This window comes from Carettochelys insculpta, chromosome 7, assembly GCF_033958435.1.
Source record: "Carettochelys insculpta isolate YL-2023 chromosome 7, ASM3395843v1, whole genome shotgun sequence".
NCBI lineage: Eukaryota > Metazoa > Chordata > Testudines > Carettochelyidae > Carettochelys > Carettochelys insculpta.
In genome coordinates, this window is record NC_134143.1 from 14514128 (window position 1) to 14658306 (window position 144179).

The window sequence follows — 144179 nt, forward strand, 5'->3', positions numbered from 1 at the left end:
AGGCATTTGCATAGTGCTGTTGTAATACAAAGGGAGTGCTGTACACTTGGCATTCTGTTTTACAGTTGAAATCACTATATTTTACATTATAGAAGAACATCCCAAATATTTACAAAAAAATTTAAACTGGGTTTTCTAACATTAACAGTGCTAATAAAACTGTGATTCATCCTGACTTTAATAGTTTGTTTTCCATTAATTGATTCTCTTGCATTAGCTGTGATTGACAACTCTGCTTTTCACATCACTGCTTCCTTTCCACCCTTTAAGCTTAATTTCCTCAGCAACCCTGCCCCCCAAGAAAAATATTTTATTTTTATTCCAGCTCTCCCTTTTATTCTCTCCTACATCTCATTTCGCAGCTGGTCAGTCTGATTTGAAAAATCTCTCCCTCTCTTTGCAACTAGCCTGAAGCACAGCACACCCTCAGCATCCACGTTTGTGAATGCACAGCAGCTTGCAGGATTGGGCCCACAGGCTGTGAACTTTTGGTCAGGAAACAGCTCTTACACAATACTTAATCCACAGGATAAATTTAGTGCATTGCATACATGGATTTCAAAATCAGAAAGCATTCCAGTTTCTCAAAAGCCTTTATCTCAAGCTGCTTTTCCTCTCACCTCATCACATTGCTCCACTTCAAACCATGCAGACTCTGTTCTAAAGCCCCATTTACAAGTTTGACAAGTTCTGTTCACCAGGTAACGGCCTAGCATCATTAAGTCTATTCTCAAAAAGAGGCCAGAGATAACACAGGTCTCTGAACAGCTTGTGTTGTTTAACAAGAGACAGGATCTGAATCATCTGAAGGTAAAGGTCAGCACTATCCCTGACCATGATTAGCCAGCATGGGTCCTGCTTCAAAAGGTCACTGTGAAATAAGATCATGAAGAAGCTAACTGCAAGCAAGCAGAAGAAATCTCTTGTTTATTGCTCTGTTTTCAGTTGTCAGCACTCATGGAAGACCAGGGCTCATGGATCAGTGGGATGGCAAAGGGGGCAGCTGCCCCAGGGCCTTTCAAAGAGGCCCGGAGCTCTAGCAGCTGCCACCACTACTTTGGAAGTGGCAGTGGCCAAAGCTCTGAAGTGCCACGGCAGTGCTGCTGTGCGCAGCTGTGAGGGAAGGAGGGAGGTGCCAGCACCACAGTCCTGGTGGCACTTAAGAGATGACTGTCCTAGGCTCTGCCCTTTCTGCCTTTGGCCACACCCCTTCTGGGGCACAGCACCAGTTCCCACCTCCCACTTTGCCCCAGCACCCGCCAGGGCTGTTGGCCCCGCTGCAGGAAACCATTTGCTCCATATTATTTTCAGTCCTAACGGGCACAGCGACATTGTCTTTGAACACTCATGGCTCTTCGAATTGTTAGCTGTACGTTATTGAAGGACTCAGACATCATGATGGTTACTTGTATGGGTGGCTAAGTCTCATCCTTTGGCAAATTTCTTGGCTCAATTGTTTAGGTGCTTGATGCTGAGAACAAGCTTGTTGGTTAACTTTCCATTAGCTCTCTCCTAGTTCTTTGGATATTGGTCGGTCTCTTACAAAGTATAATCCACCACATCCCTTCACTCCCGGAGCCACCTCTTTCCGCAACCTACTCCCACCAAGACAGCCCTGAAATCAGCACCCATGTTCTGGCAGACCAAACAAGTGTATTTTTTTTCAAGCCTCACTGGAGCTGGAGACTAGACACTGCAATTTAGGTTTTCCCCAAAGCATCTCCCAACATCTTAACTTTTTTTTTTTTCCCCTTCTCACAGATATATTTCTGCTTCAGCACTGCAAACACAATCAAAGCATCATTCACACATGGCAGTTCCTCGGATACAGGTTCAACCTCTCTGGGCTGGCACTCCTGGGACCATAGTCATCCCAAACCAGGGATTTTGCCTGACCGGGGGAGGCCAATTCTATCCCTTGCTGGCCTCGGTCCCTGCTCCTGGACTCTCCTCACTGCTGCTGCCTGTGGCTTCCCAACTCCCTCCTCAACCCTCCCAGCTGCTAGATTGCAGCCCCAACCACCCCTTCATAGCTGCAGCTTCGTGCCCAGCCCCAGCTGTGGCTTCCGGCCTGGCCCTGGGACTGAACCACGGCTCCCCACCTAGGACTTTCTGCCCAGGTCTAGTTGGGGCTTGCCCAAGCCATGGCTTCCTGCCCAGTACCAATGATGAACCATCATTAGCCACCCTCCCCACCTCAGCTGCCAGCTTCTCAGCCCTGGCCACTGCTCCCTGCTGCTGCTCCTGACTGGGGCTCCCTGGTTGCCAATAGCCCAGCTGTAGCTACCTTGCTCTGGGCTCCTGCCACTGGTCTAGCTGTTCCCTCCTCTTCCCAGTCCTGGAAGATCAGTGGTCCTGCTGGATGACACGAGATGGGAGAATACCAGATCTGGGAGTTTTAAGCTGTATAATTAACTAACTACCCACCCCAACATTTTCCTTCCCAAAACTGAGGGCTGGTCTCTGAGTGGCAGTTGAGCACTTGTCATGAGCAATAGAGAGCAATCACTGCACAAATGCTTTTCTTGGGTTTACAAGTGTATAATGTGAACCTTTCTTCAGATCCGTTTGTATTCCCATACACCAGCGATACACAGTTTCTTTAACTGAATATAAGCAAGATGACATTGCTCGTGGTTCCAGCTTTGCTGAGTGGATAAAAACCTTTTCATTAAAAAAAAAAGTCACCTTTTATTTAAATCAGAGTTGATTTTTAAAAGCCAATACTAAATTTCACATTTATGAACAATTAGAATAAAATCTCACCACAGACTTGCTACAGCTACACTTAGATGCATAAAAATGAATTAATAGTGCTAGTCTGTCCAGGCTACATACCAGTTCTTGCTTCTTGAAAGTTCTGGGCTTTCAATTTCTGTGTCTCAGCAGACTAAAAAGTAACACATGCAAAGAAAGACACAAGCATTTTGTTCTGTGCATATGTGGTGGTGGACCTAGGCCAAACACAGCAGAGGAGTTAGTTAAGACATTGTCTTAAGACAGACAAAATAGGAAAGGACAGAGGCAACATAGAACGGAACAGAGGAGTGGACTTGAAAGAAGAAAAGAAGGTATTATTCTGCACATTCAGCTTCCTATATTCACCAACACTTATGTCACAGGAAACCTGTCATGGGTTCTCAACAAAGGAGAGACTAACTAGGAATATTTTGAAGAATCCCCTGGGTAAAAATAGGAAAATGTATTAAATGCAAGCAGTGCAAGAAAGCAGTGCAGGGTTTAGCTGCAAGAGTGAATCATAAGTCAAAGTGCTTATTGGGAGAAAATGATATGGATACGGCTGAGTGGCTCAGCTGGTTGGTAACTAAAATAAATTCACTCTGCAAGATATTCTTCAAGGTGCTCTCTATACCTTTTAGCCGTGTGATTTGACAAGCAAATTCCCAAGCTGTTTGCTGCATTGAATGTTGCTAGAAAAAAATTACCTTAGCTAATCTTTTGAATTAGTTAACTAGGTTTGGAATCTATCACACAGGTGTACAATACAGAGTGCTGAAGTAAAAGAAATCGAGATGCCAGTTGCCATTGAGTGTCATCTCATATTACAGAATACATGCCCCTTACTTTGGAACATCATAACCACAGATCATAATGGTGATGCCATAAATCTCTTCCCTGTTTTACTGTGGCTTAATTCAGCTTTTCTAAAGGAACCTTATTCTATACTTGTTTTATCAAAAACACAGAAGTGCTAGTGAGTTCAATGGGGCTTACTCCAAAATTAAGTACATTCTAAGGGGAACTCAGTCCTAGCTTCTTGGGTAACTTGATTTAAACCAACAATTTTTTTTGATGATTTAAAATTGCCTTCATTTAAACCAATCTGCCCTGCATCTCTGCCAACTCACCGACACCTGACACCTTGGTTTTTCCATATGCAAAATGTGAATGATGTATTTGTGAAGCAATTTCCAGAAAAAAAAAGTTTTGTGTTAAAGATGATACATACTACATAGCACCATCCCCAAAAGGTTTTGCCCTCTTTTCAGTACTTCATTGTAATTTATTGGCACACAAGCTCATTTTTCTTTGCATAACACTTTCACCCTAGATATACTTTGGATTCAACATAACTCAGGAAGAGACAGTTAGGGCATATTTGTCAAGGATACAGATTATGAAGTCTTAAATCATGAGCCTCTTCTGTAGTAGTGATAATCTCGTCACCTTTGTATACGCATCTGTCAAAGCGATCTGGGGTACGTACCTTAGAGAGTAATGGAATACAGGCTTGCAAGACTGACGGGAACACTCACCAGGCCACCCTAACACTAACACCTGTAACATCCCCTCCTGCCCCCTCCCCACACCAAGATGTACTCACATCTCTCTTCATGTTCTTAGTCAACCCCTTCAATCCACACACACAGATGCCGTCACAATGCACCTCCCAGGAAGTGCTCAACTCTCCATGCCTATGCCACTTTCCCCAGCTCCTGCACTTGACTTGTCCCACTACCCACTCTACTCAGTCACCCTGCAGCTTTCCCCAGCTCAGTAATATTCTCCCATCACCACTGAACTCAGCAGTCTGTTTGTCCTCCCTATTTCCCAACTTGGCTTACTTCCCAAGGTCGCCAAATCTGACCAACTGCTTCTGAGAACAAACAGTGGCAGCAGCAGCAGCGGCACCTTCACCTCCCTCTCAGGCCCCAGTCTTTTCATCAGCTGCTTCTTCTCTGGGCTGCATGTTGAGCAGCCCACTCTTCCAGCCCCACAGAAGGAGCAGAGGTTCTGCTTTACCTATTGCCCCACACCGAAAGAAGGGCCATTACAGCAGATAGAGTCTTTGCCCCACTAACACGCAGGTGATAGAGGAGGCAGGTTTTATTCCTGAGGGAAGGACAGGGGACTAAGTGTTGGTCTACACTAGGAACGTTAAGTCCATTTCAGATACTCAATTGCCTAGCTAGAATTGACTTATCTGAAATCAGCTTACCTGGCCATCCCCACTGAGGAAGGTTGACAGGAGGGTTTCCCCCATGGACCTACAGGGGTCAACTGCCCACCCCGATAGGATGATTTCATGCATCCCTACCAGGCACATGAAATCAAACCTGGGAAGATCAACCCTGAGTGGGTCCCACTTGCAGCACAGAGGGCAGACATGGGCCTGGGGAAGCCTGGAAGTGAAGGGCTGCATGGAAGGTAACATCTGTATGGGGATCCCTGGTCTGAGAGGCGATAGGGATGTGGGACAGCTAAGCTACAGTCTACATGAAGCACTGCTGCAGCAGTGCCAAGCTCAGCTATTTTGTTCCACTAAACTGTTTACAGACAAAAAACAAGTGTTAATGCAGAACAGACACTCAGTGCACAGATTTTGTTTAGTCAAAACCTCAGTATTCAGTATTTTCAGTTTTAGACCAAAGATAAGGGCAGGGAGAGAAGCTGGCCTGTCTCCGAGGGTGCAGCCCAGAGCAAGTGCTAGTCTTCACTGCCCCTGGAAACAGGTCCTGAGTAGGGTGGAGTCCTGAAGACGATCTCCGCAGTTGCTTCTGTTTGCTCAACTTTGCTGAGAAGCCCCAGAGCCCACCTGGTTCCAAAGTATCACTGTCCTACTGAAGGTCTTGCAATATTTGATATTTTGTAACGTCCCATCTCTTGGAGAGAGGTCATTCCATGGGACTCTGCTTTCAAGAGCCCCCAGAGAAAAGTTTCGAGCCCTTTTGGTTCTGTAGAAAAAATGCTTTCAAGACATGAACCCTAGAGGCTGAAGTCCAGCAGGCAAACAAGAAATCCATTTAAAAAAGGATTTTAAAGATGGTCTCATGATTTTTAAATGCGTGAGGCTGGATATCCTGGGAAGGAGTAGTACTCCCCCTTCAGCCTGACAGTGCAACAACTGCAGTACCCCTGGGTTACAGCGTATGTCAGATTCTGTAAACATTGACCTTCCACCAACATTTGTATTCTACAGAAGCTGGATGCATTGGTCATTCACAGACAGGATAGCTTCCTATGCACCTTTAATGAACAATATTTTTCAAGGCTACTGTGTAAATACGCATTTAAAAATCATGAGACCATCTTTAAAATCCTTTTTTAAATGGATTTCTTGTTTGTCTGCTGGACTTCAGCCTCGAGGGTTCATGTCTTGAAAGTATTTTTTCTACACAACCAAAAGGGCTAGAAACTTTTCTCTGAGGGCTCTTGAAAGCAGAGTCCCATGGAATGACCTCTCTCCAAGGGATGGGGCGTTACAAAACATCAAATATTACAAGACCTGCAGTAGAACAGTGTCTAATCAGCCTCCTGGCTCCAGGATGGAACACTTTCTTCTTCTTAATCAGCACAAATAAATTCTGGGGCATCACAAGTGGCATGGACTGTTACCATAACTTTGCTACCTAAATGTTATATTCCAAATTGTCTGTCATCCAGGAACTCCTAAAACCATATCGCAGAACGAAACAATTTTTGAACATTTAACTTTCTGATCACGTGGGTCCCACTACTGGGACATTCACTGGACAATAAAGTCAGCTTTTGAAACAGTTACATATCCCACTAATTAGCTGCAAACAAGAGTATGATGCAAGCTGAGAAGAAAGGTCCTGCAACTTCAACTTGGTTTTAAAAATGAGGGCAAAAATATGAATGATGGAGATCACAACTTATCTCTTGAAGTCTTGTGATATTTAGTATGGTGTTATCCAACGGACCATAAAGCCCTCATGTAACTGCCTAGGAGCGAAGCCCATACTATTAACTTTATTTACTTGGTAACTTACTTTCTTATCCAAGATGATTAGCAAGTGTAAGTTTCTGGATTTTCCTTTGTTATTTTTCTTTATAATCAATAGTTAATATTTTTGGTTGAACGGACTGTCAAGTACAGTCCATTTAGCAGGGGCATTCTACACTAATTGTCTTTAACTCATTTTTATATGGCTCTTGCAGTGCTGATCCACTTCAACTGGTTTCTATACTCAGACTCTTTGAGAAGGGTTTTTAGTTTCTCTTTAGTATTCATGAATTGACTCAAGTTTTATGTTGCTGACATGAATTCCCAGGCACTGTACTTGTAAGGTGTCACACTGAGCATTTTTTGTAGTGGTAGCTAACAAAAGTAAGATGTCATCTGACATAAAAGATTAGCTGTGGAAATGCACTGCAGCAGGCTGACTTTAAATGCCCGTAGTGCCAACATTTTCTTTTTCTATCTATGAATCAGTTGCAAGGAATCCATTCATGTTTTCAGTCTATGGAACACTACATATTCAACATCAATTGTAATGGTTTGTCAATGCAAGTATTTGTCTTGCATTCAAGCACTGTGTTAAATCTTCAGAGTGATGTGTTTCCAGTTATTGGAAACTGTTCTAAAGTATCTGATAATTCTCAATTTTCTGAATTACTTCAAATGAATGAAGGATAAAGAGGCCAATTCACAAATCAGCTATTTGCTCCTACATTGATTTGAACACCACAGCCAATGCCTCATCAAGCAGGCCTAAAATTTCAATTTCTCCTTTGTTCTTTTTCCTTCTCCTTGGCAGGATAAGTAAGGTATTTAATTTAGTCAAGACCATTAAAAATGCTTAGAACAGAACACAAAAATGTTTAAGTTGTTAAATACCTTATTTTATTATGCATATTTACAAATAACTGAAGCAGCCACTTTAGAAAAAATCTTTGTATACAGCAACACAGTACATATTACAAGAATCTTCCATGCTACGCTCAAGTATTCATGTGAAGCAAGGATCAGTTTATGCTCCCTCAATGTTTGTCTTTGTTACATCCTTAAAATAATGCACCTCCTGCAAATAATTTGATATAGATCTCCTGGTCTGCAAAAGGGCCAGTCAGCTGATGTATGTCAACTTCTGCTGCAGAGCGAATTTAGCTACTGCTTTTCAAAAATATTTAAAAGGGGCTTGTAATGAGTTTAGTACCAATTTTTACACCAGTCACTTTTAGGCACCCAAATTTGTCCTCTTTTTACCTGCCTGAACCTACACATGGGTATGCCACAGTGGCTTGCCCAAAGGCACAGATTTACATATTACGGTAGCAATATAAAGTGTTTCATCTAGGTTTCTTCATCTCCTCTACTTTTAAATGGCCCTGGTCCATGTACAGAAATCACTGCTTCATATCAGGTACTTCAGACAAAAAGGCTGATAGTCTCAAACACAGCATCGTGTCTTTCTAGCAGCTGCTGCATATTTAATACAAATCACAGTGCACATGCATTTCATTCCAGAGAGAGTCATCTCTGAACGCACTCAGGTAAGTGGCAGGTTAGACTCTGAGAGCTGGCTTCTGTTCAGGAGAGTACAATCTTAGTCTTAGAAGCTAAGATGACTGCTCTGAAAGCTATTCTGTTCCCTTCTATACTGACACAAATTATGAAGGTGTCTGATGGAAATTTGCAGTGCCTGCTTACAAGCAATATTGCTTAGCAAAAACTAACCAACCAAGCAAAACTAAAACAGCAGCTCTTAAAAGTAGGTTTTTCCCCTTTGTATCACCAGTATCATTCAGGAATATCACATTCATATGGAATAGTTTAAGTGTATATTCAGTTTGAAGATTATCTGAATGAATTAAAGGGAAAGAGAAAGTAAAGGCATTTGTTTTAACGTCAGTGGGCTAACGGGAAAGAAAACACTGACATTAAGCAATTCTATTTCAGTTCTTTCATTTCCAAGCATGAAAGACAACTTTTCTACTTTGTTTTGTTTTTTAAAAAGAGAATCTTTTTTTAAAAAAGAAACATTGCTGACCTATGAGACATTTACAAAAATAAAGCTGTCACATGCTTACAGTGTCAGCAATATAACACATGCTATACCATGAACAAAAAAGTTAGCTTTGTATCATTCTTGTACACAAAGCCTTCTCTCCAACTTTAATGCCAACTTTGCTCCACATTCTGTAACCCCAGTTAAATCCTCACTGGAACAGAATCTTTGGGAGGAAAATACAGCAGCAAATAATTTACCATAAGGAGAGTTACAGAAACTGTAACATGAGGAACAATTTTGCACCAGCTTTAGAAAGCATTCTGTTTTCCATTAACAATGGCAATATTCAGTCACTCACATTACACAAGCAAAACACAAGTGACTTGGTCTGCTGGTATACTCCTCCCAAACTCTAGTTCTCTTATATTTTTACTAATACATTCTTATGCATTTGGGGAAGGAACAAGGTGGTCGGAACCGGGCATTCAATGCCACCTTCTAGTGAACATACCTCCTCTTTAGAAACTGCATATGTGACGCCTGCAGCTCCCATTGGAAGGCTATTTCTACATATATCCTGCTTCTATTCAGAAATTAGTTTTTTGAACAAAACTGTCAAATTTGAACAGAGTAAATAGCTCAGTTGTACTTATAAAAGCAGACAAACCCTGAATGGCACTGCAAGAATGTAAAGAGTACAATCGCCTGCCACACTTCATGTATCTTAATGGTTATTCATACACTTCAAAGCTTTAGATTTCTCAGATAGCCACTGTATATCTTCATCTAGATCTGGTACTACAACCTCTCACATGGTGCATGAGTCTCACACACACCCTCCCGCACGTTCAGCTGCTCCCAATTTCCAAAGTTTAGTTTAATACCAAAAAATCCCTCAGAGCAGTACCTTCTACTATCCCTCAATGAAATCTACATCTATTGACAAAACCGTCACATGCTTTCCTTTAGCCTTGTCATGAGAACACTTGAAAGAGCGTTACAACTCTTGTCAAGCTCAGTAAGGCAGCAATAAACTTTAATAAACTGCAGAGGTTTTTAGACAAATGACAATTGTCAGGCAAAAATACAATATATTTCTGCTACTATTCAATGTCTTTCTTTCGCATTTTCTCTCTCTCATTTAGTAGGTTCAACACAAAGGACACCATTGTCTCCTTGAGCAAAAAACTCTTGTAGACAAGTTACTGATGCTGCCTTTTTATGTTTCAAGAACCAATACATCTTGTAAAACCTAATAGCAACTAGATTTCTTGTATAAAGAAATATGAGATTAAAAGCTTACTTTCATCTTGTATTCTACTGCTTTAACACATAATCCCTAGCTACAATCACCTTATATGTAACTTTTGTAGTCATTTAACCAGTTCTACTACTGACCCTCTAGTGGTAGCAGTCCAAAAACTTCCACTTCCAAATGCAGAAATGAAACTGCACCTGTGATTTGTATTTAAAACACCTCAACTCCCAACACCAAGAAGTTGAGTGCATTGGTCTGAAAACTCCTACTATACCACATCCACCGAACCTTGGGGGTAGCTGTTTTAAGTTATGTAACAATTCCTCCAGAGTTCTTCCAGGCAGCACGTTGCTGCTTGTAGTATTTGTAGCATGGAAAATTCTTGCATATTGGCAAGTAAGCTTAATAAACTGACATTCATGTTAGACCAGCTTCTACTTCTCAGTATAGCTGAGTATCTCCTTTAAAAGTCTGTATCAACTACTTCTCAACTGTCAATTGCTGTGACAGTATTTCACTTATCAAATTACAGCTCCTGTGTGTAGTTAAAAACACCTCAGGTTAAGCTTTATTCTATGTTTGCGCAAATTGGTGTGGCCCAGCTCCTATGTGATAAGTGGAATATGGAATTCATTATCAAAAATAAGGGGCCTTTTAGGAGGGGTTGGATCCTTATCTGCTTTGTGAAGCAGTTTGAAGAGTCCTGTTCCAATGTTCATTGGAATTCCCATGATGATACATTCAGAAACACCTAGGAGAGGAAACAAAACAAAAACACAAATGCATGGGTAAGTGACTGAAAGCTTTCCAGAATTACTCACTTGGCTGATTCCCCTCTGTATACATCCATACAGCAAAGCCTTGCTCAAACCTTACATATAAAGCCAACCATGTTAAAAGTTCTCTCTACCAGACACAGTTAAGCAAGATGCTGATCAAAATTAATAAATGGCGCAGCAAAGAGAAAAAGCCACCACCAGCAGTGAAAGAGCTTCAGTTAGAACATGGATTTATAACTTGCTGTTTGACACTGGAATTTACCATGTACAAGGCACTGCCTATTGTGAGGTATGAACCAAGCTCTGAGGGGAATTTACCCTGCATGTTGACCTTTTTACTATTTGTCACAGCAGCAAGGCTTTCGTGCTGCCTGGTCAAGTTCTCTTTTGCTGACAGATTTTCAAGTGAAACGAAGTCTGGAGTATCTCACCACGTTAGCTGTTCTGATTCCATTTCTTGCATTGTGATGACTCAGAAGTGCACGTTTTGAAAGCTAGCACTCTTGCCATGGATTTAGCCCTCAAGTGAGCTTAAGTGCCTTTGATGCGTCAGTTAACATATGGTTTGGAAGTGAAGCCATGAATGGATGCAATACATGTGGTATATATGCTAAAGGTTATTTCCTTGCTTTTTGGCTATGGGCTGTATTACTGTGTGTTTTAGACACAGACTCTTAGAACATTCCTCAACTACTACACGTGAAAATTAAGCTGTGTTTTGTCTATTTGGAGCAGAGACTGGATTTTTGTTTGGAGTTTCTACAGCCTAACTCTACAGGATCCTTACTTAGCTGGGGACCCAACACTGCAATAAATCAAGTAAGTCATCATGAATAGGAAATAACATTTAACCTTCAAACAAAACTGACTATGTGCCTTTATTTCCTACTCACATGAAAATGCAATTATGTAGTTTGCCTGTAAGAAAAACTGCTAATACCGCCTTTTTACATTTGGAAATGAGAAAATTGTGTGTTTTGTCCATCCTATTTCAACTTGACTGTTACATGAAGATGACAGAGTGTAAGGGTCCTTAGTACAATATTGACTGAGGAATAGGGAAACCAAACTCAGAAGGGGTTTTCACTAAACATTTTCTTTTCCATATCATTCAGGATGAGCAAGTTCACCACTGGACCTGCACTTTACCACAATCACAGCAATGAAAACAAACATGAATAAATGTCAATTACAAGGGATGTACAGACGGCCAGAAAGAGAGACAGTTCTTAAAATATGGACTATTTCCAAGTGCTCCCCATCTATTCACAAGCATTTTTATCCACAAAGCAACTAGTGGATTCAGCCCTATATTTTCAACTGACCCCAGATGAAACCTCAATTATATTAGTATTTTATATTTCAATAGCATCCAGCAGTCCCAATGAGGAATAATGGTCCACTGTACTAGGTTCTGAACTAACATGCAGTCAAGATCACTCGAGTTGTAATGAAGTCTGCCTGCCTTGTCCACTACTCCACTTAACTGAATAGGTAACTGTTCAAAAAAATAAATATTTCAGTGGGAACTAAAATTGGATGGGGAAAGAAAATGCATGATAACTTAAAATTCAGGGACTGCAAGGATATACAATGAAATGGCAAAACTCAAATATATAGCTGTTATCAAGGTGAAACTGATCTAGAAAAACTGCATCTACGTTTTTAGTATGTGCCTTTCACCCATTCAGTACACTAAGAGAAAGCTGCTACTGATATTAGTTCAGTATGTGTAAGCCTAGAGTATGTACATATATTTTCAAGACAAACTAAAATGCTTTTATTTGTTTGAACGAGTTCTTTCTAGGATTTTGGAGCTCATGGTGTCTGTGCCCCTAACAGTTCAAGCCCTTCAGCCTTCCAAGGTTTTCTTGCTGCTGTTGATGAAACCTAGCATGAATTATTCATTATTCAAAGCAAAACATTGTACAGTACATTTCTGTGGTCAACTAAAACAAACAAACAAACAAAAAGACTAAACACAAAACAGAGAACTATTTTCCTTCATCTGCTTTAGGTCTTAGTGATGGTCAACACAACTTGTAGAATGAACACAGAGTACTGATTGTAGTAGGTAACTAAGGAGGATTAATTTCCTGCTATTTCATTTAGTTAAAGGGAAAAAAAAAATCCAAAAGAACAAATTTAACCCTCAGCAGCAAAGACAGGGCTCCAAATGACTTCAGCATCTGGATGGAAACAGGATGTGGTTCCTAGGGTAGGGTTCAACAGAGTTCTGGTGTCAAGAGGTTTTATCCAGCTCCATTTCTGAAGCTTCTGTCATACAACCTAGATTCATTTTAGTGTTTGGGGAGGCACACAGAAAGCTTTGGCAGGTGGTCAATGTACACACACACTTTGAGAGTTTTACAGATGCTAAGGGAATACTCCATACTACAGTCTAACCCAATGCTCAGCAACCCTTGTCACCTCGTGGCACAGTTCAGCACTCACTACAATTTCACAGCACACCCAATATATATAACCCAATCCTGTCCCCCTCCCGCAGAGCCAGGCACCCCCACAGCCACATGCTTCTCCCACCAAGTAGTGGGGCACGTGTGCAGAGCAGCAGACAGCACTCCCAGCATGCAGCTCTGAAGCACACTAAATGCCAGTTGCAGAGCACTGCACTAGTCCCAGCCCAGTAGGGGTGGGGGTTGGAACCAAGGAGTCCTGGCTCCCATCCCCATGCTCTAAGCACTAGGATAAATTCCCAGCCACCTCACAGGGGAGGACAGAATCCAAGAATCCCAGCCCCCAAACCATGAGACTAGACTCCCCCCCCACTGGGATACAACCCTGTGGGGGATAGAACCTGGGACTTCTGGCTCCAAGTCCCCTGCTCTAACTACTAGGCTAGATTCCCTACCCCTTCCCTTGGGGTGTGTGTGATAGAATTCAAGAGTCCTGACTGCCAGCCTCCCTCCACTCTAACCAGTAGACTCCCCTTGCCTCCTGGCTCTGGGATAGACATCTACCCCTTCTGAGGCACACTACATACTGCTTCACGGCACACCAGTTAAGGAGCACTAGTCTAACCTACAATACCTACCACACACAGAATCCTTCTGCCCAAAGTAGGCAGCATCAAAGAGATGGTCTGCAGTCTTTTCAAAAGAAGCCAGCATTAGAACGCTTTCCTTCATTTTTGCCAGCCCGAACCTAGTAATGCCCAGAACTTCACCCTAGATAGATACAGCAATATAAAACAAAGTCAATCATGGTTTCAGGATTTTGGTTTAATCTACTGAAGAGTCAAAGCAAGTGGATATGTTGTTTATTCTCATGGTAGTGAACACAAGACTAACAGTCTAAAGTGTAGTCTCTGTTCTGGTGCTTCATGCTTTTGCTTCTGGTGCTTCACGTCTTTTGAAGGTTAAGGCTTCAGTAATAATAAAAGTTTAAATAAAACAAAAACAAAAAAATAGGCTGTAGGATCATCTACAAATTGCTTGAAACGGTTGTCAAGGAAACTTGATAAGGTTTTCGGGTGACAGAAAAATTTTCAATTATTAATCAACCACTTCAAAAAAACCATTACCAAAGCCCATCTTTGGGGAGGCTGCTAGAAGGCCACTATAAAGAGCTTAGCTGAGTGCATCAGTTATTGTTGTCCAATAAGTCTCACTCCAAGTGTAAAATGACTAGATACTGCAAATCCTCCATCTTAGAAATTCCACTTGAATTTAAACATATGAGATCTAATCTTAGGGGAGCACGTGTGTTAATCTGGAGCTTCATACAGAATAAGGAGTCATGTAGAACCTTAGGCTATATCTAGAATACAGAGATTTGTCAACAAAAGATTTTGTTGGAAGATGTCTTCCCAACAAAACTTCTGTCAACAGGTTGTGGCAAAACTGCCAAGCAGATCACAAGAGCGATCTGCTCTGTTGACAGAAAGTGGCCGAACTGCCTCGCCACTCTATCAGCAAAACAGCCAACCAGAAGCATAACAGACAGGGCTGCCCGGTGTCCCAGAAGCCCTGTCTGTGGACAGAGAGGGCCCTGGAATGCCCAGACTGTCTTTCAACAGAGCCATTATTCCTCGTGGGAAATGGGGTACAGCTGTTGACAAATGTGCTGCGTTCTGTCAACTTACTGTTGACAGAATGCCTTGGGAATCCGATGTTCCACAGGTTTTGTCAGCAAAACAGGCATTGTGCTGACAAAACCCTCTAGTGTTGACGTAGACTTAGAGACTAACAAATTTATTAGGTCATGAGCTTTCATGGCTAAGAGCCATCTCTTCAGATGAAAATGGAGTCTATTGTAATTTTTCTATTTTTCCTTCCTCCTAAAGCTACAGGGCAGTTACTGTTGCACCCTAAAGGACTGCACTAGCTCCTGTGCTAGGCATAGCAGTTCCAAAATTTTGTCCGATGCAAGCCCACAGCCCCACTTTCCACTTCATCAGAGAAGGGCCACGGAGTGCAGTGTTGGAAAGCTTATCAAGTTTCTCACCCCTGCTTCTTTCCCTTACTCTGTCACATGTATTACGACTATCAAAACAAAAAGCAGTCAAGTAGCACTTTAAAGACTAGCAAAATAGTTTATTATTAGGGAGCTTTCGTGGGACAGACCCACTTCTTCAGACCACAGCCAGACCAGAACAGACTCAATATTTAAACTGTACTTGTTCCCTTCAGATCCCAGTGCTCTACAGCACCATCACTTATTTGTAGATCTAATCCTACTTCTAACCCCTATTGCTATAGGGTATCTTGATCCTAAGGGAATGAGTGACAGATGGGTAAAGGAAAGAAGCAGAGCCTGGAAACTCGACAAGCTTTCCAGCACTGCACTCTGTGCCCCTTCGCCAATTAAGTGGAAAATGGGGTTGTGGGCTTGCTGCAGACGAAGTTTTGGGACTGTGCCACATCTGGGACAGAAGCTAGTGCAGTCCTCGAGCATGCAACAGTAACCGCCCTACCCGTTTGGAAAGCAAGGAAAACCTTACAACATTCCTTTGCTGCTTTTCCGAAGGGCAAAGTTCTCCTGCATTGAACTCCTGCAGACCTAGCTTGACACATGGGAAAACATTGGCTCCATCACATACAGTAAAACAAATAAAGTTTGGTTTTACTCAAGACACGATGGAGGATGTGGGTAGCTATTTTCCTTCCCTGAGAAATACTGACATTCCATCAAAACAACCAATGCTACAACCCTAGTCCATACTCCATTATGTAATCTGCTTCCATTTGGAAAGATTCTCCCGTCCTCTCTTCTCAAGTTCAGTTGCTGTGCTTTCAAGTATATGAAAATACCCACAGTGATATACAAACTTGGGTGCCCACCCAAATCCTATGCTTTTTATGGGCCAACTAGTATAAAATAAAGACATCCCCAACCTAACAGACTGCTGTTCAAGCTATGGATTAAGTCACCATTTATACCTGAGATCATCTGGGTCAAATAGTGCGATTAGCAGTTATTTATTTCTACTACTCAGTTGAAAGCTCCCCCATGGACTCTATAAAGGTAGTTTGCATAAAGAGAACAATGTGACACCAAAAAGAATGCAGCACAAACCTTACCTTGTATGTCATCAGATCTGAGAGCAGCATAACATGTCTCCTGTCAATGCTCATACCATGGTTTACCATGGTGTACTGAATCTCATTGATAATGGTTGTTCGAGCAGCTTCAATCCCTAGGGTTTTCTCTACCTAGGGGAGAGAGCAAATCCAATAAACGAAGAGAAGAGCTTGGAGTGCTGAAAAACATTTCTCTGCTTGCACGTGGACTGAAGATTTTCTTAGTGATGTAACTAGAAAAATCTGATGTGATTTTCCTGGGATGCAGCTTCTATCAACCCTAATATTTCTTTTTTTTTTTAACCTGAATTAATGAAGGCATTTGCTCATTAAAAGTAATTGGAGTCAGCATATGAATTACCCTTTTGTAGATAATACACACACTGACTGGTTACTTGCGAAAGCAGACAGGATAGGTTTTAAGTTGCATTAACTGTCTGTAAAAGAGCATAAGTAGGAATCGAGAGTCAGGCAGAAGTACTGATACCACACACTTGATCATTACCTCATAAGTATTGTTAGAAGTGGTCTTTGTTCCCTTGACTCCATGCGTGGCCATGACAGCTCGTAGGTTATCACCTTCAACCAGAAGTTTGTATTTCTCCTTGCCACTTTGTTCATCAATGTGAATAACAGCTCGAGACACTTCTGGGATACCTTGCACTACAACCTTTGTAAAAGAAGCAGCTTTGTAAACACAATTTGTCCTGTCCACAGAGTTTTAAATAGACAAGAGAAAACTTACAACTAATCCTTTACATCATACCTCAAAACAATCTAAAAATTCTACTTGTAATATTACAGTAGTCTGAACATTAAAATAAATGAGTGGGATTTCTATTATATAGAAGAGGCATTCACCACATTGCTGTTTTACAAATAGACTTCCCTACCCACACACCTTACGTTTTGTGTGAGGGTCCAGAAAATGAGCTGTACCATAGATCTGTGCCTCTTCCTCTCTATGACACTCAGCATGCACCGTTAGTTATTGGTTTTTTATTTGCATCTCTCGCTAAACAGACTATACATGATCCCAACAATACATGAGACAGATTTTATTATGGGCTCCTTTGAGGTCCTGCCCTATTTTTAAGAGGTCAGAAATGTGGTTGGTCCTCATATAACACTTTTCATTTTCAAAATGCATTATGATAAAACTTATGTCATAAAAGAAAGAAAAATACTACAACCTCTATTTTATATGGGGGAGAGATAGACAGGAAATGTTACAGCTGAACAGTGAGCCAGCAGCTTTGTGGGCAACAGAATCAAGGACTCAGACATCAAGATCATACCGATACTCAATACAATTACGCAATACGAGGTGTTTCCCACATACAATTTGAAGCAATTACCATCTTCAAAAGGCACATCTTCTACTTACCTTTGGTAGCTCTTCTTTCAGGGATTGCAGGACATAATACATTGAACTCTTGCTGTTCTCCCGAGGAGTCACACACACAACTGCCTCTCCATGGACAGCAACATCCCCCGGCTTCACTCTTAGCTTAGATGTGCAAATAGAATATCGCACAGTCTCTGCATTCACCTGTAGCACATTGATTCCTTGAATATTAAAATATGTCCTTCAACTATTTGAAATCTTTCAGCCTTGCTGAAATCAAACTTCTGCTCCACTAATCAACTACAGTATTATCACAGCTGGATGGGTCTAATGTACAGTAAACCCTCAAGTTATGTGGGGGTTGCCTTCCTGCAACCCCTGCATAACTCAAATTTTCAGCAAGTCGAGAGGAGATGGGAACCTGGTTCCTGGCTCCCCTTGGCTTGCAGGAACTGGAAAACTGACCTAGGGAGCTGGTCAGTTTCCTGGCTCTTAGAATGGCAGGGTCCCGCAAAACAGCCTTGGTTTCCTGGCCTGAGCCAGTGGAGGGGAACTGGGAACCGGGGGCAGCTTGGTTCCCGGCTCCCCTCCACTCCTTGGAGCTAGAAACTGACCAGGGCTGCTGCCCTGGTCAGTTTCCCAACACTGCAAGAGGCGGCGAGCTGGGAGCCAGGCTGCTGCCTGGTTCCCAGCTCCCCACCACTCTGGGGATTGGTAAACCATTCGTGTCAGAAGCGGCCAAGAGTCAGACTGCCACCCCTGACCAGAGTGGCTGCCGCCCCTGACAGGATAAGTTTCCCTGCTCCTTTCAGGGACAGTAGTCACATTAACCCAAGACACACATCTTGAGTGTGTACTGTAATGCTTGTACATTACCCCAAAATTGATCTCAGCGAAACATGTTCCTGTGTAAACGGCTCACACAGCCCTGACAGCACTTCAGTATTGCATCAGGAGGAACCTATGTTTATTATGACACAGAACTAAATAGTCTGTCATGTTGTTGCAGTTGTGTCAGTCCCAGGATACTACACACAAGGTCAGTAAATAATAGATATTTTACTATGATGGTGGCAAATCAAGTGACAGCTTTGGCCAAGGCTGTAGGTATTAGCTAAGAACTGATGAGCTTAGCTGTATTAGTTTTGTCCAAATTAAGTATCTGTCTTACCAGGCTATATATAGTGTTTAGGTTCTATGAAATGCATACAAGATGCTTCACACAATCATCCCATTTGTAATGCCTGTGCCCCATGCTATAAAGTAGTATGTAAGTCTTGCTTTGTAACTTTGAAAACAGTGGCTCTGAACTTGTGAACCCAGTCATGGGAATCATCTCCCACACCCTGTAAGGAGCTTTAAATAGACAAGAAAAAAAAATATATCTAAGCCTTCACATCAGTCCTCAAAAAATCTCCCACCTCCTGTAAGGAGGCCTGTAAAGATTAAATGGGCCATTAGAAAGCCCTGCCATTCACCAAACCTTGGAAATGATTCATATGCTTTGACTCATGGACTGGAAGGCCAAAAGTAAGAGATAAGACAGGGTCACATTAAAATTTTTAATCTCTGCTGTTTAACTCATCAGGCCAGAGACATTAAACAAGCGCAGAGATCTTTGGGGTAACCAATGGGTCCACTCAAAGACACTTGGAAATAGCAGATTACATCATCTCTATTACATTTAAGAATCAGATAACTCACATATATGCATTCACTTGCTTGAACTTAAAACAACTTCTATTTATTTGTCCTAGTGCACAAACCTTCAGTTTGTTACAGGACTGCAACAGGTGTTCTCTTTTGTGTAAGATCCAGGGTAGCCAACTGGCCTCTTTGGACTGGAAGTAACCCAAGGAGTGTGCTATTTTTGGTCTAAGTTACCATTTAGTCACCACTAAGTCCAGTGTGCCTGGATGGAGCGTTCAAGAGAACTGGCTGTGACTGCATGGTAAGACTGTTACAGTGATCCAAAAAGTTCACATACTACCAGTCTGGGTTGTCTGCAGTGTGATTTTTTTCATCCATGGATGGAATAAATTGTGTCATATGCATCAAGGCATGTGCAGATATGCGCCACCAATAGAAACACATACTGCCCAGTGTGTGTGGGTGGCTGCTGGCACTTTACTAATCAGTTTGGTGGCACCTGAACCTTGCAGGGCAGCAGCCCAAATGCTCAGCTTACAGGCAAAGCTGGTTGTCTGCCCTGTTCATGACAATCTGCCCCAAGACATTCACAGAGGTCAGTTACTCCAGACAGCGAGAGAACTACCGCACTCTCTGTCTCACAGAACTAAATCTGCATTCTGAAGGCCACACAGCACAACAGCCCTTCACCTCAGAAAACCTGTTCCTAGCTAAAGGCTAAAGAAGAGGAAGCAGTTTTAGCAGTGGACTACTTACAAGATGATCATAATTCTGTGCAACTTAATGTTCTGTTGAATAAATCCAAACACTAAATAGGTCAGAGAACTGGAACACTTCCTGCCAATGTTATTCCCAGCTCCAGACAATGCTCTGAAATGCAGGCTTTAAGCACTAAATGGAGCTGTACACCTTTCAAGGACAGGACTTGCCATTTTGCTCTTGAATTAGCTTGTCTGACGGTTATCTCTGGGAAGGACATCAGCTCGTGTGGAGGAAGGGAACACTGCTAGTTTTGGTGTTCTAAGGAGGACAGTAAACAAGATCCAGAAAGCTCACCTCTAGTCTCAGCAGTCTAATCCGCTCCAGTGAGAGCTTGACAAGTATAAAGCAATCATCAGGAAGAAACACTTCTTCGATGTATTCTGAAATCTGTAAGTTACAGATCCAGGTGCAATAGTTAGACTCTCTGTGAGAACGGTTACTGGCCACTACAAACAGTCTGCCACAACACAGTCTAGAACTTTAAAATTTCATGTAGTGCTAACAATGAAGATTTTCTTACCTCTCCTAATAGGGTTTTCTCAATTCTTCCCTTAACCAGACGGGCAAAATCAGAATCATCATCGATGTCCAAGTGTGCGGTGATAATAGGTGTGCTACACAGAATAAGACATCTATAAATTTACTAGCTAGATTTATCAAAACAGTAGCTTTCTTGTTACATCCTATCTTCTGTGGTCTGTCAACTCCCATCCTCTATAGGGACAAACAGGATTGGCTGTTAAAGGGACTGCTGCTTGCTAGGAAATAACAGCACCCAAAAACGACACAACGTCTAACAAAATCATTATTGAAATATCTCAAGTTTGGAAAAATACCAGTTATTGGAATTCACACTCCACGGTATATATCTTCCAACAGGTTATATTGAGTTTATTGCTAAGTCTACTGTAGCAGTGCTTAAATATGGTTTCAGATACATATCAGAGATAGACAAGTGTTATAATTACTGCTTATGATAGACTCATCTGAAGTAAACTCATCTCTTGACAATCTGTAGTCTTCAACTATATGCTCTGGACACAAAACAGTCTGCCTTAGTCTTTATGAAATTACTCCTTTTCAGAGGAAATAAATGCCTAACCTTGTAGCTTGCCCCTAGAAATATTATGTGCATGGACTGGAACATGAATTTTATGCCAATTGACAAAGTTTCATGAGTAACCTGGTTCACAACATTCGTCTATTTGATGCATAAGCTGCACATATTCCTGTAAGGGAGATACTACTCTGGACTGCAGGTTCATCAGTTTTCTCTAAAGCAGAGAAATTACATAAAGGTTGTTTCAGTACCTGATTGCTTTGGAGGCATTAATAATTTCTTTGATTCTTGGAACACCTAAAGTGATGTTCATTGAGGCAACACCAGCAAAGTGGAAAGTTTTCAGAGTCATCTGTGTGCCAGGCTCACCAATACTCTGAGCACACAGAGCTCCTACTGCTGAGCCAGGCTCCATCTGTGCCCTGAGAAGAAAGCCAGAGGTGCAGTGGGTAAAGAGGGGGAACAAAACATAATAAATACATAAGCTATAACAATTTTCTCATTAAAATACTAAATCTAGGCTGAGCAAAGTAAAGCATTAGTCCACAGGAGCACTAGTGAGACTTTCGAACTGTAGTTTCTTGATTGGATTTTAGTACATTGTGGTAGTCCTTACTTGGCTTTTCAAGAGAGAAAGTTCTGTAACAGAAAGTCACCTTCAAGAAGTCCAAGCCCTGAGTGAACTTCTAACAAGAATAAAATCAATTATGTTCTTGCTCTATTGTAGCACCAATGCACCAGTTATTCAAACAGATAACAGCAATGGCACAGGAAGTGAAATATGCCACTATATGTAACATGAAGCTACACAGGAGAAGAGAGGTTTTGATGAGAAGTTACATTTTAAGCTCCAGTTTTGCCAGGACACTGGAGTTGACACTTTGCAAAGAGTGAAATGGGATCAGCACTCCAGAAGCACGCTTTTCCCTAACAAAGGCAAGCGAGAATGCCACCTACTAAATCGCCATAGCAACCTTCACCATCACTTTCTTGCAAAACAACCTCCACAATACAAACCAGCTCCTACACTTGTTAGCCTATGAGATTTAATTCATTTGACAACCAGGCTGAATGGTAGCAAACAATACAGTTATTTAAATTAAAACTTGTATTGGTATAGCGACATCTCTCTCAGGTTATGTCTACACTCAGATTCGAATTTGAATCTAAGGCAGTTAGCTCAATTGTACCAAGTAACTATCTTCACTGTAAATACCATTTGCTCGATGTAGAGAGCACTAATATTGATAACACATCATCAGAACCAGGTGGGTGTAATGTTGACTTCAAATTTAACAGTTTGAATGCAAGCTAATGTGGAAACACCATGTCTTTGAATCAAATTCATTAGCCTCCAGGGCTGATTGGCACTGCTGCACCTGGCTCCTGGCTCCCTGCCACTCAGGGGAGCTGGGAAACTGACCAGCACAGCAGCCTTGGTAAGCTTCCCAGCTCCTGCAAGAGGCAGGGAGCTGGGAAACTCACGGTGCTGCTGCACCTGGCTCCCGGCAACTTGTGGGAGCCAGGAAACTGGCCAGCACAGCACCTTGTTCCCACCTCCCGTGAGCTAGGCGCAGCAGCACTGGTCAATTTCCCACCTCCAGTAAGCTGCTGGGCCCCAGGAACCAGGCAGCAGGGTGAGCGCTGCTAGTGGTGAGGATGCAGCAGGGCCCAGGGGGAGTGCGCAGAATGTGAGGCTGAGGGAATTGTGGGATGGGTTTCCACAATGCACTGCTGCCACAGTTGATGTTTGGTCACCCTAATGTGGCAGCACTAACTTGACTGTGTGGATTCTGTGGGAAGTGAGGATACTCAAAATCGAATTTATAAAACCCAGAGTTATAAAATCAAATTTATCTGGTAGTGTACATGTAGCCTCAGTGATAGCGTACATCAGTGATGGTAGGAGTTCTGTGTGGTGCTGCTCGGGCTAAAACTACAATGTAACTAATGAACGTTTCATAGCAACTAAGCCATTTCCAAAATTATACCCTTGTGAATAAATCAAAGGGAAGATTACTACATCAAAACCTTAATTAAACCTGAATTTACTTGTGTACCGTGATCACTACCCAAGGCAACACAAAACTTCTAAACATCAAAAAGGGAGCTGTAGAATAGGTTTGCACAGAGCATTACCCAAGCAAACACAAGCTAAGTAATCTCAGCAAATAAAACCAACATGCCAGTTTGCAGCAGACTTGCTAATTACCTTCAACATAATTCTAATGCTTCCAAGACAGTGGTTTTAACCTGGAGATCTGCAGACTAATAGCCTTGAAATTGACTTAACTTGAACACTATACCAATATGAAAGGCATGTCTGCACTACTACTGTTATCCATGCAACTTGTGTGGCTCAGAGGTGTGTTAAAAAGACAAGCCCATGAGTGACAGCAGCACTGGTGTGGATAGCACTACATCAGTGGGAGAGCTTCTCCCACTGACATAGCTAGTATTGCTCATGGAAACTGTTTTGTTATGCCTCTGTCCCATCAGCACAGAGCAGTCACATGAGTCATCTTATGGTGGTGCAACTGTAAGCACCACTGTAGGCATAGGAGGTGAAGGACTTTTCAATGCAATAATCTTGGTGGGTGGGGGTGTTTGTGAAGGCTATACATGGCCAACACTTTCCTCTCTCCCTTATATATTTTCCTGTACTCCAATAAATACCATCTGAAAATCTCTTGACACTTGCAGCCACCTTTGGCTTGAACTCTAAGGTGAAACCACAATCATGATAACATGAAAAGCCTTACATTTGTCGAAGGAAACTGTGAGGTCATAAGTTCAACAATTTGAGAATCATAATGGTGGGCCATGAATATGCAAGGTGTGGCTTATGTGGATTGCGCTTTACAGAGCAAAGAGGAGAGGCTTTATGCTAAAGAATGATATGTCTAAACCAACAAAGTACTACTTCCCTTTAAAGAAGAAAGTAATACAAATAAATGAGAAAGGACAGCATTCTGGCTAAGGTGTTCGATTTGCACTCAAGATAAAGGTTCAAATTCTCACTGCCTCAAACTCACTATGCCTATACTTCCACCATCTGTAGAACACTGACACTATTACCAGCATACTCTGATCCATCACCTGTTGTGTGTGTAAGGGCTTTTGAGCAAGATTTCTTGCTATGTATTATAAAGGACCTAGCACAGGAGTGGGCAGTAATTTTTGCAAGGAAGCCACTCCAAGAAGTTAGTAAGTAGTTATGGGCTGCACTTTTCTACTATTGCTAATGCAGGAGGTACAGGGTTTGGGATGGAGTTTGGATGTCGTAGGGAGCATAAGGCAGGGGACTGGAGTGCAGGATCTGAAAGAGTGAGGGTGCAGAAGAGAGGTGCAGGCTTAGGCCAGCAGTTGCTTACTGTAGGTGGCTCCCAGCTGGTGGCCCAGAGAGGCGCTCAGACAGACTGCCTGCCTGACATGTCCCCACATGTAACACCAGCATGTGTGTGTGCTGGGCAGGGGAGGGGGTCATGGGGTGGGAGTTGGGGTGGCAGCAGCCAATGGGAACTATGAAGCTGGTGCTGGGGCCAGTGGCAGTATGCCAGGTCCCAGTGATTCTTTGCCCGCAAGAGGTGCACATGAGGCCACGGAAGCGCTCCACTGGGACGTGAGACATTAAACAGCCCAGAGGGTCATGGTGGGCTGGATCTGGCCCGCGGGATGTATTTTGCCCACCCCCAGCCAAGTGACTGTGGCCTTTAGGCAGTATTTAGCAACATATTCAGATGTAGGCCAATCAGTTATAAACTCTTGTAAAGTAAGTGGTGAATACTGAATTGATATAAGCTAACTGGAAGAAAACAAAACCTTTAACTTTTACCTCATGTATTTGTCCCTACACGTCTCTAGAAACTTCTCTAGCTGTGTTGGTGTAATTCGATCCAACTGGTACAAGACACGTGGCTAAAAAGACAATGAGACAGAAGTTAGAAATCCAATGGATCATGGAGCTTAACTATAGGTCAATTTGTTATTGCCTCTATAGAGATAGTTACCTCTGTGGTGCCATTGTCATTAATGCCGTACTTGTCCCTTGTTTTCTTGATCTTTTCAGAAATGCTTTTGATGAACTTTTTAATCTCCTGAAATTTATAAATAAATAAATAAATAAAGTATTTATGCAACAACAGAAGAGTCTTGTGCTGCAACCCTACTGTCATAAATGCTATCTGGCTACAGATCTGAAATAACTGTTGCACAAGAGTAAATTAGCAATGCACACTATGAGAAGAAAAGTATCAGAGGGGTAGCCGTGTTAGTCTGGATCTGTAACAGCAACGAAGGGTCCTGTGGCACCTTACAGACTAACAGAAAACTTTTGAGCATGAGCTTTCATGAGCACAGACTCACTTCATCAGATGCTGGCAGCATCAGCATCTGATGAAGTGAGTCTGTGCTCACAAAAGCTCATGCTCAAAACTTTTCTGTTAGTCTGTAAGGTGCCACAGGACCCTTCGTTGCTGTCATGAGAAGAAAGAATCCAAAAGTTATGCATACAATATGTGGGTACAACAAACCAAATTCACCCTTGCTGCATTGTCATTGATTTTAGTTACATCAGAATTTTTTTCCCCAATACACTTGAACCTCTTGTATTCAGTAGCCCTAGGAAACAGGGAATCCTAGATTAAGGCATTTTGACCATGGAGGGTGCATGAGAGAGAAACGCAGAATTCTGATCACTGGATATCTTTAACACGTTGGACAAACCTGTGAAGGCTGGGCCAGGTTTACTTGGTCCAGCCTCAGCACAGGAAGCTGGAGTTGATGTCCTCTCAAAGTCCCTACCTTTCTATACTTTTCAATTAAAGGCTAGTTTAATCCACTATACTAAGGAATGATGGTACAGAAGGCAAAGTGAAACACTGGAGACAGATTTATTTTTCAAGGGTCTTCCACATCCATGAGAAGCAGGGATAACTCACTTCCAAAGACCTTTCATTCCTTCAACTCCCGTAAACTAGCACTTCTGAAAGGAGCTGGAGTGTCAAGCTGTTAGACTGAGTTAGTAACAGTGATTAAGCCTATGTCTACACTACAAAATAAAGTTGAATTTCTGCACTTGTCCACGACATCACCACAGTTTGACTGTTGCGGCAATGTACTGTGGGAACGTACCCCACCATTCCCTCAGCCCTGTGGCATCCTGGGTTTTTTTGCTGCTGCCTTACAGGAAAAAATGCCCCACAAGTGGTTGTGGGTACGTGATGTCATCTTCCCAGAATGCACTGCCCTCACTCCCCTCCCACTGAACATAAACAGCCACTTTTCTGAAGCCTCTTGGCTGGATGAGAAAAACTGTTTGAGTCATCCACATTACGCCCCCCAGCAAAAGCCATTTCTAAGCACTCATTGCTCGGACTGTGCTTCATTTTGTCCCTTTCTAAAGAGCAGTGACAGTAACAAATATCTTGACTGTACAATATCAACAAGTAGCTCAACTAATTCCCTCCATCCCCTGGGGAAAAAGACAAACAGGTAGGCTTCAGAAGCTGATGCCCATGATGCCCAGTTGCAACAAACTGGCTCCATGCAACTAGAAAAAGACTTCAGATTATTCTCAAGGAAAGACAGAAAAGTAGGGAATCCCAGAGGGAAAACAGGTGTGTGAAGCACCTAAATGAGGTGTGGGAGCACACAGCTGACTGTGCCATGTCAACAGGTTGCTCAGCTACTTTTTCCCCAGTGAAAACATGCCAGACAGATCACTGCTGAGACTGGGGCTCCCCCAAGCTACAGACCTAGGGAAGAAAAAGAGTACTGGAGCACGTCAACATCAGTTGCCAGGGGCCAGCCCCCTGTCACACATTGCCTCTGAGGGGCCAGCCCCCCGCCAGGGAATCTGTTAATGTTTTTCCATCAGTTGTGTGTCGAGGCAGGGGGCAGGAGTGGGAGCAGCCCAAAAATATTTGCCACCTGGGGCCAGCCCCAGAAAAACTCAGCTGACAGGGGCCAACTGAGTGACCAGTTGACATTGTTCACACTGTGTGCCTAGGTGAGAGGGGTGGAAGGGTCAGCTCCAAAAATATCTGCTGCCCCCTAAGGGGCCAGACCCCAAAAATATTTGTTGACATGGTTCAATCTGTGTGCCATTGGAGAGGGGCAAAAATACTTGCCACTGGGTTGGGGGGAGGCGTTGGAGACCAGTCCTCGGACACTAGCTGAGCTCCAGAAAATGAGAAGCACAGAAGCCGTCACCTTGTGCAGGCCAGGACATGCTGCTTTCTGGAAGCATGGTTCACACTACTGTGGTGGGGTAGGAGCTAGCTATGTGGTATGGTGGGATGGGGGCTAGCCCGCCAAGTTCACAGCACCTGTAGGGGAGGGGACGCAGTCCCATATAAATGGGAAACACAGAAAAGAAGTTTCTTGGCCTCTTCTGCTGAATCCAGTGCAGGGAGGAAGCCTTCATCCTGAGCAAGGCAGGGGCTGGCCCACCTGCCGCATGGTGCTGAGGTTTGGGGGCAAGAGATGGGGAACTAACTAAGTGGTCTGGTGTGGACTAGACCACCGACTCCATGGCTCGGGGGGGGGGGGCGGGGGGGGGGAAGAAGAGGACTGGCCCACACAAATTTAAAGTAACGCTGTTTCCACACTAGCATTAATTAGACCTTTTAAATTGGAACTTGGCGTTACGCACATTCAGATGGTTCAGAAAATCTTCTTTAGTGCCCATTAAAATTGACCTAACAGTATTTGCAGTGAAGACAGTCACATTGTAAAAATCAAGCTTAGTGACTTAAAATTGACTTTATGCTCTAGTGTAGACACAGCCTAAGACAACTGATGTGAAGAGAAAGAAGTGGAAGATGAAATAAAGCCTTAAGCAACTACTTCTCGGAATTTAGCTAGCAGGGACCTTCTCATCACATCAGAGCTTGGTTTTCACCCAACACGTAATAAAAGAGAATCTGCGGATTACTGCTGGAGAAATCTTTATTATTTGCCAGACAGTAATACAGTCTTCTTTGTTACTTTAAGCTCTTACACACACATCTGAAGTTAAATAGCACAAACATTAAATGCTCACAGAGTGCACACACATGCTGCAATTACCTCATTATACTTTGCATAACCTGTCTCAGTTAACGCCTTCAAGAATGAATGGAAAAAATGAAAAAGGTGAAAGGAGAGAAGTAAAAAAATATCTGCAGTTTGCTAGTCAGAAAAATCTTTCAAAAAAGGTAATGCTACAGTAATGTAAATATCTATGCAGCTTACTCTGAATTCTGAAAGCAGCATTACATTTTAAGCACAGTCCTAAAATAAAAAAATTAACTCTGAACTTTATGATGGTATTAGGTCTGAACTTATTTCTAGGAGTGATGAAAAAGTTAATAGCCCATGAAGTTCAGATTTCTACACACTTCTATTTGTATCCACAGCAGACTGCTGACTCGCCACTGGCATTTGGCTAGCAAGTCATGTACATAAAGAGCTGTTACAGATCTTGTCACCTTATGCTATGGAGCACAGTGATCCAACATAAATAGCAAAAAGCCACTAGACTTAAGTTGCTAAATTTCATAGTTTCATCATTAATAATCCAGAGAACATTTCATGCTTTAGTGGTATGGGTTAATTCTCTGGTTTTCTTAAGGCTCACCTAAACTAACCTGCAGTTCAGTCTATGGAACGCACCAAAGCGTTGTGCCATCACTCCCCTGTGTGGATGCTGCAGGCACGAATTAAAAACCTCTCTCTTCAGGAGAGCTTTATTGTGAACTAAGAATCGTTTAGTGCATGTCTGCTGAATTCACATGCAGGAGGAGAGTGACTGTGCAGTACTTCGGTGTGTACTGCTATATCCACCTGCCTTACCCAAACTGTGTGGCAATGTAGACTGTAGCATTTATTACTGACGGCTAAAACTAAGAACAGGAGACAGTACGTGTGTCCTCTTCTCTGTACATATTTAAGTTACCAGATACTTTTGTAAAACTTGAAGATTACACTTTGTGAAATTTTCTTGCAAGCAGCTTAAGCTTATACCACTTTTTTGAAGCGCAGATAAACCACAGGAAACCAGAATATACAGCAAAACATACATGAAATTGCTTTGTTGGATTGAGAACCACATGAAAACAATTGTTTACTAAGGGAGCAGACCAAAATGACAAAACCTAGTTAAACAAAAGATGAATAAAAGGGAAGAGCTCTTGGTATTTTCAAATTTATGTCAAATATCATTACTTCTTAACATTCCTTCCTTGGAGGTAACTAATCACGACAGGTTGAACCACTCTCATCCTGCACACTCTGGCCCAGCAACATCCTTGGTCCAGTATGATTTTAGTTAGCCAGCTGTGCATTTATCACAGGTGTGGCCAAATTTCCCATGGTCCCATAAAGTTAGTCCTGGCCCTCAGTGTTCTTTGCTGTTATTTAGCTCTAATTTGCCACTAAATGTCTTCTAAGAGCCCAATAACCAGCTGAAGTACTCATACTGCTACTAGACAACAGTGACTTCCCGAGGTTTGGCAAATACCAGTAAGGTCCCAAGCGTGCCAGATTGGAGAGGTTCAACCTGCAGAAGTTTGAGAGCAGTCAAGAGATTTGATTAAGGTGGCTCAGCAGGTCAGTGATTGGCTCTGCTCAGACCACTACTTTCCTTGCTTTATATAATTTTAGCAAACACAGATTTTACCCAAAAACACAAAGGAAGAAAGTGACAAGAGGCAGCCGTGTTAGTCTGTATTCTACCAAAACAAAAAAGCAGTCATGTAGCACTTTAAAGACTAACCAACTCTGAAGAAGTGGGTCTGTGCTACCAAAGCTCATCACCTAATAAATTATTTTATTAGTCTTTGAAGCGCTACATGTCTACTTTTTTGTTTTGATACAAAGGAAGAAAGTAATTCTCCACACTTAAATGCAGAAGTAAGACATATCTTAAAGAAATATTAGTATAGTAGGTGTTGCTGCTAATGGCAGATAAATCTTTCCTTTGGAAAAACCTCTGCATGAGTCTAAGTAAAAGGTCTCAGATATCCCTGATTTACACGGCAAGTGATATTTCTCTTTATTTCATAATTATTAAGATTAAAAAAATTACCTGTAGGAAACTGTCTCGGCAGCAAAGGAATTCATTCTTCTTCATAATGGACTCAGCAGTTAACACCAATTCATTTTTACTAAGAGCTGGTTCACTTTGACATGGATACACTGCCTGAAGAAAGAGTTATGCTTTTACATAAGATGACACCACAAGGCCGTTCCATTAAACATTTTAGAAATTAGTTCGGTGTCCCACACCAACAGAGTCCCTTAACACTTTATTGATAGCATCCCAAATATAGGTACTTGGAAACAGTATCAGTCCATATGTTTCTGATTACACAAATCCAATCATCACACTCAATCACTCAAGTGCAGATTGCTACTTCCACAGAAAATCCTTAGTCTTAGGCAAGGTAAATTATGAACATTCTGCAAACATGCAGAGATGTTCAACAAATCACGCCTTTCACAATACCATATTAGGCTTAGAAATAGCAAAACAAGGCTCTCTTCTTGTGAGCTGAAAATCCAACAACCCAATACTGACGAAACAATTCACATCATCACTGTGTGCGGCAAGGGTCCAATCCATCACACAATTAAGTCAACAGTAATCCCACCACTGACTTCAATGGGCATTGGGTCAGGCACTAGTAGTATGCCAACACCTTACAAAACTCCAAATGCTTATCTATTCACTCAGTTTCAAAGAGATATAAAATTCTTTAGTTAAAAAACCTGAAAAACAGTCTTGGAAGAGCTGGTAGGAAATTGAGTTCAAAAAGAAATCCTTATAACATCATGGTATTTCTTTCTTTCGATCACAAATACTATTTAATGCTTCTGACAACTAGAAAGCCCAAACATATTTGTAACAGATGATTTCTGTGAGAAAGACCCCCCCGCCCAAAAAACAAAAACACCAAAAAAAACAAAGCCAAAAAACCTTACTCTGATATTGTCCAGGACACGCTTGAATTCCAAAGGCTCATCTTTCCCTTCCATAGCGGCAGGATCTAAGCCATCTCCCCCATAAATGAACTGTATAATATCACCAGTAGAACTTCTGACAGTCAGATCATATTGAGAGCAAAGATCTTCAAGAGATTTCACCAGCCGTCTCTGAAAAAAGAAGTAGTAGTAAAGGGGGCTGGTTTTTAGGAATATCTATATTCGAGTTACAAAAACCTACAGAATGTGGCACCGGGGGGGTGGAGCTTTCATATATACATCATCCATAAGATTTCATTTTATCTTCCCCTAAGGACAAAACAATTCAGCAATTAAAAAAATATCAAAGCCACATGAACATCCGCGAACTGTCCTGCCCACATAACACATCATCTAGTTTTTACACAACTATATATGCAAACACAAAATGTGATCACCATTAGAACCTGATGCTGCCCAAATTCATCTGGAACTTAAAATTACAAACATGCCTTCAAGAAAATGCCTTCTTAAATCATGAGTTTCTCTAATGAGCTTTGCTTCTTGGATTTTTTTTTTTAAATGCGAGAACATAGGAGACATTGTCACGTACGCTGTTTTGTAAGATGAAAAAAAGGGCAGAGACAGTTAAAAATGCATGTTTACCTCAATTTACATTGAAATAGTAACAAGGTCCTTAAGATGAGAATGCAAACCTATATTTTAACAAAAAGCAGTACGCAATGTCTTTTAGAACAAGACCCCAGGTTTCCAGCCTTTAGCCAAAAGGAATACTATCTAGGGGTAACCCACAGGAAAATGCATGTCAAAGGCTGACCCAAGGGGAAGGTAAGCCAGAGCATCCTGATGCAGCACTTGGATAAGAGACAGGTCAGCTAGAGGCAGAGTTCCGGATGCTGACAGCACCCTGAGCTGTGCTGCCACAGCATACTCAAGCTCCATCCCTTGGCACGGCCCCTGCTTCCCCAAGGATCTGTTGGCTGGACAAACATGGTGACTGGGCCTTGACTCCTGCATCTCCAAGTTACATCCCTGCTGTTAGCCCCCTATACCTTTTCATGTACCCTCCACCCTGAGCTCCCCTCCATATGCCCCAAACCCCTGCTCTGCCCCCTTAAGGGGGTTGTGATAGGACAGTGCTTTTAAGAAATTTAAGTTACTTTCACCCAAGGATGACTGAACTCTAAAAGATAAGGGTTAAAAAATTACTGCAAATTTTCTCATCTAAGATAACATATGAAACAGCATATAAACTTAATTGAAACTTTGGCAGCAAAGTTAGTGGAAGTGTACTGGGGTCATCACCAAGTGTACTGGGGTAGTAACCAAGGCTCTTTAAACGGCAGAGTGTGGCTGATTTGCTAATAGGATGCTGGGGTCAGAGGTGGTGGGCTAGGACTAAAGCTATACACAGATACTCAGAGTGCCCTGCAAGCAGTTTCAAATGGCCTAGGTGGCAGCTACAGCAAGAAAATATTGGGAAGCACCCAAGGTTGGAAGACAGGTAGAGACACAGCACCTCACTTGTCTGCACCCCAGAACGTCATACCTTCGAAACAGGGTCACAGATTCACCAAAGTACATGGAATCAAATGCCTCATCATAAGAACATAAGAATGCTTACAATCTTAAGCGCTTTAGTATGTGAATTTCAAGAGCACTCACACTGGGCTTCCCTCTGATTAAAATCAATGGGAGAATTCCTATTTACCTAAAGAGAAGCAAAGTCAGACTGGCCTTAAGCTACTTTTGAACAAGATTGTACCACTTTAAAATTAAGTTTTCACTCTTGTACTGATTTGAGGACTATGGGGAAGTGAGCAGGTGTAAGCACGCCCATGGGTAAGGCCTCTGCCCCAGCCTAGCAGGAGGGGCCACTGGACCCAGCGTCAAGCGAGTTCTTGGGACAAATGAGAAAAACTAGGGATGGTTGGTGAGGGCCATCTGCTTGCCTTACTTGAGTAGTCCCACTGAAGATACTGAAATTGCTCTTAAGTAAAATAAGGAGGAGGTTTGCCCCAGGACAGTCCATGATTACAACAGGATGATGGCGACAGTTTTATTTTTCTTATGATGGTTTAAACCAAGCGCCTGAAGTTTCAGCTGTACCATTTTGGTTCCTTACTGGAAAAAAGGCTAAGACACCAAGGCATCATCACAGGCGTGTGATTAAAGGCCTGATGTGCTGAGATACTCCATGGCATCAGATCTTCAGTAACCAGAAGAGCAAGTGAAGGCAACTGCCACTTTGCAAACCTGGATCCTTATGAACAAGGGTTTCTCACTGTACTCAGAATGTAAGACAGACAATCACACTCCTGTGTCACTTAATGAAAGCCCACTTTAGAAGTTGAATGATACACTTTCCAACATCCAGCACTATATGAATGAGGTCTAAAAGCATATTACATTAAAGATATGACTGACAACCATAACACTCTTGCTGCACCAAAATTATTGTACATCTCTAGATCTTTGTCAAGCATTACCTGCATATATCCAGTTTCGGCTGTTTTTACAGCTGTATCAACTAGACCTTCCCGACCAGCCATTGTATGGAAAAAGAACTCAGTAGGAGTCAAGCCAGAATAGAAGCTATTGGCAACAAAGCCTTTTGCTGCTGGAAGCTGGACAGTGAGGAAAAAAAAAAGTTCAGAAGACATTGTACTATACAACCTGTAAGTATGTGATACAAAAAACATTTACATATAGAAAAACATTTACTCTTGTAGGCTCTATGCACTCACCTGAGTTGCAATTTGGTTGGAGGCCACTCACTTTTGAGAAGGGAGGGGAAAGTATGGCAGACACATGATTTCTATGGAACTTTCTCAACCTGTCCCTATGGACCACAGTGTACATAACATGGTTCAAAGTGCTGAAGCTTCTAAATCTATTCAATAGCTTATTTTAGCCATTGATGAGGGTCTGGTTAATAGACCTTACACTAGAAATGGGGAACCCATTTGGGTTCGGGGGGCTACTGACCCACAGAAAATCAGTTGAGGGTAGGGTGTGTGTGTTACACATGTTAGAAAAACCCCTCAGTGAGGTGGCCCCCAAATGAGAAGCAGAACTAAAAAAAATAAATAAAGACACTCCAGCCCTGCAAAGCAGGGAGGGGTGCTAGTACTGGTGCAGGTGAGGAGCAGGGCTCTGTGCTAGTAGATTTTTTGGAACTCCCCTAGGCTCAGGAGGGAATCAGAACTAAGGGGTTTAGTGTGTGGTAGGGGGCTGCCAGTGAGCAGGCTGGGGACGGGGGTTCAGGTCTGGGTAGGAGGTAGGATGCAGGAGAGGACTGGGATGGGGGGGTCTGGGAAGAAGAAATAGACCAGTGGGACTTGGGTGCTTACCTGGCACAGCTCTGGGAAGGGGGAAAAACAGATCACTGCGCACTACCCTGTGCTTGCAGGCACCGCCCGCTGCTGCTCTTATTAGCTGTGATTCCCAGCCATAGATGCAGTGGGGAGTAAAGCCTGCAGGTGAGTGCTAGCTTTACTGTGCTGTTATTCCCCTCGCCTAGCCACACGGGGGAAGTAGGAGGAGAGGGATGGAGGAACAGCAGCGTGCAGAATCGTTTTCTCCACCTGTCAGGCAGAGCCAGCCATGTACGAGTTTTAGCCCTGGCTCCCCACTGTAGGAAACGGGGGTAGCCCCTAGTCTTTTTGACCACATCAAGGGAAGCCAGGGTCCAGATTCAGCCCACACACCACAGGTTCCTCATACCTGCTTAACACAAACTTTGCAAAGCCATCTTACAAGTTTACTGAGCTGACCATAAGATTGTCTGGCACCTTCTTTATACTATTCCTAATCCCATCACTACTATCCAACCCAGAAGTCATTCCTGTATTCTGTGAAGCAGAGAAGTGGGGAGAAAGGGTAAAAGAGGTTGAGAAATTAAAGCTATGACATTTTTCCCTATGTAAAGTTCACAGAATTCATAATCAGGTGTATTTCTTCCATAAAGAAACTACAGCTTCAGATTACTGGACATCAGTACATAACCTTCTCTCTCCGTTAGTTACAACTGAGCCCTGAATGTTAATTAAGTGACCTGAATACCGTGATCTGCTGAGATATATTTTTTTTAGGGTGGAGGGAGACAGAGTTCAAGGATTGCAATATTGACACTTTACTCAGTAGTGGACTGATACCATATTTTAAACGGGCAGTCTGAGACAGCACTGTATTAACATGAGACAGTTCTAGTCCCTTGACTCTGGAAACTGATACTGCACAACAATATTGAAAACTATCATATAGTTGGTAATATTATTTGTCATCCTTTATCTGTTCTATAGAGAATTTAGGATTCCAGAGTGATGCAGATGAGACCTTTCACATGCACTAAAATTTTGAAATTCATCAAAACAAAACCAGCAGCAGAGCACCTATGAGAAGTCTTCGTGCAATGAACCAGTATTGAAGAGACAAGAAAAAAGGCAAAGATTAAGGGAATCTTATTGCTTGTAAGCAATGAGAAGTATGAATGTACCCTCAGTGTTATTATTTCAACTTATTTAAAGAAAAGGACCATTTGGCAGAAAAGGCAACCAGGAGTTAAAAGTGTAGCTGTTAAGGTTCAGGCTAATGAGGATTCTTGGAAACAAATGCAAAGAGCTCCCCACCGTGACCTCCCCATTCAAAATGTTGTACATGAACTTTATGACATTACCCTGATCCTTAAAAGTGGTCACTTAATTAGGGAAGGAGTGAGTAATGAGTCATCTGAACTTCTTCCCAGTTTGTGAATTGATTTCACAAAATCCTGTTTTGTACACAGCTACTGACCTTACAGTGCTTCTCGAAGTGAGGCAGAGACCGATTTTCAAAACCATCAGGCACTCGTGACCCACTGATGGCCTGCTGTCCTACACAGGCAATCATCTGGGATATGTTAATGAAGGAACCTGGAGAAAAAGACACAGCATCATAGCCACTTATGCAGAATCCTTGTTTAAAGTGGAGATGCACGGCACACCACTTACAAGGTCAAAAATATGTTTTAAATGTGCATCAGTGAATAAAACTTCATGACAAGAATCAGAGGGGTAGCTGTGTTGGTCTGTATCTGCACAAACAATGCGAAGTCCTGTGGCATCTTACAGACGAACAATTTCTGGGGCATACATGACATGCATCCGATGAAGTGGGTCTTTGCTCATGAAAACTTATGCTCCAAAAATTCTGTTAGTCTATAAGGTGCTACAGGACTTGTAGTTTTTAAACACACTTCAGTTATTTCTCCTACTCAGTTAAATTTACTTTCACAGCCCAGAGATACCAATCAAAATTAAGTCATCCCTATAAGAATACCCCTTCGCCAATCAATTGACCTAGTTTTCTCTAGAACATGGATCTTAACTACATTCTTATTTGATTACAGGCATTATAGTATTTGTTATAAAATCTGCAACCTAAAATCCACGATTGTTAATGCCATTTGTTATTATTTCATTGCTCAATATCTTGTTTGTAGCTGATGGATACAATATCAGCTGCTTTAAAAACTATCTTGAATTCAGCACCTTGAGCTTCTCTGCAGACATGACATCATTTGATTAACACCTTCTGACAACAGTCAAAATAACACAGACAAATACATGGCTTTCACTTTTATCCCAAAGTATTTTTAAATAATAAAACTTCATCTTGGGAAGTGCTTCCTTTTTCCAGTAAAGATGGGGAAAAGGAAGCCGAGAGTGCAACTGACTTGGCTAAGGTCACAATGCATGAGTGATATAGATCAGACAATATCCAAACAAAACTAAAAAAACAAAACAAAAACAATTATTCAACTGATCTTTAAAAGCAGAGCAGTGGAGACTACGAAAACAGAATATGAGATGGAATGACTTGATAATGGCTGTGGAAAGTGTTCCCAATTATGATCTTTTCTGATAATTATCCAGGGTAAAATAACGCTGCAAAATGTAACATGTCTTATTCTTGTATTTCAATAAGATTCCTGGGGCACCTAAGGTGTTACATGGAGGGTCTTACCGTATATAGAGCAATAAAACTAAATTAACAAAAGAAAGGATGGTATTGCACTTGAACATTTACAAGTCAATTAAAAAAAGCTAGCTTTATATTCTCAAAGTACTGATACTGATACATGCACTATATCTAATGCTTACACAGCTGCATATTTTAGACAAAAAACAGACTACATAATGTTTAACAGAAAGGCAGAACAAGCATTTAAGAGCAAATTATGTAGGCAGCAACTCCATGCAATACCATTTACTTCACTGATCTTACCTTTAGAACCACAGAGAGCCATAATAAGGGGACTGTTACTCTTATCTAGTTCTCGGAGACAGGCACTGCCAGCGTGGTCTCTGATCACAGAGAGTTCTTTAAGGATTAATGCCTAAAATCAGAGTTTAGACATTTAATATTAGTAACATAATACACACATAGTATACTAAGGCTAACCACCAAAAATCAGCAGCAGTATTCACTATGAAGTCTAAAATAACATCCAAAAGGCAACCAAAACCTTAATAAGTTAAACAAGAGGAAGTTACTCACCTTGTGCAGTTAACAGGGGTTCTTTGAAATGTCCACAAGCATATCACCCAAAGAAAAAATTGTACTTTATAAAAGGGCATGAGAATCTTAGTGAAATGAACCACAGAATGGGACATGCCCTATAGACTGGCAATTTTTGTAAAAAAGGCAGTAAATAAATTTATTAAAGATAATCACAATACAAGGTGTATTTGGTTCGTGTGTCAAATCTATGTGCCCCTGTTTTATAACGTATTGGGTGCAAGCATTAAATTTAGTCATGTGATTTTACTACTAATCTCTACTTTGAGAACAATGGTGAAACTTTTTTTTTTGTGACCAGCATCAGACTTGATGACTAGCAAGGTGACATCCTATTTTAGTTTTATGGAGCTTCAGAACAGTGACTAAGCATTTCTAGAAATTGACAAGGACGAAGAGGACAAAGGCTTGAATTGGTTAGAGAGGTGACATTTATACCTCCACTCAGGTGGTTTAAGTTAGGCACATATTTAAGTATAATTTCTTTCCCCACATTTTTTAGACATGGTCATATTTAGAACTTGTTGCATATTATATAGTCTATTTATCAAACACCACTGATAGCCAGCTTGTAAGAGCTAGTATTTTTTTTGACAGCCTTGTAAGTGAGGCAAGCAGCAAACAAGGTCAAAGCCAGCCTGACATGAGTAAAATGTTGCTTTAAAATTACCTTACCAAGTAAACATGTTTACAACAGCTGTACAGGACAGTGGCAGATGTTTTTTAAAAACAAGATGTGCATAAAAATGAAGAATAATGCAGCTATAAATTATGTTACCAAAAGCAGCTATAAAAAATGGACTGGAAAGTCCCGAAAACACTCTATGCAGAAAGACAGGTCAAAATGGCCTTGTCAAAATATACATAATAGTGTACAATCAACCAAACAAGAGAATGCAACAAAAAAATAACAAAATCTTAAATACCAATTAACGTTCATACACAAGTATTGTAAGATATTTAACATTCATGACACTTCACGGTGAATGGAAGATAATTTATGATTTGTAATATGGATGTCTGATAAAATATAACAGGTTACAACCAGTGTTCCCTCTAACTTTTTCCATCCACGAGCAGAATAAATTGTGTTGTGTCCCAAGGCAAGTGCAGCCGTGCACCACCAATAGAAACACATGCTGCCCACTGTGGGTGTCCTGCTAATTAGCTGGGCAGAACCTGACTGCCTCTTGGATGGCTGCCCAAGTATTCAGCTTACAGCGAATACTGGTTATAAGGGAGCAGTCAGAATTTCACAGGGAAAAAAAATCCATCATGAAGTAACTGTCCATGACTTTTTTTTGAGTATGTCTGCTACTTTGTACTTCAATTCGAATATTTCTAACAGCAAGGTATGCTTTCAATTGAAATAAAAGTTTGATTTAATAAACCTGAGTGTCTCAGTGTCTGGTGTATGGCACTCTGATTCACTGCGATTTCAATGAATGGAGCACCACTCACCTCCAATGTCTCTTCTGCAGTACAGCCAGGCTGTTGCTGCAGCTTGCCAGTGTTCAAAGCTTCAATGTACTCATCACATTTCTTATAGCCAGCATTCAGAAGTTCATATTTAGCTTTCAGCAGCCCCTGTCCTGGAGTTACATCACCAATCCCAATTGAGAAGCCGCGATTAGCTAGTGTACAATTAGAAAAAGAAAGATACTTTTAAATATGTTCAGTTCACTGAGTTCTATGGAGATCATTTCTTTCCATTATATAGCATTTGCAAATGCATCTCCTGAATTAAAGACAAAGTTGTGAACAGATGCACTTATTCCATTTTCATCAACTCAGTATCTTATTGATTTTTCTTGGTTGGAACAGGCTACACAGAATGGAAACCTCCCAGAATTTAAGGTACATTTTCACAATCAATCAGTGTTGTTTTACGATAACAGAGCCCCCCCCCCACCAGCTACTTACAAAGATAAACAGGAGCAAGCCTCGCTAGCCGTGACATAGCATCTGCAGCCTCTACCTGCCCCCAGTCTCTCAGCAGAATGTAAAAGATATTGTTCTTCGATCCAGATCCTAACGTTCCTTTGTCCATACTGCCACTCATCAACTCGCTATTCTGGATTGTAACATCTGGAGGCACAAAGGAAAACATTGCAAACCTGATATCCATGGAGTCCAAGAGCTTAATTCAGGTTACAAGTCATTTAATAGAATTTAGTCATCAATATATTAGCTGTCAAAACAAAAAACCCAACCTCCACACACATTTATTATGCCTGTAGAAGCATAACACTAAAAGAGTCAGTGTCTCCAGAACAATTCCTCCCCGAAACTCCCATTTCCCACATATTTACTTCTTTTTCCCAGGTAAATTCCTGAATTGCCATATTTTCTTCTATGGAACAGCTGCAGCACATAATTTAAAAACATTAATGCTGCAAATTTTAGTATTCTAGATGCACACAGAAGAATTAAAGTTAATGAAAAGCAATTAAGTTTTCTAAGATGTATCAAACTAGTCCACTTTTGCTAAGTTTCACAGGCATGAGTGCAAATCAGTTCAAGCAGTTTCCCAGGCAAAAGCCACAATTAACTGATAAAAGTTTTACAAAAACAAAAAAGCAGTCATGAAGCACTGTACAAACTAACTAAATTATTTTTTGGGTGATGAGCTTTCATGAGACAGTCTCCCCATCTTTGATATAGTGATCTCATGCAAGTCACTCAATATGCAGTAAGTAATTTCTTCCCCCCTTTACCCCACCTTCTGTCCTATGTAGCCTATTTGTCAGGTTTTCACTTCATATGTTTCTATCTTTCTGTTAAATTCTCAGTGTGCCAGTTTACTTTCTTCAAAATGTCCAGATCTAGAGATAATGGGTCTACCCCATGAAAACCCATCACCTAATAAATTATTTTGTCTGTCTTTAAATGCTATATGACTGCTGTTTTCTTTTGTTAGAATGCAGACTAACATCTACCTCTCTGTAACTGATAAAAACGTTATGTGACTGCAGTAAGCAAAAAAAAATTTGAGAGAGTTATTTAGAAACAAGTCAGCAACTAGGCATAACACCACCAGAAAAATCAAGTCCTTAATGTTTTGGATTAAGAGAGTTATAGAATTTCAGTGAGACAGCAGCATCTCTCTACTTAAACAACTTTCCAAGATTTTGAAAAAGCTTTGCTGCACCTCACCTTCAGGGGTACATCTTTAATTTAAATGATGTGCTAGGCTATGACTATTTAGTTAGAAATGTACCTTTAAGATTAGCATTTTAGTCTTGGGCTGAAAGCTGTACTCTATTCTTCAGTTGACTTTTGGTTCAGGAACAAAATATTATATATTTTTCTTTCAGGTAATAAAAACATTACGTTTCTTTTCAATATGAACTTTAGCCAGCTACTGTGTAAGAAAATAAGCAAATTTATACACGAGCACTCCAATATGCTCCATTAAAAGGAAGGGAGTGGATATGTAAATAGCATTAAATCATGGCAGTGTCTGTGCTCACTAAAAGGTAGGAATCAGTAAGCTGGCATGTTAAGTACTCCTACTGTGGGCACAGCTGTATATGCAGAGCTGTGCTTTGGGCTGATGATATAGCGCCCGCCCTCCACATGCCAAGTAACTTACAGCAGTAAAAGCACAGTTTTAGTGGTGTAACTGCATCTTTACGAGGACTTATACTGCAGCTATGTGGGTCACATCTCTCACCTTCACATGCCCCACCCTCAAAGTAACATACCTGTACAGCTGACATGACCTATTGTTTCATTTATTTTTAAAAAAACCTGGAGTTTCGATAAGCACCTTCAAAGTTCTATCACATCCCTCTAATTTCTTTATATTGTGGAAAAATTTTCTTGGGTTTATACTGCTCTGCTCCCTAGCAGTTATTTGATGGTCAAGAAAAAGGTGGTAGGGCCTGAGAGAAAAACCTTGCCAAGGACAGAGATTTTTCTGGTTACAGAAATGGTTAACTGTGGACTTTTGGTTCAACAGGCCCTCTCTGCAGCCAGAGTGGTCCTGAGGAGCTAAAGAATTGATCTCTGCCCAACCTGGGCTCCTGGCTTCTACAGAAGCTGAAATGGATATAGCTAGAGATACAGGAACTCTTCAAGAACCACAGCAAGCTGGTTATTCCTTCTGACAGCTCGCTGTGCTTATACCCAGGCACTCAATGATGCAGTCTTGGATCTATCCTTGACTTATCTCTTGCCTTTGGACTGCCATGATTTATTCAAGTCTTGTCAGTTTCTGTACACATTGGGCAGAAGAGTTTCTACTGCCACAGCCTTCTTTTACCAGGCACAACAGACTCAAAGCCTACTAAGGATCATAAACATTGATACTGACAGCTTTCAGGACCACCAAAGGAAATGTACTTCTGTCGGAAAGTCATAATTATTTATTACTCCAGATTATGTTTTAGGTATATTAAATAATATTTTGTCAGGTCTTATTTGATTATAATACAATAATTTTAATTGAGAATGTAATAATTAATATGAATGTTACTGTTTTAGAATTGTATTAATAGTTTATAAAATTTGACGTGTAAAATTATTTGCTCATATATAATAATTTTTTATTTAAATAGATTTAAAAAGGTACTCCGTGCCCTGGCTGGGTCCCTGAAGCTAGAGCGGCCAACGGGTCTCCCAGCCCCGTGGCTGCCAGGGTTTCCCTGGCTGGGTTCACGGTGGCTGGAGCTGCCGACTCCCAGCCCCAGGGCTCCTCTGGCCCCAGCAGGGTCTCCAGGTCTGGAGCTACTGCCAGGGCTCCTAGCTGCAGGGGTTCTCCTGACCCTGACCAGGACCCAGCCCCAGGGGCTGCTGGGATTCCTCTGCCCTGTCTGGGTCCCTGAGGCTGGAGCTGCTGGTGGAGCTCTGTACCCAGACAGCTTCCAGCCTGGGCTGCAGAAACAATTCATCTGGATAATATGTTTGACATTCTTGTTTTATGCTGAGTTCCTCTCTTTGCCTGGGCTCCTGTAACCATTGCCTCCTTTCTAGCTTCCATGACTCACCCATTTTGTGCAAGGTGAGCAGCAAATCCATCTTCCCTTTCTGCTAAAGCTCCCCTGTTCCCACACAGGTAATTCAATTCCCGCTCCACAATTTTGTGGCTCTACATGCCCTGCTCCGATCCTCCACCAGTCCCCTCACTTCAGTCCTTTGTCATTCTCCACCCACACCTGATCGGTCTCCCACCTCTCTGCTCTCTATCAGTCGAATGGCATCTTAAGAGTTTGCACTGTCCACTCAAAGCCCATTTTCTCCCACTGCCTTGCACTTTGATCCCAATTTTAAAAATACCAAAGAAAGTGTAATTTGCTCCCTGTAAGTAAGCAACTCTGTTTTCGAACAGTCTGCTTTTCTTACCATCCTCCTTTGCCTTGCTTCAAGTTCAAAATTAGCTCTTTTTTTGGGGGTGGGGGGGAGGGGGACGCATAATCTTTGCCCTATCTCTGTATGGTGTCATAAAAAGCTCAGTGGTCTTTTCTTAATGATGTTCTTAATGATGTATTTCTGAGAAAATAACTTTTGAGAAATTGCCTCTTATGTATATGAAACAAACATTCATCACTTCCTTGCATTTTACACTCACATTCTCATGGCCACTTCTGAAAATAGTATTTAACCGCATTTTCTCAATCACGAACACCACTATGATCTTGTGCAGTTACCCCACACTGACCCATAAGAAGTTATAAAATAGTCAGTGGCATGAATCTGTTGTTATGAACTCATAATCAAGGCGGCGAGTGGTCAAGAATACTCACAAGAATCGTTGATACACAGATCTTCTCCTCTGCCACAGTACTGTTTTCCCTTGGTTCGGAGATTGGCTTTCACAGGACAGTCATCACTAGGTTTGAGAATCAGGCTGAAGACCTGCTTTCCTGTCCACAGGGTTACTGGCTGAAGACAAAGGGAAAGAATGAAAAACAGAATGATTTTGATAGGGTTGCAGTACCAAAACAGCCAGCTTCTATGTGCTGATCTAAAAATGGTGTTTACCACATTGGTGGAACCACCTGTGCCACTCATGTTTGGTGGGAGGGCTGCTATCATTCACATAAGTGAGAAGAGACATCCCCAATACCATGAGGAATTAAGGCTTCATTATTTTTGGATGCAGGACAGAAGACATGTACAAAACCCCCTCCACATCACCATTTCTCTAATGTTGGTTGAAATCAATGTGAAAAAGTGAAGATGTAGATGACTGCTATCTCCTCTTCAGCCCCCACATTTAGGGGCTGTGAATCTAGTTTTTCTTGTTCTGTACATAGTGATTTTGTGAATAAGCATGCATTTGTCTAAGAGAGCACAGTATTGTATATTTAAGCCAGACAAAAATGCAACCAGCCAATATAAGCAGCTGACAGACAACTAAATCTACAGTTATTTGGCAAAATGGAAACTGTTATTGTCACAGAATCAGTTTGTTATTGCAAATGAAAACCTTAACCTTGCCTCACAACTGGCTTCCAATAAATGCTTTGGCCTTTGCCTTAGATGGCTATTATCTTTTGATGTTGCAATTCCACTCTACTCTGAACACAACAATTATACTTGCCAGCATATGAATATTTATCAATTTCAAGATCACAGTATACATCGGGGTCAGCAACCCCGACCCTGGCACGTATGCCACTCCTGGCATGCAAGCTGATTTGGAGTGGCAGACGACAGGAGCTCAACTTTGCCTCTTCTCTCTGCATTCAGCACGGAAGGAGGTGGGAGCCCCAGCCGCAGTGCAGGGCAATCCCATGCACCCCATCCCCCGAGTGCGGGGCCAGGGCTGGAGTGCAGGGGTCACAAGAAGGCTACTCTATAAGTAGGACTATTAGTGATTTTAAAAACTATCACCAGCTCTTGGACTCTCAGAGGTCAAAAGGTCAAGTTTTGGCACTACACCTGGAAAAGGCCACTGACCCCCGTACACATGTTCATTTACATAATTCTTTTATTCATCAGAAAACCACACTGCATGGATCAAATGCCTCTACACCACTGTGAAAAAGTGTACAATTATCTTCTCCAGACACACACACACTGGTTATGTCTAAACACCATGTGAGCAACTTCTGTATGGCATCAATTAAGATTACACAGCTAAGTAGGAACATAGGCAGCAATGGAGCAGAGCTCTTCCATGCTATACTACTTACAACCCAGATGCTGCTCCCCAAGCGCAAGCTCCCACGATACCCAATTGTCCCCACAATCCTTTTGACGGTTTCATTGTCTTAAATGTTCTAGATGTGCGCATGTTGCTGCTGTGTATTGTGGTGAAGGCACTGAGGAAAAATCAGTAGGAATAAGGGGTGGGCAGGAGGTGGTAGATTCAATGGCAGAGTGGAGGATCCCAGCAAAGGTGGCAGCAGCTAAAGCATCAGTAACGGATAACCCATTCAAGTTCTGATGCACCAATCTGCAGCCCTGTTAACAAGCTGGGACTGTCATGGCATCTCTTATTGATCAGCCCAATAACGGGCTCTTCTTTGGCTCCAGAGTGACTTCTTCCAGGTGATGTTTCACCAGCTGTTAACTCTTTTTTCCCTGTTCTCTACCACACTGAATCAGGTCTCATGTCCCTTGCAGACCATGGTGCTCACTGCCCTGGGTACTGCTCTGTGGCCACACCCACACCCTGGGGTCCTCTCCTTCTGAGGACTTGCCTCAGTGACCCACTGCTGTTTGTCATCTAGCCCCTTCCCTTGGGACTAAATGCAGTCTGAACTGGACTCTTCACGATTGGAAAGTGTGATTGGACCTGCTGCTTATTCCTGCCCTGGCTGCTCCTCACAGCCCCTGCCACTGGGCCTCAGCATGGGACTTATTCACACCCAGATCCTCTGGCTCGTCAGGATTCTCCAGCACTGCTCTGTCCAAGGTACCCGTGTTAGCAGGCAGCTGGGTTGCTCTCCCTCTCTGGCTGGTAAGAGAGTGAGTTCCTCCTCCTCAGGAGCCCTGATTGGCTGCCTCAAGCCTGCTTGTGACTGGCTCTCAGACCTCCCCCGGGGCTATTTTTCCTTACATGCCAGTCTGGAGCAACTACACCACCACAAGCACCCACGAACTGATGTGTCAAATCCTCTTGCCCCCATCCACCTGGGATCAGCGAGCACTGGAAAGTACCGGCTCTGAGGTGACTATCACCTGCATTCCAACCCCTCATACCTATGGAAAAAACTTAACATCTATATTGCTGGTTGAACAAGCTTGTTCAGGTTTATCAGATGAGTGCTCCCCATCTTCCAAACCACAGAAGTTATGGGAAGGCAGGAGGGAGGACCACAGCGTGTCCTCAACCTGCTCATCTACAGAACTGGCTCAGTGTAGTGGACAGCCAAAGCATGACTGCTTGGGTCAGACAGACAGCATGCTGCACCATGCTCGATACCCTCTCTAGATTCCACCACTTCTTTCTCACCTGGCTCTGATAGACGATCCTCACAGCACTATTGCTTAATCCATTGCTAAATTAACATAGCAGCAGCAGCAAGCCTTACTGCCACAGACATACACAACAGGTTTACAGCACAAATAACCATTCTAAGAATAACTGTAACCAAAATTCTGCCTTTTGGTATGAGGATGGGTCAAATATACAATGTATTCAAGAGCAATTATGGACAAACATCTTTGAAACCCTTTAAAAAATTAACAGGATCACAGACCTTTAAGATTGCTGGAGGTGGAAGGCGAACTTTAATCTTCTCATCCTTGCCAACCAGGACAGAAGCAATAATTTGACAGGCCTTAGCTCGGTCAAAAAAGGTGTCTTTTAGTGTGAGAAGATAGGCACCTGAAATACAAAAAAGGTTAACCTGTTAGGCTGAAGTGGAATTTAGAAATGATTGCATGCTAAGCATTATTCTAACTGCTAGTCAGTCAACTGACACAAGAGATGACAAAAAAAAACAAACCACACACGTTATGTTGGGCAGGGCTGGATTAAGGGCCTACTGGGTATGGAGCTGAGAATTTTTGATGGGCCTACACTACACACTAGAATTCAAAACAACAATTTTTATGAATTCATAATTTTAATAAAAAAATCTCTGAAGAGCCAAAATGTCTAAAATGTTACTTTTTCTTGCTTTACGACTTGCAAAATGTTAAGTTACAGGATCTAAATCCAATTTTTATGGGCCTATTCTAGCAATGGGCTTGGACCATCAGTTCCCTCAGTCTCCTCCTTTATAGGGCACTCATGTGAGGTCTAAGTTCTTGCCTGGACTTATGATTTTGAATGGAGGCTTGGTCCAGAAATTTAAACACTTAAGAATTAATGTTTTCATTTTACATTTAAACTCTAAGATCATCTGAGAATTGCTATTAAACATCCTCTTCCTTACGTCTCTGAGCACTACTGTATCCAATAAACATTTTCCAGAATATTAAATAATACTGCAGACACAAAAGTGACACCATTGACTTTTTTAATCTTATAAGTAACCCCTGGCTGCTAGATCACAACTGAAAAGTTCTGTGTAGCATCAATTTAATTGTTTCATAGCTGGGGGATCCATTTTGATAGGTCTTGCAACAGGGCAAAGAAAAACATTTTTAAGAAGGTGACAACTTGGTTGCAAACTCACACATGCTGTGAAGGGCCTTAGACAGATACTCTTTTTATCATTCTGAGTGAACTGATAAACTTTCAGATTAATAGTTCTAAAACAATTTGGTTTGTTCTACTTATAAATTAATATGGGGCCATTATTCATCATGCATCTGACAAAGTGGGATTTTGGCCAACAAAAAACTTATGCCCAAATAAATCCGTTAGTCTTTAAGATACTACAGAACTCCTCATTTTCATAGGATATCACTGATTTAAAAAAAAACAAAAAAACAAACAAACAAACAAAACATTTAAGTTACACACACATCTCTAAAATGACCCTTACATACAGACCAGTAAGAAAATCTTGAATAGCAGCAATCAAAGGCTCTCCATTTCTTGGTGTTACTAAGTTTGCTTTGGTCTGTAGAACGTAAGAAAGAAAAATAAGAATTACTTGAAATATTCTTTAGAGAAGATTAACTTGATATACACTGTAATTGCAATACGACTGAAAACAAACCTTTTAAGAAAGGGCCTACTCACAGTTTGAATGTTAGGATTTATTCTAGCCTATAGGACAAAATCTGTAAATTGGAGAAATCTTTGGTTCTAGACCTCTCCAGCACCTTGTTAATATATAAACATGTAAGCAATGCATTGGGTTAGGGAAAAACCAAGGCAGATATATACTCCCTTGCAAGCTGTGTGCTCAGCACCTGCCATCAGATCAGGGTATCCAGAAAGGTGGCATATAAACAATCAAGTTTTACCCATAAAAGAAAAATGGTAGTCAAATCAGGCACATTTGGGAAGTTACTTTCTGATAATTTCTGGTGGAAATCAAGAGATGCCAGAAAGGTACATTCCCAAACACACAATTAAAATTGCAGAGACAATGTGCCATTAATAGTGGTACACGGCTATTTAGCAAGACTGTCAAGTCGGACCCTAACAAATCTTAGGTCAGAGGAGAATGAGTAGTTTCTACTGATGTAGTGGTTAAAGTGAGTTAGTCAAGTTACAAGTACAAGGGATAGTATTGCTGGTAGCTCTTGTGGTGACCCTATCATTGGTCTGTTTCATTAAGTGCATACATTGGCCAACCCCTCAGTTCTTTAATCTGATCTACATCCTGTGTGGCTGTAGTTTTGGCAGCTTGAATAGATAGGAGACCTACTAGATCTTCAAGCCCCTCCCAAGAGTAACTGCTAGGCTGGAAGTGAAGTAATTGTCAGTGGTCTACCTTATAGTTAGAGCCAGTGTTAGGGTACAGAATAAGTCTCCTCAGTAGAATCTCCTCAGACACACCTGCCACTCTTTTACATGAAATTCAATAGCCTAAGTTCAGGTCTACATTCAAAATTTGGTCGAGATATAAAAAGCCCTTAAGTGAACAATCCACACCCCTGAGCACCATAGCTATGCCAACGTAACCGCCTATGGGGACACAGATAAATCGATGGAAGAAAGCTTCCATCAGCCTAGCTACTGTCACTCGAGAAATTCCTTCAGGAACTGAAAACCTTACCCCACTGCAATAGTTTGCATGTACACTGTGGGTTTACAGCAGCGTGCTATGGCATTGTAATGCTGCTGTAGGTCATGTCTACGCTATGGATACAATGTCCCAAACTACTTCTGAAAAAAGAACTCACTGGCCCCACTGTTGTCTTATCAGTTGTGAAGGGAGATTAGATGTGGCCAAAGACAATGGCTCATTCAACAACAAAAGCCTCTTTTATGCAGCATGTGACTACAGGAAGATATGCACCCAGCACAAACCACACTTGCGGAGAATATTAAGTAGGTTTCAATGTGATGCCTCTACTTCCCTTTAAAACTCCCTGGGCTTCTGAAAGTTTCCTTGCCATAATACAAGAACCTAATAACCACCCGGTTGCAGAATATGGCATGCAGATTTCACAGGAAACAGGAAAATACAGGGTGCTTGTGCAGAAATGCAATATCACATTACCACCAGCCAGACAGTAAGATGCTGAATTTACCCCCATAAGAACCAATGCTTCTGCTTTGGCCTCCTCTGTTTGTGGAAGATGAAGGTTCATTTCATCTCCATCAAAATCAGCATTATATGGTGTGCAAACACATTCGTTAAACCTGAAGGTCCTATGGGGTTTTACTCTAGCCTGCAAAAGATAAAAAGTGATGCTGCAGTTACTATGAACCATGCTGAATTTACTAATTTGAATGTTGTTCCCTTGAAAACTATGATTTTACATCTATTTAAAATACCAAAGACTCTTGAGATACTAGATCTAACGCCTTGTTTTAATATACACAGAAACTAGTGGCAGCTCATCAAGCCACAATTCAGTTAAATTAATTTACTAGTGCAAACATTACTTGCAAAGTACAAGATAGAGCATGTTCTTAAGAATCAGGGCTCTTATGATCACTGCAAATTTTGTTGTTTTTACATCTACAGCTATGTGTATATACACACACAAATGTAAACATCAGTGGAATTTGAACACTGATTCATATGCACAAATGCAAAACTATTTGTCTGAATAATTTCCATGTACTGTTTTAAAATTTAAAAAAAAATCATTCAAGTTTGACTGTGAGACTTACAAAACTAAATCACTAAATGTTAAAACTGTATGATAGCCAGGCTGTGCGCATACTCACTATGTGAGCCATGATGCTCAGTTTGTGCAGAGACGGCTGTCGGTTGAACAGAACTATATCTCCATCTATGAGATGCCTCTCCACAATGTCACCATACCTGAGCTCCTGTGCCATCTTCTCACGGTTTCCGTATTTCAAAAACCTGCCCAAATCAAAATCCCACAAAAAATGAAAACTAAGAAAAATGAAGACAACTAAAGAGCATCCCTTTATACTCTGAGGTCTTAAAAAGTCTCCAGTGACAACGATTTCAAACCAGACATGCAGTCTGCAAGTTTATTAAAACTTTAACAGAGCATCTGTCAGCCAGTAGAACTGAGGGCCAATGTCTTTCACATAAGTTTTAGATCAACAATGATGTCAGTCTAATATCAAAAAGATACCGCACAGTTGCACTATCAATTACCTAATAGCTTATTCTCCATGGCAAAGGTGGATCATTCAGTAAAGAGATCATAACCATCAAAATAAATGTTTTTAGAGAAACAAGCCATCAGTAAACAGGCATATATGTTCCACATGTAGCAATCCAATTGTAGTTTACTACCAACAATAAATGAATCTATGCCTACCAAAACATTCTAACAGGAGGATTTATCTATGATTACATTTGTTTCCACAAGATACCTGTAGGTAACAGAATACCGTTTTATTCTTTATCAAAGATGACTGAAAACAAAAAACTACAATGAATGATCTGCTGGTTTGTTTCAGCAATAAAATTATCAGATGGTGGTAGTCAGTTTTCCTCTTCCATCCTTGGGCAGAATAAATTGTGTTATGCGCACCAAGGCATGTGTGGATGTGCACCACTAATAGAAAAACATGGTACCAGCTGTGAGCATTCTGCTAATCAGCTAGGTGGCACCTGAATCTCTCCTGGGTAGCTGCCCACCTTACAGAGAACATGGGTGGTGATAGGTGGAAAGTGAACCTTCACAGAGAAGTACCTTTTCATTTGTGTGTGCCTCTGCTGAATGAAATTGGCTCCAGGGTGAACTTCTGGACCATTCCGTACAAGTTTCCTCATAAAATTTAGGTTAGCTTTGTTCACCTGCAACATGAAGGTACTGCTTAGAAACAGCAAACCATTTTAATATTACCTGCTATTCCTTGAGCTTATGCTTTGGGACTTTGATTTCCATCATGATTGCCCCCTCATACTTTAAGTTGCTGAATGGAAGGGAAAAGGAGAAAAATACAAGCCATTCTATGGAGGCAAGACTGTTGACTGAATAGGAATGAACAGCTTCTGGCCAAATTCACAAATACAAGGAAGGTTGAAAAGCTTTCTAAAAATGCAGGGATGATTTTTTTTTTTTTTTTTTAAAGAAACAGTGTCAACTCAGTCTTCACTCTGACACAACGTGACATGTAAAAAGCCACATAAAAATTTAAAACAGATGGGACAAAACAGTCTTGGTTGCTTTTGAGGACTGTCCCTTCATGTCTTCCTCTTTTCAATGGACAAAGAGATGTACATCTCTATGACATTCTGGCACTGAGGGACCTGAGCACCTGAAATGTCACACCATTTTTCCCTGGCACACACTCTATGGAATCTTTTTCTCCAGTCATTTGACCATCACAATGGACAATGCAGGTATCTGGAGGAAAGTGCAAGAAAAGAATTTCAGTTTTACATAAACTTACTTTTTCAGGAAATGTTAATATTTTTGCAACATGAACAGGCACAGCCACTTCATCTATTCGTAAGTTGGGGTCAGGTGAAATGACAGTCCTGCCCGAGAAGTCCACACGCTTTCCAGACAGATTGCCTCTAAACCGACCTAACAAATAAAGCAAATTACAACTAGGCGGGAAAAGCAAACCCTTTACAAAATGGCACTTGAGAAAATGCGTAATAGGCACATCATACAGGGAAACTTTGTTAGCTTGATCTACCAACACTGACCTGACCGCCCTGCAGTGGAAAACATTTTGGCTAAAACACCAAACAACATTTAAAAAGCTTTTGAGTGGGGGAAAAAGGTAGAGGTTAGACTTACCCTGCTTCCCTTTGAGTCTTTGAACAAAACCTCTGGTCCATTTCTTGGGTGCCATGTTAAGAGGAATCCCTGAGAGCTCACTGTTAATGTAGAGGGCACACTGTAGCTGGAGGAAGTCCCAGTCTTCCATTATCATCTGCGTTTTGGCTCCTGATATCCTGTGCTAAACAAGACAATTACCCATTTCAGAAAACAAGTGTAGCGACACACACAAAATTGACATGGAACAAATTTTCAAAAAGCTTTGCACCATATTAAATGACAAAGGCTACAAGCCATTGGCACTTTCTCCATACAAAACAGTGGGCCACATTCTACTCATTCACAAGGTTGCAAATATGTAACTCAACAGAACCTGGCAAAAGCCTTTTTCGTGCTGGCAAGGTCAGGTTCTGATTAATGACAAACTCAAGGATTTGTGCTCATTTGGTTATCTGACCATTTTAATACTTGGAATGTATAATACAAAGATCATGCTGTGGAGAGAGTATGATTCATTAAACATGACTAACTTATCAGAGGGGTACAAAATTTCACTATGTTTAGTCCTCTCTTGGATGAAAACCATCACTCACGGCTTCACATCAGCATCTCTATGGCAGGAATTAAGACGGAACAACAGGTTAAGTCAATATGAGGCTAGCCTTCTATTACACAACGTCTTGTAGAGCAGGTTATAACCAAGAGCTAGTTTCTCTCCTTCCCAGGGGACCGCACAGAAAACCTAGATGGGCATTTGCCATGGTGGAAAAAAAAACAGGACACAAAGGGCTAGTTCTGGAGAAGTGATAAACAAGTGTCTCAACTGTTCTTCAATTTAAGCTTTTATAAAAAAGTTTCTAACAGTAAAGACTGCAAATAGAACCGTGAAAGCATGACCTGATTGTTACCAGTGTCTGAGTTTTCAGAGAACCAAAACAATAAGCTCTGAGCTGGCAAGTGCCCCATTCATTTCAGTAGGTACAGTTTTCTTCACAGATTTAGTTTCAGTGGGCTAATGGACTGAGGTTTAGCTTACACATGTTCCTAATTAATTTAAACTAAACCAAAGTCAATCTGGTAGAACTCAAAAACGGAAACATGCAATCCTTTGCAGCAGTTAAAAAAAAATAAATTGGTGAAATTCTATATGCAGACAAGGCCAGTAAGCTGCTCATTTTGGATAGGCTTTTAAGATCACATGGAAGAACAGAATGAGAGGTGAGAAGGATAACTTTTCTGAACTCTGGTAAATACTGGCCTGTGGCTAAAAGAAGGTAGCAGTGCTGCACAACGCACAACAGATCTTCCAGCCAAGAGACAGACTTGACAAACTCTAGCATCCCTTTCGGTCCTTAATGAAGGAAAAATGGTAACTGTGACTTGAATTCTTAGGAATGAGGGCTGGGATAGAGTAAGAGGGAAAAAGAGAGACAGGGGCCTATTTAATATCAAAAGGGAAATTGGAAGGGCCTCCTGGCAAAGAGAGAGAGAGAGACACAGACATAAATAAGAAATCACAAAAATGAAGAGAAGTGGGGGAATGTTTGGGCATGTGAACATTAATTATGTCCTTGTGTGCCAATCAAGCACAACATGAATTGAAATTGAGAAATATTAAAGGCAAATCAATTAGTCCAGTCCATGTTTAGCAGGTGTCTTGTATGGTTTGTAATGCCAAGAGATAAACAGAAAGCTCCATTCTGAGTCCAGCATTCTTACGCCATTTCACACAGAGCCAGATCGTGAAGCTGCTCCTTATTCTGACATCAAAATCAATGCAACGACATCAGCCAAGCAGCAACAAGTAAAACCAACTACCCTCGAGTCTAATACAGACTTATTTTGACAAGCAGCAACAGGTACAGGCAGGGAGGCTTACCTTTTTGATTACATCATTCAGGAAAATTATCTCTGTAAGCTTCATCGTCAAGTCATCTTCATTGGTTCCAGACTTCAAGTCGCTTACAACAGAGGGCCTGATGCACAGTGGAGGTACCAGGAGTCGTGTCAGGATCAAGTCTGAAGGTTTTCCTGCTTCTGGGTTCATCAGAAGCAGAGGGATATCTTCTGCTGGGATTCGCTTAAAGAGGTGCAACACCACTAAAGGAGTCAAGTTTTCCTGCAAAATTCAGTGAAGAAAGTCACTTCACAACCTTCAAGGGCATAATAGTTCATTTTTGGCTACATCATGTTACAATTTACTGTACTTGCCATCCTTCTCTACCTATCACACAAGTAAAAATATGGTTTAAAAAACAAACAAAAAGCAAGCATAGAATAAGTTATTTTTTTAAGGCAAACAAAACAAATTTCTCTTTTGGTTTATTTATTTAGAAATGCAGTTCCAGCAAATATGGCTTGTTGAGGAAAACAATCTTCCCTTACACTATTTTCAGCTTAGGTTTCTCTTTGTAGTTTGTTACAGAAGTCTGTTTTCTATGGCAAGAGGAGTATTTCCTAATTACTTGCCAAAGCAACACAATCAACTTACAATGTCTGCAATAAAGTAGAATAACCACATTTCAATTACTAGAGTTCACAGGGATTACAGCACTATATCGTACATGGATTTCACTAAAGTTTAACTATTTTTTAAAATCTTTTTTCCCTTGAAGGAAGACAATATTGACATACTTCAGATTAATCAATTAATAGCAAGCTTGCAAGTAGTGCCCGTGTTTTGTAAAGCCGATCTGTCGCAATTGGAAGGATTCTTCATCACAATATTTTCTACTTGCATCTTCCAAATATTTATGCCAAGAACTGGTTGATTGGGTAAAATGCCTAGGGAAACCCCCACACAATGTCAAGCTCAGCAAACCCACACAACTATGTGTTCCTGTACCATTCTTTAGTCACTCCTTCCTATCCAGGTCTCAGTTGTTCTGTCATAAACAGTTTATGACTATTACAAATATTCAGGACAGTGACTCATGGTAACTTTCTCCAGAGATAGTCTCAAGTAGCCTAAATTTCTTGTCCCCTTTCCATCACCATGATTTCAACACTAAAATTTGCTCTCTGATGGACACTGATACTATTGGACAAGGAGCAATGGGCTTAAACTATAGCAAGGAAGGCTTAGGTTGGACATTAGGAAAAACTTCCTAACTATCAGAGTGGTTAAAGAATGGAATAAACTACCTAGGGATGTTGTGGTATCTCTATCACTGGAGATATTTAAGAGCAGGTTGGACAGACAACTATAAGGGATGGTCTAGACATTGCTTGCTTCTGCCGTTAGGACAGGAGGCTGGACTCAATGACCTCTCAAGGACCTTCCAGTTCTAGAGTTCTATGATTCTATAGCAGGAGCATCACTACCCTTTACAGGCAGAAAAAGTATGTACCACAATAAACTTGACTAGTTAAAGATTCTGCTCCTTGCAGAAACATTAACATCTCCTTCATCCAGGTAGTACTGCAATTGCTCTTCAAATCTTCATCTCCATGTACACAAAGGTAGGACCAGCACCAGTCCTTTACCCTCTACATGAAATATTTCAGCAGTTCAGGAATTTATGCATCAAAATTGGCAGAATATTCAAGCACTGTCAGACACTCATTCACCTGAGCTCTTCCCAGTAAGGATTCTACTTCTTTGTTATGTTCTATGGCAGTTTCAAAGGACTGAAGGAAACTGGATACTGCTTGATCCACCACTTTTTTATTGGTCTTGTACTTCTCATGGATTATCTTCAACAACCCACACTTCTTTACAGTACCTGCAAAAAGATAACGTTAAGGAAAAAACAACTTTTGAGCTATTCTAAATATTTTTAAACTAAATATTTCCATGAACACAGCATTGGGGGGAAGGTGCTGGTGACCCTCCAGATACCAATTTACTCTGTTTCCAGGAAAAGAGGAGCAACAGCTGCAGCAATGAAAGTTTCCCCATGTTGCCTGGACAGAGGACCTCAGCTGTGACCTGGGCTACTTCTGAGGATGAATTGATGATTCATTCTGTTTCTCTTCCACCACTCCTCAACATTGGTAGGAGTTATTGCAAAGTAGATGCTCTTGCGGTAGGAACTGGATCGAAGTATACCAATTAATTTCATTTGTAAGTCGTTCAGGTAGTAGTTTTTGATCTTGACTGCAAATTTTAGCCTGTGACTTAACTGTATAGAACATTACCATTATCTGTTCTTGACCCAGTTAGTCCTTGGGGGTAACACTGAGGTTTTCCAGGGAGTATATCAACTCATCCACGTATTTGCCTACTTTTACAACTGGCTACATAAAAACACGAGTAAAGTTGGTACAATCTAAAAGTTCATTAAGGCAATTACTTGTTTTACTGCTTCATATGGCTTATGCTGAAATGTAAGTACAATATTTCTAGCCCAATTCATGTATTTAATAATGAGATTGTAGAAAGTCAGCAAGTTTTCAGTAGTAACGTTCTGCGACATTTTTGCATATTTTTGTAAGTAAGTAGTTTTAAGTGAGATGTCACTTGGTGGAATGTGAAACAAATCTGACTCCTAAAAAGGGTACTGTAATGTGGACAGGTTGAATGGCACGTTTCAAGACCTCAGATTATCGTAGGACCAAGTTTCTCAACTGGCAGTATGCTACTTGGGTATGTGAAAGAAGTCTGGCAATACTTTTTCTTTTTTTAAAAGGGTGCTTTACAAAAAAATGGTAAAGAAACACTGCTCTAAAACTCTGCTGCTCTACAGTAGTCACTGAAAAAGAGGGCAAACTGATGTGCATAACGAAACCAATAAAACTACAGTTAAAACCCGCCAAATCGTTTAGATGTTGTATTGACTGGAATAATTTCAAAGAACAAGAAATCCCCCAAAGAGCAAAATTTCCACTTCTGACACACATGAACATTTGACTCTAAAAAGGAAAGAGCACTACATTTCCTCGCTTCTTCAATGAACCTCTCCAAAGCTTCATATTGCAATGAGACTTTAAAATTTATTTTTATATGATCAGCAGATTGAGAGTCTCATTTGATGAGCATTTCATCTTCTCAAAACCTGTTTCTGTGTACGTGTAAAAAGAAATTGGGGGCTTTGCAGGATCAGTAACACTGTGTTATATCTCCAGGAATTTTAAAAGATTATAAGTTTTTGTGAGTTTTAGGACCATACACAGCTTCAAAAATAACAGTGAACAGCAAATACTGACTTCTATATGAAACCCCACATATACACATCTGAAACCAGAATATGGCTTAATGTTTTTGACATGCTTTAGAGGCATTCATTAACCTGGACAAGCATTTCCAAAACATGTATTATCTCCTATTTAGAGGCAGGAAATGGAGGCTCTACAGTTTCAGTACAATTTCTGGGACTGATTTTTACTTGCACAGGCAAGGGACTTAAGTATTGCCAAAATGAAGGACAAATGATAATACTAAATCCAATATTGCATAAAACACTAACGCAGAAGTGAAATAATTTATGTTCTTAAAAAGCAACTATTCCTTTGTATTCATTTCTACTCTGGAAAGCTGAGATACTACATCTTAAACATACAATCACACATTCTGATTATTACCTTGCTCACTCCTTTCCTATTTCTGAAACAACTTTTAAAAACCTTGGTTTAGGCAGCTTTTGAGAGATCTTGGTTTTATCTGAAAGCTTAGCTTGGACACATAGCTTTTAAAACATGTAAAAAATTCCTCTCTGACTTTAGATAGTCATGAAATATTAGCTTCTAAAAACCACACTGGAAGTGAGGTGAAATTAAAGTTATAAAAACATGATTTAAATGTCTTGTAGCTGTCACTGATACTAACACTTTCACAATCATTAAAACATTCAGGTCAAAAATATCGAATTAAATTGCATAGATTGAGAGGTTTCTCTCTCTGCCTTTCTACACATTTACATAGCTCCTAGTGCTATCCAGTCAGAGTTCTCTTAACTAAGGCGTTCAATCACTACCGCAATACAAGTAGTGATAATTGCTTGACACATTACATTAAAGAAAATATGTATGTTTACTATTCTAATCCAGATTATAACTTTATAGTGACAAAGATGTAATGCTGTAGCAAAGTTAACCATGCTCAATAGCAATGTAACTAATTATTGCTTTGTGTTAAGGGTAGTCACAATACATTTTTTCCTAAAAACCAAAAAAAATCCATCAAACCAGGTAATCCACCTAATGTGGCCAAAGGAAAATATTAGTGCAATCTGCAATTAACTCAACTCCGTCTGGAACACTTCTGTGTTAAGTATTACTAATCTGTCAAATTTATTTCTTCAGGGAAATAGTATATCACTATACTAAGAAAACGGTCCTATTCATAATAGTCATTATTCATCTTTGGGAAGAGTAATATGTTAGTTAGTTTAAATTTAGGACTGTCAACTCTCATAGTTGAAGGACTATGATCACCACCAGACAGAGTCTGGCTATTCCTCTTAGGACAGTTTTGAACAACTGTTTCTTACACTCGAGAGGTTTTATTTATTTATTTTTTAAGCAATATTTAATTATAAACTATAGGTCACTCAAAAAGATATTCAACAAACCATTTCCTGTTCTGACAGATCTTGGCTTGCTCTGTATTAAGTTTGAACAATCCCATCACCTGACTTTAAGGAATGCCTTCTGAGTGATTCTTCATGATCGAGAATGAACACTGAAGATTTTTGAATGATGGGACCACCACAATATTGTGGTGCTTGTAACAGACTGGCCATGAGTGAAAAAAAAGGCAAAGTAAGCACAAGACACCACCTGCTAGTGTCCACACTCACCATTGAAAGCACCACAATAAGGGCAGGTGCTTTTCTTTCTACACTTTTCTGAGACTTTCTTTTTCAATCCTCGTTTTTGCAGGTAGGTCAGACCAGGCCTCTTCAGATAATCCAAAAACTGTTTCCTCTCCTCTGAGGACAACAGGACACAGCAACAGGTCTTGCAGATCATCTTAAATGTAAATAATGCATTAACCTTCATTCTTTGGTTAGAGAGAAATAAATGTGATTAGAGACACATTGGCTGTGTCTACACTTAGTAAAAATTTCGAAATGGCCATGCTAACGGCCAGATCGAAGAATACTAATGAGGCACTGAAATACATATTCAGGGCCTCATTAGCATGCTGCTGCTGCAGCACTTCAAAATTGCCACATTTCGTTCCCGTGTGGCTCAGCTACAGGAGGGTCCTTTTCAAAAGGACCCCACCAACATTGAAATCCCCTTACTCCTATGAGTTCATAGGAATAAGGGGATTTCAGTGTTGGTATGGTCCTTTCAAAAACAACCACCATGTAGCTAAGCTGTGCAGGAGTGAAACGCAGGAATTTCGAAGTGCTGTGGCTGGCAGCATGCTAATGAGGTGCTGAATATGCATTTCAGCACCTCATTAGTATTCTTCCATCTGGCCATTAGCTGGCCATTTTGAAGTTTTTACTAAGTGTAGATGTGGCCATTACGAGGGATATCACAATTCTTCACACACGCTCATACATGCAGTCTCCTGGATGAAATGCCACTGCCTTACTAGGCCAGGAACCCACTCAGTGCACAGATCACTGCCCAACAAACTGGAGCAAGTGGAAACTCTGATCAGCAGGCCAAAGCCTTGTTCTAAAGGCAAGTTCTGCAGGAATTTAATTGTCCATACAAACACACAGCTTAGGTTACTGGCATCACTTAAGAGAAACTTTGAATAAATTCTGCAACTCAAAAGAGGTGACTCTACAATAAGCATTAGAAATCTGGTATTTAAACAATTAAGCATTCCCCTTTGATAGAACCCTTATGTAAAACAGAAAGCCATCCATTCTGAACAGTTAGTTTTTAAAAACAAAAACAAAACAAAACCCCACATGGCAGCGTCCTCTCTTTCAGGTGTATCAAAGGGGTCATACAAATGAAGTAAAATCTCATCTTCTCTGACTTCTCCCCTTTTTATAATTGCTACCCCTGGAATTAAGGAAAATTATTTTACCTGTAAGATGCCTATGACAGCTTTAAAGTATCCAACATGGAAACATGGCAGCTCCAAGTCAATGTAGCCATAATGCCCTAAACACTCTGCTAGATTCTTTCCACAGGTTTCACATGGGCGGTCCTTTTCACTGGTACCCTTTGAAAAAGACACAAACATTACAGCAGCCACTACCGAGTTGGGGAAAAAAAAGAAGATACCATAATTAGTCAACATTCCTGTGGGCAGCGTGCTGTACATCTGCATGACAGACTGTTGGATTACTTTAACACTGACCTCTTCCTTTCAGTCAGCTAGAGCTGGGAACACACTGAAAGCATCATGATCAATATCCAAGCCCCAGGGAAATAGAACATTTTGCACTGCTCCTGCAAATGCAGGTGACGTTAACTCATTCAGCCCCATTCATCTGGGAAAACTACTGTATGACAAAGTACTAAAGGTATGTCCACAGCATAGATGTATGATTTGCAGCTTGTGCAGATGTACCCACATTAGCTTTAACACAATTAACTCACTAACGGCAGCAGCGAGGACACCACCGACACAAGTTTCAGTGCATGCTGAAACCCAGGCTGCTATCTACACAAGCAGAAAATCGGATGTCCAGGTATAGGAGAGACACACACCCAAACAAAGGTGTTTTTTGTGATCATGTGAAAAACATGAGGAGGAATTTGTGTGCTGCCTCAGAAGTGAGTCTGGCTGATCTGTCCAACAATGTGAAATGGCTGAAGGCACAAAGCATGCTCAGATACAAGAGGAGCTTGTAGCCCAAGACATCAATGGCAATTTCAACAGAGGGGCCAAGGACCATAACCACCTTATTTCTCTTCAGCTCACATACTTTAAGCGGAAGCTTGCATGGGCACAGCTATTCTACAGCTGTACAGTTTTTAGTACTGTTCACAATATTCTGCTAAAAAGAAGAACAAATATAAATACAAAAATATAAAACAAACCCAGGAAATTACAATGATTCTTACCATACGATGGTCTAGTACTCCATACAGCAGTGGAGAGTGGTGGTTGTCCTGGCTGTACAAATTCTTACTGACCACCTGAATGTGGGCCTGCTGGCGCATCTCTTCTGGAGATTTCATCCCAAAGCAGATGTGGCTTCTAGAACAGCAAAAAATTATAACAAATAAAAATTAAATATATATACACACACACACACACACACACAAACCTAATCTGAGATACAATAAACAAAGCCAAAAGAATACTTCCTTAATGGTGGGGGCAGGGGGAAATCAGGATTCTACATACAGTAAACCCTCAAGAAGTGTTATTTTGATTTGCGCTTAACTTACATTAACACAAGTTAAGTGCAAATGGAAACTGCCCCCCTCAGTCCCCGCCAGCCCCTGGTTTCCCCAGCTGGGCAGCCCAGTGTACAGACAGCTGCCTGCGGCACAGTTTCCCACAGTTGAAAGAAAACGTGGCACAAGCAGCTGTGTGCCCCCCAGGTGGGAGAAGCCAAAGGGCCACATCACTGCCTCTCCCACTTCTCAGCTGCCTACTCACCCATCTCCCACCCCCAATTTACACAAAATTTGATTTACGTGGAGGTCACAAACGCCAGGTCACAAATGCCACGTAAATCAAGGGATTACTGTATTAGATTTTAACTTTACAGCTAATAATTATTTATTTAAGGACCATCAAACTACACAGCAGTGGTCTCCAAACTGTGAGACACTCAGATGATCATCTGGGGTGCATGGCAGGGCCCAAGCCAGACATTACAGAGAGCAGGGAGGGAGTGGTCTGATTCCTCCCCCGCCATCTGGCCCCAGTATCCCCTAACTGTAGCCCCAGCTCTAGCTCTGGACTGCAGCTCTGGGCATGGGGAAATATGGGGATAGAGAGATTCCACTACTTGTAAAGGGAGAGAACAACAAAGAGTTTGGAGCCACTGCTGCAGAATTTATCACATTGACATAATCCAGACATAGATACCAAACAGCAGTATTTGTTCAAAGCAATTATCAAGTCCAAATAAAACATACCAACGGTCATATAGCACTTTAAAGACGAACAGAATAATTGATTAGGTGATGAGCTTTCGTGGGACAGACCCACTTCTTCAGATCTGAAGAAGTGGGTCTGTCCCACGAAAGCTCATCACCTAATCAATTATTTTGTTAGCTTTTAAAGTACTACCTGACTGCTAGTTTGTTTTGTTAGAACACATACTAACACAGCTACCTCTGTGTTGCAAATCCAAATAAGGTTAGCTTGCAAGAAACATGGGGGGAATTTAGCAGTCAAAAAAGGGGAAAGGTCTGTGGGGTTGAATCCTTATGTAGCAGTATAAAAGATGATGAATTTTGCTTCCAAGAATAGAAGTTTTACACTTAACTGATGTTACAATTCTATAAAACAATACTAAACAAAACCCTTAGCCTTTCCCATTTATTAACATTTGTCACAGGAGCAACAAAAGAAATGTTTAGTCAATCAGTGTTTGGTTTCTTTTTTTAACTGAACAAACCTACACATATAAACCTGAGTAAATGCGGATACATTCTATAAAACACTGTGGTCAACACAGGAAAGCTAATTTTGATTTTCATGAAGCTGACCCTAATGTTTGACTAGAGCAGTGCTCAACCATCTTTATCACTGAGGAACACTTCAGCACTTGTTATAATTACACAGCACACACAATACATAGATAACTCCTGCCCTGCAAAGCCAGGCACTCACAACTCCATCCCTCACCACTTTCACCATGCTCGATGCCTGTGTCACACCCGAGCTGCGGCCACCAAGCAAGGGCCAACCAAGTAGTGGGGAAAGCAGCGCATGCTCTCCCATATGCACAGAGTGGTTGATGGCACTCCCAGCACATGGCTCTGATGCACACTAAGCACTGCTTTGCGGCACACCAGTCCCAACACTGCACTAGTGCAGATCCAATGGGAGTGTGTGTGTTGGGGGAGGGGGTTGATAGAACTCAGGACTCCTGACTCTCAGTCCCCTGCTATAAGCACTAGGCTAGACTCCCACCCCACTCTCAGGGCTGGAATGAAACCTAGGAGTGCAGCCTCCCTACACTCTAACCACTAGACACCACTTCCCTCCTGATGCAAAGACAGACTTCCACTCTTGGAGTAGAGGGGTGGGAATAGAGCCTAGGATCCCTGGCTCTCAGCCCCCTAATCACTAGGCTAGACTCCTCCCACTGGGATAGAACACATGTGCTGGGCTGGAACCCAGGAGACCTGGCTCCCAGCCCCCTGCTCTAACCACTAGCTTAGACACCCAGCCCACTCCCACGGGGATAAAGCCCAAGAGTCCTGACTCCCAGCCTCCCTCCACTCTAAACAGTAGACCCCATTCCCCTCCTGGTGTTGGGTTTGAACCCAGGGGACTGGAACCTGGTTCCCAGCCCCTGTGCTCTAACCAATAAGCCAGACAGTCAACCCCACCCCCAGAAGAGGGATAGAATCCAGGAATCTTGGCTCCCAGCACTGCCCTCCGCTCTAACCCTTAGACAGATGTAGCAACTCTGTACTATAGCTGATATGATATTTGAAAAAATGCAAATTTAAAACACAGTAAACCCTTGACTTATTTGGCTTCAAGTTGCTCCTAACTCACGTTAATTCCAGTTAAGCACAACTTGAAGCTCCTCCGTGGACCCTTCTCCTTGCCTACCCCCAGTGGTGCTGCTGTCAGGAGGCTGAGGAAGGCAGGGAAAAGCAGACAGGAAACTGACCAGTCCTGGGGAGGGGGAGTGGGGGCTGGTCAGTTTCCCGGCTCCTGCAAGCCCCAGGGGAGCCCGGCACCAGGCTGCTCCTGAGACCTACGGGATAATATGAGTTACTCTGTAACTCGAAGGTTTACTGCACACAGAGTAACCACACAGCCAGCCTGCACCACAGAGACCTGGCGAGGGGTTAAATTTGCTGACTGTTGTAAGCTTCGTCAGCTGTACTCGGGAGCGCCCCGAGAGGTCCTTTAAGGAGCACAGAAAACATACAAGCGTTCGCAGGCGGTCGGACACCCTTCTGCCACCCGCGCACGCCCCCCCCCCGCCCACCAGTTCGTGGGACCGAGCCCCGCCCCCCCATCCAGCATCTTCACCAAGCGCAGAGGCCCCAGCCCGGGTCAGAACCGATCCATCCCTCCTCCCTGGGGTGAGCCGCCCCCCGCATCCCCCTCATAGGGCACAGGCTAGTTCCTCCCCGGGTCTGCCCCATTCGCCCTCCCCTCCCCAGATCTGCTCCCCACCCACCACCTATGCTTGGGCTAAGCGCCCCCCCGCCACCATCCCCTCAACGGGCACCACCCTGGCCCCTCCCCCTCCTGGTTGAGACCCCCCGCTCCGTCCTTCCCCCGGCTGCGGGGAGCCCGTCGGAGCCGCGCCGCTGCCCCTCACATTTTCTTGGCCACGTCGGTCTCGCGGAACTGCTCCTTCACCATGATGGCGGTGGGCGCGGGACGCTGCCCGCACGGCACGGAAGGGTAACCGGCAGCCGCACTCCCGCCGCACGCCTCAGCGTCCTCCTTCTCGCTCCGCCTACCGCCGCTAACGGAGGGGTGCCGGGAGAGTCATCGCAGGTCGTCAGGGCGCTGAGGCCTCTCCTGCAGCGACACCTGCTGGCCAAAAGCAGGAGGTCCGCCCAGACTGCTCGTGCCCGGCTCCGCCGCTGTTCCCCAAGCTTGCCCCTCCTCTCACTTCCTAATGCAGACCCAGGACAACCGTCCAGAGGCCTTGTCCTGCACCCCCTGGATAGTCCCCAACACACCCCTCTAGGCCCCAGGATCACCCCCCAACCCATCCCCTTGTGGACCCCAGTAGAACCCCCCAAACATGCCATCTAGTGCATCCCCCCAGAATCATCCCCAACACCACCACAAGTGCATCCGCCAGAATAACTTCCTACACCACCAGTGCTTCCCCAGTTGCCCACACATCTCTCCCCAGTGCTGCCCACTCCTTCCACTGCTGTCAGTCACCCTGAATAATCACCCCTAGTGCACTCCATCTAAATTACCATCCTCCGTCCTCATTACCACATCCCCCAGTACCATCTCAGAATTCTTCCTCCCTACCCCAACTCACATATTGCTTAGTTGCTCTGAGAAGGGCTTACATATGAATTATTAAATTTAGAGACCAACTCATTACACCATTTGGGGCAGTTTGCAGCTTTCCAGGATAGACAGTTACACAAACAGAAATACTAAAGATTAATATCGTTAAAATAAAAGTTTAACGTCTAAAGAATCTGGGAAATTGACCTAATACAAAAAGCCCATTTATCAGCAATAGATCTCCTTGAATCACCATTGAAAACAGTTAGTCTGCAACCATTTCCAGCACCATGACAGAAAGCGACTTCGGGACAGCATGGAAAAAGACATTAATAGTGCAAGCCTCTTTCAGTTGTAAGAGTTCTTGAAGGAGACTCTTCAGCTCTTATTGTGTGCAGTAAATCCAATCTATCCGATTCCCGTGGGGATACTGCATAAAGAGGAAAGGAAAACGTCATGAGCTTTGTTCGGAAGAACTTTGATCTCTCTGTTATCCTAGAATCACAGAATGCTAAAACTGGAAGGGATCTCAAGAGGTAATAAAGTCTTGTTCCCTGCCCTTTCTGCAGAACCAAGCACCATCATCTTTTAGATAGTTATCTAACTTGCTCTTAAATAGCACCAATGATGGAGATTCTACAACCTTCCTAGGCAATTTATTTCAGTAATTAACCACCCTGACAGGAATTTTTTCCTGATGTCCAGTCTAAACCTTTCTTGCTGCAGTTTAAGCCTATTGCGTCTGTCCTATTTTCAGAGGCTAAGGAGAATAACTTTTATTCTGTGCTATCATTATTTTATGCTATGGGGTATATCTGCCCACTACAGGCCCATGTGCCATTCTCTCCTGCTTTTTCCAGGCTCCTGGCTGCAGAGGTGGAAAAAGTACCCTAAAAGTTACTTGAGTAAGTACAAACTGCTTTTTTTTGCAGTGTGTGTGTGTACTTGAATACAAGACATGGGTGTTCTAGAAAACTTGCATAAAAGTACATGCACACATAGGTCACATCTTTATAGTACTCAAGTACCCAGAAGTGAAAGTAGCTGCACTTTTACTCAAGTAACTGCTTGGGTACTTTTCCCGCTTCTGTCTGGCTGGTAGTGGCACAGTCCAGAGCATGTGCCCCGGATTTTCAGTCGGGCACTGGGCATGTCGCCTTACTCCTGCCCTTTTACTCAGGCTCCAAATAGGCGCCTTCGCATTCAGCTCCACCCCTTCACTAAGCCCCCGCGCGCCCGGATATGATTGGCTGCGGCGGGGTCCTCCTTCTTTTCCTCGCTCCCTTGGAGAGAGCCTGCTGTCAAGATGGTGAGTGTCCGCGGTGTAACCGCTTGTATCTGCCCTGCACCTTTGCCATCCCACCTTTTCGGGGCTGGCGGCGCCCTGCCGCCTCTTGGGGCTCCTTGGCCGGGCGCGCCCGCGCGGCTATGGAGGAGCCCGGGCGGAAGGCAAGGCAGCTGGAGGTCCTTGAGCTCCCCCCGGGCGGTTCTGGCCTCTGGCTCTCCGTGCTGCGTGGCTCCTAGCGGGAGCGTGGGCCCTGCAGCCCGGCCGGCGACGGCAGGATGTGATTTTCTGCCTGTTAGCTGCTCGGCAGGAGCGGGCGTTGGTTCCCCGTTTCCGTGTTTGAGCTGTCCCCATAACGCCTGCACGTGTGTTCAGTCTCTGCCCCAGAAGCAGCCCTTGCTAGGAACTGGAACTAGGCGCAAATGCCGGCCGTGTGTGCTCAGCGAATGATGGTTTCTCTCCTAGCACCTGGATTAACAGACACTTTAGGCTGGTAGGCATGCGTGTGCTGGTGGATATACTTACATTTCGTGTTTAGAGATTGTACTTGGACACAATATGTAAGTTAGGTTGTACAAAAATGTTTGTTTTATCTCTGGGTCAGATCTCAAAGTTTTCAAGCAGGGGACATGATTTGAAAATATCTGTTAACCATAACCCAGATCCAGTGTCGCATTTTTTGATACTAAGCCATATTGCATACTAATGGGTGCTGACTGCAGGTGGGGTTGTATTCACACTGGCATGTTACCATGCATTGGTCCAAGATTTTAGTCACTTTTTGCAAACCACCTAAGGAATTACTGGAAGTACTGCATCAGCTGGCCATCTTTTGTAAGTGATCACAGAAGAACCGAAGTGAATATTAATGAATTTTCTGAACTGTTTTGTAGAATGACACAGTGACCATCCGAACCAGGAAGTTCATGACAAATAGACTGCTTCAGCGTAAACAGATGGTAAGAAATATTGGGTACTACCTTTAGTTTTGTTCATCTGTGTGCATTGGGGTATGTGCTTTGCGTTACTGCCTGATTAATTCTTAAAGCTCCTAAGTGTTATTCTTTGAGTAACCCAAGACAAAAGGTGTTTTTTTTTTTTTTTTTAAAGTAAATACCTGTCTAGAATGTAGGCTGTCTCTGGTTCCATTTAAGGTAGTTTATTGCAAGGACTTGGTAGGCTATTAGCTGTACCTGACAATTCCAGCTAAGGAATCGGACCAAAATATTCCCTATGATTACTTGAAAATGCTAGACTCATCCCTAATTGCTTGATGTTGGCCAAAGCTGCTGTGAGGGGCATGGAGAAAATAGCAAAAGTGAAGCTTATGCACCTGGAGAAAAATGATATTAGTGCACTTGGTCTAAAGCAAATGTTACCTAAGGAATCTCTTGATCAGTAGGGCTGCAAGGTTGAACTGAAGGTTTCACAGGTGAACATTCCACAGATGAAGATATTCTTTCAGTAGCCAATAGGGATGTTAACTGGTAAACATACCTGTATGTTGGATAGTTAGCTGTCCCGTGCCAGTTAATTCTGTGGGTGGCCAGTAGCACTGGGCTGGAGCAGCCCCTGCCACTAGCAGGATCCCCTGGCTGCACAAGTGTTAAGTTAAGCAGTTAATTTGTTGTGGGCTATTGTTTAGCTGATGAACTTTGTTTTAACGTTCCTAATAGTCAAGAGGAACAGTATGGGGTGGCTTCATTAATTGGGTATTGCGAAGGGAAACATCCAGTTTTTGGAATATTGTTTTCTAAACTACCCATCATCTAATGATACACTGGGAAACACAGCTCTTTGTTTAGATTAGTGATATATTGGTACTTGCTTCAGTCTGTTCATGACAGGTGAAATATTTGTATGTTGTGGCATCATCTTAACATACCTTAGTTTCTGGACACTGAAAGAAACAATCTGGTTGCACAACAGGAATGCACTTTGCTTTTTGTCCTCCTGGGAAAGAAGCAAATGAGGTAGAATGTTTTATGTCTGAAACAAAGCAGTAAAACATGCCTGGGTTATTGGGTAACTGTGTAATGTCATGTATAGCTAGTGCATTGCTTAGCTTGTCAGTTTCCTTAGAGCCACATACCATTATGTCTTCCTCCTGGGTGCAGTGAGTTCTATGTCTGACAGCGAAAGCTTGTTTGTACTATATGGAAGCAGAAAGCATTTGCAAGGGATATCCCTTTGCTTTAGAGTTAGTTATCTGACTATAACCCAAGTTCTTGGTGCTCTGATGTATCTCAAATGCTTCAGTATTTCATTCCAATTTTAACTTCCAGTAACAAAGAACAAATTACAAAAAGTATATATAAATTATCTTGTTCTGCTGAATAGTACTTCTTTCCATGGTTCCTTGGCGAACTAGATGTAAGAGCCATGCATAATTTGGTGTGGTCCAGTCAAGTTAATTGGGTGCCTTGAATTATTCTAATTTTGTAATTGTTAGCTCAAAAAACCTCATTTAGGTTTACAGTTAAATGTTGCTGAAATATGTTTATTTACTTCTAAATAACTGTGTTTCAGAGACTAAGGCCGTGTCTACACTAGCCCCAAACTTCGAAATGGCCACGCAAATGGCCATTTCGAAGTTTACTAATGAAGCGCTGAAATGCATATTCAGTGCTTCATTAGCATGTGGGCGGCCGCGGCACTTTGAAATTGACGCAGCTCGTCCCGACGGGGCTCCTTTTCGAAAAGACCCCGCCTACTTCGAAGTCCCTTTATTCCCATGAGCTGATGGGAATAAGGGGACTTCGAAGTAAGCAGGGTCCTTTTGAAAAGGAGCCCCGTCGGGATGAGCCGTGCGGCTGCAAGGCGCATCAATTTTGAAGTGCCCCAACCCCCCGCATGCTAATGAAGCACTGAATATGCATTTCAGCACTTCATTAGTGAACTTTGAAATGGCCATTTTGAAGTTTGGGGCACGTGGTAGATGTAGCCTAAGTGACTTTAAGGTGCGGACCTCTGCTCTTTTGACAATGAATCTGAAGATATTGTTACTAATGAATTGTTAAAAATGCCTTGACTCAAATGTATGACACTGAAATGTAATATAATTGGTGTACAAAACACAATGACCTCTTCAATTCTAAAAATACTGTTTCCTTGTTTTACGAAAAAGGGTTCTGTTTGGTAACTCTGCAAATCTATAAAGCTATGGGAGGAGTTTGGCATGACTTTGGTCAAATAGGAACTACTTGCCTCCATTCTTGTATGATAATTTTAGGTGCCAACTATGAAATGTATATGTTCTCTGGTTCTTTAGATTTAATATGTATGGAATACGATTCTGTCATTGGTGCTGACTCTAGGGGTTCTCCAGCCCCAGAAAAATTGGCAGGTGCCTAGTGCGCACCTCCTGCCAAACTTACCTCTTTGTCTCCACTGCTCTCTTGCAGCCCTACTCTTCTCTTCTCTCCCAAAGGAATGGGAGGAGTGGGGAAGGAGCAAGCTTGGACAAGGAGATGGGAAGGAGTTGGGGTGGGGGCAAAGGATCCAGAATCCCCTGGTCAGAGCAGAAGTCAGTGCCTATGGCTTATAAAATACAGATATTTTTAACTGGAAAAAACTTGCATCTGTAGGTGATTGATGTTCTTCATCCTGGAAAGGCCACAGTTCCCAAAACCGAAATCAGGGAAAAGCTGGCAAAAATGTACAAAACAACCCCAGATGTAATTTTCGTCTTTGGCTTCAGAACCCATTTTGGTGGTGGCAAGACTACAGGATTTGGCATGATTTATGATTCCCTGGACTATGCAAAGAAGAATGAACCAAAGCACAGACTGGCAAGGGTAAATTTCTTGCTTGTGGTTGTTAACAATGCCAGGGAATTTACTGTATGTACTAAAGAATATCTTGTATATTGTCAGGATCCAAAATCTAAAACATTGTAGTAAAGTAAAATTACTAACTTATAAATAGAAATCTCTCTTCTGTATTTATGAGTTCACAAAGTGGTAACATGTTTTTTTGTAGTACTGTAGTGAAGATGAAGAGGAATTAAAATGATTTTTGCTCAGCTGTGGATTTTAGCAACATAACCTAATGGGAGGGGCATCAGAGCATGGGATAGACATGTGGAGTACATTGTGTTCTTAAAATATACTCAACTGCAGCTGTATGTTTTCAGCACCTAGTTGTCTCAGTTTGTATTGAGTGAGGTATTCGTTGTGCCAATGCAACTTTTTAAATCCATTTTTAGGATTTATGTCAGTAATCATACTTTAATAAAGCTTTTGAAATATGTAAATGTTTAATATAGAAGCAGTTTATAGATACCTGTTGTTAAATTCACTTTAGTAATTGTGTTCATAATTCTCTTACTACTAGCATGGCTTGTATGAAAAAAAGAAGACTTCGAGAAAACAGCGAAAGGAGCGTAAGAACAGAATGAAGAAAGTCCGGGGCACAGCCAAAGCAAATGTTGGTGCTGGCAAGAAGGTATGATGACACGTGTAGGCTAGAGCATGGATACTGCAAGTTTCATTGGTAGACAGGTTTCTTCCTCAACAGAATAATCTTTCCTTCTCTTTATTTTTTTTTTTGTGTTTCCTACTGGATAACAGAAGGTAACTTATGAGATCTCGTGCAGTTTTAATTCCTCAGTAGTTCACAGTAGAACATCAGAGTTCTGAACACTAGAGTTACAAACTGACTGGTTAACCACATGCTTCATCTGGCACCACAATTGTGCAATCAGACAGCAGCAAAAACTAAAACAGTGCAAATACAGAATGCTTAAATGTAAACTGTTAAAGGGAAATCAGCATTTTTCTTCTCTATAGTAAAGTTTTGAAGACATTTGTTTATAAATGTCTAAGAACAACCATAATGTGTTTTTTGTTCTGTGTTCTCAACTCTGAAATTTTTGTAATAACCTCCATTCCTGAGGTGCCCGGGACTGAGGGTCTGCTGTAGCTTTGCTCAACTGATCATGGCTCAGTAGCTAACTTACTGTGAAGATTTGTGACAGTGTGTTTAAATATGCTATTTCTTACCTAATCTATGGCTTTCAAAACTTGTGAAACTGCACTTTGATTATTGCAGTCAGAGTAAGTGATACCTCACTTTAATTTAACTCTGATACACAGTAAAACTGAAGTTCTCCGTAGACTAAAACTGTTCATTAATTTCGTTCTACCGTGTTTGAGAATTTGTCAGCCTGGTGGGCTGCTGGTACTGCAGAAGGCTGCCTCAGAGGAATTTAGGATTAGGAGCCATGTGATAGAGGTAGTTCTAGTGCCCTCCATCAGTGTAGGACAGAGGGGAGATGTCTATCTGGCATTTTTCTTTGCTTCCTTCTGATAAGTCATGGATGCTCAGCTTCTGGTGGGAGTGGTTTCAATCCCTCAGAGGATCAGAAAGCCAGGAATCTTGGAGAGGGTCTTGGGATGTTTTCAGATGGAATGGAAAACCGAGAAACACTGCAGAAATGAAAGTTTTAAGACAGAACAGTGTTATTTAAGGCATTTGGGAAGTACAAAATTTGCTAGGGATACTTGAAATTGGGTTTTGGTGTTTTTTCTTAGCATTGCTTTATTGGTAGAGTGAAGGTGGTGGGTAATAGAAATAGTTAGTAAATGGTGGCTGTAGTTGCTAAAGTACTATAAATAACCATATATCCTTTCTTGAAACTTAATAACCTTTTACCTTTCTTACTTTCTTGGAATTCTTCATCAGAAATGAAGTGACTAGCAGGTACTGAAAGAGCATGGATGTGGTGGTGGCTGTATGAATTATGGATCACTTAAGCACTTGAGACATGTTTAATAGATACACCTTGTGCATTGCTTTGCATGCCTATGCTTTCACTTGGGACTTGAGTTCATTTCTGCCCTATAGTATGCAGTATTGTGCTACCAATGCAAGTACTGATACAGAAACCGGGGGGAAGGGGGGTGCACTAAGTTAAAAGCAGTGCAGAAGTGAAATCTGGTTTTCTGTCACTGCTCATCCTGATAAACCTGATGGATCTTGACAAGCTCTCTAAAAATACTCGTACATATCTAAAAACATGTGTGCATATTATTTTGATGAAATACCAGTGAATGGGATAAGAGAGAGTGCCTCCTCAGTATGTATTGATGCAAGAAGTGGAAAGTATTTGCCCAGTTTTTAAAAACAGCATATTTAAAAGTGTAACTGCATTTGTAACTTGGGCTTACCACAAATGGACCATTGCTTTTTTAAATTTACCATAGTGCCATAAGGGGTATGCATGTGTCATAAATTTATACCCAGGCAACTGTTGTGTGAATACAATATATTTTGGTCTCTTTTGAAGCTAGTTAGGTTACCTCCTTTGTCTCTGTATATCCTGCATCAGTTTTAGTTGACAGTCTGTGTATGAATCATGCCTTTCAGACCAAGGCTTTATTTCTCTCTGTTTTGCTTTTAATTTAAGCAGTATAATATGCTGGTTAACCATGATGAAACAATGAAAATATTAACTGCATCAATGAAGGCACTTTAACAAGAGCTCCTAGTTGTCTGTAGTTTGAAAGTTTGTCTCTTTCATCAACAGAAGTTAGTCTCCAATAAGGGATTATCTCGCTCACCGTGTATTCAAATTGAGTGAATTTCAAGGACAGAGTTAATGGAATGCACTCTTAATCACTTTTTGTTTTAGGCTCATTGGCTAAGTTGGCTGGCTAAATTCATTCCATGCAAAGTTTGAAATTCTGGACTTTGTCTTTTACATTCAATAGTTTCATAAATTAATCCCAAGATTTACAGTTTATACAGGACCATACTTATAATGCATTTCCAGCTACAAAGGACAAGTAGAGAATTAATTGGTTTAGAGATACTTTTTAGACAGATTTGCTGCCTGCCCAAATAGTTAAGTGATACGGTGAATCATCTTTCAAAGGAAGATAATCATTCTGATTAAATTATTCCCAATTGAGGTTGACTAGAGTTTAAAAATTGACTTGGGCATCCACTTACAGCAGTGATCAGCTTTATTGTACATAGCTAGGGCTATACTCACCTGTAGTGCTGGCAGCTTGATACAAATGAGTAGTCTTGAAAATTCAAAGTGGTTGCTGATTTTGCATATTCACATCACGAAACAAGCAGCAAAGGTGTGGTTGGGCTGGCAAAAACCCCTTTCGTTGGCAGCCCCTTATCCCTGATTTTGTCTTTTTTGTTTTTTTTTTGTTTTTTTTGTTTTTTTTTTGGTCCAGGAATAAAGTGATGGGGCCAGAGGGTTTTTGCGTGCCTGTTTTCTGCTGTGAATATGCAAATGATCAACTTGAATATGCAAAATGAACATCCATTTTGAATTTTTGAGACTGCTCATTTGCATCAAGCTGCTGGCACTAGGGGTGAGTGTAGCCTAAGCCTAATCAACTTGTGAGAGCTAAACAGATTGTTTTGTATGCGTTGTTATATTCAGTGTGGTCTAGTTAAAAACAAAGAAGTCAGGACATAAAAAGTGGAAAAAACAGGGTGTGGGGTGAGATGTCACATATCTAAATTAAGATGATGTAAACGCGACAAAATTAATAAATGTGCCTTTTAGTATACTGGAGGGGCATCCTGACTTACAGAATCTAGGGCTATGTCTACACTAGACCTAGGAGTCGATGGCTGATAAGCATTTTTAGCTATGCTAATTGCATAGCTAAAATCGACTTTTCAGCGGTCTGCTGCCATGGCTGTCCTTCATGGAAGAAGGTTGACAAGAGTACTCCTCTTAGTCTTCATGGCTCATGAGGAGTTAGGGGATCGATGTTGACCCTACAAGAGCGCTGGCTGTTTATGTGCGAAACTGCACCGTGGAAGATTGACCTGCTCGGGGTCTGTCTTCCAAGGTAGTGTAGACATACCTAGATCTAAATACGGAATGGTTTAGACACCATTGATTTAGTCTTCCTAATTTATAAAACATAGGACCCATATTTATTTCATAGTGTCTCCAGAAGCCAGATTCAAGGTCCCATTTTCCTAGGTTATGCATATACATAACTCCAAAGAATTTAATGATTTCTCAAAGCATCAATTAGAGAGATACTATATTACTTAAAGCTTGTGTAATTTAAATACACACCAAAATCTTGAGAGAAACTTGTGTACAGTTCAGTTGCTTTCATTTGTCCTCCTTGTTGTGAACATAGGATTCATATCACGCCACTTACATTTTTGATAGCTTAAGTTGGAACGTCTTGTGTGTGTTGTGTTTTTGTCCTGTGCTATTGTTATACATCCATTGCAAGGCTTTAACATAGGGATATCTAGATTTGCTATTTTCACATGTGGCATTTACCCTTATGTGGTGGGAGTGGCAGTGGAGGGAGAGAACTGCATCCATTATTGTAAGCTATCTTGTTGGCTCTGCTGCCTGTATATTCTGGATGACCGCTGATGCCAGTTTCACCCCCAATAGCCTCTTTACATCTCAGATCTTTGAATAATAGCATGCGTTCCCTTGCATTGTCACTTGACTATTGTTACTATTTCTGAGGGTACATAAATCTACCCCATCTCTGGATGCCAAAAAGGTATCTTTATAGTAGAAGTCCATTAACTGCTCACCTTGTAGCTCACTTGGGTGCTTTTTTACACTGACAGCTTTCATCATCTTTAGTGATATTAGCTTGATTTTCATTACTGCATGGGTCAGTTTAGTTACCACAATCAGGTACATGTATGGCCTAACTAACCATCTGTGTGGTGGTACTCAGTTGTATAATTGTGAAAATGGATCCCTTGACGTCTTCTACTCTTCATTAGTTAGAGTCTTGTAAAAACCCTTGTCCACCTGCTTCATCATCTCGTTTGGCTGTTTTCTGAGTAGTTACTGTTCAGCCATGACTCTCCTTTCCCCCTGCCAAGGAATTGTCCTGTTCATTTTGCAACCAACTGTCTTGTTTAAACCCTTAAAGATCCATTCCTCTTGAAATAACTTTTTAATTGTCTTCTTATGCTTTGTCTTCTTTTTGTGCCCTTCATTCTTCATTTGTTAGCTGAATTCTCGTAAGCTGCTTTTTTTTGGGTGAATGCACCTACCATATTTGTGTACTGTTGGAATAGAAACATTAAACGTAACTTGAAAAGTGGCAAAATGCCAGTCCGTTGTATGTGGCACTGTATTTGACTGCAGTGCTCTGAATGTGGAGGACTTTGATTTGATCATGGTTTTAAGTCTGCCATAACTTTATTCCACTATGCATAATTGCAGGGGGCCCTTGTATTTGCTCTTCATGTGCAGATGCACTCAAAAATCATGTAAAAATGGACGTTAGTCACTTTCCTTCTCCTTTGATAGTTTATTCAAAGTTGTACATGATTGCATCTTTGACGTGTTTGACTTTAATTAGCTAAATGGCTCTACAAGGCCATGAAGGAAAATTGAATTCTTTGGTACGTGTGTTGAATTACCTCATTTCTCTTTGTAGAATATCTTGAAGGTGCAGGCATGTGTGAGTCATAATGCACCTTTGATTTTCCAGGCCCTAGTAGCAGAGCATTTAATGCTTCAAGTGAGAGGCCCTATCCCTCCAAGTGTCTTTTGAACAGGGTGAACTTGTTGTTATGAAAGTTACTGAAAATAAGGATGAAATCCAGCTGTACTATTAACACTCAGGAGGGTGTGCTAATGCCAAACAGGATGGATTTTCTAGGGTAACATGACTGTTGTAAGACTGATTTTTAAATTTCTGTGATTTAAAGTGTTTTAGTGACTATCTCTCTTTTCTTGTTGCAGTGAGCTGGCAAATGGGCCTAACAGGTAAAAATTTAAATGTTTGGCTTTCTGCTGTGTTGGTAACTTGGCTCTTCTCAAAGGATTCACCTTAACCAAATGACTAATATTTTGTTTATAATCCAAGTCAGCACAAGTGAGTTTTAACACAAGCTTTCAAATATAAAGGGAACACTCACATTTTCTATATGGTATATGCCCCTGAGTTTACCTGCCAGTTTTTGTGTACCTGTTCGTCTGGGCTGCTGCCCCCACTTCCTGTGTGAAAGATCCAAACCACCCAAGGACATCCTGTAATTTGCAGTTAACAAATTTGGGTTTTGATGCATGCAGAGTAATACTGAAAATATATATTTTCTGTAGTCACATAGTAATAGAAGATTTGTGATGACATCTCAAAATTTGTCTTTTAAATTTCATTAGTAACTTACCTAGGCTATTTCAGAGATTGCTAATGAGGTGCTGAAATGCATATTCAGCACCTCATTAGCATGCTGCTGGCCGTGGCTTTTCAAAATTGTCACGTTATGCTCCCGCACGGCTCGTCCAGGCAGGGGTCCTTTTTGAAAGGACCCTGCCAACTTTGAAATCTCCTTACTCCTGTTGGCATGGCCATTTTTGAAGTTCTGGGCCAGTGTAGATGTAGTCATAATGAAGTATTTTTACTACTGCTTACAACGAAATATTTTTATCATTCATCTCAAATTACAAAGTGGTATGTTTTTGTTTCACTGACAAATTGACAGCTCAGAATTATCATCGTTTCTATTTTAATACCAGTAAAAAGTCACTGAAATTGAATGATGATGCTTCACTAAAGGGCTATCAGGTATATTTTAAATGGTGCTCTTGTCATTTCACTACCAAGGATACTTAAATGAAAGTTGTATATGATATAAAGCAAACCTTGTGCTGCAGCAACTTTACAAAAGCAGCCTGAGACGTATGTTTAAAACAGTGCTTTAATAGTCTAATCTCATGTACCTGGCTGACAGAGCAGTTACTTCATATCATGTGGTTTCACAGTTGTAAGTAGCATTTTTAAAGAATTGAATTTCTGACTAATTACAGGGTAAGGACCTTCTTCAGTTTTATACTGTAAAATTAAGCTGACTGACTTTGCAATGGAATGTAATATTACAGGGCTGACTCTTCTCCCCTCCTTTTACAGATACTAAATTATCCTGCTAAGGCAACCAGGGAAGATGGTGCTGATCTATCAGAAGCTCGCCGAATAAATAACACAAATAGAAGTGCTCTTTACCTTGTGTGTTTTTTGTTTTTAATATGTCTACTTTAAGAGAGTTGTGTGAATAATCTGGAGTTGATCTATAAAAGCAGGAAATAGACGCAAGTGCTTAGTAAAGTGGTTCATACCTTAGATCTTTTGAAAGCTATGAAGCTTACAAAGCACTAAGTGTTTTGTAACTAGTAAAACTTACCCTTTCCTGGGCTAGGACTTTACATGCAAAATTCATCTATTAACCAGTTGCTGGCTCTTATTAATAGATGTTCAGATATTTTTTTGTTCATACTCATGCATGCATAATTAATTCCAACCTAAAACAATAGATCAAAATATTGACAAAGGACCCCTTGCCCTTATGGAAGTCTATAAGAATTCTGAACGGGGTTTTAGACTTCCCATTTAACCAGACTAGAAGTCAGCGTGAGTGGAGCCTCTCAGTGAGGTCAGATCTAGTTTTTACTAAAATCTTTTTTTTTTTTTTTTTTTTTTTTTTTTTTGGGTAATTTCCCTCTGGTTATAACTGGCTCGCCTAGGCCGAGCATGTTGGGCTAGGTTTCTCCAAGGAGAACATGGATGCTCGAGTTACTTGGACAAAGGTTTCATTTTTTTTCCTTTTTCCTCCCTTAGTCGAAAATAAAGAACAAACCGTCTGGTTCAGGAAAACATGACTGAAAGATTGCTTGAAACAAAGGGTTTCTTACTCTTGTAGTTTGATGAAAACAGCTCCTTTTAATGCCGTTAGATCTGACCCATGTTCCCAATTTGTTCAACTTCAATTGCATAGTGAAATTGTACCCACATTGGCCCAGTCTCTTCCTCTGAGGGAATCCCCCCAACGTGGCTGCATGTTTTACTCCCTGCAGGTACTGTGCAGTGAAGCTTAGATGTTTAGAATGTTGGGCCCCACTTTTGTAACCTGCAATCAGCAGGTCCCCAACCTATCTAGCACACCATTGGTTTGCATTATGTTAGTCTGAATTGTTTCCTAGTCCTCCACTTCTCAGCAGCATGCCAGCTGTGGTCTCTGGCATCTTCTACTCTATTTAGGCTGTGATGTCTTTAGCCTGTATCATTCTGCCTAAACTGTAACTCAGAAGATTTTAATGTCAGTTATGGAAACTGTCAGGGGGCCCCTGACTCCACACTGGCAGTGCAGAAAGTGGGGGCCCTGCAGAGACTAAAACAGTCTTCACCTTAAACCTTTCCAGGGTTTCAGGTTCCGTGGCCCTGGGCCTAGTTTTGCTGCCAAGCCTGAGTGAGGAAACCCCCATCCCAATAAGACACTTGGACATCTCCCTGTGGGGGTACCCCCCAAGCTCTTAAACCTTCCTTCCAGGAGAGAGCTGAACCCAGAAACCTGTAATTTGGTAGCTGACCATTTGGTCTGAAGCCCTCAGACTCTTCTTAGGACACAGAAATCAGATCAGTTGCTTACAAAAGTGATTTACTCACAAATCAGGAGAAAAATAAATCAGAGTGGCATGTAGAGAAAAATATTTCCATAGGATTCAGTTTAAAAGTTAGAGGGGAAAATCTCAAGTCAAACACCACCACAAAAGGAAAAAAAATGGAGCCGCCAATAACAAAACAAGGTAACAAGCCACAGCCCATCCAAATTTAAAATAACCAGAAACCTGAATGCATCTTTTCCCTGTTACTTAGACAACTAGCTGATTTTTGCAACAGGCACGATACTTTGATTTCAATTGCCTGGGAGACCTCTGCCCTCTGGGCCTTTCTCCGTGCTGTTTGCAGAGACACAAGCCCTTGGAACTGCAATTGTTCTCAGTTAAACAGAGTTACTTCACTCCCCTTGGCTCACCTGGGGTTCAGGTTGCCTTGGAAGAGTAACCCCTTCTCATGCATGATGGAAACACATGGCATGTTAGTATTGTTTTGCTGAAGTCATGCTTCAGTTTTTCCTTTTGTAAAATAAAGATTGAGATAAGCTCTATGAAGCAACCTTATAAAATGTCAATTTGTCATAGGTACGGTGCAAAGGTGGAGAAATTCCCTTTTGGACAGCCACATCCACTATGACCACTGGGGAAGTTCAGCTATAAGTGCAAAGAACTGCTTTCCCTTCATTTCTGGTGCTGTGATCTAGAAGCTGCTGAGTCCCCCATACCTTTAAGTTGTGGATCTAAATTCGCAAGCCAATTTTGTCTGAGACAGCACCCTCATCTGTTCATCAGCTGATCTAAAATTTGGATGTTTGACAAATACCACTTTATATTTAAACCAAACTGGTTGTAGCACTTTCTCTTTGAGATTGACTGATTTCCACTGTACCTGCATTGCAAAATAATGGTGGTTTAACTCCAGGGCTGGATGATCTTCACTGGAATAAGGCACTCTTTTGCCACGTGTGAGAATAGCTATTTGGAAATAACTCCTGTTGCAGGCAAGCACGGGGATACTTAATTATAGGCTTATGGGCCTAATTTGAGTGCTCTGCAGGTAGATGGGGTATGCTATCCAAATGGAGTTAAAGACATGGGTCTTACAGCATTTAAAATTACCTGTTTTTCTTAGAAGTTAAACAAAATGCAGCCTTCGTATAAAATGTATCAGAACCATCACTAGAGGGTAGTGTTAACACAGTAATTCATATACCTGAAAGGCTGACTGAAACCTTTCTTAAAAACAAAAACCAGAAACATACCACACCCTGTTCCACAGAAGAGGGTCCTCAGAAGCCCCACAAGAGGGGAGAACACAGAGTAGTAGGGGTGTATGTGTTGGTGTGAGGGGAAACAGTGCGTCAAGAGGAACATAAGTAAAATTCACTGAGCAAATATTAAGATCACTAAAGCAATGATGTAAATCACTATTTCTTGTCCTGTTCTGACTCCTTAAGTGTTGTCTTTAGCACTAAAAGAAATGTTGCTAAGGGGATTGTACAGATATAACCTCGCCTACCTCCCCACCCCAAAAAAAGGCATACAAAATACAGTGTAGTAGTTGTCGTTGTGGAAATTCTGTGACGTTGTAAGATGAACAGAAGTTGCAGAAGGGGTATATCTCTACTTCACAAGAGGGTTAAAACCAGAGTTTTAGGACTCTTTCATGGGAAGAGCAGTACGGTGGTTTTTTTTAAATTCCACGATTGTTTACCACATTTTTTTTTTAAATAAAATTGCAAAGCAGGCTGTGTGCCTACAGCTGCGTATATACAATGCCTGTCACTTCTTTGGCTAAAAACAGCCCAGCAGCATTTCTGCAGCGGACCTTGTGGGATGTATCTGTGATATTCCACTGTGACCTCGTCTGAACACTCACAGCAGAGATGATCTTGCCATTGAATTAATGGGGAAAAAGACTTTTTTCCTTCAAAGGATTAGTTTGTAATCATCATTTGAAAATTAACCTTCCCATTGGGACACTAAACACCTTCAGGGTAAATATACTAGGTCATTTTGAAAGGGGCAGTTTGAAATGAATTTACCTTATCAGACCAATGATCTATACTGTTTCCTGAGTTTATTTTCAATGCTTTTGAGTTTTGAGCTGAAAATCTAGTGTGAGGATGTTCTCTGCAAATGCCTGTGAAAGAAGCCAGGCAACAGACTCACTAATTGAAAACTTCATGCTTCTGAATTCTGAAATAACCAGCACTCTCCCTGTTTTAGGTGATATTTTATTCTGGCAATATTTTTCTCTCCTAGATGCAAATCAGAAGTAGGAGTAGTAGCTGCTGTGTAACTCAAAATTTAACACACATGCACACACATTTTGTGCTGTGATGATACCAAAGTAATTCCTTTCCTATGAGGTGAAATAATTATGTAGAGGCATGGGTGATGCCATTCATGCTGTGTACTAAGACTCATTTGTGTCTACTTGATCTTAATGTAGCCGTTTCTCTGCAGAAGCCACAGGTTTTTTTATTCCTGAATGCAGACCAGGGTTTGCTCTAATTTTTTTCATACATGGGCAGAATAAATTTTGTTATGTGCACTGAGGCATGTAGAGATGATATAGATGGTGCTTGGTCCTGCCATGAGGGCAAGGAACTGGACTTAACTTCTTGAAGTCCCTTCCAGTTCTTGTGTTCTATGATTGTGTGTGTTTGTGCAAAACCAGTAGAAACATGCTGCCAGCTCTCGGTACTCTGGGCGCTTTGCTAATCATTGGGGTGGGACCTGACTTTCTCTCGGGTGGCTGCCCAAGTGCTCAGGTTACAGGGAGCACTGCTTTTGACTTTTTTTTTTTTTGGTGTGCCTTTTAGCTACTTAGTATTTTTTAAAGGTGAAGAAACTCTTTAATAGGCCATCTTCAATCATCAGTATCTTTCTTAAGACCTTCACAGAGGTCCAATTAAAAGCCATGGAGTAGAGACCTCTAAATTAAACTACTCCTAACTGGTCAGTAGTCCTAGCTCAGGGTATACAGGAAAATCTTCATTACTCTTCTCCATCATCTCAGACCCGAGAGTAGAAGGAAATACACTTTGGGGAACTATCCTTATGGTTAGGGGAGGGATAAAATGATGTTACAGGTCATTTCTATTTCTAATTTGCAGTATTCTGTGACTATACACAGGACACCCTCAAAGTTATTTCAGAGGCAAATGGTAGCTGAAGAAATCAGGGGCTTCCTTAAATAGCCTGATAGGGCAGGGTGTAGTATTCTTTTAAATATAACCCGTGGCTCCTAGGAAAAAAAGGGAAGAGGATACAGAACTTTACTTTAGCACAGCTGTTGATGGAGGATTGATCTTGGAGATGAACCCAACCTAAAAACTTCAAATCTGAACATCCCGGAAGTTTGTGTTTGATCAGATCCAAGTCACAGCTTAATGGCCTTATCTTGAGGGTATGTCTACGCTACACGATAAATCTCCAAACATGCTGCTGTTGACTTTGGCCCTCCAGCAAAATGAGAAGAGTAGCCGGCAGTGATGGGAGAGCAGCCTCGACCAACCTTACCACATGGAAGACACTGTGGTAGGTATGTCGACTTCAGTTACGCAATTTGTGTTGCTGAAATAGACTGACTGTGAAGGTAAGTGGAGACAAGGCCTGAGGTTGGATATTATGGTTGAGGAAAAAGTCCAAATCTTGGCAGCCCATCTTCCCCCTAAATTTTCAAGAACTGCAGTCCCACATGAATTTTGCATGGTGGTCCCAATAATTATTTTACCTTTAGTATGTGATTATGCTTGATGAAAAATACAAATTAGTTTTAAGTAGGCTTTGGCAACATTGATGTTAAGAGTGGGCTTATCCTGGCACACTAAGGCTTTTGGATTTTCTTAAGGGCTTAACTAGGGCCAAAGTTTTGCATTGGCAATGCTTGAGGAACCCCAGTAGTGTGCAGTCCAAAGTTGTTTTTTTTTTAAAGCTTTAAATTTGCCTGCCCCCCCACCCCCAATTAATTTTACCCTTATGCGGAATTCAGTAAGTTCTCTTTTATGTTCAGCTTTCACTCTCTGGAAGAGTGGTAGCTAATGAAACAGCTGCACAAGTTGTTAAAAGGCAGTCAGAGCCCTAGAAAATAATTGTATTTTCTCCAGGAGTTGGTCATTGACAACTTGTACTGCAATACAAATGAAGCACCATCTTCTTTTGCAGTTCTGGCTGCTTATACATATAGGCTATGTCTAGATTACAGGGATTTGTGAACAGAAGTTTTTGTCGGAAGATATGTTGACAGAAAAACTTCTATTCAGAGATTGTGGCCAAACTGCCAAACAGATTGCAATAGTGATCCACTGTGTTGACAGAGCGGCTGAACTGCCCAGCTGCTGTATTGGCAAAACAGTCAACTGGAAGTACAGCAGACAGGGCTGCCCAGTGTTCCAGAAGGCCTGTCTGTTGACAGAGGGCCTCCCGGAATGTCCATACAGGCTTTTTGTTGACAGATCTCTCTCGACAGAGACATTAGGCCTTGTGGGACGTGAGGTACAGCTGTTGACAAAAGTGCTAACCTGTCTACAGAACACCTTGGGAATTTGGACAGCCTGTAGGTTTTGTCAACAAACCAGCCATTTTGCCATCAAAACCCTCTAGTGTAGACATGGCCTTAGAAACTATAAGAAGGGTCAAATAGCAAGCTTAGGCAGAAGGATGTCGTATATCTGTTTCTTGTCTCAACAACTGCAGATGTTCTTCAATGTGAGACTAGATGTGCAAAGCCATTCCTTGACCATGGGCAGATGAAGGTGTTTTATACCTGTATTTGTTAGGTTAAAATTTTATAAGGCTGGCAAGAATAAGTCCTAAGTTCAGAGTCGTTTCATAAATAACTGATTGGATCATACTGCGCTGATATAATTTTCTGTTTTTCGCTCGCCTGGTTGTTGACTTGAGCATCATAAATGTTGAGCTGATGATAGGTTTTTAATCACTGGTAATGGACCTTTTCTAAAACAGTGTTGATTGCAGGTAGGTAAAAGGCTAGCTCAGACACTCTTCTGTTCTAACATTTGCTGGCTAGTTTAAAGGGATGCTGTCAACTTAAAAATTACACCAGTGTCTATGTAAAATTGTTAAAAAAATGTTCATTTTGTGAATTTGACAGCACTGTGTGTCAGTTTTGTAGTTTCTCTGGTCTTTGTGTGGATCATGCTATGCAGCAAAAGAGAAGAGAAGAGCATTTTTGAGCAGGCACCTGTCACTATAAAATAAAAACAAAATGAAAATTGGCTGATGGGTAAAGGCAGAGGCAGTTGTTCAAACTGCATCTGTATGCTGGCTTGGGTGATTTTTTTTTTTAGCTGCCTAGGTTTCAAGGTGACCATATCCCTAAGTACTAAAAAGATGATCAGTTTGAGTGAGGCTCACCATCAGTGTCCTGTAAAAGTGCAATGCTACAAAAACAGAAAGTGTACAGAAATGTTCTCATTTACTCTTTTATAAAGGCAGTTTTTGTCTGGCATTGAACATTCCATTGGTGTATCCCACACCAATGAAACAGCACATAAGAAGCAGGAAAATACACTGCCTGTAAACAAAAAGGGAAACTGATTGATTAGTGAAATTTCATTGTTTGGCCTGAGAGAAACATAGGAAGTGAACAAACAGCAGGTGTCTGCCATATTTCACTAATCCCACATTGTCCGTGTCTACACTAGCCCCAAACTTCGAAATGGCCATGCAAATGGCCATTTCGAAGTTTACTAATGAAGCGCTGAAATACATATTCAGCGCTTCATTAGCATGCGGGCGGCCGCGGCGCTTCGAAATTGACGTGCCTCGCCACCGTGTGGCTCATCCAGATGAGGCTCCTTTTCAAAAGGACCCCAGCTACTTCCAAGTCCCCTTATTCCCATCTGCTCATGGGAATAACGGGACTTTGAAGTAGGCGGGGTCCTTTTGAAAAGGAGCCCCGTCAGGACAAGCCGTGCGGCGGCGAGGCGCCTCAATTTTGAAGTGTCGCGGCTGCCTGCATGCTAATGAAGCGCTGAATATGTATTTCAGCGCTTCATTAGTAAACTTCGAAATGACCATTTGCGTGGCCATTTCGAAGTTTGGGGCTAGTGTAGACACGGCCATTGACTCATTCTTTGTATTAAAGGTACACATGACCACCAACAAGGTGTGAGGAGATGGTAAAGAGGCAGCTGTCCTGAGGCCTGATGATTTAAAAGGGCTCAAGGCTGCTGCTACCTCAGCAATAGCAGTGGTCAGAGTCCTGGGTGCTTTAAATGGCTGCTGGAGCCCCACGCAGCGTGCACCGGCTAGCACTGAAGGTCTGTCTGGGAGACACTAGCATAACTCACCCCTACGTGTGGTTTACTGTCCTGTGTAATGGCACCTAGCCCACTTACTCAGAGAGAAACAATTAGTCTCCTCTACAGTCTCAGTTGAGCACCAGCTAGGCTTTAGCTTGCACTGTAGAGGCACATGCACTAAGCTCTAGATGTCCCCTGGTCAAGTCTGTCTGGTGGCAGCCACGCTTGTTTCCACACCCCTGGGCCTTGTACAATCTGTCCTCAGCCCTGCAGTTCTGAAATAAGTACTACTACCTTTCTTAACTTAAAAAAAAAAAAAAAAAAAAAAAGAAGCACAGTGGCTACATCTACACTAGATGCATCTGTCAAAAGAAGTTTCTGTTGGAAGCGATTTTTCTGACAAAACATTTGTCGACAGAGTGCAGCCATACACTAAAGCAAATCAAAAGAGCAATTCACTCTGCTGACAAGCAGTCCGGCTGCTCTCTTTGCAAAACAGCCAACCGGAAGCACAGCAGACAGGGCTGCCCAGTGTCCTGGAAGCCCTTTCGAAATAGTCCCCCTGCCAGAGCATCCACACAGCTTTTTGATTGACAGAATCTGATGACAAAGGCACCCTTCCTCACCCAGGAGAGGCAGAAGGCTGTCGGTGGAAGTGACGAGTTCAGTTGACAGACTGTCAACAAAATGCACTTGTGTGTGGAAGTGTGGTGAGTTTTGTCAAAAAAAAGTTCACTAGTGTAGCTCTAGCTGTGTGTTTGCTAATGTAAATTCAGTGTCATGTGCTTGTATATAGGAAGAACAGGAGCATACTTCTGCAGCCACCTGCCTAATCAATGTTAACCGTGTGACCCAGTCTTTCTGAGGCCGTTCCTTCAATTAATGAGTACTAACTGCTAGTAAGCCTTTCTGAGCACTGCAGCAAGAGAATTGTGCCCAAAATCTCAGTTGTAGTGATGTTCCTTCCTCCGGGCTTTTACCTCCAAGGGGGCCTTGTCTCAGCGTCCTCTTTCCTTATTTGTTTTGCCAATTACGCAGCTGTCCTGAGAACTGCATCCCAGCAGACTATAAAATACCTCCCCACTCAGCTCGCTAGGAAGTGAGTATGTCTTGCACAGGCTATTTCCAATCTGTGACATCTTCAAGAGCAAGACCTCTCTGCTTTCTGGGGAAGATGCACAAAATAAACCAGATTCTCAAATTTTTGGTGCAAGGCAGCCATTTAGCCAGTAGAGGACTGTAGCATCACACTGCACACAGTGAAGCAAAACTGTCTAATCACAAAGGAGAGGGGAGGGAGTAGAGTGAATAGATTTTATAAGCCACGATAAAAATCCTGAAAAGGGAGAGCTGTCTTTCTTGTTTGTTCATTATTAAAGTGTTTAATTTGCCTGAGCCTCCCCCCCATGAACCCCTTGAAGATTTATGTGAATTTTGTTTACATTTTGAAGAGTGTTGTCATGAGTACTTCACACATGAAATATACCCAGCCCTTTGGGGGCTCACCACACCACACTGCTGCAGAAATGGTGGCGCAGTCCCTAAAGGAAAACATACTTCATTTGTAACAAACATTATGTCTGCAGAAACGAATGGCACCACCTCCCATTCAGTTGATGTAAAATAAAAACAGGCCATATGTTGCTGCTTTTAGAGTTTGGGTGTTTAATTTAAATGTTGTTTAATGAATATTCAAGCCCATTTGCTCAAAAGTCGTGCTCAACGTGGCTTCCCCCTCCCTACCTTACCTAGCATATTAAGCCATTACAACAGAGTGTTTTAAAAACTAGGCATCTGTCTTCTAACTGAAATGTGGATATTAAAATGCTACAGCAGATGAGAGGATAAATGAAGACATACAGTAAGAGGATCATATTATTTTTTTGTTTGTAATTAAGATTGAGAAGAGTGTGACATGCTTGCCACCCTTTAAGAAACAGGAAAATTCTCCAGCCTATTATAACAGCTGGGGTTTTGGATACATTATAGTGGTATATTCACTCCTCTCCCTTTGCCTAAAGGTATCTTGGCACTTTCATCGTCAACACCCTAGGGAGACTAACGGTATGTCTACACAGCAGCTTTATTTCAAAATAAACTATTCTGGAATCGCTTATTTTGAAATAAGGTTACCACACACAAAAATGCATTTCGAAATTGCATTTAACTACTGTGAAATACATTGTCTACACACACAGAGCCTATTTTGAAATAGAGATCTAGGACACACTATGGCTTATTTTGAAACAGGCGCTATTCCTTGTGAAGTGAGGTTTACCAATTTCAAAGTAAGTCAACTGCTATTTTGAATTTATTTCAAAATAGCAGTAGCCAAGGGTAGATGCTAGAATATTTACTGTATGTTATTTCAAAATAACTGTGCTGTGTAGATCTACCCTTATTCTGAGTGGAATAGGAACCCCACATTGCATATAGGATGGCTGAGTTTAGTCTTTATTGTATGACTCATGGCAATATACCCAAACCTTAATTTAAGAAAGCACTTAAGCACATGCTTAAATCCATCCCTATTTAGGAAAGTTTTTTAACCTTAAGCACATGACTTAAATGTGTGCTTAAGCAATTTCCTGAATGGGGACCGTATGCCCAGAAATGACTTTATTTTGAAATAGAATGAAAAAGATCTCATTTGCTGACAGCTGGCACACTAAAGCAAATCACAATAATTGCCCTTCATATGTTTTCATAAGGGTCCTTGAGATGCTTGTTTTTGCTGCACAAGTGCAATAATATTGTTGAAATACAGTGAAGCCCTGTTAAGTGAATAACTGATACTTCAATAAGCAGTTTAAAACATTCCCCAGCTCTATGCCTGTTCATCAAAATGTGAGTGGGAGCTATGACTGCTAAATGAGAAAAACTAACAACCCTTTACAGAAATTTTGAAAAATCCTTTGTTACGTTCATTAAGCTCTGCCTCACTAAGTCCGAAAGTACAGTTTCTGTGTGGTCAGCCAGGTTGTTTGCACCCATCAATGCTAAAAAGGAGCAAGGTATCTTTCTTATTTCTCATTTGGTGTCACTCAATAATGAGTAGAATGTCTTTATGTCAACCTCCTATTTGTAAGTCGTATGTTGCCCAGGTTTCATATGCATACAGTAGCATTGGAACTACCACTGCATGGTATACAAGGAGCTTTTTCTTGGGGTAGATGTTCCGGTTCTCGAAGATCCTTTGTCTCAGGCGGAGACAAAGCTTACAGACAGAGCTTACATGACTCAGACAATGCTGGATTTCTGCATCAATGTCGACTTTAGTGGAAAGATGACTTCCAAGGTATAGGAATTGATCCATTTTTTCCGGCAGTTCTACATTGACTTCGATAGAATGTCATGAGATTGTCAGGTTGGTGGAGCACCTTGGTCTTATTCATGTTCAGTGTAAGGCTGAGATTCTTGTATGCTTCAGCAGAGGCTCTGAAGGGTGTCTGAAGGGCTATAGGAAAAAGAGCAACAACCGTATTGCCATCCGCATACCAGAGCTTCATGTCTGTGGTTGTGAAGGTCTTACTTTTAGCCTTCAGTCTCCTGAGATTGAAAAGCTTCTCTTTCATTCTATAGACAATCTTCGTACCATCTGGAAGCTTGCCATCAATGAGGTGAAGGGTCATGGCAATGAAAATGAAGAACAGTGATGGGGCAATGATGCAGCCTTGCTTGACTCCCATTTTGACCTCAAAGTGGTTGATTTGGGATCCATTGTTGCTCAATGCTGTGGCAGTCATGTTGTCATGAAGCAGCTTTAAAATGCTAATGATATTTTTGGGGCAGCCGATCTTTGAGAAGATGGTCCACGGAGCTCAGTGACTGAGTCAAATGCTTTGGTCAGGTCAATGAAACTCATATATATGGCATGGTTGTGTTCATAAAATTTTTATTGTAGTTCCCAGACAGTAAAGATCATATCTACTGTTCCTTGAAATGGTCAGAAGCCACCCTAGGATTCTGGGAGAATTTCTTCTGAGAGTGGTAAGACTTGGTTTGTGAGGATTTCAGCCAAGATTTTCCCTGCGATTGCCAGGAGGGAGATGCCACGATAGTTTCCACAGTCCAACTTGTTGCCCTTCTTGAAAAGACTGATGATCAGAGTATCTCTGAAATCTTGCGGCATCTGCTGCCTATACCAGATCTTGAGAATCAGGAGATGGAGCTGTTTGTGGAGCTCTGGTCCACTTTCTTTGAAGACTTTGGTGGGGATTCCGTCTTTTCCGGTTGCTTTGTTGCATTTCATCACTTTTGATGTCAGCTTGGACCTCACTCAGGATAGGAAGTGTTGCAAGATCATCTCTAGGCTGTTGCTGAGGGATTTGGTCAAGGGATTCTCGGACCACAGTGGAGGGATGGTTCAAGAGTTCATTACCGTGCTCCCTCCAGTGAGAAGCAATGGCAAGGCATCACGTGAGCATGGAATGATAGGGTTGGAGGAGACATCAGGAGGTCATTGAGTCCAACCTCCAGCTGAAATCAAGACCAACCCCAACTAAATCATCCCAGCCAGGCTTTTCAAAGCCTGGATTTAAAGAGCTCTAAGGAAGGAGATTCTACCACCTGCCGAGGTAACCTATTCCAGAGCTTTACCACTCTCCTAGTGAAGCAGTTTTTCCTAATATTCAGCCTAGACCTCACCCACTGCAACTTGAGACCATTGTTCCTTGTTCTGTCTTCTTTCACCACTGAGAACAGCCTCTGTCCATCCTTTCTGCAGCCATAGCTAACATCTTAGCAGGTGGTATGTCCAAGTCTGCAGGGCATATAAATTTACTGTTTGTTAGTTGACATCATCATTTCTCTAGTTTCATAGGAGTATTGAAAATTGGTTCCTTCTAGAAAAGTAAGAGACCGTGCTGATTCTGTTTTGGGTTGACCATAGACCTTGATGACCTGAACTTGATGGCAAACAAGTGAATTTTTGTTTCCTAAGCATGCAATAGCTCATTGTTTCCCAAACTTAAAACTTTTGTATGTCCCTTTCAGGACTTTGGCTTTATTGGTGTACCCCCTCTTCCAGTGCCATCCCAGTGCTTACCTCTTGATTTTTAGTAATTTATTTTCCGCTGCATACGCATTGAAATCTTTTTGCGTATCACCAGTGGTATGCATACCACACTTTGGGAAACACTACTATAGCTTATTATGGGTATAATTCATATATACCATGGAAGAATTTGAAAGAATGTGGGAGATACTTGTTGAGTTTATATTTCCATGGGAAAATTTGTCTTCAGAAAAGGCTTTTTCTCTTTATAAGAGTTTCTTTTGAAAAATTTTGACCAGCATTACTCATGGGTCACCCTTACTAGTGCCAAGGAATCTTTGGACTACAGTACTATTATTGCCTTAGTGCTGGCTGGTATGTAGATCCCAAAGAGCTTGTAATAGCACAATTCAAAATAGCTCTTAACTTTTTTGATTTTCCCATCTTGGATTACTTTTCAAGAAGAGATGGCACATTCTTTTGTGCTAGTAGTCCCTGGGAGTTGGCTGGTGAAGGGAGGTTTCACTGAAATACTCTCTAGGTAATAAAGAGTAAGAAAATGGATAGACAAATTGATAGGCCTGCCATCTACCAAAAAGAAATGACTAACAAACCATTTATGCACAATAGACAGGACAGTACTGAGCCAGGGATCTGATAGACTTACCAAGCCCCTGGACTGGGACAGAGGGGCCCCTGCGCTCCTGAAGGGAGTGGGACCTTGGGTGGAAGGGGTGGGGCCTAGGCCAGAAGGGGCGGGGCTGGAGCTAGACTTTCCCTGCCAGCCCTTCAGCAGTGCCTGGAGCATGCCACACAGGGCTCCCATGGCAATTTAAAAAGGCCTGGGTCTCCAGCTGCCCCCACTGTGGCCAGGAGCTCCAGGCCCTTTTGATTTGCAGTTGCTCCCATCCCTTTCCCCTCTGTTGGTGGGCCTGATACTGATAGACTCAGTCCGAAAAACTACTGCCAGAAAATTCATTGTATGCACCCAGCTTCCCTAAGTGTATTAATGTTATAATTTAGAGTAAAAATGATTTGGAATCACTGGCATATGGATTTCTAAGCCTCTCTTTCCTTGCATCTATGGATTCAGGGCTTGACCCAAAGTCCACTGAGGTCACTGACAGCTCTTCCAGTGACTTCAGTAAGCCTTGGCTTAGCCTGAAACTCCTGAAATCATTCTTACCACAAAATTCACACTGACTGGGGCCTTCAGAATTTAGGCCACGTTTCTGTGAAATTTCTCTCTCTCATTCTTTCTCCTAACATGCTCTCACCCTCCATTCTCCTCCTCACCCCACTGGCATCAGGTATCAATAGCAAACCTCTAATCACTAACACAAAACTAGTCTCCAAACATGAGGAAAGGATTCATTTAAAAGGGTGCTTTATTTCTCTCCCATGCATCTGAACACAGATGACCTTTCTTCCTTACCTTTCTCTTTTCCAAATCTAACAAAGGTCCCTATGGGAAAAAAGCAAACACTTGCTTGAGTAAGCAAACAATCTATGAATTCATGACTCCAGTGAGAAGAGGGAGTGTTTCAGAGCCAATTTAAAATCTATTCTCCTGATCTGTATATCATCTCTTCCTACCCCTCTATCTGGCCTCTTCCAAGTTAATGTAGATGCTAAAATAAGCTCTACATCCTATTTCCAATAGCATGCATGATAAAATAGTGAACTCTTTCTCCATCTGCTTTAATACTGTATCAGAAAGCTAAAAGGGGCTGTGGAGGGCAAGTGCTTACACCTTGGCCACACCCATGATAAGTGGGTTCAGGTAACTGAAATCATTCTGGATTATGGATGATGTTGGATGAGAGAGTTCTGGATTAGAGAGGTTCAACTTGTACTTGATTTAATACCTAAGCCCCTTTTAAAAGGCAGCCTACAATTACTGTATGTGCCAAGAGAGTCCCAACAGCCCATTTCCAGAGCATATATTGATGGAGGTTGCAAGTTTTTTTATTTTAGCAGTGGCAGCTGTCGGGCAACTGAGTGCAAGTACAATTATTCAATAGAGCAAATCACAGTAGATAGAATCAACGTGAAGGGGAAGCCTGAGTCTTCCCAGGTTCTTAGCCACTTTTAACACTCCAGCAGCCAGGACATTAAAAAAAGTTGCATTTGACAAAGTGGAAGCTGAGCAGTCATTCTTGATTTATTACTTCATTCATTAGTCTGTACATAAAATGCAAGTTAGGATAAGGATCAGAAATCCTAACGCTGACATGATCACATATTTGATAAATGATTCTGCCGGAATAGGCTTGAAAGGCATCTCTAGTGAATTGTGCCAAGATCAGTTTTTCAAAACATTTTTCCACTTTTTTATCAAATTAGAGGATGTTCCTTAGATAAGGGTAAGTGATGGTTTTTCTATAACTTGGCTGCACAGCTTCTCATTCACAAGAATGGAAGAATGCAAACCAGCAGCATCATAGAAATTTGTAGCCTTCAAAGCATGACCTTCTGAGGATTTTCTTTCCCCACATTTTCCAAGAGTTGCTGAATGGTTTGAAGATTCTGGGGGAACTATTTTCTTCTGTAACTGCACATTTACCACAATGTTTTTCCTTTGGAGTTCCAACTGGGTTATTTTATGTAAAACATGAATTCTTTTGGTTAAGGAGAGAAAGCTAAGTGCGGTAACTCTATCATAGGGAATACAAGATAACACACGAGGGTGGGACTCTGTGGAAATGTTGTGCTTCAGAGATTACTTTTCTTGGGACTACAGAGGGTTAAAGGGCTGGCAGAAGGAGGCCCAGACCCCCAGGGGAAGCAATCCCACCCATTCTGGAGCAATTGTCTCTCTCTCATACTGGTTTTCATTGTCCACTGAGAGACTTTTTTTTTTCTTTCTGTCCATTCTATTTTTAATTCCTCTCCTGTCCCCATCTCCAACAAGACTGTATTCTTTCCTCCCATCCTCTCCTTCTTCCTCCTTCTGTCACAGTAGGAGACTTCCTCTAGTTTTCACCACCCTATCGTAGGAAGTCCTCAGGAGAAGAAACTGGCATTCACATGCATGCTCCTTATAGGAGCAATAGCAAAGCAAAGCATCCATTTCTGTTCCAACTATCAAATAGACGCCATTGTCAAATGGATGGATCCAGTCAACTTAATTGTAGTTGTGTTTCCCATTTTCCATTCTCAAGTAAGTTTAAAAAAGTGTTAGTTCTGCAAGTGGCAACCTTCACTTTTTAAAATGCGTCTGATTTTACAAACAACTTATGACAATTTGATGGAAACTCTTCCTTTCTCCTCTACGTTGACAAGCCTGCCTACCCCTGGGCAATTAATTTAGTTTAGTTCAGACATGGCTAAGGCTAGATCAACTCTAGTTCTTTAAGTTGATTGTAGGTACACAGTTCTGACTATGGCAATTGCGTAGCTGGAATCAACTTATCTACAATTGACTTATCTGGCTGTCCTCCCAGAGAGGGGTCAATGGGAAAAACTCCCCCCTTGACCTCTCTTTCTCCTTGTAAGATTGAGGAGTGCAGGTTGACCCTTGATAGTTCGAGTTCACATGTTCCTACTAGATGTGCAAAATTGAATCCTAGAATATCAACCCTAAATGGGTCAATCTTCCAGACAGTGAAGACATACCCTTAGACCATGTCTAAACCAGCAGAATTCACAGTGCTAACAGAGGTCAGCAAGTGGTGCAGCTGAGTTGGTGCTCCCTGAGATTTGACTCCCAAGTGCTGATGCCAACAATATTAAGAGTGGATCCTGACAAGCACAAGAGTTGCTGTCATTTGCACCCTTTTGAAAACCTATAGTTTGTGTTACCTCAGAGCAATGGAACTACACAGCAGGATCAGGAGCTCCACTTGGTGCAGCAAAGCAGGAGAAAGGGGGTCTGGAGAGAAAATTTATCTCCCCAGTACTGTGGGCTAGTCCATGATAGCCCCTGTAATAATTAGAACAGCCTAGCGGAGTGGTGTCTAATAGGAGTTCAAAGGTCACCACACATATGGTACTCATCTTTCCCTATTCGCCACTTTTTCCCCTGCCCAATAAATGCCCTGCCCCACCCCCAGAGCCAGACACCCCACAACCCAGGGGTCAGCAACCTTTCTGAGGCGGAGTGCCTGCCTAGGCTTCCTCACCCCTCTGCCCTGCATCTCGTGTTACCAGTGGGCGATCCCTGTGGTAGAGGCTCAGCCTCCAGCCCTGTGCTCCAGCAGTGGCCCTCTGGTAGGGGCTTGCAATCTGGCCCCGTTGCTGCACTCTGGCAGGGGCTCGGGCTCCAGCACTACACTCCAAGCACCCTGTTTGCCACAATACAGTTTCCTATTTGCTCAATGTGGTGAGCTGAGACCATATTAGACCTCACAGCCTTAGAGAGCAAACTCTGTGTAGTACTAATTCATCTTCAGACACCCCCAGGTCAGCCTGCAAGTAGGCACAAGTTTTTGAAGTTCACCGCTGCAAACAAAAAGGCTAGGGGCATTTTTAAAATGAAAGCTTTAGGTTTCCAGCAGTTATTTGATCTCCTATGTGTAGCACAGTGAGCTATTTGGATATAGCTAACTTTTTAGCTTCTAAAAAAAGAATTAAATCAAATAAACTTGGGGCCTAGTAAGCTCAGTTCTATTTCTCCCCTTTCTTGTCTTAGTCTCGTTTGCTTGCTAAAAAGTAGCACGAGTTAGATTCAGAATTCTAGTAAATTTCCCTTTCTCCTGTCTTTTTAAGGATATGCTGATGCAAGAAGCCTTTGTCCAACTCATTTGATTATGGAACAAATATTTCATTGTGTTCCAGCTAAACTGTAGTAGTGTAGAGCCTGGTGGACTTTCATTGATGGTTGTGAGTGTTGAATTCAAATGGAAAGTTGGTTTCAACCTTAAACCTGGAACAGCCACTGGCAGTCTGTAACACACATGGTATTGTGCAGATCTTAATCATGTGTTTAAATGCTCTGCAGCTATATATATTATTACTCCTGTGCAACAGAAACCTTTGTCATCCTCAAGCAATGGGTTTTAGCTTTATGCAACCTGAAAAATATTTATCTCAAAATCATTACAGCTGTTTTCCTTGCATGCAGCTTTAATTTTTCATATTTTAATATCAGCACAGTGTTAGCTTAATTAATGTAATGAATGATTAGGCCTTTAATATTAACTAGCTCATTAACTTATGGGCCCTCTATGTAAGAGATTAGGTCAAACTGCCCTGTGTCACAAGCTAAAAGAGTTCTAAGGGAATGAATATTTTTTAATCATTTCATGTATTATGTTTTGGAGAAAAAATGACAAACTAATTGTCATGGACTTGTTACATCAAAACCTCGCTAAGCAATAGGGTTTCATAAACAGGGCACCACTCTTGTCTCGGCAGGCTCTTAATCAGAGAATCCTGAATCTTTTTCACCCTATAATTTTCCTATCTCCAACCTGTAGAAAAGCAGAGAGGCTACCCAAGTATGGCAACTCTCTCAAGGCTTGGTGATCAGTTGAATAAGATACTATGATGAGCATAGAACTTAATCCCTGTCACCTGGAAGGCTGGGGAAAGAACCCTCTAGTTATGTGTTACACCTGGAGGAAGTAAATAATTTATCACCTTGTGGCCAGTGGAGGAGGAGGGAGGGTTTTATAAGTAGACTGAGGGAGGTACTGCTAGGAGAAAAGGCTTGGGCTAGGGTTTTGTTAGATGAATAATGGTAGAGGAATACTGCAGTAAACCCAGGTAGGGACAACTTTATGATACAGAAACTAGTGAGGCCAGAAAGGGTGGAATGGCTATTAGTTTGAAGATGTTTGGACTCTTCTGGAATGGGTTTCAATGTTTGTGTGACCTGACTAGAGAGACTAGTTATAGAAGATGAAAACTCATAAAGGCTCTTTGTAAGGTCTGAGGGGGAGGTGCTGAAAATGACCCCCTGTAGTCATGTGCTCAGCTATAAGGGGGTACTCTACAGATGAGGACATTGACTTACAGAAAACTGGGGGTTACAAGGAGAGGAAAAAGTCCTGTGAGAAATACATGGAGGGTTGTGACTTTGTTTTAATTACAGTTGATGGCAAAACTTAGGCTGACTTTGGATCTGGAAACAAGGTGACTGAATAACAAAGGAACAGGCATATTATGAGCTCTATGTGCCTGCTGGTCCTGTAAGACAAAGCCCCATGGATGCCTGGCTAAGAGAGAATTACTGATTAGACCACTAGTGTTAGTGCTGATGCCTGCTTGCCAGATTTATTTTTTTAGACTCAAACATTCATATCTAAATAATAGGATGCTGAAGTATTTGCACTGCCTTTTTGGCTTCAAGCCCTTCCAGTAACTGAATTTCATATTCTTCCCAACAGCCCCTGAGGTAGGTAAGCAAGTAGCGCTTTCCCTGTCTTAAAATAGGGGGAAACTTGGTTCTATGTCTGTACTCAAACCTGGCTTGCTTTATACCTTTGTTAACTAGTAGTAATGGTCAGTGCCTTAGGAAGCAGAGCTTCTTCAGCAGCTGGCTCAAGAATGGGATGCCTTTCCCTCTGGGAACAAAGGGCCATAGCAAATCTCCCTGGCTCCTGCTCTGTGTGCAAAGGACGTTTCTTTGATGTTGCCTCTTCTAGCAAACATACAGCTGTATGTGGAGATCCAAAACAAGATACTCTACATCATGCATAACAAGCAGTTGTAGCACCTTAAAGACTAGCAAAATAACTTCCTAGGTTATGAGCTTTTTGTGGGTCAGAACCACTTCTTTGGGTCTGCCCCCACAAAAATGATCACCTGAAATCTTATGAGTCTTTAAGATGCTACATGACTGCTTGTTTTGATAGAATACAGACTAACATGGCTTCTTGTTACTACTACATACATGCTTTCCCTTAGAGGAGAGGGTAAAAAAAAAACAAACCTTAAACGGTTTGGTTTTTGTGGTTCCAAAACAACTTACTGCATGCTCAACCACAGAGTCTAGACTGCAGTAGATTGATGCTGGCAGGATCCAGTCCCTCATCCCGTCTTGGTTTGTTAGGTTTAGTTTGCATTGGTCTCTGGGGCAGGAGGGAGGCCTCCCATCTGAACCCTGCTGGGGTTATGGCTCATACCACTGAGGGTAATGGTACTGAGTGCCAGCTAGGATAGCCTACCCTCAATATTTTACTTTTATGTCCATAACAGATTAACACAATGTGGGGATTTTTCTGCTGCCATTTGTATGTTTGCTTAGCTTCCTGGCTGTGACAGAGTGCAGAGAGTGATCAGGTGAATCTGCAATTTGATGCCCATTAGTTCCTCCGGAGAAAGCTGACAAGGGTAATTAGAGATAATTAGTTAATGGGGCTGAGTGGGATAAAGAGACAATTAGCACATCAACCCAGAAGGATAAAGAGGCACAGGAAGGAAGTGCAGGAAAGGGAAAATTGACTTGAGAGGGAGATCTCTGCTCCACTAAGGACACTGACCAAAAGCACAAAGAATATGTATGGGGATTGGGGGTGTGTGGGTGGAGATCAGTGGTATTACGTATGGCCACTTTGCCAACCACTTTTCTGTTCACGCCATATGTAATCTGCCATAAAAAGATTTCAGAGGCCAAATTTTTGCAGTCATTTGGCCCACCCCTGTTGCCTTCAGACTGTGTCCTCTATGACCTCAGTGCAGCTCACTTATGTCAGTGAGGGCATAAATTAAATATGGAGCTCCTTTGCTGATTTGGCATCATTTGACTTCATAGCTTAGGTGGCTGCTGGTGACGGATGGAAGATTCCAGCTTCCCTCTGAATCCAGTGTGGTAGATTAGAAATTTTGGAGTAGTGTCAGTATATATTCTCACATGCAGGTTTTTATTGGATAAAACATGAAAATGCCATCTAGTCTCTATCTTGTGTCTCAATGACAACCTTAATGGATTTTCCATGGCCTCCAGTGTTTGTAATGTGCCACAGGTTTGTACATGGAAAATGCATGCCTAGATCATAGGAGTTATTAGTGGCAGTTGGGGGTGGGGTAGAGTTGGTGTCCAGGAAAGCATGAGGAAGAACATCTTTGGTTCTTGGCTTACAGGAAGCTGTTGACCCTGTGGGAAGCAGCTGGAGGATGTATTCCCACTTTCATCTTGCCAGCATCTGGAGGTCTTTAAGTTGCTTCCTGGTGAAGTTTATACCCATCATTCCCCTGTAAACAGCTGACCAGTGATGGTGTACCCCTAGTGGCTCCCACAGTATATAAGGAGGATGGAGGGCAGGCAGGGGAACTTCTGGTAAAATCATCAGTAGTGGAATGATTAACAATGTTGATGTCAAAATACCCATTGCTAGGCATCAGAATTAACATTATAATGGCAAAAAATTGCAGTTCAAGCCTCTCTGAGAGCTTAGTTGTAGGCTGTCTATGTACCAGTTCAGAGAGACAAGCCTGCCTGGATTTCATTTTTGGAAAGCTAATGTGACAATAAAATTATTCTGCAGAATTCCATAGGAGAGGATGGATTTTGCACCAAAGGTTCAGATGATCAAAGGTATTTAGGCACCAAAAGATCGAGAGGGGCCTGATGGTCTTTTCAGAAAGACAGAAGCAGGTTAGGCATGTATGTGCACCTCTCTGCATCTTTTGGCACCCAAATGCCTTTGAAAATCTGCCCCCCATCTGTGGACATGGAAAAATCAACCCCATGGGAACTTTGGTATAAGTGAAACCTAGTTCTCACCCAAATCACATAAACAAACTGATCTGAGAGGGGCTCCTGTCTGTGTAAGCTAAATCCTATTTTTGTTGCTCAAGAGAGAGGTACATGCTGTGCCTGTATTGCAATATACCAGAGGGTCATTCTGATCAATATGTTAGGAGATTAGGTGGACAGTGAGTCATAAAAAGTACAGTCCAACTCACTTGGAGCTGACATTTTGCAATTTGGAAATCTATGTTCCAAATAGAGGACTTTATCCTTTTCTTTGTTTCTTCTCCATTACCAAGCTCTGTGTAATATCATGCAATGCTGAAATTAATTTGAATCCTTCTTTGCAAATACAGGTTAAATCTCTCTAGTGTGGCACCCTTAGGACCTGACTGGTGCCAAATGAGAGAATTTGCCAAACCAAGGGAGGTCAATATTGTCTAGCATATTACCAACACTTCCACTGCTTAATGGGTACTTAGAAGACATTTAGGGGTAAATTAGAGCTAAAGAACAGCACAGAATAGTGAGACCCACGACTGGTGTCTGTAAACAAACTTTATGGAACTACAGGAAACTTGGTCACACCTGTGATAAGCGGACATCTAGCTAACTAAAATCATGCTGGACTAGAGAGGTTCAACCTGTTTTAATATGCTTTCATTAGGCAATGCTAACACTTCCTGTTATCTTGGCCCTTCAAGTGTCAATAGAGTAATTTCAAATATTTGTTGCTGCATCAATATACATTCACATAAATTTGTGTGGCAGTTTAGAGCCAATTAAAATTTATAAGCCACAAGTAGTGAGTGAAATTCTGAGGATTAATTTACTCACTGGAGTATTAATCTGTGTAATGTAGTAGGTTATCCTTCAGTAAGCTTGGCTATATGAGGATGGGGAGATACATTTCCTTGCATGTTTTACTGTAAATGGAGTAATTAGTCCCACTGGGCCACTGAGCTCGAACGGCTGCAGCCAGTGCAGTCTTGGTTTGAACTCTGGGAAAAAGAATGTAATCAGCAATTTGAACTCCAGTTGTGTTTATCTAGCAAAATCCATTTTGCCTTCCCTGCTGTGAATGAGAGATCAGGGAAGGGGAAAAGGTTTAAAACTGCTATGATTATTGAAAGGTAGAACTCTTCCCTGTTCCTGAAATAGTGCAGGGGAGCAGAAAGAATGATACTAAACTATGAGATACACTAGCAAAAGGTAAATCAGGATATACTGGTTAGAGCCCTTCAAGATTGCGGTTGTTAACTGATCAGTCCTAAGGAATCCATCAAACTATAGGTGGCCCTCATAAATGTAGTACAGATTGAGCCACTCTAGTCTGGCACCCTTGGGACCTGACTGGTGCTCAACCAGAGAATTGCTGAACCACAGGAGGTCAATATTGTCTAGCAGCATTACTGATGCTTCCAGGGCTTATTGAGCTCTGAGAAGACATTGAGGGATAAATTAGAGCTAAATAATAGCACAGAACAATGAAAGCCAGGACTGGTGTCTGTAAACAAACTTTATGAGACCAGAGGAAACTTGGCCACATCCACGTTAAGTGGTTGTCCAGCTAACTAAAATCATGCTGGACCATGGATGTTGCCTGACCAGAGAGTGCTGGACAAGAGAGGTTCAACCTGTATTTGAGTGACCTCACAATCATTAATGGATTTTTTATCCTCACAACGCTCCTGTGTGGTGGGGGAATTAGTATTCCCATTCGCACTTTACCAAGATGGAACAAAGAGGTTAAGGCCCAGGTAAAGACATAGCCATACTCAGTAGCACAACACTTAACTGACCAGAAGTCATGGGCATAGTCTGGGAGCGGAAGATCTCAGTTAGATATTAGGAAAAAAAAGGTTTCTCGAGAGGTAGCTTAAGTTCTGGAATTTGCTTCCAATGGAGGCTGTAGATTCCCTGTTATTGGAGGGCTTAAAGACCAGTTTGGACAAACACCTGATGGGGGTGCTCTATGTTGACTTACTCCTGTGTCAGCACAGGGGGCTGTGCTTGCTGAGCTCTCAGAATCCCTAACAGCCATAAATGTATATGATTTAGCAGCCTAGGTCTCATCCTCATACAGGATTTACTTACTTAGAGCCTAAACACCAGGGGCTAACTCGTCATCCACAAAACCCATATCTAAAATGAAAACAACACGCACCCCTCCCAGACCCTGGTGCTTTATCTTCACGACTTTCCTTCCTGTACAGAAGTTCTGTCACACCCGCAAGCGCTCCTTTGCCTGAATAGGCCTGTTGAGTGCACTCCTGGGAGTAAGGTGGGAGAAATAAGCTTCAAGAAAGTATTAGAAAGTTACATTTTTTTTTCTGATGATTGCTTTGGCAAAACCCCACTAAAGAAAAAACCTCATAAAAATCTCCAGCAGAAACCCACAGCTCAGGACCACTGAGATCTTAGGATGAGGAGTTGCAATAAAAATAGTATTAAAAAAAGATAGACATTAAGCCTGTTATTCAGCACTGGCTCTTTGCTTTTGTCAAGAGCTCTGTAGCCATGTGTTGGGGGGTGGGCTGGTAGGGAAAACTGGCTTCTGTGTAATCATCTCACATTATTGCATTTATCCTTCATGCTCCCTGTCATGGGAGCTGCTAGTGGAAGGGCAAAACCTGCTGAGTTGCCTGTATTATCTGGATGACCTAAATATTATCCCAGCTCTGCCTTGCTGGGCTCTTTCCTTTGATTTGATTTCCTGTGGAACATTCTCTCCCCTTACCCACTCCATGCCCTCACCCCTGGTTCAAAGGAGGTGGTAACTAGCTGCACAAAATACTTGTAGCAGTCTCAATGCCACATGTTAAATCAAACAACTATTTAGGAAATATTTGTCAGAAAGCTGAAGAGGCAGCTTAGCAATTGACTATCTTTCATACGGGCCACCACCTCCAGTGCTCATTTATAGACACAGACATGAAAAATATTTAGCCCATTAAAATGTGAAGTTTGCTAAATTATAAAATCATTTGGTGTCTCCTTTTTCACAGAAATAAGCCTTGGGCTCCGATCCTTCAGGTTCCACTTGAGCAGCACAGCCCTACAGATGCAAGCCCAGGTGCTAGGCAGGTTAGAGTCTTACAGTAACAGCAGGAGGTGATATTGGGTTAAGTACTGTACAGATGCACCATGAGTCTGTGCCTGTCACAAGAAGTTAATCAAAATGCACAAGGGAGAAGGGTGTGATTTTTATATAGCTGTGAGGTGGGGAAACAGAGGCACAGAGTAGTGAAGTGACTTGCCCTTGACACAATGGCAGCCTCTACCCTTGCATTCCTCTTTTGAAAGAGGCATGCAAATGAGGGAAATTGAAAAATGCGAATGAGATACAGATTTACATATCTGGTACCTCATTTGCATACTATTCCATCCTGCACACACAACTAGATCCATTGTTTACAGTCAGGCTCTTAGGTACAATTGCATTTGCTCTGATCCTACTGGCAGAGACCAAAAACTACAAGATCTTATTATTTTATCTTTTTTTTTTTATTTCTTTCCTTTTCAGTTCAGCACTGAAGTCATTTATGAGGCTCTTTTTGAACTTAATATAAAATAAAGAGGCCCTCAACTGGTGGAATCCAACTTTGGAGTCATTTTAAGGGTAAGCATTCTGGATTTTAGTGTGTATTATTTTTACAGTTGCAATCACTGTCAGTTTGTAGTTGGATAAATCCACTCTTACTCCACTTCCTGAGCTGAGTTTTCCGACTCCTTGAAGTAGTCAAGATTTCATTTAGTGTAAACATGTCTATCAAGCTGCTGATTAAATTCAGGAGGTTTTTGTTTCAAGAGTTCAGTCTGCACCTCAAAATTTGGATCTGGATCCAAACCTCCCAAAGTTCATGTCATTTGAGTTTTGATTTGGCTTAAACTCGGCAAAGTTGCCATGAGGTTTGGAGCCATTTTTGAGGCCAAGTGGGAGATATCACTGGATGACCAGTTGAAGTGGTCCTGCCCCAGTGGCAGCAAGCCCCTTTGCTGCCTGGGAGACTTTTCCCCAGTGGTAGCAGCAAGCCCAGGTATAGGGAAAGGGGGGGGTGCGGGGGTCAGTGGATGACCAGTTGAGTTGTTCCTTCCCTATGGCAGCAGCAAAGCCCCCAGTATCTTAACCACTGGGGGAGACTTCCGCACGGCAGTAGCAAGGCTGAGACTTTCTTTCCCACATGAATGGCAGCATTGTCAGCACCAAACGGCAGGCATATCCTTTTATTGGGTTGGGTTGGGGGCTACCCGCATGATGTGTCTGAGCATGCGAAAGACCCAGACTGTGTGACACCTGTGGGGGAGGGAAGGGGGTTCGCACACAAACATAAATTGCTGAGATGATTTGCAGTGTGTTATGCAAACACAACCCCCAGGTTGACATGTGGGTCAGGGGCTGGTGCCAGGCTGCGCAGAAAAAAATAGCGAGTGTACAGTTAGAGCCACGAACTCCCTGCAGGGGCTATTTGAATGGGTAGATGCACGCACACTGCTAACAGAAAGAAAGAAGCCATTTCTCAGTCTGTCATACTAACATGATCCCACAGCTAAAGGCTCGCTGCTCCCACTTGGTAATTCAGGCTCTTCCACACTTGCATTTAATCAAACTTCTGAATTCAAGCTTAATGCTGTACCTGTGAGGTAACTGTGATTTTGTAATCTTGAGATTACTGCACCCAAAATCAAGCTAATGGTCTTTACAGTGAAGACAGTCACATGGTAAAATTGAGCTAACTGAATTAAATTTGATTTTATCTCGTAGTGTAGACACAGCCTTTATCATGTAGTGTAGACATAGCCTTAGAGTGGGCAACTTTCCTTACACACCTCTACCAGGGCTCTTCTCTGCTAATCTAAGCCTTGAGCATGACACCAGGGCAACCTCCTTTCATGCCTCTCTCTGGGCAGCAGGTTTAGTTAGCTAATTAGGAGCTATGATCTGAAATTTTCAAGGCTGGTAGTTGTGCCTGGAATTCTCTCCTCTCACCCTATTTGATTTACTTTTAAAGATGGTTGGTATCTACACGTGGTGGCCTTTGACTCAGCCATTGGAGGGTAACACCGCACACTCACTAGTCTCTCTTCCATGGCATTCTGAGGTGCTCTTTTTCCTGTGTGTGTCTCAGGTTCAAATCCAGACACATTTCTAGTGGCTCTTTCCCATCATATTGCTGTGTGCTCCAGTGATGTAGGTGAAAAGTGCGCAGGGCTTGTAAGCTGCCCTTTTCTTTGTGTGTTTTTCAAATGCACATAGAAGGAGCATCACATATTTCTCATTACACACAGGGTAAAGAGACCCCACATCTAACACTTGGGGCATCATGCAAAGAATAAATGATTATATCTCAAATGCAGTAATAACATCTTAAATTTGTTGTGAACAAATGGCCCTAGTTTGCTTCTTTGCTGGAGTCTACAAATGAATGTATTGCAGCCAGATCACCTTGAGTCCTCATAAAACCTTTCCCGTACTCACTGATGAGCACAATGTGACCTCTTCTGCCACAAGCCCTTATATGTGGTCTTCTCCTTAATGATTCCAAAGTCCTGTGATAGTTGCCTGTTTGGTGTGCTGACTGGTCATTTTATTCCCATTTTGCATGGACACTGTACTTTGCTGCTATTGCCCAAAGAAGGGAAAAAGGGATAGGAGTTTTGTTAGAACTGAGGTTTCTTAGTGCTCTGCAGGGGGTTGGGCACAGTGTTGTTGTAAGATGAATTTTCTAGGTGAAATGATGTGAAATTGATTTAGCACCAGGCTATAATTAAAATAAAGGCTGGGTCCTTTGTCCGTCTAGGTACAGCGCTTACCCATGCCTAGAATGTCTACACACCCAAGCCCACTAATTAAGAAGGCCAAGTCATCCAATTATGGGGTGGGGGAGGGAGGGGGGTTCATCTGTTTATTAGAGTGAGGTCAGCTGGACTGCTCTGGGACAGTGCTGTCCTGAAGAATCCTTGCACCCTACGCAGCTTGAACATGTGCAGCCCGGGATGTCAGATACTCTGTATGTGTGTGTGTGAGGGGCTGTGCTTAAGGCCTGTGGGGGCAGGCCCCGGAGTGTGGGGGAGGGGACAGGAACGGGGAAGGGAGGCTGATGGGGATCTAGGTGCAGAGTGTGGGCACCAGACAGGAAGTAGTGTGAGATGTGGGCCAAAGGTACAGCTGGCCAGAGGTGAGTGGCTGTTTCTGGAAGCATCTGGTGAGCCGCAGTTGAGCACAGTCCACAGGGGAACTGGGGGATGGGGCTGCCCACCAGACCAGACACCACATACACAGCATACAGCTGCCTAGGGCACCATGAAATCTGGGGCAATGGTATCCTAGGCAATGGAATGTTCAGTGTACACCTAGGCTTGGCCTTGCTTTGGAAACACACAGGCTTTCAGGTGAGGGGGGCGGGGGGTTACAGTTATTAGCACCTTTCATTTGCAGTAAATCTGCTTGAATAGCAGCAGCATCAGTGGTTTCCATATTTGAGTGGTGATTTATCATTGGAGAAGGAAGTGCCTGAACTTAAACTGTCACTGTGTTAATGACTCTGAGTCCTAAGTGCAGATTGGAGCTGATGGGGATCTTGACATGCCTCAGTTTGAACATGCACAAGCTGTTCTTGAAGGGTTGGGGAGGGAAGATACAGGGTCCCGGCATGATCCTCACCCTTGTGTGCCTGGCCCAGAATGGCCAGAAGAGTTCAGTGCCCACATCAGTGTGGGGGCGATACCTGAGTTCATGGTGTGGTCCCCAAATTCTGAGCCATGGGCTTGCAAATACAGAATCCCATTCACCTCTCATGAGGCCCAAACCCCTTTCACAACCTTGGAGGAGGCAGGAATTAACCCCAGCATTCTGATAATGTGCCAGATACCACTCACCTTACCTGGGAAGGGGCAAAACTCACGTAATACAAGACGCCATCTGGAAACCCTATGGAGGGTCACAACAAGACATCACAGTGTACTGAGGACCCCAGGATTAATATAACTCTGCATGTGTAGATTCTCAGTTGGGTAAGATGAGCCCCTGTATCCACAGCCCACAGAAGGGAGCTGCCAAGCCCCAGCTGACAGAATTGAAGCTCTCCCTTCCCTAGGCTTTAGGCCTCAACCTCCAGCCCAAGCTAGAAACCAAAAGCATTGTCTAGACATCTGTTTTCAGAATGCTAGTGTATGCCCAGCTATCTCATGTGTGTCAGCCCAGGCTGGGAGGCTTGTTTCCGTAGCTGGGCAGACCTCTTCCTAGTCCCCAGACAGGTAAGGCTAGGGTGTGATGCAAGCTTGGAACAGGGAATTCCAGTCTCTGCTGCAGTGGTGGATTAGGCATAAGGGCAAAGGAGGCAGTTACCCCAGCGCCTGCAGGCTTGACGGGCCCCAAATCTCCATTGTGTTCCAACAATTCCCTTTAATGGAACAAAGAAATGTGTCACGTCATTCTTATTTTAAAATTAAGTGTAATTTTATTATGTATCATGAGTAATAAGCACGAATAGATTTTAAAACATGAATAACATTACATTAATATTTTAATATATGGGGGGGCTTTTGACTGTGGTGGCCCAGATTTCCACCTGTTCTTAATCCACCCCTGCACCGCTGTGTTGACTGGCGTCTCTCACTGTCCTAGTCAGGTTTCCTCTGCTAGGCCTACGGAGGAGCAGACCCAAACACAGCTTGTGTAGCCGTATTCTTTCTGGCAGCTGTCTTCCAGCCTAGCAGTCCTCTAGGGCCAGCTCCCCTCTCTACTTGCCCTCAACCGAGTCACGCCAAGAAGCACATCCTGGGATTTACCGGTGTAGCAGAGCAGAAGTTGTCCAATTTCCCTTGCTCCAGGTGTTATTCTTCCACGGATGGCTGTTGCGCTGCTGCTCCTTTTTTCTCACATCACCTGATGTGGTGCAGAGGCTTAAATCCAGGCTCTTGTTCTGCCAAAGTAGCTGTAGGTTCGTGTGTACAGCAATGTAACTACTTCATACCATCATGTTTAAGGAAACCCAGATTCCAACCACTCACTAGTTTTACCTTGGGCATAATACAGTTTGTGAGCTGACAACAGCGGGCAACCTGCAATCTATTAAAGAAACAAATCCATATGGTTTTATCCTTGATATATGAATACTGCCAAATCCCAGCACCGTATTGATCTGCTTGCTTAATTGTCTTTTGTAAACAGCATGCACAGTACAGAAATCTGAGCCATAGACTACAGAAGAGGTTATACATAGAAATGCATGTGAATGCTCTGATGCCTAGAGCTCTGGTTCCTTTAGGGGGACAAGGGCTGGCCGGTGTTAATCTATATGTATATATAAAATATACTCCCTGTACTCTAATTCTCAGATTTATTATTGTTTTGGCATTATTTGTTAAGCGGGAGTAATTCATTTTTTTGGAACAATCAGAGAGAGAATGCAGCTTAAATGTTAATAGTTTTTTAACTTCACATTATGCGATCTGTTAACATTAATATTTAATTTAATGCAGTCAAAAGATTAATGCCCATGTTTATTTCTAAAAGACAGAGAGCTGCAGGGTAACATCCTGTGCTGCTGTACTTTGGAAAACAGCTGAGGAAAATATACGTATGCTGCAATCATACAAATAGCCCTTTCTCCCTCCTCTCCCTGCCATTTCACCCATTCGTTATTCCAAAAAAATAAGCCATAGGGTTCTAACTGGGACACTGATTAAATATTCCACACTGTAATTTATGCAAAAGTGAATCCCAACAGGAATCAGGGACTCTGAAAAGCTGTTGTGAAATAATTATCCTGAATGACATTGTAGAAATGGTCCATGAGGATGTTGTCAATAATACATTACGCAAAATGTATTTGAAATAAACCTTGAAAATTACATGATATTCACAGGAACCTGAAAGAATTATCAGTAAACAAATTTAATCAGCTTGATGTTATGCATACCACTCAACCTCTTATTATCTGATCATCTAGCTTCTATAAGGCTATTGAGAATTGAGTGACAATGAATACCAAGACAGAGTTGTAGATGCTTGTGTGGTAGTTACTGGACTACCTGATTCTCTTAATTTTTGTTCATATGTTCATTTGCATTCACTTCTTACTGCCTTAATGTCGTCAGTGACACCCACTGATGGAGGCCTGGCTGGCTTATTGTTGCGGTCATTCCCTTAATAAGAAGGCGCTTGTTAACAAAAATATAAACTTGCACAGCAGCCATTCTAATTATTACTATGCAATGTGTGGTATCCAAGCCCAGGTCTTTGGCTGTGTCTAGACTAGCCCCGAACTTTGAAGGGGGCATGGTAATTAGAGTGTCGGAAGATTACTAATGAACTGCTGTGGTGCATATGTAGCACTTTATTAGTCAAAATCTCCCCCTTGGCAACTTCGAAGTGTGAAACTTTGAAGTGACAGCTTGCGTGTAGCTGCGGCGGTCAGCTGCGGGTACTTCAAAATTCCCATGTGATATTGAAGTCCCTTTACATGCGTTACACTGAAGTCTCTTTACATGCAAGCTGGTACTTCAAAGTTTCACACTTCTAAGTTGCTGGGGGTAGATTTTGACTAATGAAGTGCTGCACTTCATTAGTAATCTCCTGACACACTAATTAGCTGTGTCAGGATGGCCAAGTGGTCTAAGGCACCCAACTCAATGTCTTTCCCTCACCTGGATGTTCTGGTCTTGTCCTGAGGGATAGCTCAGTGGTTTGAGCAGTAGCCTGCTACACCCAGCTTTGTGAGCTCAATCACTGAGGAGGCTGATTGGGGCAAATGGATGTTAGAGATGGTGCTTGGTCCTGCGAAGAGGGCAGGAGACTGGACTAGATGACCTCCTGAGGTCCCTTTCAGCTCTGGGAGATGTGTATCTTCAATTATATCCACTTACCACGCCCCCATTTGAAGTTCAGGGCTAGTCTCGCCACAGCCTTTGTGATATTTAGCTTGTGCAGTAGAACCAGAAACCTCATCCCAAAATCAAGTGTGATAGAAAGCAGCATTAAATCATCTACAGAATTGTTGATTTATCTTCTTGAGATAAGTGTTAACCCAAGAGAAGGAGCCACACACAAATTTGATCCAGAAATCACTAAAGTTGAGAAAGAAAATCCATTGTTAGTTGTTTGACTGTAGAGTGTGACAGCCCTACATGCCTGCTTTTTATGTTGGTTTAGTTTAGTTTTCTGCCACAAGCCAACTTAATAGAAATGCTCTTACCTTGATACAAGTATGTTCATGCAAAGGGTTACATTGATTTAACTCAGTCACTGAAGGCACTGTGCATAGACAAAGCCCTGAATTCACCTGCCACAATCTGAATGGCAAGGTAAATGTTCTGTAAAGTATTTTGGCTCAACTCTATTATTAACCTCCTTGGTCAAGGCTTTTGAGTTTTCTGGTGCCCTGGACTACTTCATTTTGGGTAACATTTTCAGAAGTCACTACGGGATTTAGAATCACATGCCCCATGAGATTTGGATTCCCAAAGTCATGCTGATATTTTCTGAATGTTTTGCCATTTGCGTTAACTTAAATGAATGATGTCCTGGACTCTCAGCATCTTGTAGGATTGAACTGCCTCAAACTCTACCTGAAATATGTTTTCATGGGAATAGTAAGGACAAAGTTTAGCTCACAGTGAATTAAACATACATTTTATGGAGAAGTTTATGGACTAATTAATAAATGCCCTTGCCACTTAAATATGTGAGAAAGATTCTTATTTCATGCCTTTCAACCTTCCTGGTGCATCTGACATCTGGTGCTGCCTAATGTACAGCAGTGTCTCTGCCTTGCAAATTGTAAGTTAGAAATATAAAGTAAATTAATTGGGGAAAAAAACTTATCACCCCAAAGCGTTGTTTCTGTTGCTGCAAAGATTCAAGCTCCTGGTTCTCTTCACTGAGCATGTTGTAAAAGCTTTGCACTGAATCATTTACACACACACACACACACACACAGAGAGAAAACCCCAACCCTGTCCCAAAAAACAAGCAGACCTGTTCCTTTCTCCCTCACTTGACTAGTTTAGTCATGGGGATCCATCCACTCCACATTGATTTATGTATCCAAATCCCAAAGTTACTTGTTCTCCACCTAGAAACTATTATCTCCCCAGATCTCTTCTGTGAGCTTGATAAATGTTATTCCCACCACTCCAGAAGGCTTAGGAAAACAAAGGGGATACAAATGCCACATGGCAAAGGTCATATGCTGTCTCATCCCATGTTCTAGTCATTGTCAGGAAAAGCCTTCATCTGGTTTTACTTCAAATTTAAGCCTCTATCTATTTCTCTAGTCAGCTCACATACTTTTCTATAAAAAATATAGAGGATACAACATTAAAAGCTGGATCTCCATTTCTTCTGCAACCAATATCTCCATGAAGGCAAAGGGAACTGGGGAGAGATGACATATGGGCTGCAGGATAGTGGTTCTAGATATTACAGGTTGGACCTCCCTAGTCTGGCACCCTCAGTACCTAAGTTGTCTCAAAGGAGGGAGTTTGCTGGACCAGGGAAAGTCAGACCACTTGCTTTAGCCAGTGGGGCTCCTTGCTCCCGGCAGCTCAGCACCCTAGGCCTATGGCAGCTTTGTTCCCCCAGGGCTCCCCATGTAGGGTCAGTGACAGCTCTGTGCCCTGGACCACTGGGCCTCCCTGCCCCAGGGGTGGCTACTCTGCACCCCAAGTTGCAGGGGTTCCCTGTTCAGAGCTGGTGGCAGCTCCATTCCCAGCCATGAAGGCAGCCTGCCACTAGATCAGCTGAGCTCCCAGCCACTGGCAACCTCTGGTCCAGCAACATCCATGGGCCAGCTGGACGATGGACCAGAGAGGTTCAACCTGTAGTGCACTTCAGTGTCCCTGTGATAGCCAGCACTGAATCTGTTGTCTGGGTTTTGGTGTTCAGGGCTGGCGGGGATAGCTCTGTATCCCATGCACAGACAATCCAGCGGTTAACTGAATTTGAGTTTAGGAAAACATTGCTGGTGACATTAATAGCTTTTGACTGGTACTAAATTGATTTAATAAACAGATGTTAAGGTTTAGCTGATATTGATGCATTACTATTCAGATTCCCTCCCCCTCAGACATGCAGGGTTGCAGTTATTCTAAGCATTAATTGGTTTATGCTTCATCATCCATACAGAATGTAAATGGTCTCAGTTCAGCATTAGCAATGTCAGCGGCCAGAGATTGAGAACCCTTTGAAACATCAGGGCCCAGGGCAACTGCCCCTTGGTGGGCCTGTTCCAGAGAATATTGCCACATCTCCATGAGGTGCTATTGTTCCCAAAGTTTGTTCTGTGCTGTGCTTTATTGCTGAGTGACCCTCTTCATCCCACTGCGGCAAATCCCTCCCTTCAACTCACTGCTGTGAGGACTCAGACCAGAATGACTCTAGCCTAGTGATTAGGGCACTCAGCTGGGACCTGGAAACTCTGGCTGCCAATCCTTACTCTACCGAGTATTTAATTAGTTATTCAAAGCGGGATTGCTTCCACAAAACAGGTTCTCATTCCAGACTGTCTTATAGCCCTGAGGTTAGGCACTCATCTGCAATATTAGCAATCCAAGTCCCTCCTCTGCACTGGGCAGGAAAGAAGACAGAACCTGGATTGCCTATGTCCTAGGTCAATGCTTTAATCACAGGTCTTTAGGGTACCTGGAGGGGGTGTCTGTACCTCTTTGATGTTGTGAATGGCATACAAGCCCTTTTGTGAGTACAGACTGAAAAAAGGGCCAAACCTCTTCAGTAAATTTATATTTGTTCAATCAATAGTTTCAGTCATCCTGGTACTGCATTTTTTTCATGAATAAATGCTATGCCCAAAATTTTTTGCCTGGCAAAAATGCAGGGAATGCCTAATATAGTGCAGGGAATGCCTAATATAGTGCAGGAAATGAAACCCTTCCTCAGTCAGTCAGACTAGATCAGGGTAAGCAAACTTTTCATGTTGAGCCTCACTTTTCATCCCTGCAATTAGCAGGGCCCCTTCAACCTGTCTAATGTCATCCAATCTGATGAAAGTGTCAGTTATTTTCATATGAAAACAAAAGCCCTTTTGGCGTGTGTACAAAAGAAGTATGTGGAAATGTAAAAACTTTACTAATTGGCACATAAATGTGAATACATGTACATAAAAACAGGAGCATATTTCAACATTTTTAATGAGATGGATGAACCTGAGACCAGGCAGCCAATCGTGCTGTGCCCTCCTTTTGAAATTTCATGCCCATCCCACCACTTTGCACACCCCTGGACTAGATTAACCTAATGGTCTCTCTTAGCCTTAATTGTGTGATTACATAATTTCCTGTTTCACAAACTACAAGCTCTCTGTTGCACCACTAAATAATATCAGTTTCCACTCTGCCAACCAAATAAACAATTAGCAGCATATGTGTCTATTATTCATATATGTAAATATATCTAGGCTGAGGAAGTACATTTCCACTGGACTCTCTGTTCTGGGTCTTACTTTGCTCTGGGGTCTGACAGAAGCAGAATCCATAGAACGCCTTAGCATACTGGTCTTGTTTTCCCAAACTTTTGAGAGGGTGGTGGATTAGCAGAGTTGATGTGATTGGAAGTGCCAGCTATTGACAACTCTGCCTTGGTTAATTGGGTAATGGCATGTTGAGAGCTCCTATTGGCTTACGCTGTGTGATTTGTCATTATTTTAGTTATATGTGTGCACCTAGGCGAGCATTTGGGTAAGTCTAAGTGTGGTTTAAAAAGCTAAATAAAGAAGCAAATAGAAGAGATGAATGGACACTTGAACTGCGAGCTCCACAATGGTCCAAGTTCTGTGGGTCAGTCATATTCGAACATGAGGTTCAAGATGGAACAGTGAACCTCACCCACCCCATATTTTGGGGGAGCTCACAGTTGAGGATCTGAATCCAAACCCACGGCTCAGGTAATGCTGTAAGGGTTAAATTCCAATCTTCTGTTTTTCTGCCCACCCCCCCACATCTCTGTCATTCCAATCAGATTACATCACGCCAGCATACCAAGCTATTTTTCTTCATTAGTTTGCATCCTGCATCAGCGGTGGGGCCTGATTGCAGGAACTGATTGACTTAGTTGGTGGGATAACAAGCTCAAGTAATGGCTGGAAAAGGGCAGCTGATTTGGATACCTGGAGAGCAGCAAAATCAGCCCAATTTTCACAGTGGCAAAATCATTTGGTCAAACAGTGACTACATTACATTTCCCGTGACCTGTCTGATCTATCTGCCCCACTATTCATGACACTAAGCCCAACACACACCATCTTGTCAGTCAGGCATGAAAATAACAAAACTAGAGTATATCTTGAAACTATTTCTTTTTCAGATCAAGGAATGAGACAGACTGTTACTTTTATACCCCAGAAGAAAGCATGGAAAGGCCATGTGAACAAATGGAGTTCCCAGATTGCTCCAGAGTTCACAAACACTGAATATGGTTCACAGTTGCCCTCATCCTAGGGCCTGGCTTAAATGTTTGCTTAAATTACCACAACAGATCAAACTCACTCTGGCCTTGTCTCTGTGAAGGATTGCAGTGCCTGATTTCCAGGTGACTCAGTAAGAGTGCAATCTTATGTTGGGGCAGAGAACCAGACAGCTTGTCAAAGTTTGTCTTTAGAAGTTTTGAAAGAAGTTTCTGCAATAATCAGGGAGGCTCCTAAGATCTCTTCTACTCAGAAGGAAAGTGTTTTACACCCCTCTATAAACAGAATAGTTTCCTTAACTGCTTTTGCATCTTCTGAAGCATGGAGAAGTCCCTGTGCAGAGTGCACACTTTTCCCTGTCTCTGCTTCTGCCTTGGCTGCAGACAGGGTGCAGGATATTTTCGGGCATCTATTTCTGCTCCTCGGTTTTCATAAGCATAAATGGACCCTCAGCCATGGGCACTGGAACAACATCAAAAGTTTGAGTGTGTGGGAGCAGCCCCCTCATCATTCCCACCCTCCTAGAGCCCTTCCCTCCTCTTCTACACACTCTCCTCACCTTATTCTCCCTGCTGGCCAACCCTTGGGTGATGGGTCCTTCCTGCTTCCCAGACCTGGCTGCATTTTTGGTAGCTGACAGGGAGGGCCCAGCTGCCGGCTCAATGCACAGTGGGATGTGGGTGCTAGCCAGTTGGGCCAGGTCACCGTGTGCCCTCTCCCAGACAGGTTTTAAAGACTGTAAAGGACAATGGCCCTTTGGGGTGGGAACCTTTGTAGAAGTAGAAGAGCCCATGTCAAAGGGGAAGAGGGATAAGTTCTTAAAAATCCCACAAACAGCACAAAGGTTTCTTTTGCTTAAAAGTAGGAGGGTGTGTGGGAGCGGCTGACATGGCTCCTGGTTCTGGCATCAATGCCCTCTGGCCTTCCCACCCACCTCTGTCACCCTCAGTAGGCTGCCCCTCTGCCTTGTTCCCTGCTAGACTTCTCCAGCTTCATTCTTGCCTGTGACCTTCCATCTGTCTTCCTGGGAACATCTTTTTTATCACCCTCCTTTAGGGGCATGCACTGAGTCCATCACAGCTTTCCAGGGCTTAGCCATCCTCTAGGAAGATCATCTCTAACTGGCTTTAGCCTACTTTAAGTCACAGCCTTGCCCCCACCGCTCACACCATCACTTTAGAAAAGCTTGCAGGGTATTTATGGCACTTCTTACTGTTCTCTTCACTTATTATCAAAATGTCACAATTCAAGTGCTCATTTCAACCTCAAAATCTGGATCCAGATTCTGTCCCAAAGTCTGGTGTTTGAGTCTAGGGCTTTGATGCATCCTATTGCAAAATTGAGTTTGGATCCGGGATTTTAAATGACCAAGGTTTGGAGGTTGGAATTGTATCTGGGAATTCATATTGGGCTAATGTGTGCAAATGTTATGCACACATGGCCTCAGGACAGTGCATTCGATGTGCATGTGTAATTTAAGCTTCTAAAGTTGCACATGAAATAGGAATTGGTTCCATGCCTACTGTCCCGAGCTTCTCTTTTTTCATCAGTCGGTTGATGGCAAACAAATACATTGTTTTGGTGAAGGCTGAACCAGAGAGGCTGTTGTCCCTCTCAAGTGATTTATACTGAAGTTCATATGAAGAGTAATAATCTGACTATTGCAAATCATCCATGCTAGGAAACGCACAACCTTCTAATAACCCCTGAAGTCTGGTTTCCTTCCAGCCCTACTGGACTGCCATCCCTCCTTTGAATCAACAGAAGTGCTCATGCAGGAGTGGGGGCCAGATTGTACTAGAGAGGTTCTAGTTTGTGGAAAGGGCAGTGCGAGATTCCAGAGATTATGCCTGATCTGGAGGCAAAGGAGTATACATTGACCTTCTGTGTTTTACCTGTCGTGAAGTGGCTCCTTGCTATGTGTGAGCCCTTTTTGGGTGTAGAGGAAGGGGTAAGGTCCTGACTTCCTTCCTGGCTCCTTTGATTTGACTAGCTGTGGAGGTAGGAAAATACTTATGTTCCTCATTCCCATCCTTTGTAAGGACCAGACACTTTGTAGTCCATGATAAGAGAATCAGAGTCTGGTTTTCTTGCTGCATTAATTATGCTGGAAGTGAATTTCCTGAGATTACTGCTATGTTTAGCTGCAGCTTGGATAAGAACAGTGTGCATTAACTAGCTCTATTTAGCTTAATGTGATTGTTATACAGAAAGGTGCTAATGGCTGCCTTCAGGTGGTACAAACTCGGGCCTCTTTAAGGACACTAGGATGCACTAACTAGTCTTTCAAGCTCAACAGCACAATCAAGCCACCCCTTTATGTAGCAAAAACAGCTGCAGAGGATAGCGGGACAGACCAAGGCAACTGGCTACATGACAAATTAAAGCTAACTGGGTTAGGATATTGACTGCAGGCTTTGTGAGCTGCATGCCAAAAGCGAGAGGAAATGGTTTGTGTGACCCTGACTGAGACAGGTTTTCTTGGGTATCCATCCCTCCACGCAACTTAAATTGTAACAAGACAGAACTTCCTTCCCTGTAACTGAAGGGTTGTTAATGGGCCACCTCACCTGGAATGGTCCCTTGCAATATGTGTTCACTATTTATGCTGAGCCATCAGTTCCACCTAGTATTTAGCCATGATATTCTAAGATCGTCTTCCAGACTAGAAGGCGAGGTTGTCTCTCACACCAACAGAATGTGGTCCACTGGAAGATACTACTTCACATCCTTTGTCTCTTTGCTATCCTGGGACTGGCAAGGCTACAAAAACTCTCTTTAAAATTAGTTATCACCCAAGTGCCTCTGATTTTGAGGGGCCCTGTCACAGAATGAGGCAGATAGACCCAAGACCTGTGTGCTCAGAGAGTAAAGGAACCCTTGTGCTATACATATATATATGTATATATATAAAAAACAAAGAGGGTTGTGGTTTAAACTTTATATCCCTGGTTTCACTCTGGATTCCTGAAGTACAGAAGGTGTCTCACACTAACAACAAAAATATTCTTGGCTGCTTGACCGTGCTGCAGAACATGGCAATTTCTCTCTCTTTGTAACATATTGTAATGAGTTTAATGATGGCACAAGGACAAAGGATAATAACTAGCACTAGCTGCTTACTGCAAAATAACACTTGTTCGGTTTCTGAGCAACTTTCCGGTTGGGCCATGTTTGTGTCTGTATTAGTATTAGTGACAATTTACAAACACTTGCAAAGATGGATTTTTGTTTATAACACACATGTGGGGAATGGCTGTTCTTTGTATGAGGTGTGTGCCATTAAGCAAGTTCACTGTATGTTATTCACTGTTCATTTCTTTTGCATTCTTCTCACTTTGAAAATGTCCAGTCATCCAATCTGGGAGCAATGTGACTTTGATGCCCAGCTGCCAACTTTATTTCCACAAGCTGCAGAAGCAAACTGTTGCTGTTTGCAGAAATTTGTTCACATAAGCTATTCAGCAAATACTTATAGCTGATATACTTGCAGAGAGTGGGATCCATTCACCAATGATCTATGAACAGAACATGGGACTTAATTTGGTGAATACTTATGATGATAAAACAAAAAAGCAGTCATGGAGCATTTTAAAGACTAACAAAATAATTTATTAGGTGATGAGCTTTCGTGGGACAGACCCACTTCTTCAGATCATAGCCATACCAGAACAGACTCAATATATAAAGCACAGAGGTCCAAAAATTGTTTTCAAAGTTGACAAATCAGAAAAATTGTTATCAAGGTTGGCAAATCAGAAGAGCAGAGGGATGTGTGTGTGTGTGGTGGGGGGTGGAGTGGGGAAGTTAAGAGTTAAATAAAACATCAAAGTATGTAAAAGAGTCCTTATAATGGGTCAGGTAATTGCTGTCCCTGTTCAAAGCACGTGTTACTGTGCCGAATTTGAGTCTGAATGTTAGTTCTGAGCATTCCCTCTGTAGATGATTGTTAAAGCCCCTTTTCAGTAGAACACAAAGTCTTGTGCCTTTACAGAATGGCCCACTCCATTAAAGTGCTGTCTGGCAGGTTTGTGTATTTGAAGTTTTTTGATATCTCTTCTATGTCCATTCATTCTTTGTCGAAGAGTGTTTGCAGTCTGTCCTCGATGCAGAGTGTGTGGGCATTGGTGGCACATGATGGCATATATGATGTTAGCTGAGGAACAGGAGAATGTGCCCGTGATTCTGTAATCAATGTGGTTACATCCGGTGATGGTGTCTCTGGAATAGATATGTGGACAAAGTTGACAACAGGGCTTGTTGCAAGGAAAAGTTCCAGGATTAGTATTATTGTGGTATAGCCTGTGGTTGCTAGTGAGAATCCTCATAAGGGTGGGAGATCTGTCTATATGAAAGAACAGGCTTGTCACCTAGGGCCTTCTGGAGTATGGCATCATGGTTTATGATAGGCTGTAGGTCTTGAATGGTTGGTAGAGATCTTGTAGTTTTCAGTCTCTGTAACAATTAATTAATCGACCCATTCAAATAATAAATAGTACCTAAAATTCCCTGTCAGTGTTAAAGTAGGCTCCTTCTTTTCTTGACCAAATTGTTCAGAATTGTGTGGCTTTAAAAACCTACTGTATTTCATCCCAGAGGTGACTGCAACTCGGGGTGGGTATTGCATGTAGGTTCCAATAAAAGCTCAAGTCCTGCAAATAAGCATTCAGCTACTCAGGTGCTTAACTTTATCATTGTGAGTAGTCCTATTGAGCTCACTGAAATCATCTGAAAATTGAGATCATAATGGCTTATAGTAACATTAAATACAGGTAGGAGGGTTTGCAGGATCGGGATAGTTTGTAGGAAATTTTAAGGGACCTTTCACGGTGGAGTGGTGCTATACAATTTGCATATAGCTGTAAATGCAGTACAAGTTGACCTCTCTAGTCTGGCACTCTCTGGCCCAGCAACATCCCTGGTCTGGCATGATTTTAGTTAGCCACATGTCCACTTATCATGGGTATGGCCAAATTCCCATGGTCCCATAAAGTTTGTTTACAGACACCAGTCCTGGCTGTGAGTGTTCTGTGCTGTTATTTAGCTCCAATTAATCACTAAGGCTACGTCTACACGTGCACCCAACTTCGAAATAGCTTATTTCGATGTTGCGACATCGAAATAGGCTATTTAGATGAATAACGTCTACACGTCCTCCAGGGCTGGCAACGTCGATGTTCAACTTCGACGTTGCTCAGCCCAACATCGAAATAGGCACAACGAGGGAACGTCTACACGGCAAAGTAGCACACATCGAAATAAGGGAGCCAGGCACAGCTGCAGACAGGGTCACAGGGCGGACTCAACAGCAAGCCGCTCCCTTAAAGGGCCCCTCCCAGACACACTTTCATTAAACAGTGAAAGATACACAGAGCCAACAACTAGTTGCAGACCCTGTATATGCAGCACGGACCCCCAGCTGCAGGAGCAGCAGCCAGAAGCCCTGGGCTAAGGGCTGCTGCCCACGGTGACCACAGAGCCCCGCAAGGGCTGGAGAGAGAGTATCTCTCAACCCCCCAGCTGATGGCCGCCATGGAGGACCCCGCTATTTCGATGTTGCGGGACGCGGATCGTCTACACGTCCCTACTTCGATGTTGAACGTCGAAGTAGGGCGCTATTCCCATCCGCTCATGGGGTTAGCGACTTCGACGTCTCGCCGCCTAACGTCGATTTCAACTTCGAAATAGCGCCCAACACGTGTAGACGTGACGGGCGCTATTTCGAAGTTACTGCCGCTACTTCGAAGTAGCGTGCACGTGTAGACGCAACCTAAATGTCCTCTGAGAGCCCAGCAAGCAGTGGAAGTGTTGGTAATGCTGGTTCGGCATACTCTCTGGTTTGGCATCAGTCAGATCCTGAGGCTGCCAGATTAGAGAGCTTCAACCTGTAGTAGGCCATTAGTATAATCATCATTACAAGTTCTTGTTTATAACAAATAGAGTAATTTGAGCACGTATTTCCTTTTTAAGCCTTGCTGCATACGCACATCAATTTTTTGAAAAAGCACGGTGTGAACGAGTAGTGCATTGACACAGAATCAGTGGACTGTGAGGATGAACATTGCCTGCTACATGGAGAGACAGCATGAGGCCAGTGGACTGACTTACAAGGTGAGAGGGGCAGCTCCAAAAAGCAGAAACAGCCCTGTCAAATTGGCATTAATACAGGCAGAGTGGGAGCAGCAGGGGAGAGGCTGCTATAAATCAATTCAGGCCAGCTGGTCTCACTTGAGATTGCCATGGGCCTTTTAAAAGCCTCCCCCTTAGTCCGGAGGGAACAGAGTGGAAGAGGAGGATGGAGAGGAGTGACAAGAATAGAGCAGGCAAGGAGAAAGCTCAAGAGTTGTGAAGGAGAGAAACTGCAACATCAGAGACAGGAGGGGAAGTGGGGAGTGTTTAGGGGCTCCCTGCCCAATGTAACTTCAGGACTCAGCTGAAGGCTGGAGGGACGGGTTACTCAGCCCGGCTGGAGCAGGAGGCTCCTACTCACTGCTCTTTGATCCCAGGAACTGAAGCCTGAACTGCATCGGGGACATGCAGGCCCCATATTGTGGGTCTGGGGACCGAAAAGAGGTCTGGGGCCCAAGAGTGGTACTAACCCTGTCACAATGGGGGAACAGGCTCAAAGATCATATATCTCTCTGTAACCCTGGGTGCCATGCAAGCAGTTAATATAGCAAAGCTTGCATATTTTATCCTGGTTTTAGTTGGTCCTTGTATAAGAACAATTGTTATTGTCAGTCTAACCATTATCATATTTTGACAAGAGGAGATGTCTAAAACACATCTGTGCTGCAGCTAAATAAACAAAGAATATTTAGTACTCTCCTAATGGCAGTAACAATAGCTATGTGAGAGCTCTTTGGGGAGGAGGGAGGTAACTTCTCATTCAGCATCAAACCACTGTATGTGGATTTATGGCGCTTTTTCCAAATGGAAGGGGAGAAACATTCAGCTCAGGGAAATGAGAATTTACTAGTGGATTCAAGTGTAACTTCAGAGAAATATGATAGGATTAGATGTGGCAATATCACAGTATTGTTTTATTGGCAATTAGATTTCAAACTGGCAGGGATGTATGAAAATAAGCTTCAATTATGGGACTGTGGAGTTTCAGAGCCATCTGTCAACAGTTTGCTCCTTATGCCACAACATGTGTACCTTTGGAGGGAAAAAAAGATTTAATAGCATGAGTGAAGAGGTAAAACACACCAAATTGTACTTCAGGTTTTATAAGTAATGCTTTCATTTATGGGATTTGATGTGGTGTAAACAAATTTACATTTACTGTGACACACCAGCTCCAAGGTCTCCTGGTTCTTGTGATAGATTGTAAAGAAAAGCCATATATATGGCTTGTGATCTGTGAGGAATGCTTGTAAAATCTGATATAATACATGCATAAAAATGGTGTCTCAGAATTCCTCCCTGATTCATTGGCTATTATAACTAAACTGCCAAGTGAATGAGGTGGAAAAATTAGGGCCCTGACAACTTGTGTTTTGGGAGGGTCCCTGGCCAAATCCCAGCTCCAGTGACCATGTCATGATTATTTATTATCACTTGATTCTGTTATTTATTAGTAGGACAAGTCATTCTAAGACTCTCAGCACCAGACTTCCATTATTAGAACTCTTAGAGGCCTCAGTTTACAGCAGAACCTCCTTGGGCTATTGGCTGCACAAACATATCACGAGGCATACTTCCTGGCTTGGGTAGACATACACATGCTAATCCCACTTGAGCTAGTGTCTCAAAATAGCAGTATCAGAGGGGTAGCCATGTGAATCTGTATCCACAAAAACAAGGAGCATTCCTGTGGCACCTTATAGATTAATAGATATTATTTGTTAGTCTATAAGGTGCCACAGGACTTCTCATTGTTTTTGCGAGGTAGCAGTGTGACTGTGGTGACACAGTTTAGGCTTACCACCTGATTATGGTCCCACTCACATCTACGTAGCTTGGGAATTGTACCTCTTAGTTTCTGTGTAGATTTGCCCTCTGAATGCTTTCCAGTCTAAATAGCCAACGTGATGAGCAATCATAAATCATGAATGGTCCACATGAGTGGCCTTCCTTCACCTCAGTTGGCTGCAGTAGGCTGTGGCACACTGCAGTTCTACCTGAAGCCCTGTGGCCCTCACCACCACCACCAGGCACATCTTGTGCACTGCAGCACTGAAGTCCCACATTTCCCTGCTCTTCTCTCTTCCTCCTAGCACTTTGAGAGTGCACAAATTGCCTGATTCGTGCTTTGTCCCCACTTCTCTCCCTCCCAGAGCTGGAACAGTCATGAACAACTGATTGGAGGCACTCCAGGTCTGGGAGGCAGTGGGAGGAGCAGAGATGGAGCACAAATCAGGTGAGTCATGTGCTCTGAAGGTGCTGGGAGAGAAGGAGAGGAGTAGGAATTGCTCGTCTAGTGATCTAGTGATCTAGTGCCCTGGTGTGCGAGAGGTGCACAGGGGAGAGGGGTAGCCAGGGTGTCAGTGGTCCATAGGAGAAGTCCTAATGCAACCACTAGACTTTGCAGCACTCCAAGCCCCTGTTACACACATGCTTAAGTTTACTGCTGTGCATAAGGACTACCGTAGGCACAGTATGATTTTTGTGTTTGATGAGGCAGATCCAGCTAGGTTAATAGGACCAGGTGTGGGGTGGAGGGAATTCTGTGCTTGCCTGAGGTTGGCAACTTGAGGGGCAGTGCCTCCCAAACTACATAGCTGGCATTTCCCGTCTTAAAACACAGCCTGCAGATGCTGTGTGCAAACTCAACCCCTTCCTGGGGTTTAGTTTTGGAAGAAATTCCCACAACGTGAATCCCAGCCCCAGCCTTCTCCCTGGCCCTGCTTGCTTCCAGCCTTCCTCTTAAAGATTACTCAACCCGCATCTAGGTTTCATCCTATGCTACAGGTTGAACCTCTCTAATCCAATAGTTTCTCATCTGGCAGCATCCATAATCCAGCATGATTTTAGTTAGCCATATGACCACGTATCATGGAAGTGGCCAAGTTTCCTGTGGTCCCATAAAGTTTGTTTACAGCCATCAGTCCTGGCTCCAAGTGTTCAGTGCTGTTATTTAGCTGCAGATTACTCCTAAATATCTTCTAAGAGCCCAGTAAACAGTGGAAATGTTGGTAATGCTGCAAGACTATATTGACCTCCCATGATGTTGGCAAATTCTCTCATTCAGCACCAGTCAGGTCCCAAAGCTGCTGGATGAGAGAGGTTCAACCTGTACTCTGACCTGCTATATATTTCTGGTAGAGTACATTAGCTACAACCCTGCCTCCCATAGTGAACCGCTGGAAATTAATTTGGTATCTTACATTGTCTGCAGGGCTTACAGGGTGTGATATATATGAACATTTTAGGTATGAATGATTTTAAAATCTGTTTATTAAATATTGTAATGCAGTCTGCTCAGTCATTAGTTTCTGTTGAAGAAGCCCAGATGGGGTCAAGACTGGGAAGTGTTGATAGCAAAGCTATCAATCTATATGGCTTTTCTTTTCATGCCCAGGTTTTGATGCCTTTTCTGGATTGCTCCAGGATTCCTACACCTGGGCTGCTGTTTAGATTCCTCTACTGTGCCTGTATCAGAGAGGAGAGGATATGTAGAAGTAGATGTTTCTCTTACATTAAACTGAATCAGGATTAATTCCACAGAGTCAAAAATAATTACACCAGAGTAAAACCAATGGGTCGATGAGAAGAAAAATTAAACTTTTTGCATTTGGTGGTTAGCTGCATGTATGTGACCATTGATCATTACTGATTTGAGTTGCTTCCTCTCTTCTTGTCCCAAATAGCACCTATGGTGTGCTTTCCATGTTCTTTGAGTCTGGCCAGAGGAAAGAAGACATAAAAATGTGGCCATAGCAGTAGCTCTCTTTGGGCACAAGCCTTACAAGAAGAAAATCCTTGCAGAGCATGAGCAGGCTGAGATCAGGCCTATATTAGGAGAAAAAAATTGATTTAAGATGCGTAACTTCAGCTATGAGAATTGCATATTTGGAGTCAATGTTTCTTAAATCAATTTTTGGTGCTGTCCCCACAGCGAGAGGTTGATGGGAGAAACTTTCATGTTGAATTCTCTTACTCCTTGCGACTGGCACCCTGATAATTTAATTTAGCATGGCCCCACTGGATAGGAAGATAGTCAGGATAGATGGTAAGTAAAGAGATAAATAAATCAACTAACAGATCTAAAGCAAAATACGGGAAGAGATCATAAGAGCAGGAGCCAGAGTAAAAATGAAAGGCAAGAGACAAAACAGAATTATAGGAGAATAAAAAATTATCCCAGGGCAATAAGGAGAAAGATGGTATTACGCAAAAAGAAGCAGGAACATACACCAAAGTAGATATTAGAAAAATTATTGATGTATAAAACAAGAAAGGTGGGGAGGGAAGACAGTAAAAATTACTGGATTTTTTGTGAATGAGTACAGAGTTCGGCTAGTATTATCAATCCAGTTACTTAGGCTGCGTCTAAACTATGAGATAAATTCAAATTTATTAATATCGATTTTGTAATTCTGGAATTTATAAGTTTGAATTTGACCATCCTCACTTCCCACGTGCTCCTCACAAAGTCGACTCGTTGCTGCCACACATAAATTGGCAAACACTGACTGTTGCAATAGTGCATTGTGAGAACCTATCCCCCAGTTCTCTCATTCCCGTAATGTTCTGGGGATGCTCGCTGGTCTTTGACATCATCTTCCCACATTGCATTTTCCTCATTCCCTTCCTGTGGTAAGCAAACATCCATTTTTCCCATTGAAAGGAAGGAAAAGTAGGGCATCCGCAGAGATGTCAAACAAGTTTATAGAAATGTCTTTCTTCTGTAGCCAAATTCTCAACTGGCCATCATACAGGCACCCTGACTGTATTCTCAAAGTTAGAAGAAAGAGTACAGAAAAGTCTAGGAAAAAACTTTTGACTTTATTGACACTGATACAGAAGTCCCAAAAAGCACGAAGAAAGAGAAGACAGGAAAGTTTTTCCGAAAAGAGAGTTTCTGATTTGGAGAGTCTTTGGCTTTCCGGTGCACTGTAAGGCTTCTCTGCAATGATTGTATTCTCAACTGGCTGTCCACTGCTGTCCCACCTCCCATCATTGCATGTGATCCATGAAAATAATATAGGGACCTGGACTGTATTGTAAAGCTAGAAGAAAGAAGATAGAAAAGTCTAGAAAAAAAGAATTTTTGGTTTCTCCCCACATTACATTGTTGTCAAATTAGGCCCACTGGCAAAATGTTCATATAAGAGAGAAAATAATACAGAGGATGAGAACAATTTAAATAGTGGATGTTCTGCTAAGGTTATTTTGGAACAAAACAAAACAACACAGAAAGAATGTCACTGTAGGTATAATAAGGTGATGGTGGAAGCCCCAAATCTCATTGACTGCGGGGGACACCACTCATGTTTCCTGGGATGGGGAGGCAAGCACTGAGGGCCCTGTTGAGAAGGTCTCTTCATGGGGCCCATCTAGCTAATGAGAATCCCCCCCACGGCAGCAGCAAAACCCCCTTGTATCTTAGCCCCTTGGGGAGACTTCCCCCCGGTGGCAGAAAGCCCCGGTATGGGTGTAGAGAAGGGTTCAGTGAGGGGGCCAGTTGAAGTGGTCCTCCCCAAGTATCTTAGCCACCAGGGGAGAATTTCCCATGGTGTCAGCAAACCCCCAAATATCTAAGCCACTTGGGGAGACTCCTCCATGGGGGTAGCAAAACCTCGAGTATCTTAGCTGCCCGGTAAGACTTCCCCACAGTGGCTGCAAGCCCCCTGGATATCTTTCATGCCCTTGGAGCCCTAAATGTGTGCAATCTATGACATGATCCTGCCTGGAAGCATGGTCAGCACGGAACAGTAGGCACATCCTTTTACTGGGCTGGGTGCTACCCATGTGATGTGGCAGACTGTGGGAAAGACCCAGACTGCGTGGCCATATTAGGTCAGTGGAATTCTCCTGTCAACCTAAGCTTTGTCGACTCCTACTGGAAGGCTGGTGCTGATGGGAATGATCCCCAGGGGTTGATTAAGCAGGTCTAGTAAAAATGCACAGATTTGACCACTGATTGTACTCTCCTTGACTCTGGTACTCACTGGAATGAGCAGAGTAAGGGAAGTTGACAGACTTTCTCGTGTTGACCTGCTGTAGTAATGCAATCTAAGGTAAGTTGACACCAGCTACACTATTAATGTTCCACTTTACCCCTAGTGCAGACCTGGTCTAGGTTACTACAGCTCAGAGAAGTGGATTACCTGTGTCCATGGAAGAGCCTCTCATGTAGGTCAGGTCTGCTGACGGGGAGTGTGGGGCAGGGGCAATTGCCCTGGGCCCAGTGTTTCAAAGGGGCCTGGATCTCCAGCCACTGCTGCTACTTTTTTGGCAGCAGAGGTGGCTGGAGCTCTGGACGCCTCTAAAGTGCCGTGATCTGGGTGCACCGAGGGCTGAGTGCCCTAGGCCTTGTTCCTTCTGCCCTTGGTCCCACCCCTTCCAGGGCACAGAGCTACCCTCCATCCTGCCTTGTCCCAGTGCACATGGTGGCTGTTGGTCATTCTGCCATTGGTCTAGGTATCATCTATGCTGAAGCACTATGTCAGGTGCTGCTATACTGTTATAAATGTAAATAAGTCCTAAGTGCTCCAACACTAGAAAGTGGAAAAAAAAAAAGAATCCTGATATGTATTATTTAAGTCAGTCTCTTGATTTTGAGGACCTGGCTCATGCGGTCTCAACTCTGAGTGTGGACAATCCTAGATTCAGTGGTTTGGAATCCTGCTGACTTCATGGCCTTTGCTACTGTCAACCAACAGAACATACGGGTGGTTCTTTGGGGTTGTTGATCAAACAATAAAACCACAACTAAGAAGCTAGACACAGAAAACATTCATGTTTAAAGTAAGCTTCTCCCCTGGCCAATGAATACCTATATGCTACACGAAGTGCTTCAGTAGTCATAGGTATCTACATTTGTCTGGAATAAGTATGACAATGGACCAAATCAAAAACTACTTTTCTGCCATAATGACCTGGATGTGATTTTTTTAAACCCCTACTATTTAAATAATTACTTGTTCATCAATGAACATGTGAGCAGAGGTTTAAAGGCTGATATCTTATGTACATACTACAGTTTGCGGTATGTGTGTACTTGTCTATCGGTACCTCTTTACATGCTGCGTTCTGGAAGAGTATGATCTTGAGCCTTTATAGTAGAGCTGACTTGTGTCATTTGGAGCATGACTGATACCCAAGTGTTGAGGTGACTCATTAATATAGGTTGAACTTCTCTAGTCCATCATCCTTGGGACCGGACTGGTGCCAAATGAGAAAATTTGCTGAACCACAGGAGGTCATTATTGTCTAGCAGCATTATCAACACTTCTGCTGCTTATTGGCCTCTTACAAGACATTTAGGAGTAAATTACAGCTAAATAACACCACAGAACACTGAGAGCCAGAACTGATGGCTCTAAACCAATTTTAAGGGACCATGGGTCCCTCCCATGATAAGCGGTTGTGCAGCTAACTAAAATCATTCCGGATTATGGATGTTGCCAGACCAGAGAGGTCCAACCTGCACAAGTCACTATAAGAAAGGAGTCTTCTTTTTCTTTGCTTCTTTGTTCCAACTCACCAATGCAAGTTTCAGTGCAAATCTGAAGTTCATATTGCTGTATTGCTGCTCGCAGAGCAAACTTCTCTGGAAATTTGACATGGTGAAAATGCTGAGAGTCTACTGACCGTCTATGTGATTTTTCTTTTTCTTTCTTTCTTTCTTTCTTTAAGAAATGTAGACAGGGTACAGAACAGTTGCAGGCAACTACCTTTTCTGGCAGTTGAGCTGGTTGCTGTGCCATTCTTAAGTCATCACCCAGGAAAGGGTCAGTAATACGATTGCCAGCCAAAGCTGGGCCTGGTGGGTAGACAAAGGCCTGGGTGTCTGTAGTCAGCAGGCATCTCTCCAGGGGGTTTGTTTTCATCTTAAGAATTTCAGGAAAGCAGCACAAACCACTGAGAGAGAAGCTGTAGTTGAATGTTGGAGGCCACAGGGCCCGATATGATTCCTGATGAAGTCAATGGGAGGTGGATTAAGCCCTAAAATAAAATGTCACTTTAAGCAAGCCCAGTCTACAATTCTGTTAGTTCCAGAGGGTTTTACCTACTGATATTTCCCGCAAACAAGTGAAGGGTTGGGGGGAGGGGAACAAGAAGAAAAGAGGAAAAAAAAATGAAAGAAAGAGAAAGCTCCAAGTGGCTCCTGACAGATGGTGCTAGAAAATGAGTATCTCTTTGGCACTGTGAATGCTCCCTCTGGGGTTCCTCATTCTCCGATCGTTTCTCTCTCTCGCTCCCTTTCTTATTTTCCCTTTGCTTGCTCCCTGACACTTGCCTTCGTTTGCTGTAATTCCAATGAGAGTGCAGAAATAGGATATCCAATTTTAATATGTAAAGAGCTACTCCTGGGTTTGAAGCAGCCATTTAACATGCAAGCTGAGTGAAAAGAGGAATGGGGACCAGGGCGGCTGGCTGTCAGTTTCTGCCACAGCAGTTGTTGCCATTCCTTGGCTGCTATCAAAGATTCATCGGGGGAAGTCACTGCCTTGCAGACAAAAATAACAGATGGTCGTTCATGTTTGCCTTACTCAAGGGGCCTTGCCACTAGGAGCAAGGTCCAAGCAAATTTGAATAACTGGGGGTGTTCTTGTGTGTGTGCATTCGTGTGTATTTGAGATGTGAGGTTTTTTATTTTTTGGTTTTGTCTTTGGATTTTTATAAACTTGCTTATTCATTTAATGAAGAACCTATAGATTTCCTGAGATGCTTACAGGATGTTTGTTGTGAAGCGAGTTTTAGTTAAAATTTCCGGCTCCCATCCGCCATTTAGTACTGTTGTATCGCAAAACAAGTAGTTTACCACAGGTGGCAGGGCATTGATGTAGCTTTAAAATCATCTTTCCCTGCTGCCACTCTGAATAAATACAATTTTCTTTGGAAAAATACCCATATTGTTATCTCTCCACCCCTTCAGCAAACTGAAATCAAAGAAAGCAAAATAAATACATGTGTCAGTCAGAGAATTTGAGCAGACTAACATAATCAATTTGAATATTACTCTGCATTTTTAGTTCATTTGAGTTATACCTCCTGGAACTCTGATAGTTTTTAAGAGTAGCTGGTTCATCTTTACAGGGATGGTCAGTTACCTAAAGCCCATCAGCAGTCTGTCTGATTTCAGACATCGATTAAATATCAGCTGTGACAAAATCAGGACCCTTTTTTGCCTGCCTGCCCTTTTTTCATGCTCTAATACTAACAAATGCCTAGATGGTTATTCATACATTGTGCAGAGCTGAAACTCATTGCCGGCTAGTGAAGAATGTATATTTGAAGAAATTAGGATGAATTGAAGCAAAGTTATTTATGATGTCCTCTCTGCTTTTTCCATTGTATTCACAATTTTCCCTTCCTCGAAGTGGCCGTCATCACTGAAATGTGGAAAGCCTGGGTTTTGTTGTGTGTTGCACTAGACCGAGTGTTTATAATGGCTTTAAAGTATGAAATCTTTTCTCACTGTATGAATAAACTTAATAGATAAACCTAATGTTAACAAATCACCGGGACTGGATGTCATTCATCCAAGGGTTCTGAGAGAACTCAAATGGGAAATTGCAGAACTATTAACGCTAGTTTGTAACCTGTCCTTTGGATCAGCTTCCGTACGTAATGACTGAAGATAGCTAATGTGACACCAATATTTAAAAAGGGCTCTAGAGATGACCTTGGCAATTATAGACTGGTAAGTCTAACATAAGTTCTGGGCAAATTAGTTGAAACAATAGTAAAGAATAAAATTGTCAGGCACATAGAAGAACATAATTTGATGGGCAAAAGTCAACACGGTTTCTGCAGAGGGAAATCATGTCTTACTAATCTGTTAGAGCTCTTTGAAGGGGTTAACAACCATGCAGAGAGGGGAGATCCAGTGGGTACAGTATACTTAGATTTCCAGAAAGCCTTCGACGAGGTGCCTCATCAAAGGCTGTTATGGAAATTAAGTCGTCATGGGATAAGAGGGAAGGTTCTTTCATGGATTGAGAACTGCTTAAAAGACAGGAAACAAAGGGTAGGTATAAACGGCAAATTTTCTGAAGGGAGAGGGGTAACTAGTGTTATCCCCCAAGGGTCAGTCCTACAACCAATCCAGTTCAATTTATTTACAAATAATCTGGAGAAGGGGGTGAGCAGTGAGGTGGCAAAGTTTGCAGATGACACTAAACTGTTCAAGACAGTCAAGACAAAGGCAGACTGTGAAGAACTTCAAAAAGATCTCATCAAACTGAGTGATTGGGCAACAAAACGGCAAATGAAATTTAATGTGGTTAAGTTCAAGGTGATGCATGTTGGAAAAAATAACCCCAACTATACTTACAATATGATGGGGGCTAATTTAGCTATAACTAATCAGGAAAGAGATCTTGGAGTTATCGTGGATAGTTCCTTGAAAACATCCACGCAGTGTGCAGAGGCAGTCAAAAAGGCAAATAGGATGTTAGGTATTATTGAAAAAGGGATAGAAAATAAGACAAGGAGTATCTTACTACCCCTATATAAATCTGTGGTACACCCACATCTTGAATACTGTGTGCAGATATGGTCTCTTCAGCTAAAAAAAAGATATTCTGGCACTAGAAAAGATTCAGAAAAGGGCAACTAAAATGATTAGGGGCTTGCAACAGGTTCCATATGAGGAAAGGCTAAAAAGATTGTGACTTTTCAGTTTAGAAAAGAGGAGACTGAGGGGAAACATGATAGAAGTATATAAAATTACGACAGGTGTGGAGAGGGTGAATAAGGAGAAGTTATTTACTTGTGCCCATAATACAAGAACTAGAGGACACCAAATGAAATTAATAGGTAGCACGTTTAAAACTAATAAAAGAAAGTTCTTCTTCACTCAGCGCATAGTTAACCTGTGGAACTCCTTGCCAGAGGAGACTGTGAAGGCTAGGACTATAACAGAATTTAAGAAAGAGCTAGATAAATTCATGAGGTTATGTCCATAAAAGGCTATTAGCCAAGGATAGGAAGGGTATCCCTGGCCTCTGATTGTCAGAAAGTGGAGATGGATGACAGGAGACAAATCAGTTGATTATTGTCTTTGGTCCACTGCCTCTGGGGTACCTGGGACTGGTTAACATCGACAGATGGGCTTCTGGGCTGGATGGACCTTTGGTCTGACCCAGTATGGCCATTCTTATGAATCAAATAAGAGATTCTTTCAAAGAAAACTGGACAAATAAATTCTGGCTTGTGTGACCATAAGGATACTCCATGTGGCAGGTTTTGGACCTTAACTATTCATTTCCACAGGCCAGACCTCTAGTATCTGAGCTAAAGGTTATCCTTTATATGGAGTAGGTATTTGGAGGGATAGGAACACATGCTTGACCAATGGGTTGCAACACTCCTTGCTTGAATAGAAGTGATGAAAACTGAGCTAACCTGACTCCAACTCAGTGCACCTTCTGCCAGCCTAACAGTATTTTGGTGTGAGTCTTTTTGCTCTGCCCTGCCATCCAAGGTTTGTGAGCAACATATATTCTGGCACTTCTATAGCATGGACCTTTTCCACTCAGACCAGGGAGGCTGTGATCTTGAAACCCAGATGATTGTCACAGCCTACTGGTGGATTCAGACGGGATGCGATGAGGCATCCTTTTCAGATGAGGAGAAATGAGGAGTAGGAGACACTGGGGGTCACGGCCCTGGCAGCTGTAGAGTTGAATGAAGGAAGTTCAAGGAAGGGTTGGTTGATAATAAGGCCGTCAGGGAGTTTCACAGAACATAGCTTTTGGAGTCTGTGAGTTGTGAGAGTTCGTGCAGGAGGAACTGAAATGACTTTTTTAGGGTCAAACCACTACATACACATCACAATAAACTCTCACACTGCTGGAAAAAGAACCTTAATTGTGACTTGAAATACATGCCATTTCCTTAACTGCTGGGCCTCTGACAATGCCGAGAATTTGCTGAAGTGGAGTACACTGTTTGTGTTACTTTGTGAGGGAAATGAATATTTGTTTCCTGATCTTTTGGAAGCCAAAGAAAGTTTCTTGTGTAGAGGGAGAGTTTGTTCTTTAGATACACAGAAGTGTGTGGGCACTGGGGACCTTTTAAGAGGTGTTCCTGAGAGTATGTCTGTGTTTTTAAAGGGGAACGTGAACTTACCCAACCACAGTCATTTTAAATGTTTGTGGCTTTGGAATGTGATCTAATATATCCTATGCCCTGCTGTGGCTGGGACTGTGAGAGCAGGCAAAACACAAGTTAAGTGTATTCTCGGCCACAGGGATATTGCTTATTGGGATACCTCAAGTATCCCCAGTGTGCTGTGCTATGAAGCTGGCTGTGCTTCCCTGTTAAACAGAACCAACATGCACATCCACCTTCCATTTACCAACGGGGGGATATGAGCTTGCCCCAGTCTTCAGCTCCCACCCCACTGTGGGTGTGGTCAGTGGCATGGTGGGTTAGGTAGTCATGTCCCCTACATCATACCTATGCCCTGCACAGACCTTTTGAACTATTACTTTAGCTTAATGGGGAATTCTGTGTCAAGCTTGCTGGTGGCTTAAGTCAGAGAGTAAGGGTCACAGTGCTAAGAATTCATAATAACCATTACTATAAAGAACTGCGAGGAAGGATTTTATGTCTTGCTCTCTTTCACTCTCTCAGGACTCAGAACCATAAGGAATTAGCGGCAGGTGTAGATCTTAGCTGCATGTCAGCTTTTAGAAAACTTACCTACATTTCAGAATCATTTTTATAGCAATATTTTGTCTTGAGATCTCAAAGCACTTCCATTAAGAGTCACACCACAAACAGAGGCTTGGAGATGTGTAATGACTCATACAAGTCATTTCCCCAAGTCATTGGAAGAGATCTGATCCACGAACATATGCACCAAAGCACTTACTTGACAAACAGGGTCTAGCAAATACAGTAGAAGGGGACCTATGTTGAATTTGCACCCAAAATTCACACTGAAATTGATCAGAGCCTCCTTGAGGAGCACAAGGTCTGTGAATGTTGAAAAAATTACTTTTCATTTTTAATCTGCTTCTATCTTTCCATTTCTAGCTGATATCCCAAATCCTGTGAGAACCCTGGGTTTTTTTTTGGTATTTTCTAGCTCATCCACCAGCAGAAAGTATGAAAAATCTCTCAGGATGGTAGAATGAGATGGAAAGCTTCAACGTTTTGATACAGAGTGGAAATGAGATTTTCCTGATGTTTTTGATGACAAGTCCTCTCCCTGTTTCCACAAGCTTTCACTGAGAGAGTTCCAGTACAATACTGCAAATACAAGTGATTTAGAATCTAAAGTTTAGATACTGTCCTTGCAGGAATACAACAGAATTGAGTTTGATACAGGCTGATCTTCTCTAGTCTGGACCCCTCGGGACCTGACCAGTGCTGAAAGAGAGGGTTTGCCCGACCATGGGAGATCAATTTTGTCTAGCACTTTACTAACGCTTCCACTGTTGACTAGGCTATGAGTAGACATTAAGGGTAGATTACCTCTGAATAACAGCACAGAACACTGAGAGCCAGGACTGGTAAACAAACTTTATGGGACCATGGGAAACTTGGTTACACCTATGATAAATGGTTGTCTGGCTAACTAAAATCATGTCAGATTATGCATGTTGCTAGAAGGGAGTGTGCTGGACTGGAGAGGTTCAACCTGTACTATGGTAACAATGACATTTTATGGCTTGTGGTATACAGGGCACCACATCAAAATGTCTGGTGTTAAAGTCTCTGAAGAAGCAGCCATATTTTTAGTTAAATCTACAAATAGTTAAAAGTTTGCTCATAATTAGGTCTGAAATCTTTAAAAGAAGGACTTTAACCAGCATTACTGACAGGCTCATAATTACATTGGCATTGTTAGGCTTGGCTATAAATTCATCACAGGGAGAATAGTCTACATCCAATACATTAATGTCATCAACTAATTTATCTGTTGACTGAGTCCAAACAGCTTGACTAATGTAGTGAAATGTATTTCACTAGTTGACCATACTTGTGTGTATCTAAAAATAAAGCCTAATGGGTTTAGCTGATAGATGATCTTGGACTTCCATTACAGTGATTGCTGTTGAGCTACAGTGTCTTCTTTTCATAGTAAAAAGTTTACTGAGTGAAAATTACTGCAATGATTTTCACTTACTGTATATATGTCAAAGCACAAATATTTGGTTTGTTGTAATTTACAAAAAAGGGAATATGCAGCCTTCTGCTCACTTGCCCCCTGCCCTGCCTCCCTGCTGCCCGATGGCCCGTGGGATCCCGGATACTCAGGGGTTCCCACTTGGCAAGGATCAGCCCGTGCTCCCCCCTCCCCCATCCTCAGGTGTGCGGACTGTGGGGATATTCTGGGAGGGACCCCATCTCCATCCCCATCCCTTGCGATGTCCCACTCACCCTGAACATACCGGCTGTGACCTCCTGGGACTGGGGCAAGGCCTGGCTGGATGATGCCTGGCTCAGTGTTCTGGAGGGGAGGGTGATGATGAGGGTCCTGTTGCTGGAGCCCCCCTCATCACCCTCGGTCTCAGGGGGCCAGGATCTGTGCAGGAGGATGGTGGTGCCAGAGGGACCTGCCTCCTCTCCACTGTCCACCTGGGGGGTGGGGAATGGCAGTGTCCACCATGTGCTCAGGGCTGGCCACCTCCCTCAGCCCCAGGAGCCTGTGCAGATCCTGGTAGTGGGGGCAGTGGAGGGGCCGTGCCCCCGATCAGGTGGCAGCATCACAGGCCTTGATATATGCCAGGTGCAGCTCCTTTACTTTAATTCAGATGCTGCTACCAGGCTGATTGGGGTGTCCACGGGTGGCGAGACCTCTGGCCAGCCGGTCAAATGCCTCGGCATTGTACTGGCGGGTTCCGAATTGTCTCAGGACCTCCTCCTCCCCTCACAGAGCAAGGAGGTCCTTAAGCTCTGCCTCTGTCTGGGGAATCCCCTCCTGGTGTCACCCTTGCCTGTGCCATATGATTCCTGGGACTCCTCCTCTGGAGCTCCCAGATGGGGAGAGGGGTCCTGTCATGCAGCCATAGTGTGTAGTGGCTGTGGAGGCTGGCTAGTGCTTTGAGCAGGGGCAGTCTGGGGCACAGATCATGCTGCCCCAGCTTGTGGCACACTCTTAGCTTCCTGCCTGGGGTTGCCCAGGGAGCTGCTTCCTTTAAGGCAGCCAGAAGGGACCATAGAGCCCTGCCTGGGCTGGCCAGACTGTCTCCATCCTCCAGGGGGGCCCCTCCTTGGAGGACTGCTTACTTTCAAGTAAGGAGTGCAAAGTGTCTACACACATTAACTTCAAAGTTACAAGTTGAAGTAAGCCACTACTCGATTCCCGGGAATGGAGAAGTGACTTCAAAGTTAGTCTCCCTTACTTTGTTGTTAACTTTAAAGTAAGGAAAAGCGTGTGTAGACGGTCTGCAGGCTACTTTGAAGTAGCCCCTTACTTTGAAGTTAACTTCGAAGTTAATTTGTAGTGTAGACACAGCCAGAGAGTAATTATTAATGGTTCGCAGTCATGCTGGAACATAACAAGTGGAGTTCCACGAAGGTCTGTTTTGGGACTGCTTCTATTCAATATCTTCATCAACAAGTTAGATTTTGTCACGGAGGGGTTGCAACTGCTTTGGAGGATAGGGTCAGAATGCAAAATGATCTGGACAAACTGCAGAAACGGTCTGAGGTGAACACAACAAAGTTTAATAAGAACAAATGCAAAATACTCCACTCAGGAAGGAACAACCAACTTCATGCATACAAAATGGGAAGCGGCTATCTAGGAAGGAGTACTGTGGAAAGAGATTTAGGGGTCATAGTGGACCACCAGGTAAATATGAGTCAACAGTGTGATGCTGTTGCAAAAGAAGCAAACATGATTCTGGGATGCATTAGCAGGAGTGTTGAAAGCAACACATAAGAAGTCATTTTTTTGCTCTACTCAGCACTAATTTGACCTCAGTTAGAGTATTGTGTCCAGTTCTAGAAAGACGTGGAAAAATTGGAGAAGGTCCAGAGAAGAGCAACGAGAATGATAAAAGGTCTAGAGAATATGAGCTATGAGGGAAGACTGGAAGAACTAGACTTATTTAGTTTACAAAAGAGAAGGCTTAGAGGGGACATGACAGTGGTTTTCAAGTACCTAACAGAAGATTACAAGGAGGAGGGAGAAAAATTGTTCTGCTTGGCCTCTGAGGATAGGACAAGGAAAAATGGGCTTAAACTGCAGCAAGGCAGGTTAGCAGAAGAAGGTGAATAGAGATGAGTGGGAAATGGTTTTCTTGTTCTTGTGAGAATTTTTGAGATTTTGGAAAAAAAATTCCAACCACAACTGGGATGAAAAGTCAAAATCTTCTGAAACCCAAAACTGAAAGAAAAAATGGATCACCCATCAAAATGTATTATTTCAATATTTTTGAAACATTTTGCTTTCACCCTTTTTATGTATCTACTTTAATCCTTTTTATCTACTTTTAAAAACTATAACTGATTTTTTACTGCAAATTAAAAATTTGTAGAGAAAAGGTTGTTTGGAACCAAAAAATGTTTTTTTTTTCATTTAGAAAATGTTTCAGACAGGCTGCTTGGATAATTCTGAATTTTTTCTCAATTTTTTTTAAGTGGGAAATTTGTTGCAGCAGGTATTCTCCCACCAATAACTTTGGTTTTGACAAAACAGCATTTTTGGATCAAAAACATTTGAGTGAAGTTTTTAACAAGTTCGTGTGTGTGTGTAATTCTATGTCAAGATTTTAAATCATAAAAACGGCCATACTGGGTCAGACCAAAGGTCCATCCAGCCCAGTATCCTGTCTGCCGACAGTGGCCAGTGCCAGGTGCCCCAGAGGAGGTGAACCGAAGACAATGATCAAGCGATTTGTCTCCTGCCATCTGTCTCCAGCCTTTGACTAAAGGCTAGGGGCACCATACCTTACCCTTGGCTAATAGCCTTTTATGGACCTAACCTCCAAAAATTTATCATGCTCTTTTTTAAACTCTGTTAGAGTGCTGGCCTTCACAGCCTCCTCCGGCAAGGAGTTCCACAGGTTGACTGTGCGCTGTGTGAAGAAAAATTTTCTTTTATTAGTCTTGAACCTACTACCCATTAATTTCGTTTGGTGTCCTCTAGTTCTTATATTATGGGAACAAGTAAATAACTTTTCAATATTCACTTTCTCCACATCATTCATGATTTTATATACCTCTCTTATATTGCCCCTCAATCTCCTCTTTTCGAGACTGAAAAGTCCCAGTCTCTCTAGCCTCTCCTCATATGAGACCCTTTCCAAACCCTTAATCATTTTAGTTGCCCTTTTCTGAACTTTTTCTAACGCCAGTATATCTTTTTTGAGGTGAGGAGACCACATCAGCACACAGTACTCAAGATGTGGGCGTACCATAGTTTTATATAGGGGAAGTAAGATATTCTTTGTCTTATTTTCTATCCCTTTTTAAATTATTCTTAACATCCTATTTGCTTTACTGACTGCCGCTGCACACTGAGTGGATATTTTCAGAGAACTATCCACGATAATTCCAAGATCCCTTTCCTGATCTGTTGTATCTAAATTTGACCCCATCATGTAGTACGTGTAATTTGGGTTATTTTTTCCAACATGCATTACCTTACACTTACCCACATTAAATTTCATTTGCCATTTTGCTTCCTAATCACTCAGTTTGTTGAGATCTTTTTGAAGTTCTTCACAATCTACTTTGGTTTTGACTATCCTGAACAGCTTGGTATCATCTGCAAACTTTGCCACCTCACTGCTTACCCCTTTATCTAGATCATTGATGAACAAGTTGAACATGATTTGTCCCAGGACTGACCGTTGGGGAACACCACTAGTTACCCCTCTCCATTGTGAAAATTTACCATTTATTCCAACCCTTTGTTTCCTGTCTTTTAACCAGTTTCCAATCCATGAAAGGATCTTTCCTCCTATCCCATGACCACCTAATTTACATAAGAGCCTTTGGTGAGGGACCTTGTCCAGGGCTTTCTGGAAATCTAAGTATATTATGTCCACTGGATCCCTCCTGTCCGCATGTTTGTTAACCCCTTCAAAGAACTCTAATAGATTAGTAAGACATGACTTCCCTCTACAGAAACCATGCTGACTTTTGCCCAACAAATCATGTTCTTCTATGTGTCTGACAATTTTATTCTTTACTATTGTTTCTACTAATTTGTCCGCTAATGACGTTAGACTTACCGGTCTGTGACGTTAGACTTACAATTACTCATAGAACCTTACCAATATGACTCCAAGTTGTAGATAAATTTTGCAAAAGCAGTGGATTTAAGAGGCAAGGAAAGGCACTGCCTCCTCCTGAGTCTTAGTGATCAACTATTCACCATTCCTAGGCTTAGTCTGACCCTTTCTGCAGGCTCCTGCAGCAGGCTGTTGCAGCCTGGTGAGTCTGAGTCTGGAATGGATCTAGTATAGAATCATATAATCATTGAATCATAGAATGCTAGGACTGGAATGGACCTTGAGAGGTCATCGAGTCCAGCCCCCTGCCCTCATGGCAGAACCAAGTACTGTCTAAACCATCCCTGATAGACGTTTATCTAACCTGTTCTTAAATATCTCCAGAAATGGAGATTCCACAACCTCCCTAGGCAATTTATTCCAGTGTTTGATCACCCTGACAGTTAGGAACTTTTTCTTAATGTCTAACCTAAACCTCCCTTTCAGCAGTTTAAGCCCATTGCTTCTTGTTCTATCCTCAGAGGCCAAGAAGAACAAGTTTTCTCCCTCTTCCTTATGACACCCTTTTAGATACTTGAAAACTGCTATCATGTCCCCCCTTAATCATCTTTTTTCCAAACTAAACAAGCCCAATTCTTTCAGCCTTTCTTCACAGGTCATGTTCTCTAGACCTTTGATCATTCTTGTTGCTCTTTTCTGGACTCTTTCAAATTTCTCCACATCTTTCTTGAAATGCGGCACCCAGAACTGAACACACTAGTCCAACTGAGGCCTAACCAGCGCAGAGTAGAGTGGAAGAATGACTTCTCATGTCTTGTTCACAGTACACCTGTTTGCTTTTTTTGCAACAGCATCACACTGTTGACTCATATTTAGCTTGTGGTCCACTATAACCCCTAGATCCCTTTCTGCCACACTCCTTCCTAGACAGTCGCTTCCCATTCTGTGTGTGTGAAACTGATTGTTCCTTCCTAAAACTTAGTAACTTAGAAGGAAAAAGCCTTGCAGCTTGCCTGACCTATTAGGATAACTTTGAATCTGTGAAAGATCCTTTAAGTCATAACGAAGTTGTTTAACAGCCACGTGCCAACCCAGAGGTAAGTACATCCAGTTTCTGAATTTACTGACAAAAACAGTTGTGCATTCCTTCATTATTGTAATATGTTTACAGGACCTTAGTTTAAAATTCTCTTTAAATATTTCACTAGTTTGTTTGAAGATTATGACATCACATCTCTTAGAAATTCCTTGTATAGATCAGGAGTGTGCAAAACAGGGGTGGGCTTCCTGGAGTGTGTGAAATTTCAAATGAGTGGTACAGAACAATTGGCTGCTCAACCACCTCATTAAAATGTTGAAATATGTTGCTCTTTTTATGTACGTGTAGTCACATTGATATATTGATTAATAAATGTTTACATTCAACGTATTTACACATGATTGAAAGGGTTATTTTTTTCACACGAACATAACTGAAATTTCCATCAGTTTGGGTGACGTTGGACATTGACATTGGGAGACCCTGCTAATTGCAGGGATGAAAAATGGAGCCTGATGTGAAAAGTTTGTTCCCCTCTGGCACAGATTTTTCAATGAACAATCTGAGTAGTCATCTTTAGCCTTAAATGCTTGGATTTTCAGACATAAGTTTTTAAATAAATTCTTCAAAAGACCACCCTTATCTAAAATACACATTTTAATTTTAATTGGTACAAAAATTTGCTTCCATAGTCATGCTGTCCTTTCTGCTCATCCCTGCTGTTATCCTTTCACTCTCCTGTTGTAGAGAACCCTTAATGGAATACCATCCCTTTTCTTCCTGTTAGCTGGACAAACCAGTTTCCCTTTCTTTACTTCTGACTCTTTGATGAACTAGTTTTAAGACAACCCTCCCCCACCAAACCACTACCTTAGTAAGCTATCAAAAGAAAAAAGCAGTCATGTAGCACTTTTAGACTAACAAAATAATTATGACTGCTTTTTTGTTTTGATAGAATACAGATTAACACAGCTATCTCTCTGTCACTTAATAAGATATATAATCCTTTGTTATGTCTAAAATCTTTAGAAACATTTCTAACATAAACATATGGTGAAATTTCATAAACATGCTTATTGTTTTGGAGATCAAACAAAATACATTGATGTTCTCTTTTTCTAAAAGCAATGAACTTTGTTATGAACACACTAAACTGCTACAACTGATTAATTTAAAATTATTTCTTGTTTCAGTGTGTTAAATATGTAGTAACCTGGAATGACTACTTCATGAAGTCTTAAGATTACATTTAAAATATAAAGTCAATTTAGAAATACTGAGGAAGAAAATGAAGGACAGAGAAGAGCTGCAACATTCCATAATGTAACCAACAGGACAGCAGGCTTGACCTTACTACAAAGCTTTTGCAAATAAATTGTGGCCAAACCTCAGGGTATATATAAAAAAAACCACTGTGACTATCATTTTTTTTTTGCCAAATTCAGTGCTTTTAGGTACCTTCTGCATGTTCAATCTTCACAATCTGGCAGGCAGTGGAAAGCATGATCCATTTTTATTAGAAAAAAATTTTGGAAGAGTATTTTTTTCAAATGTCTTTCGTAGGGTGACCATCCGCCCTGTATTTGGCAGGATGGTCCATTATTGGGATGCCAAAAAAGGGTCCATACTTATTTTTAAAAGGGACTAATTGTCCCATATTTGGGCCCTCCCCCGCTGCTGGCCGGAGAGCACTAGGTCACTTTCCCGAGTCTTGAGGAAGCAAGGGGGAGCATGAGCGGCTGCCACTTTCCTGAGGCTTGAGGTGGGCCAGCAGCTGCTGCTTCCCCGGGGCAGGCTGGCAGCTGCCACTTTCTCCAAGCTCAGGGAGCACTTGGGGCTGTGCTTCCCCAGCGCTTGGTGGAGCAGTGAGGAGCCGCCCCTCCCCTCCATATCTCCCTATCCTGTATTTGGGACAGGGAGATACGGTCACCCTAGTCATTTGCTACATATGGGTTCAGGGCCTTGCTAGAAGTGGGTGAGGAGGAAAGAGAAGATGGAGATTGAAAAGGGAGCTGGGCTTCTGCAGAATGGGGCTTGGGTCTGTGGAAAAGCAGGCATGGAGTATGAGCAGGACCATCAGCTGGGGAGCTAGCCTTCCTCCGGGACAGTTCACCTACCTCCCATCACCTTCTGCTGATACATTGTGGTTCAGAGGGCCCTGAGATAGTATGACCAGTTACAATATCCTTCACCACCATTCCTTGCACTTAGTTGCTCCAACATAAATTCTTAGTTGTATTTTGGGGTATAATTCAAGTGCAACTTGGCCATTTTATAACAGGGTCAGAGAGATAAAATGTGGTTGGGATGTTTCCAGAATTCTCCACTACTCTAGTTCACCAATAGGCAACCAATATAAATTAAACCTCTTAACATATGGCAAATACTATGAAGGCACATGGTCTTAGTCCTGTGCAGAATTATGGTCATTAAATGTACAATCTACTGTACAGAAGTTGAAGATTACACTGTCTTGAGACCCCAGAGACTGTAAATGGCCAGATCATATTGTAGTGTACATACCTGGTGAACAGCCTATTAATTTTGCAGTCAATATTATTTTATTGTGGCTGATGCCACGTTTTGTGACCATACTGTAAAAGGTTAGGAGGTGTTGGTAACTGTAATGCAGACCTATTTCAGTCCTAGGCAACATCCTGTGAAGTATGTGGTGACTTCCATTTGTGCTGTTAATGGATTGGGTTAGTCAGGCACAAGCCTCTACAAAGATACACTTTTAAATTCTACATCTACCAGGCCTATCATACAAAGGGGTGGGCATCTGACTATGGCATAGGCTGGGTCAAGAGAGACATGTTTTACCACAGACTGCTCATGTGTCCCAAGGTAAGTCCCTTACCTGTTGCACGTCTCAGTTTCCCCATCTAAAAAATTGGTGGTGATTGTGAGGATTAATTGTTTGTAAGATGCTTCTACCCCTTCGAAGGAAGGCACAGAAGATGATACTGAAAATTATTATACTGTAATAAAAATATACACTGCCTGAATTCCAGTCATGTTCTCACTTAAGTGAGTGCTGTGTTAGGAGTTGGATTAGGTGTCTAGAAATAACAGCTGAGTGAAAACAACAAATAATTTGTAAAAAATAATATTTTTCTGTGACACTATCTGTGAACAGATTGAAAAATTGCATTGAATTTATTCATTGCAAAATCATTCCATAATTTTCACAGGAAAAGATTCTTCCTCTTCAGCTCATTTGTTAAATATTTCTTGAAAATATTTGTATTGTGTAACAAACCAGTAAGTCATGTGGCACAGTTTCTGTTTTCTGATTGGATGGCTGGTGTGATTAGAATGTGAATGACAAAATAATCAAATATAAACTCAGGCTATATCAGTTAGTTGAACCATCAATTCAGGGAACTGAAATTGTGCCTGTGTAGGTTATGTTGACTAATTACATAAATTGCAAATTGTACAGTAAGTCAGAACATGCAAATTGACACGAGGTTGGTTAGTTAAATAAGCCATGTGACATTGCTTCCCTCCTGTATTGGAGGAGTTGTGTAATGAACAGACTCATGAATTAAGAATGTATGCAACTCAAAATTCACTTTCAGCAAGTATGTGATCTAAAAATTCACTTTTTTGTGATATTTATGGTAATAAAGCTTAAGTACTTGAATGTTTATGGAACAAATATCAAAATTTCCTGCAGCATGGGTGTTTATAGACAATGTTTTTTTGCTATGGTCTCTGCTCTGCTGAAGACACCCTCGCACCTAAACAAGATAAATCTGTCTTTGTATTTGATCCAGTGGAGGACTGCTGCTTATCTTTTGTTTCCCCTCTGCAGAGGGAGGAAGAACATGTAAGGGTCTTCCAATGGAAGAATGTTGAGTCTGGGTTACAAACAGATATTTTCAGTATTTAACCTTTATAATCAGTTTATTTTTTTTAAAATAGCCATTTCTGAGTGGTGAGAGGGACAACTCCTGTTTGTGCATGTGAGAAACATCAACTTTACCTTGTTAATTCATAGGGGGGAAAGTGAAATGAAATGATAGCTTGTGCACCAACATTGACCAGAGCTTCACCAAGGTAGGTGTTTCATCAGATGCCATGAATGCAGTTAAAAGAGAACAGCCTCCTGTCATGTACCTCAGAGTTACTTGAGGTAAAGCTGCCAGTCAAAGGACATGGCTTAGGCAAAAACCCAAAACCCCAAACAAATAATCTCATGGCAAATAAAACAATCAAATAGTATTAATTAAGTTGTTTGCACAATTCTTTCGCCTTAATAGCATTTTCTTAAATAGCTTCTTGATTGAGGATAAATGCCTTGTTAAATTTAGGCTGTCAGGCTAGGGTCAGTAGACCAGCCAAACAAAATACAGTAAAGCCTTTCATATCCAGCATTCTATCATCCAGAACTCTCAGATAACTGGCATTTTAACCATTAGTAAACTTTAGTTATGATTTCCATAAGTACAGTCTAGAGAAAATAAATACAAATAAATACAGCAGAAACAGTTTATAGTGTACAATACTGCTGTTGCTGGTAAATAAAGTAGTGTGCATACTTTTTTGTTTGTTTCTGAATATCTAATTTTGTTTTTCTTTAGTGTCATGCGTTGCTAAGCACACCTCTCTGTTATCCAAAATATTTGAATACTGGGCAACCTCCTGGTCCGAGGGCTGCCAAATATGATAGAATTTACTGTAAGGACTAACAGACAACATATAGCACTGAATTCACTCCCAAAAATGTGCATTTGCTGTAACTAGCAGGAACTTGCAAAAGAGAGAGGGAACTGAAAGAGAAGAGACAACCCAGGGCACACTGGGCAAGGGATAGTGAAAGGTACATGCTGAACAAAATGGTAAAACGACTGGGTCTGGCAATTCAGAAGGCTTTGGAGCTCCTGCCTGTGGCAGTGATGGTAGCCAGAGCCCTGGACTCTTTCAATCACTGCTGGAATGCTGGGTGGCATACTCGAGGCAGCCCTGAGGGAAGGGGGGATGTGAGGGCTGGGGAAGGTTCCATGGTCCAGGAAGTGTGGAGGGCTGGCTGCCCCAGCCCTGCCCCTTCTGACTGAGGCTCCCCCACTTCTGGAAGTACAGTGCCACCCCACCACACACCTTGCCCAGGGGCCCACTGAGGCTGTCCGCTCCCCAGGTAACAATACTAACTGTGGTACTACCTTGGGGCCTCATGGGCCATCAGCTTTCTCTGACAGCCTATGGGGCCATGGGAAGTGGGCATGGTCATTTGCAAAATTGCTACTCCACACAGTGTAAATGGAGCATAAAGTAAAGCTGCACAAGGCAGTCAGCCCTACTGCTTATCACTGAGCCGTTCAACTAGTTTGTTGTTACTGTTTAGATTGTAATAGTGCTTGTGAGCCCCAGTTGTGAACCACGTCCCGTGATGCTAGGTGATGGAAAGAAACCATATAGCTAGTACTCAGTAACAACGTGGCAGCTAATGCTTAACAGCAGTTCTAGCCTTGCCAGAGGCTTAGTGTATCATGTGGTTTACCTAGGAACAATTTTGTCACTTTCTGGGCAGTGTAGCTGCCCTCTTCCCACCCTCTCCCCCCACCGTTGTATTTGTAAGTTAGTATGGTCTACTTCTTCTCAGCTCTCCTGCTGTGTATTCCCTTAGGGCATGTCTATACTTATGGGAAGATTGGTATGCTGGCGATCAGTCATCCAGGGTTTGATTAAGCATGCCTAGTGGGGCCACTGGGACAGATTAAGAACAGGTGGGGCCCTGGGATAACATAGTCACAAGGGCCACCCCCCACTATATTAAAATTTATTCATGCTAATTATTAGTCATAATACATAATAAAATTACACTTTAATTTTAAAATTAGAATGATGTGACACATTTCTTTTGTTCCACTAAAGTGAATTATTTAAACAAAATGGAGTTATGGAGCCTTGGAGCCCATCCTGCCCAGGGTCCCTGGGGCAACTGCCCCTTTTACCCTTATGTCAATCCACCCCGGGGGCTGTGCTAAATCAAATGAAATCAGGGCGCC

At 42.2% G+C, this 144179-nt stretch overlaps 2 protein-coding genes across 4 annotated transcripts; one reads left to right on the forward strand and one right to left on the reverse strand.

Annotated features, from left to right (window-relative positions):
• Nucleotides 1–7586: 7586 nt before the first annotated feature.
• Nucleotides 7587–64270, reverse strand: POLR3A (RNA polymerase III subunit A). Of its 2 annotated transcripts, XM_075000043.1 has the most exons (32): nucleotides 64167–64270; nucleotides 60760–60895; nucleotides 59774–59911; nucleotides 58575–58746; nucleotides 55405–55559; nucleotides 53714–53953; nucleotides 51853–52015; nucleotides 51497–51633; nucleotides 50794–50897; nucleotides 49844–49985; nucleotides 49198–49338; nucleotides 47543–47612; nucleotides 46299–46426; nucleotides 43392–43530; nucleotides 39568–39732; nucleotides 39106–39278; nucleotides 37351–37462; nucleotides 35878–35996; nucleotides 33573–33710; nucleotides 31084–31254; nucleotides 30188–30301; nucleotides 28189–28224; nucleotides 25128–25214; nucleotides 24953–25035; nucleotides 21369–21539; nucleotides 20578–20671; nucleotides 20352–20444; nucleotides 17685–17849; nucleotides 16803–16967; nucleotides 16298–16429; nucleotides 13810–13942; nucleotides 7587–10726 (listed from the first exon to the last, which is right to left on the reverse strand). In XM_075000043.1, the coding sequence occupies exons 1-32, from the start codon at nucleotides 64208–64210 to the stop codon at nucleotides 10581–10583; spliced, it is 4206 nt and encodes a 1401-aa protein (XP_074856144.1). In that variant the 5' UTR covers nucleotides 64211–64270; the 3' UTR covers nucleotides 7587–10580. The 2 variants fall into 2 exon arrangements, with proteins under 2 accessions (XP_074856144.1, XP_074856145.1); XM_075000044.1 differs by lacking the exon at nucleotides 28189–28224.
• A 1785-nt stretch (nucleotides 64271–66055) lies between these two features.
• On the forward strand, nucleotides 66056–77075 carry RPS24 (ribosomal protein S24). Of its 2 annotated transcripts, XM_075000045.1 has the most exons (7): nucleotides 66056–66134; nucleotides 67004–67069; nucleotides 69698–69907; nucleotides 70446–70556; nucleotides 71796–71813; nucleotides 75826–75849; nucleotides 76994–77075. In XM_075000045.1, the coding sequence occupies exons 1-5, from the start codon at nucleotides 66132–66134 to the stop codon at nucleotides 71799–71801; spliced, it is 396 nt and encodes a 131-aa protein (XP_074856146.1). In that variant the 5' UTR covers nucleotides 66056–66131; the 3' UTR covers nucleotides 71802–71813; nucleotides 75826–75849; nucleotides 76994–77075. The 2 variants fall into 2 exon arrangements, with proteins under 2 accessions (XP_074856146.1, XP_074856147.1); XM_075000046.1 differs by lacking the exon at nucleotides 71796–71813.
• Nucleotides 77076–144179: the final 67104 nt, after the last annotated feature.

Excerpts from the sequence above, each read along its gene's own strand:
- POLR3A (XM_075000043.1), bottom strand. The coding sequence starts at position 64,210 with ATGGTGAAGGAGCAGTTCCGCGAGACCGACGTGGCCAAGAAAAT. Across the intron at positions 55,560-58,574 it reads TTATTGTGGTGCTTTCAATG|GTACTGTAAAGAAGTGTGGG; the intron begins GTGAGTGTGGAC and ends ATCTTTTTGCAG. Across the intron at positions 25,215-28,188 it reads GTTATGCAAAGTATAATGAG|GAGATTAAAAAGTTCATCAA; the intron begins GTAATTGCAGCA and ends TATAAATTTCAG.
- RPS24 (XM_075000045.1), top strand. Across the intron at positions 67,070-69,697 it reads TGCTTCAGCGTAAACAGATG|GTGATTGATGTTCTTCATCC; the intron begins GTAAGAAATATT and ends TTGCATCTGTAG. Across the intron at positions 69,908-70,445 it reads CAAAGCACAGACTGGCAAGG|CATGGCTTGTATGAAAAAAA; the intron begins GTAAATTTCTTG and ends TCTTACTACTAG.